Source organism: Orcinus orca, chromosome 16 (genome assembly GCF_937001465.1).
Source record: "Orcinus orca chromosome 16, mOrcOrc1.1, whole genome shotgun sequence".
NCBI lineage: Eukaryota > Metazoa > Chordata > Mammalia > Artiodactyla > Delphinidae > Orcinus > Orcinus orca.
In genome coordinates this window covers 31,449,422-31,593,600 of record NC_064574.1, presented here as the reverse complement: position 1 = coordinate 31,593,600, position 144,179 = coordinate 31,449,422, and the positions used below count along the sequence as shown (strand labels likewise).

General features: G+C 45.1%; 2 protein-coding genes across 11 annotated transcripts; one reads left to right on the top strand and one right to left on the bottom strand.

The window, feature by feature from the left end:
* The first annotated feature begins 54,010 nt into the window (after nt 1-54,010).
* Nucleotides 54,011-74,983, top strand: ADRA1D (adrenoceptor alpha 1D). Of its 2 annotated transcripts, XM_033415809.2 has the most exons (3): nt 54,494-55,675; nt 56,066-56,186; nt 56,375-57,134. In XM_033415809.2, exons 1-3 carry the CDS (start codon nt 54,556-54,558, stop codon nt 56,586-56,588), a joined length of 1,455 nt encoding a protein of 484 aa, XP_033271700.1. In that variant the 5' UTR covers nt 54,494-54,555; the 3' UTR covers nt 56,589-57,134. The 2 variants fall into 2 exon arrangements, with proteins under 2 accessions (XP_004285330.1, XP_033271700.1); XM_004285282.3 differs by lacking the exons at nt 56,066-56,186; nt 56,375-57,134 and adding an exon at nt 73,054-74,983 and having other exon boundaries at nt 54,011-55,675.
* On the bottom strand, nt 60,144-126,915 carry SMOX (spermine oxidase). 9 transcript variants are annotated; one of them, XR_007472212.1, is made up of 8 exons: nt 126,704-126,862; nt 104,424-104,657; nt 100,639-100,865; nt 92,670-92,843; nt 91,748-92,507; nt 90,886-91,046; nt 86,941-87,015; nt 60,409-62,874 (listed from the first exon to the last, which is right to left on the bottom strand). XR_007472212.1 is itself a non-coding variant. In XM_004285283.2 (8 exons), the coding sequence occupies exons 2-8, from the start codon at nt 104,629-104,631 to the stop codon at nt 88,371-88,373; spliced, it is 1,758 nt and encodes a 585-aa protein (XP_004285331.1). In that variant the 5' UTR covers nt 104,632-104,657; nt 126,704-126,863; the 3' UTR covers nt 88,033-88,370. The 9 variants fall into 9 exon arrangements, 6 of the variants coding, with proteins under 6 accessions (XP_049555442.1, XP_004285331.1, XP_049555443.1 ...); XR_007472213.1 differs by lacking the exon at nt 60,409-62,874 and adding an exon at nt 65,967-67,026; XM_004285283.2 differs by lacking the exons at nt 60,409-62,874; nt 86,941-87,015 and adding exons at nt 88,033-88,508; nt 88,944-89,033 and having other exon boundaries at nt 126,704-126,863.
* Between the last annotated feature and the right edge of the window lie 17,264 nt (nt 126,916-144,179).

Genomic DNA, 144,179 nt, shown 5'->3' with positions numbered 1-144,179 from the left:
TTGTTTCATTCACTCAACATAATGTCTATGAGGTTCATTCACGTGGTGACGTATTGTATTAGTTCGTTAGAGCTGCCAAAGTATCACAGACTGGGTAGTTTAAAGAATAGAAATTTAGGGCTTCCCTGGTGGAACAGTGGTTAAGAATCCACCTGCCAATGCAGGGGACACAGGTTCAAGCCGTGTCCAGGAAGATCCCACATGTTGTGGAACAACAAAGCCCATGTGCCACAACTACTGAAGCCCACGCACCTAGAGCCCATGCTCCGCAACAAGAGAAGCCATGGCAATGAGAAGCCCGCGCACCGCAATGAAGAGTAGCCCCCACTCGCCACAACTAGAGAAATCCCGCACACAGCAACAAAGACACAATGCAGCCAAAAATAAATAAAATAAAATAAAATAAAAAAGAATCGAAATTTATTTTCTCACAGTTCTGAAGGCTGGAAGTCTTAGATTGAAATGTCAGCAGGTTTGGTTTCTTCTAAGGCCTCTCTCCTTGACTTGTGGATGACTGTCTTCTCCCTTTCTTCACATGGTCTTCCCTCTGTGGTTGTCAGTGTCCTGACTTCCTCTTCTTATAAGAACACCAGTTATATTGGATTAGGGATCACCCAAATGACCTCATTTCAACTTAATTGCCTCTTTAAAGACTTTATCTCCAAATACATTCACATGAAGTACCGGGGGTTAGGATATCAACATATTAATTTGGGGAAGGGTACACAATTCAGACCATAATACTGGTTTGTTCTTTTTTTTATTGTCAAATTTTATTCCACTGTGTGATTCCACCACAGTTTATGTATTCATTCTTTTATCAATTGACATCTGAATTATTTCCATTTGGGACTATTACAAATATCACTGCTATCAATATCTCTAGCACATGTCTTTCAGTGAACATATGTACTCATTTCCAGTACCTAGGAGTGGAATTGCTGTGTCCTAAGGTATGTGTACGTATAGCTTTAGTGGACACCACCAGTTTTCCAATGTACAATTTCCCAGTGCATGAGGTAGTTGTGCACTCCCAAGAGCTATGTATAAGAGGCCTAGTCACTCTGAACCTTTGTCAGTACTAGTATTATCACTCCCTTGTATTTTAGCCTCTCAAAGAATCTTAAGCGTGGTTCCCAAGCAAGTCCATCTGCAAAACCTATGCTCCTGGGAATTGTAGAGAGTATTTGCCATAAAAATCTGTGGATGACTCCAATTTTCTTTGTGCCAAGAACTCTGATCTTCTGCCCCCACATGCCCTCCTGCTCAGAAAATCCCTTTCTTGGGACTTTTAGTGGGAAGGCTCTCAAGTTGGACTGGCAGAGCATGAGGAACAGGCGGAAGCCTAAGACCAGTTAGTAACTGACTGAGGGAGGGGACGTATGAAAGGAAAGGAAGCAAAGACCAAGATACAGTTAAAAGAGTCGGTTCTGGCCACGTGGGGAATGAAAACTATGTTTGTATCTATCAGAGAGCTTAGAAGAGCCCCTGAAAGACTGCCTGATATTTCCTCACTAACAGTTCTGGCCAGCCATTTTTTGAGAAGGAAATCTTCAGAGTTTCTAATATTTGAATCCCTCTAGGAGGCTTCTCAGGCGTACCCCTCAAAGCAGGGTTATCACCCCGAAGGTTATGGATTCAGGATGGACGCACCACTCCCCAACTTCTTCCTCCACCCTGCCTGCCCTAGTGCTGGAAATTCCCCAGGAAGTCACTCCCTTGGGTTGCAACCTTGTCTTTCCCAATGTCTTTAAATTTCTAAAAACTGTCTTGATCTGAAGGGAATGGGAAGATAACCATGACTTATCCAGGTACCCAAATATGTCTGGCTCCTCAGAACCAGCAGCACAGGGGCCTAATTGGAAAAAAAAATCAAATGTTTATCTTATTCTTTAGACCAATAGCAAATTTTAAGTGTAAAAAAGAAACTATAAAATCATTAGAAGGAAAAAATGGTAAATGTATTTATAATCCTGGAGTGCAAAGTCCTTTCTAAACAAGATAAAAACCCAGATGCCATAAGGAAATGATTGATACATACAACTACATAAAAATTAAAATTTCTTGAGAGATGAAAAATACCACAAAAGTCAAAAAATCCACAGCAAACTGGGGGTAAAATTTGCAACACACTTGTCAAAGAGCTGATTTTTCTGAATTAACCAAAAAAAAAAAAAAAGTTGTACCAATCAGAAATGTGCTAACAACCTCATAGAAAACAATGGAGGAAAGGGTGAAAACAGGAGGCTACAAAAGAAGAAATGCAGATGTCCAATATACATAAGAAAAAGTACTCTGCCTTAATCATAAATAAGTAAATGCAAATTAAAACATTAAGATACCTTTCTAAAACTAATTGTTTTGTCAGGAATACAAACATTTAACAGGGGCCATTTGATGAGATTTTGGGGAAACAGGCATATATGTGCACTATTAGTGGGTGTGTAAACTGACAATTTGGCAACACCACCAAATGTTACAACTAGTATAGCATTTGATCCAGCAATTCCACTCTCAGCAAATTAACTTCTGGATATACTGACAAAAGTGGCTAATACATATGTTCAAGATGTTTGGGCTTCCCTGGTGGTGCAGTGGTTGAGAGTCCGCCTGCCGATGCAGGGGACATGGGTTTGTGCCCCGGTCCGGGAAGATCCCACATGCCGCAGAGCGGCTGGGCCCGTGAGCCATGGCCACTGGGCCTGCGCATCCGGAGCCTATGCTCCACAATGGGAGAGGCCACAACAGTGAGAGGCCCGCATACCGCAAAAAAAAAAAAAAAGATGTTCATCACAGCTCTGCTTTATAGAAGCAAAAAACAAACTGAAAGCAATCTAAATTTCAACCAATAGGGATAAAGGGCAGTAAATTGTAGTATATCGATTGTAATGCAATATTATACCTGTAAAAGAAGAGAACTAGGCAGAACTGGGTGTAATGATATAAATAAATCTCCAAGATATATTAAATGGTGAATGTAATTCACTGAATGATGAGTGAGCCTTAGTATCAATTTAAAGAACCTGAGAGCATTACAGGAATGTTTTTAGCTACCAATTCTCAGAAATCTGAGTAACGGTGGCTTAAACAATAAAAACATTTCATTATTTCACATAACAAAGTCTAGGCTTGGTAATAAAGTCATCAAGGGCCTATATATATAGCAGAAGCTGCTCCATCCCCAGGTTGTTTGATGTCTTATTGTCACTGTTATAAGATGGCTGCCTCAGCTCTAAGCACCTTATGCACATTAAAGACAAGAAGAAGGTAAAACATTCAATGCCAGTGTATGCTCATTGGCCAGAACTATGTCACATGGCCCCCCTCCACCATCCAGTTGCAAGGATTTCTGGGAAAGTATATTTTAAAAAGGGACATATTAACATGATTGGCTTAACCAACCACGATTTGCCTTCAGAAGCTGGGCACATTGCCACCCTAAACAAACTCCTCAACAGGGATTATCTGGGTGATAATCCATATTTTATTAGAACAACAATCAGTTATTTTAAGCTGAATTGTAAACATGTTTAAAATAAATGGTTAAATAAACCTTCAAACAGGCTAGAGGTATGGCCATCTGATTGTCTTCACTGAGAGCCTAGGATAGATAATAACCCATATGTTAGTGACCCCAGGTGGGGGAAATTTAGAGGAACTGTCATGAGAAGATGGAACAGCAGTTCTCAGAAGGGCACAGGGTCTGCTTTAAGCTCCCAGACTATTCTCAAAGGGCTAGCAACAGGACCCAGAAACTGCCAATAGCCCGATCTTTTTGAGGACATAAGTTGCACCCATGTCTCTTTCTTCATGGGGCTGGGGACTCCCCTCAGGACCCAGGTAAGTTGCTTTGTCCAAGATGCTGACTGACAGGTGAGTTCTACCTAGCCCAAGATACTGATTAGCACCCCTGCTGGAAAAAGGAGTGATCTCACAAAATGCCATGAATCAGAGCAGGATCTGAGTTCTTGCAAAGCTGTTACACTTTCTAGCAAGTCTCTTCACCGTAACAGTATTCAGTTCCCTCAGTTGTTAAATGAGGCAGATGGATCCATAATCTCAAAGGCCCCTTCCTGGTCTGCAAGGCAACAAACATTCTCCATCCACCACAGCCTCTGTGAAATTCACTCTAGGGGTCCAACACACCTGGATTCAAATCCCAGCTCCCCCCTTACAAGGTCTGTGACCTTGGGAAAGTTATTTACCCCCTTCGAATTCATTTCCTTATTTAAATAACAGAAAAAGTAATTCTTCACAGGAGAGGAGGCTCACCAGGTTTCCACTCCAGCCAAACCTACTCTTTCTGGGGTCCCAAACCAAGTGGGCATTCCTCTGTCCTTATCTTGCCTCTTTGCAACATCTGACAGTATCTCTTACATCCTCCTCAACATCCTTAAAGTTCTTCCCTCTTCTTCGACCCCAGCCTCTCCTGGTTTTCTGCTCCTTCCCCAGCCACTGCTTCTCATTCTTTCTTATGTGATTTTCTTCATCAAATGTCAGTGTTTTTAAGCACATAAAAAGATGCTCAACTTCACTCACAATAAAGGAAATGAAAATTAAAATGAGATAATTTTTCACCCATCAGGTTAGCAAAACATGAAGAGTTTGGCAAAAGTCTGTGGGCAATGATGTAGGGAAACAGGCACTTTTGTGCATTGTAGAAGTGTAATTGGTAAGCCCCTTTGGAGGGCAATTTGGCACAATCAGAATTTTTAATGTATAAGAGGATTTAACCCAGCAATTCCATTTATAAGAATTGGTACTAGAGAAAAAATCTACTAGACACGTTCCCAAAGCCCATTCTCTCCTTCTTTACAACAGAACCTAACTTTGTTGATAGAGCAACAATCCAAACTAAAGGACATTTCCCAGGTCCCTTAAGATAGGGATGGTTGCTTGACACAGATCTGGCCCATGAGATATAACCAAAAATTTTTGGAAGGCTTCCAGGAAATCTCCTTAAAAGAATAACAGACTCAGCTGACGATGTACCTTTCTCCCCTCTGTTGTCTTCCTTCCTGCCTGCCTCCTGTCTGGAATGTGTATGTGATGGCTGGATTTGGAGCATCCATCTTGTAACATGGAGAAGGACATGGAGACTTTGCTGTGATATTATTGAGACACTAAACCAATGCCAGCATTTGCCTACCCAGATTTTTCATGATATGAGAAAAAAAAAAAATATATATATATATATATATTTTTTTGCAGTATGCGGGCCTCTCACTGCCGTGGCCTCTCCCGCCGTGGAGCACAGGCCCAGTGGCCACAGCTCACGGGCCCAGCGGCTCCACAGCACACGGGATCCTCCCAGACTGGGGCATGAACCCGTGTCCCCTGCATCGACAGGCGGACTTTCAACCACTGTGCCACCAGAGAAGTCCGAGAAAAATAAATTTTTGTATTGTTTAAATCTCTATAGTTTGAGTTTTCTCTTACATTCAGCCAAATTTAATACCCAAATTATGTTTGTATAAACAAGGATATTTTTTCAGTATTGTTTATATAGCAAAAGCCTGGAAACGTACTGAATTCCCACTTGTAAGGAACCGGTTAATTAAATTATGGTATATGCATATGATAGAATATTATAAAATTGTATAAAAGAATGAGGTAGATTTTTAGCACTAATAAGAAATTATTTCCAAGATATTTAGATAACTTTTAAAAGAATGATATAGAAAGGTAAGCACAGTGTGCTAACGTTTATATAAAATTGCTTTACAGGCTTAGAAGTTTTGCAGAATACAGAAGAAACTGGTATGCCTCTGGAAATGGGGCCTAGGTTGCTAGAGATCAGGAGTGAGGGGGACTTGCCATTCACTGCATACCCTTTTGTATTGCTTGGATATTTACCACCTGCATATTTTATCTTTCAAAAAAGTTTGTTAATTAGAATTAAATTGTACTGCTTTATCAAAAAGAGAGAGAAAGAGCAAGAAAGAGAGCAATAAGAAGGAAAGTCAATGATTTCTATTACTCATTCTTTTCCCTTCATTCTTTTCATTAGATGACCCTGTCCCATGGCCTCAACTACTACATAATGGACTCAAATCTGAATATTCAGTCGTGAGCCCTCTGATGAATCCACACTTACCCATCTGACCACTCTCTGGACATCACCATGTGGAAGTCCTATGGACACTCAAAATTCAATGTGTCCAAACATGCAGTCCTGCTCCTCCACCTGTGTTCTCTGTAAAATATGCCAGCCTTCAGCCAGCAATGTCTATTCAGTGGCTCTGCCATCTGTGAAAGGAAAAATCGCTCTCAGTCTTGCTTTCTACCCTCTGTCTCAAACCTCACCCCTCTCCCATCTGGTTTCCTTGGTCTTCCTAGAGATCCTTCACTAGTCAGAACCTTCCAAGAGTGTAGCCAGATGCCCAAAACCCCATTAGTGGCCACTTCCTTGCCCCTTGGTAGCATACACCACTCTCATCATTTCTTTTTTTTTTTTTACATCTTTATTGGAGTATAATTGCTTTACAATGGTGTGTTAGTTTCTGCTTTATAACTAAGTGAGTCAGTTATACATATACATATGTTCCCGTCTCTCATCATTTATTTTTCACTCTCTTCCCTCCTCGACTGAAATTCCCATGGGAAGAGGAACCACTTCTGTGTCTTTCTCTGATAAATTCCTCATACTGATAGCAAAGTCCGATAGCAGCAGTCACAAACCAATTGCACAAGCTAAAAGCTGTGGCCATGAACTCACCCTCCACGTTCAATCATATGCCATTAATACAACTCCCCCACTAACCCCAGAACCATTCACTTCTCTCCGTCTCCAAACCCACTGTCCTAATCCAGGCCTTGTCACTTCTCCCTCAAATCCATAGCCACAGTCCTCAACAGGTCTCCATAAGTCCAACTTGGGCCCTCTAATGCTAATGTCAGAATGGAATATGTAAAATGGTAATCTTGTCATGTCACTCACCAAATAAGTAATAATAATTAATAAACAAGGATTGTAAAGGCTCACTGTTGTGTTCAGACCTTATTACAGCCGCTGGGCCTCCAAAAGGCCCTCCCACCCCTGCCTCTGAACCCATCTCAAAACTTTGACCTCAGTTACATGGAACCATTTATGCTTTCCTCAAAAGTGTCACTGCTTCAAACCTCTGTGCCTGCACACAAGTTCCTTCCTCTGCATGGAACACAGTGACCATTTCCCACCACCACCCTTTAATTTTCCTTTTAATTAAATTGTTCAAACTTAGCTCAAAGATTACCTCCTTCAAGAAGCCATCCATGACTACCCAGTCTGACAGAGGGGCCTCTCCCATTAGTGTCTTCACCTCGGAACTCTCAGAGTGAGCTCTCAAAGGGATGGGCCATGTTTCATTTGACTTATATTCCTGCTGCCTAGAAAAGTACTTAATATATGGAAGGCTCTCAGTAAATATTTGTTGAATGACCAAATAAATGCATGAATGAACAGATGAGTGAGTTCTTGCTGAAATAAAATGAGGTGTGTGTGAAGTACCTTCTACCATGCCAGGTATATAACTGTCCAACAAATTTACTTTCATTCTGTCCTGCCACTCTCCTGTGACTCCATTTCCCCAGTTTTCTTCTAGCCTGTGGGTACAAGTAGGGTCCCTTTGACAAGAAGGGTGCATATGCTGCTCTTGTTTGGCCTTCCCTGCTCCCCCTAGCAGGCCCCTTCCTCCCGAACCTACTGTGGGGCTCCCTTATAGCCCTTGGCCCTCCCCAACCCCTTGGTTCCAGGCAGCCCCTTTCCCTCTTTCCTTTCCCAGACTTGGGGACCCACCCAGACTTCTCTGAGTACATTTCTGCCTCCTGGGCCTGGCCTTGGCTCTGGAGTCCTGATTGCACAGCTGGGAGCTGGATCCCTACAGCCACGAGGAGACCAGAATGGACAAGGTTTGTTCTCATTGCCGCTTCCCTCTAAATCTGAACCATGGCCAAGAAGGTAGGGGGGCGAAATGCAGAAGAGAGAGAGACGAGAAACCATAGGAACAGGACACCCTTTTCAGTTGCATTTCCCATTCTGTCAGGGGCTTAGTCCAAAAGAGGCTTTAATTGGTCAAACTATGTGTTTTTCACTGAAAGAAAATGTCATAAATGACATAAAATCACATTTGGCATAGCGAGGCAGGGGGGAGGAGGACCTCGCCTTTGTCAGGCCCTTCAAAAGGGAATTGGGGTGGGATAAGCAGGGCTCAGAATCCCCATGACCCCCAGGGGGACAAGGACACATCCCAGGGGCGCCATGGAGTCTGCGTCTTGTGTCAGGCCACAGTGGTCAATACTGTCTTCCCTCGCTTCCCAGATGGGTGCCCAGTGCTGACCTCACATGGCAGCTGTACCCTAAGCGTGTGGGGCCTGAAGCCCAGGAGCACTGGAGCCTTGAGCAGGGGAGGCCAGGAGGAACTTCCAACCCCTAAGAAGAAGAGGCACCCAGAGGCCTGTGCGAGTTGCAGACAGGAGCAGCAACCTCTCTATTACCCACATCTGCTTCCTTCCCCCATCTCACTCCACACTCAACAGCATCCCATTTACATAGTCCTGTGAAGCCCTTCCAAACAGGGAAGAGGCTCCCTGTCTACTAGGAGATAAGAGCTAGAGACAAGATGTCGAAGTGACAAAAAAGTAGTCAATTCAGTGTGTGTCACAAACTCGGGACCAACCACCCTCTGGTAAATTTCAGAATCTCCCAGATAAACTCACCCCCTCACCCAACCCTGCCCCTACTGAGGCTTGGAATTCCACCATGAGAGCTCCATCCCACCAACTTGAGATCTGAAAAACCTGTGGGAAGGGCATATCAGTTTCCTAGAAGGTTTTGGTTAGGGGAGTAGGGAGTGATCATAAGGACACTGTACATCCCCTGCGTGTGTATGATGACAGGGATAGCAGGAGGGGGAGAAGGAATGCAGGAAGATGGGTGGATAAAAGGTGGAGGAAGGAAAGCCCTAATGTAGAAAGAAGTTGGGGTCCACATCCCCCATCAACCCAGCTTCACAGAAGGTCACAGAAGCCCAGGATCTGGATGGACCAGAGCAATCAAGAAAGCCTTCCTGGAAGAGGCAGGATTTGAGAGCTCCTGCAATGAAAGGGACAGCATAGGCCAAGGTGAGTGGGAGTACTGTTCCAAGAAAGCTCTTTTAAAAACAAATGCATTTCTCCTGAGAAGACAGAGACGTGGAGAGGTGTCCTCTGGCAAGCAGTTTGTTACTTCCATGAGCAAAGAGAGCTGGATCCCAGGAAGGAGGAAGTGGGGCAGGGGTGGACCAGGGAAGGGAGAGACCAGCAAGATGAAGCCAGGGCGAGTGACCTGGGACCAAAGGAGCAGAAATGTGCCCAGAGGCCAATGTGAGCTGTTAAAAAGGTTGGCATGACAGAGCAAGGAGCCCAGAAGGGATCCTGAAGACCATGTGTGCCCACGTGGCACCAGCCCTGGGATATAAAGAGGCAAATTGTCCTGAAGGTTTGTTAATGTGCCCTGGTGTCTTCAGTCCCTGGCAAGTCCTAGAACTCACTTAGATCTCATCAGGGTTTCAATCTCAGACTGGCATTCAATGCCCCTATGCTTACTTCCCTCTTCAGAACCTGATTCCCTGAACCCTATCTGGGCCTACCCAAGCATATGTTCAAAAGAGTCTCTGTCACAGCCTCTTGCCATGTAGGTCCCACCAAGCACCTTCTGCCTCTCTCTCTCTCTCTCTCTCCCTATCTCTCTCGCAATGTGAAAAGAACCTTGTCATGTCAAAAGGAGGGTCTCTGGAGTGTGGACTTCTGGAGTTTGGAGGTCTCTTGTTACCAAGAAAGTGAAGTCCTGGGTACTGGTAATTCCAATTAGAAGGTGGGGCAGCCATGTGGCTGACAGGGTCTTGGTGCTCCAGCCGGGTGTCAAGCTTGTGTCTCTGAGGTGGGAGAGCCGAGTTCAGGACATTGGTCGACCAGAGACCTCCAGGCTCCATGTAACATCAAGCAGTGAAAGCTATCCCACAGATCTCCATCTCAACGCTAAGACCCAGCTCCACTCAACCACCAGCAAGCTACAGTGCTGGACACCCTATGCCAAATAACCAGCAAGACAGGAACACAACCCCACCCATTAGCAGAGAGGCTGCCTAAAATCATAATAAGGTCACAGACATCCCAAAACACACCACCGGATGCGGTCCTGCCCACCAGAAAGACAAGATCCAGCCTCATCCACCAGAACACAGGCACTAGTCCCTTCCACCAGGAAGCCTACACAACCCACTGAACCAACCTTAGCCACTGGGGGCAGAGAGCAAAAACAACGAGAACTACGAACCTGCAGTCTGCAAAAAGGAGACCCCAAACACAGTAAGTTAAGCAAAATGAGAAGACAAAGAAACACACAGCAGATGAAGGAGCAACATAAAAACCCACCAGACCAAACAAATGAAGAGGAAATAGGCAGTCTACCTGAAAAAGAATTCAGAGTAATGAATAGTAAAGATGATCTAAAATCTTGAAATACAATGGAGGAAAAACAAGAAACGTTTAACAAGGACACAGAAGAATTAAAGGGCAAACAAACAATGATGAACAACACAATAAATGAAATTTAAAATTCTCTAGAAGGAATCAGTAGCAGAATAACTGAGGCAGAAAATGGATAAGTGACCTGGAAGATAAAATAGTGGAAATAACTACTGCAGAGCAGAATAAAGAAAAAAGAATGAAAAGAACTGAGGACAGTCTCAGAGACCTCTGGGACAACATTAAATGTACCAACATTCAAATTATAGGGGTCCCAGAAGAAGACAAGAAAAAGAAAAGGACTGCAAAAATATTCGAAGAGATTATAGTTGAAAACTTCCCTATTATGGAAAAGGAAGGAGTAAATCAAGTCCGGGAAGCACAGAGAATCTCATAAAAGATAAATCCAAGGAGAAACACGCCAAGACACATATTAATAAAACTATCAAATACAAAGAAAAAATATTAAAAGCAACAAGGGATAAAAAACCAAATAATATACAAGGGAATCCCCCTAAGGTTAACAGCTGATCTTGCAGCAGAAATTCTGCAAGCCAGAGGGACTGGCAGGACATATTTAAATTGATGAAAGTGAAAAACCTACAACCAAGATTATTCTACGTAGCAAGGATCTCATTCAGATTTCATGGAGAAATTAAAACCTTTACAGACAAGCAAAAGCTAAGACAATTCACCACCACCAAACTAGCTTTACAATGAATGCTAAAGGAACTTCTCTAGGCAGGAAACATAGGAGAAGGAAAGACCTACAATAACAAACCCAAAACAATTAAGAAAATGGTAAGAGGAACATACGTATTGATAATTACCTTAAATGTTAATGGATTAAATACTCCAAACAAAAGACATAGACTGGCTGATGGATATAAAAACAACACCCATATATAGTGTGTCTGCAAGAAATCCACTTCAGACCTAGGGACACATACAGACTGAAAGTGAGGGGATGGAAAAACATATTCCATGCAAATGGAAATCAAAAGAAAGCTGGAGTAGCAATTCTTATATCAGAAAAAATAAACTTTAAAATAAAGACTATTACAAGAGACAAAGAAGGACACTACATAATGATGAAGGGATCAATCTAAGAAGAAGATATAACAATTGTAAATATTTATGCACTCAACATAGGAACACCTCAATACATAAGGCAAATGCTAACAGCCATAAAAGGGGAAATTGACAGTAACACAATCATAGTAGGAGATTTTAACACCCCACTTTCACCAATGCACAGATCATCCAAAATGAAAATAAATAAGGAAACACAAGCTTTAAATGATACATTAAACAAGATGGACTTAATTGATACTTATAGGACATTCAATCCAAAAACAAGAGAATACACTTTCTTCTCAAGTGCTCATGGAACATTCTCCAGAATAGATCATATCTTGGGTCACAAATCAAGCCTTGGTAAATTTAAGAATGTTGAAATCATATGAAGTACCTTTTCCAACCACAACGTTATGAGACTAGATATCAATTATAGGAAAACAATCTGTAAAAAATACAAACACATAGAGGCTAAACAATACACTACCTGAGAACCAAAAGATCACTGAAGAAATCAAAGAGGAAATAAAAAAATACCTAGAAACAAATGACAATGAAAACACGATGATCCAAAACCTATGGGATGCAGCAAAAGCAGTTCTAAGAGGGAAGTATATAGCAATACAATCCTACCACAAGAAACAAGAAACATCTTAAATAAACAACCTATCCTTACACCTGAAGCAACTAAAGAAAGAAAAACCAAAAAAACCCCGAAGTTAGCAGAAGGAAAGAAATCATAAAGATCAGATCGAAATAAATGAAAAAGAAATGAAGGAAACAATAACAAAGATCAACAAAACTAAAAGCTGGTTCTTTAAGAAGGTTAAAAAAATGATAAACCATTAGCCAGACTCATCAAGAAAAAAAGGGAGAAGACTCAAATCAATAGATTTAGAAATGAAAAAGGAGAAGTAACAAATGACATGGCAGAAATACAAAGGAGCATGTGAGATTACTACAAGGAACTTTATGCCAATAAAATGGACAACCTGGAAGAAATGGACAAATTCTTAGAAAAGCACAACCTGCAGAGACTGAACCAGGAAGAAATAGAAAATATAAACAGACCAATCCCAAGCACTGAAATTGAGACTGTGATTAAAAATCTTCAAAAAAACAAAAGCCCAGGACCAGATGGCTTCACAGATGAATTCTATCAAACATTTAGAGAAGAGCTAACACCTATCCTTCTCAAACTCTTCAAAATATAGCAGAGGGAGGAACACTCCCAAACTCATTCTACAAGGCCACCATCATCCTGATACCAAAACCAGACAAAGATGTCACAAAGAAAGAAAACTACAGGCCAATATCACTGATGAACATAGATGCAAAAATCCTCAACAAAATACTAGCAAACAGAATCCAACAGCACATTAAAAGGATCATACACCATGTTCAAGTGGGGTTTATCCCAGGAATGCAAGGATTCTTCAATATATACAAATCAATCAATGTGATACACCATATTAACAAATTGAAGATAAAAATCATATGATCATCTCAATAGATGCAGAAAAATCTTTTGACACAATTCAACACCTATTTATGATAAAAAACCCTCGAGAAAGTAGGCATAGAGGGAACTTACCTCAACATTACAAAGGCCATATATGACAAACCCACAGCCAACATCATTCTCAGTGGTGTAAAACTGAAACCATTTCCACTAAGATCAAGAACAAGACAAGGTTGCCCACTCTCACCACTATTATTCAACATAGTTTTGGAAGTTTTAGCCACAGCAATCAGAGAAGAAAGAGAAATAAAAGGAAACCAAATCAGAAAAGAAGAAGTAAAGCTGTCACTGTTTGCAGATGACATGATATTATACATAGAGAATCTGGAAAAATACTAGAACTAATCAATGAATTTAGTAAAGTAGCGGGATACAAAATTAATGCACAGAAATTTCCTGAATTCCTATACACTAATGATGAAAAATCTGAAAGAGAAATGAAGGAAACACTCCCATTTACCACTGCAACAAAAAGAATAAAATACCTAGGAATAAACCTACCAAAGGAGATAAAAGACCTGTATGCAGAAAACTATAAGACACTGACGAAAGAAACTAAAGATGTTACAAACAGATGGAGAGTTGTACCATGTTCTTGGATTTGAAGAATCAACATTGTGAAAATGACTCTACTACCCAAAGCAATCTACAGATTCAATGCAACCCCTATCAAACTACCAATGTCATTTTTCATGGAACTAGAACAAAAAAAATTCAGAATTTGTATGGAAACACAAAAGATCCTGAATAGCCAAAGCAATCTTGAGAAAGAAAAATGGAGCAGGAGGAATCAGACTCCCTGACTGCAGACTGTACTACAAAACTACAGTAATCAAGACATTATGGTACTGGCACAGAAACAGAAATATAGATCAATAGAACAGGAGAGAAAGCCCAGAAATAAACCTACGCACATATGGTCACCTTATCTTTGATAAAGGAGGCAAGAATATACATTGGAGAAAAGACAGCCTCTTCAATAAATGGTGCTGGGAAAACTGGACAGCTACATGTAAAAGAATGAAATTAGGACACTCCCTAACACCACACACAAAAATAAAATCAAAATGGATTAAAGACCTAAATGTAAGGCCAGATACTATCAAGCTCTTAGAGGAAAACATAGGCAGAACACTCTATAACATAAATCCCAGAAAAATCCTTTTTGACCCACCTCCCAGAGAAATGGAAAAAAAAATAAACAAATGGGACCTAATTAAACTTAAAAGCTTTTGCACAGCAAAGGAAACCATAAACAAGACGAAAAGAGAACCCTCAGAATGGGAGAAAATATTTGCAAATGAAGCACCTGACAAAGGATTAATCTCTAATATATGCGAGCAGCTCATGAAGCTCAATATCCAAAAAACAAACAACCCAATCCAAAAATGGGCAGAAGGGCTTCCCTAGTGGTGCAGTGGTTGAGAGTCCGCCTGCCAATGCAGGGGACACGGGTTCGTGCCCCAGTCCGGGAAGATCCCACATGCCGCGGAGCGGCTGGGCCCGTGAGCCATGGCCGCTGAGCCTGCACGTCCGGAGCCTGTGCTCCGCAACGGGAGAGGCCACAACAGTGAGAGGCCCGTGTACCACAAAAAAAAAAAAAAAAAACAAAAATGGGCAGAAGACCTAAACAGACATTTCATCAAGGAAGATATACAGATTGCCAACAAACAGATGAAAGAATGCTGAACATCACTAAGCATTAGAGTAATGCAAATCAAAACTCAATGGGGTTATCACCTCACAGCAGTCAGAATGGCCACCATCAAAACATCTGCAAACAATAAATGTTGGAGAGGGTGTGGAGAAAAGGCAACCCTCTTGCACTGTTTGTGGGAATGCTAATTGATACAGCCACTATGGAGAACAGTATGGAGGTTTCTTAAAAACCTAAAAATGGAACTACCATACAACCCAGCAATCCCACTACTGGGCATATGCCCCGAGAAAGCCATAATTCAAAAAGAGTTATGTACCACAATATTCGTTGCAGCTCTATTTACAATAGACAGGACATGGAAGCAACCTAAGTTTCCATCGACAGATGAATGGATAAAGAAGATGTGGCACATATATACAATGGAATATTACTCAGCCATAAAAGGAAACAAAACTGAGTTATTTGTAGTGGGGTGGATGGACATAGAGTCTGTTACACAGAGTGAAGTAAGTCAGAAAGAGAAAAACAAATACCGTATGCTAACACATATATATAGAATCCAAAAAAAAGAGAAAAAAAGGTTATGAAAAACCTAGGGGCAGGATAGGAATAAAGACGCAGACATTGAGAATGGACATGAAGACATGGGGAGGGGGAAGGGTCAGCTGGGATGAAGTAAGAGAGTGGCATGGACTTATATATAATACCAAATGTAAAATAGATAGCTAGTGGGAAGCAGCCGCATAGCACAGGGAGATCAGCTCGGTGCTTTGTGACCACCTAGAGGGGTTGGATAGGGAGGGTGGGAGGGAGACGCAAGAGGAAGGAGATATGTAGACATATGTATATGTATAGCTGATTCAATTTGTTATAAAGCAGAAACTAACACACCATTGTAAAGTAATTCTACTCCAATAAAGATGTTAAAAAAAAAAGAGAGAGAGAAAGAGAGCCTTGGATGAGGAGTCCAGGTCTGGTCAGGGCCAGAGACAAGCCAGCACCCATTTCTGGGGTTCTGTGTCCTCCATGAGGAAAATGGGAGCCATACCACCATCCCTGCCTATGTCACAGGGCACTTTAGGATAGAACAAGGTAAATACATGGGAAAGCTCTTTGGAAACTTTCAAATGTTGTGAAGGTTTATTATGATTATTATTCATGTCTGATTTTGCCGCCTCTGTGGAGCCCCAGCTCAAGTTCCTGCCTATGCAATGCCAAAACAACCAGTCAAATCCATCAAAAAGTCACTCAGTTTAGTGGAAAAAAATGCAGGCAGCTCTGTTGCATGCTATCAAAAAAATAAAGCCACCAGACGATCACTGGTGTTTTTAAGAATGTGCAGTGGGTTGTTTTAGGCACTATTTTTGAGTTTTTCTAGGGCTTTCACCTCCTGTGAACCAAAAAAAAAAAAAAAAAAAAAAAGGACAATGGATAAAATCAAGGCCCTCAATTGTTTCCCAGAGATGAGTACAGCTTCAAGATTTCAGGCTTTCAGGCTTAGGGAAAGGAAGGGAGACAGAAATTCATGCAGGGAAGGGTCTGTGTGTCACTCTTGACCTCCTGACTCATGACAGTTCTTAGGCCAGTGGATTGTATTCTGTTGGCAAGATCACCTTCTCCAGCTGAGAAGGGATTTTGGAAGATCCCATAAAGGTTAGGGAGAAAGAAGGAGATATCTAGACAGTTAGCCAAACCAGCAAAGGCTGAAGGAACCCTGGCCCTGACCCAAGGGGTTGGCACCCAGGAGATGGAAACTGGGTTAGAAAGGGTTGACATCTAGGGGAAGAGAAGATTCTGAGATAAGATGTTTTTAAAGCATAATTGTCCCAAGAGGGTTGCCTCAGAGTGGCAAGTAATTCAAGCCAGTTGGTTTTGCTCCACACGAGCAGTTCTAAGTGTTTTGCTGGGGGAAAAGATGGAATCTACTTTTTAAGAAGAGGCTTGGCTGTCATCCATAAGTTTTATTTATGCAGGCCTCCCCAGCACAGCATTCTCCTCAGGAGGCATCTGCCTCTAAAAGGACGTTTCTGGATGAAAATGGGGATATATATGGGTGAAAAAAAAATAAGTCATATCTTGAATTTAATTCTATCAGTTAACAAGTCCTGCCTCCCTCACCTCACTGATGGGGTAACTGTTCTTCACAGTCATCCAGAGTTGCCCATGGGAAATAAGCCTCAAATGCCACAGTGGTAACTGGTTTGATAACTCACCTTTACTGGTTTCCTTCCCATCTGTCTCACTTCTCCACTCAACCAGTGTTCTCTGGGATCACCTCCCAAATAAACTACTTGTACTCAAATCCTTGTCTCAGGGTCTACTTCTTGGGGAACTAAATTCTACATGTATTTTTATCATCCTTTTAAGTTTAATTTCATATTTTTATCCTATTTAATCCTCCAGCAGCCTGAGGAAGTAGAATTATTCTCATTTTTCAGATGATGGAATCAAGACCCTGAAAGTTGGTAACGAGCTGAAGCTCACATAACAAGTAACTGACAATTTACTGGGTTGTGTTTAACGTTCAATTTGCTGACTCTTGGTCTGATACACTCTCCACCACACCCCACTGCCTCTGGTCATTCCCGTCTCTAAATATATTCTGCACAATAATGTAGCTCTAGAGTTCACTGATGGCAGTGTCCTTGCAGAAGGGGGCTATGGAATAATGCATTTTCTAGGACTTTGCATATTTAAGCTATAAAAAATACATTCCTGTTACCTTTACATATGAACAACAACTTAGTGGAGCCAAGAATTATTGGGTCACAATCCTGGGACTCTGTTCCTAAGTAATTCCCAAAGTAGTGGGAATTATCTATGGATATTAACAGAGGCATAATATTTGTTAAAGGGAAATATTGAATAAACAAAGATAAACCATTTATTTTTTACTAAATTATGGGACTTTGTAAACTTAAAAAGGAACTATGTAGTTTCTAGCATTTCCCAAGCATGTATCTTTCTTCCAGGACAGTGATAGACTTAACGTCCTCTTAAGAAATGATACTGCAGCATTTACCCCACTTTCTTTATCAGGGAGAAATCTGAGTCCAGACTGAATTTCTTTTCTCAATATATCTGAAATATGAAATCTTCACCAGAATGCATTAAAATATCAGGCTCTTTGTTACTCTTTTTTATTGAAACACAGTTCAGTTCTTTTGATTTTTATCGTTTCTCATCTCAGGGAGTACTATTTATGCCTTTAATTATTGCTTCCATTTCATTTTTGTAATGGGCTCCATGCTGTCTCTTCAGAGTTGTCATCCTCTCTCTCATCAGTTTCATCTCTTTGACCTGTTGCATGGCATTCTAGGAGATTTTCCTAAATTGCCCTCTCCATCCCTAATTTTATTTTCTACAATGTCATTTAGGTTCTTGACTATTTTCAATGCATACTTAATGGTGTTATTGAACTTTTGTCTTGCTTGAATAGATAATGCACAAACAGGATGCAAAACTGAGAAAGGAAAAATGCAAACAGTGAAAAGTAGGTCTTCCTTCCAACCCTGTCCCTGAGGCATTTCTCTCCGCAGAGGTAAACATTGTTCCCAGTTTCTTAATCCTTCTAGAGATTATCTATATACAAGTGTATATACAAACACACACACATACCTATCTATATATTTCTTTATGTTTTTAGTGGTAAATCCCTATACTGTTTGGGATGGTAATATGTATGACAAATAAGTATATTTTCTAACTTTCTCCAGCCTCATGGTGTCAGTTATTACAGCAAAAAACAGATAGCCCAACTCAAAGTAGAATATAAGGACATGAACTGTTTCCCACAACAGAATGGCAGCTTCAGGGCTTCTTGACTCACCAGCCCACACAAGTCATCAAGAACCCAGATTCCTTCCATCTTTTTGTTCCACCAGGTCCACCAAATTATCTTGTTAATGCGAGTCTTTGTGGACCCAAGATGACTGCAGGACTTCCAAGCATTGTACCAGAAATAATAATTTCTATCGAAAAAGTGGCTATCTTTTCCTGTATCTTTTATAAAGAATTATAAAATAATTCCCAGAAGACATCCTTTTGCTTTCCATTAGACAGAATTTCATTTCAGGCCTATACCTCAGCTAAACATTAGGTACAAAAACAGGATTTTTTGATGGCTTTAACCAATTAGGACCCACTCCCTAGGGCTAGGGAAGGGACAAATACAAAGCTTGAAGATAGAGAGCTAAACAACCACAAGGCTCTTTTAGAAAGGAGGAATCGGGTGGGGGAAAGTACAGTGAGGAATGGATGTTGGGTAGGCAGTAAACCATGTCTCAATGCCACACATCCTTAATCATATCAGTTACCATTAGTCCTCCCAAAACTCCCAAATCCTCAGCTAATAACTCCCTGTGACTACCTTTCGTGATGTAAACAACCACCTTTCCCTGCCCTCCTAAACACTTCTACTGTGTCCTCCCACTCTGTGAGAAGCACTCCCGCACTACAAGAGAGGAATTCTCAGGACATTCCACTCACCTCTTGCTTTAGTCTAGCTGCCCCTATGACACTCCTTCCCTGAGACCCTCTCTAGTGGTTATCTGTTTCATCTTTCACATCCCCAAAATCTCAGGCTTGGATAATTGCTATGGACTAAATGTTTGTGTCTCTCACCTCCAAATTCCTATGTCAAAGTTTTAACCCCCAATGTGATAGTATGAGGAGGTGGGGCCTTTGGAGGTAATTAGGTCATGAGGAAAGAGCTCTCATGAATTGGATTAGTGCCCTTATAAGAAGACATAAAACAGCTCGCTTTCTCTCTCTGCTCCCCACCATGTGAGGATATGAGAAGATGGCCAACTGTAAACCAGGAAGTGGACCCTCACCAAACACCAGATCTGTTGACACCTTGATCTTAGACTTATCCAGAACTATAAGAAATAAATGTTTGTTGTAACCAGTCTTTAGTAATTTGTTATAGTAGCGCAAAACAACTGACAGTAGTCCTATTGCTTCCTAACCCAGGTCTCCCCACTGGCTTAATGAAACTCCAGACACTTTGAGGTTCATGTCATATGGTTTTGTCACCTTTTCCTGTTTCTCACTGCTGCCATCCCTCAACCTCCTAGTCACTCTTCCCATTTGCTAACAATCATAGCACCTAATGACAGTCTTCTTCTCATTTCCAGTTCTTGTGATTTCAACATCTACAACTATGACCCCACTCAAAACCCTGGTCTTAACTGTGACACTTCCTTCTCCACTCGTCTTCCATCAACTATTCCTAACTCACACTCTAGACTTTTGTATCACACAAATAATCTCTAATAACTACTAGTTTTTTAAAAGCTCTCTCATTTGACAATACCTAGGAAAATTCACATATGTATGTACTCTTCGATGCAGCAATCTCACTTCTAGGAATCTATCCCAATGCTGAACTATCAAAAATATAAAAATGTGTGTGAATAAAGCTGTTCATGGCAGCAGCATTCTTTGTACAGTGAAAGACTAGAAACGATCTAAATATCAAAACATACGGAAGTGGTTAAATTAGTTACGGTTCATGTATGCAATGGACTACAATGCCACTATAAAAAGCAACAAGGAACTCTCTACATACAGTTAAAAAGTGATCTCCCAAATATTTTAAGTTCAAAAAGAATCAAGGAGTAAGACAATGTGTATAGTTTGCTATCTATTTATAAGAAAAGAAAGAGAGAGGGAGGGAGGGAGAGAGAGAGAGAGAATGTGTCTAAAAGTTAGGTGTCTTAGTCAGTTTGGGTTGCTGTAACAAAAATACCATAGAGGGACTTCCCTGGTGGTCCAGTGGTTAAGACTTCACCTTCCAATGGAGGGTGTGCAGGTTCTTTTCCTGGTCGAGGAGCTAAGATCCCACATGCCTCGGGGCCAAAAAAGCAAAACATAAAACAGAAGCAATATTGTAACAAATTCAATAAAGACTTTAAAAGTGGTCCACATAAAAAAAAATCTTAAAAAAATCATAGAATGGGTGGCTTAAGCAACAAACATGTATTTCTCATAATTTTGGGTGCTGGAAAGTCTAAGATCAAGGCACTGGCAGAGCCAGTGTCTGGTAAGAGTGCACTTCCTGATTTGTAGACAGCTGCATTCTTGCTATATTCTCACATGACTGAATGAGTAAGAGGAAGCAAGCTCCTTCATGTCTCTTCTTATAACAGCACTAATCCAAATTGCCTCCTAAAGGCTCTACCACCAAATACCACCACATTGGGTATTAGGGTTTTTCAACATATGAATTTTGGGGTAACCAAACAAGAAGGTAAGCCAAAAACTAATTGTTTAATAGTTAATAATAAGGAAAAAGGGAGAACTTAGCAGGTGAAATGGAATTTTGGAATCATGTAAATATTTCATTTTTCTAATAAATAAGTTAATTCAAAAAGAAAAAAAGCATCTCTACAAGTAAAAAAGTAAACTGAAGCAAATGAACTGACTGTATACAAAGTTGGTGGAATAACCATACAGAGGCAAATTATCTCAACTGACTTAGAAAAGTATTTTGATGATGCATCCCTAGTGAGTCATATTCTAAAGACAAAATGAACCACAAAGAAATCTTAAACTATATGCAGTAGTCTTTTTGGTAGAAATAAAGTTGGTGTCTTGGTTTTCTATTGCTGCTGTAACAAATAACCACAGATTTAGTTATTTAAAACAACACAAATATATAATCTTATACTTCTGGAGGTCAGAAGTCTGAAATGAGTCTCACTGGATTAAAATCAAGGTGTCAGCAGGTTTGTGTTCACTTCTGAAGGCTCTAGGAGAGAATCTGTTTTCTTGTCTTCTCCAGCTTCCAGAGGCTGCCCATATTCCTTGGCTTTGTGGGTCCTTCCATCTTCAAAGCCAGCAATGTCCAGTCTAATTTTTCTGCCATCTCTCTGGTTCCAACTCTTCTGCCTTCTTCATCCCCATTTAAAGACACTTGTGACTATTTTGGCTCACTTGGATAATCCAGGATACTCTTCCTGTTTTAAGTTCAGTTGATTAACAACGTTAATTCTCCTCTGCAGACTTTTCTCTTGCCATATGATAAAACATATTTACGGGTTCTAGGGATTTGAAGTGGACATCTTTGCAGGGCCATCTTCCCACTGGCCCCCAAATATTCACAACTATCCCACATGAAAAATGCATTCGCTCCATCCCAAGGTCCCCAAAGTCTCAATTCATTATAGCATGAAGTCCAAAATCTCATCTAAATATCATTAGTTCAAAAATCTCAAATCTCATCATCTAAGTCAGGTGTAGGTAAGGCTCTGGCTATCATCCACCTTAGACAAAATTCCTCTCCATCTGTGAGCCTATGAAACTCCAGAAATAAGTTATCTCCCCCCCACCAAGGACAATGGTGGTAAAACCAATTATAGATATTTGGTTCGAAGAAGAATAAAGTGGAAGGAAAAAAGGAGTAACAGATCCCAAGCAATTTCAATATCCAGCTAAGCAAATTCCCTTTGGTTCCATGGTCTGGGAATAACCCTCTCTAGCTCAAGCCTCCACCCTTGGAGTCATGCTCTCTCTCTTTTATGAAAGGTCTTGGGTCTGCAGCTGAATAGTTTTATTAGCTTGTTTCTTTCCTATAGAATTTTAGGGGTCCAGAAGCTTTCTTTCATTTTCTCCTTTCTCTGTACCATTTGAGCCAAGTTGGCAGTGTTTCTGCTGGCATAAGTTCTCAAAAGCCTTGTGGATTTCCTGCACATATCTCAGGGATTCACTCCACTAGACGAGAGGTTCCCCTACAGAAATTTCCTGAATGATCCCATCTCTATTCCTGGCTTTGGCTGAGACAGGTGAGGGATCCATGAGTCACGCACCTACAAAGAGCTCTCTGTATGATCAGAAATTCTGAACTTTGATATTTTCAAGGTACTAACAAAAGTTGTCCATCCATAGCCTTAGATTTCTCTCTAGAGTGTGCTTTCCTGACATTGAATCTCCTAATTTAGCTTCTTTTGCAATCTGGATAAGCTGAAAACTTCCCAGATCATCAATTTCTGGTTCCTTCTCTTTTAACAGTTCTTTCTTCAACCTATGTCTTTCCTTCACATTTTGCTATAAGAAGCAAGAAGAAATAAGACCACACATTTAACACCTTGTTTAGAAAGCTCAGCTAAATATCTAAATTCATCATTTGCAAGTTTTGCTTTCCATGTAACTGCAGAACACAATTCAGTAAGCTTTCAGCTAATCACCTTTCCACCAGTTTCCAATAACATGTTTCTCATTTCCATCTGAGCCCTCACCAACAGTACTTTTAATATCTGTGTTTCTATCCACATGGATATTATTCTATCTGTTCATGGAGACATTGCTCTGGGAAAGATCCTCAGTGTTCTCCTTACTTGCTGCAAGTAATAAATCCTTCCTTCTCAAACAAAAACAAACAAAAAACATTCTGTTCATAATGATTTATATACCCTCTAAGACAACTGAGGCTTTCTCTACCATGCCTCTCACTTCCTTCTGAGTTATCACTAACAAAGCTATTAACATCCATATTTCTATTAACAATCTATTCAATGATCTAGGTTTTTTCCTAGATTCATTCTCCTAAAAATTCTTCCAGCCTCCAGCCACTGCCCACTTTCAAAACCTCTTGCACATTTTTAGGTATTTGTTTCAGCAGCACCTTGTTTCAGGCACAAAATAATTGTATTTTCTTCCTATTGCTGCTATAACAAATTACCACAAATTCAGTAGCTTAAAACAATGCAAATTTATTATCTTACAATTTTGGAGGTCAGGTGTCCAGAATGGACCTCACTGGATTAAAATCAATGTGTTGGTAGGGCTGCACCCCTTTCTGGAGATTCTAGGGAGAATCTGTTTTCTTGCATTTTCCAGCTTCTAGATGCTGCCCCACATTGCTTGACTCGTGGCCCTCTTCCATCTTCAAAGCCAGCAATGGCCAGTCTAATCTTTCTCATGATGCTATCTCTCTGGTTGTGACCCTTCTCTCTTCCTCCTCATCATTTAAGGGCCCTCATGATTGCATTAGACCCACCTGGAAAACCCAGGATGTTCTTCTTGTTTTAAGGTCAGCTGATTAGTAAATTTAATTCTGAAGCCTTAATTTCTTTCTGAAAACCTTATTTCCACTTGCCTTAAAATATTTAAAAATTTATGGGTTCTAGGGACTAGGTCATAGACATATTTTGGGGGGGGCATTATTCCACCTACTATAGTTGGTACTGTTATTTTGAAATATAGTCACAGATACATGTAAACACACATATATGTATGTATTAGGATAAAGCAAATTAGTAATTATGTTAAGGTTATAAGGAATCAAACTGATTTTCAGCATATGATAAAAGAGGTACAAATATAAAATCAAATAAAGTTAAGTAAAACCCCTGTGATTTTAAATTGAATTGGAAATGCTATATTAAACTTATGATTAATTACTCTTTCTAAAATATAGATATGTATTTTCAAACTCTGTCTACTGGAAAGGCAGTATGATGGTCTTAAGGCTTGTACACAAATGTCTGCAAATTCCTTGACATTCCTTTCATCAAGATGTAGAGTTTATGTCCTCTCCCTTTGAACCTGGGTAGGGGATGTGACTGCCTCTATAAATAGAATACAATGGAAGTAATGCTTCACTACTTCCAAGGCTAAGTTAGAAAATACCATATTGTTTCTGCTCATTTCTCTTGCAACACTTGCTCTGGGAGTCTTCATTACCATATAAGAAGTCCAGATATGCTGAGGCTGCCAGATGTAACGAGCACAGAAAGGGTGGTGAAGAGAGATGCCCAAGGAATTTCAGACATTTCTACCCCTAGAAGTTATTCTAGTCCAGACGTTGGACATCTAAGTGAATAAGTAGTTAGGACCCCAGACACAGGAACTAGCTGAAAGCACATGAGAGATCCCTACCCCTCCAGGTGGAAACTACCAGAGTCCAGGTCAATTGCCAGAACCCTTATTGAAAAAAATGAATTCTTGTTACTATTTTAAACTTCATCCTTGGGGTAATATGTTACACAGCAATAGATAATCAGAACAAGTGGTTAGCACTTATATTGTGATCCCTAAAATTAAAGCAAACCAGGATTCCTTGGAGAAACAGCTGAGCCCAGGTCTAGAGCAGGAAATGTACATGATGATCTTGGAATATATTGTTGTGACTGAAAGATCCATAGTAATAAGCTGGCATAGGAGCTAACTTAAAGGATCTTCACAGCTTTAGGAGAGAATCTTCATATTGCCCAAGAGATAAAAATGACTGCAGTGAATTGAAACACACCAAAAACATAAAAATCCATGAGTACTTAAGAATTTTTTGAAGGACGAATAGAATTGATAGGACACCAACTCATTATTCTGAAAGTTGATAAAGAAAAAAAAATCAAGCTTCACATAAAGACAAATAAATAGATCAATGGAATAGAATATAGATCCAAGAAATAAACCCTCACATATGATCAAATGATCTTCAAGAAGAGTTCCAAGACCACTCAGTGGGAGAAGGACGGTCTCTTTAACAAATGGTGTTGGGGAAAAACTGAATAGCCATACACAAAAGAATGAAGTTGCACCCTTATTTAACACTATATACAAAAATTAACTCAAAATAGATTAAAGACCTAAACATAAGACCCAAAACTATAAAATTCCTGGAAGAAAACATAGGGGGAAATCTTCCTGACATTGGATTTTGACAGTGATTTCTTGCATATGACACAAAAAGCACAGGCAACAAAAGCAAAAATAGACAAACAGGAATACATGAATCTTTAAAACTTTTGTGCATCAAAAGACACAACCAACAAAGTAAAAAGGCAGCCCATTGAACGGGAGAAAATATTTGCAAATCATATACCTGATTGGGGGTTAGTATCCAGAATATCTATGTAAAGAACTTCTGCAACTCAATAACAAAAAAGTAAATTATCTGATTAAAATATGATCAAAGGACCTAAACAGGCATTCTTCCAAAGAATATATACAAATGGCCAACAAGCATATGAAAAGATAATCAACATCACTAATCATCAGAGAAATGCAAATCAAAACCACAATGAGATATCACCTTATACCCATTAGGATGACTACTATTTAAAAAACCTAGAAAATAACAAAGGTTGGTGAGGATGTGGTGAAATTAGAACCCTTGAGCACTGTTGGTGGGACTGTAAAATGCTGCAACCACTATGGAAAACAGTACAGAAGTTTTTCAAAAAATTAAAAATAAAACTACCATATAATCCAGCAATCCCACTTCTGGGCATATACTCAAAAGCAGGATCTTGAAGAGATATTTGCATACCCAAGTTCATAGCAGCACTATTTACAATAGCTAAGAATCAGAAGCAACACAAATATCCATCAACAGATGAGTGGATAAACAAAATGTAGTATATGCATACAATGGAATATTATTCACCTTCAAAAAAGAAGAAAATCCTGTCACATGCCACATTGATGAAACTTGAGGACATTATGTTAAGTGAAATAAGACAGTCATTGAAAGACAAATACTGTATGGTTCTACCTATATGAGGTAAAAATAGTCAAATTCATAGAAACTGAAAGTAGAACGGTGGTTACCGGGGGTTGAGGGGAAGGGGGGAGGGGTGGTGATTGTTTAATGGATATAAAGTTTCAGATTTGCAAGTTTAAAAAGTTCTAGATCTCTGTTTCATAATAATGTGAATATAATTAATACCACTGAAATATACACTTAAAATGGTTAAAGTGGTAAATTTTGTTATGTGTCTTTTTGTCATAATAACAAATTTTTAAAAAATCAAATTTCTATCCTTCTTTTCTTGCATAATTATATTCCAGAATAACCAAAAAATGATGACAGAAAGTTCTTCATAGATGAATCACAGCTAATAAATGCAGAAGGAATGACAAATGTAGAAAAATCACAGTTTCACAACCTCTAAAGAAATAATGAATCTAGGCAAAAAATGGCTACACAAACCATTGTGTGAAGTTTGTGAGGAAGCTTTATAACGAAGAGACTGGGCTGACAACACCTAAACTCACAGTTTAGTCTTAACATCCTAAATATATGACAGGATATTACAGAATTCCTAATGTGATGCAGTAGGAAATATACAACACAACCTATGAAATGTACTTGCTAAAGAAATAAAGACAAGAAAAGAAAACAGAAACACAGAAAAACAAAACAAAATCTAAAAACACCCAGATGAATATGTTAAACAACATCATGAGGAGATGGCATGAGCAAAAATGGCAGAGTAAGGATCTCTGAAAATTGTCTCCTCCATAAAAGCAAAATTCATCAGAATTAGCTTTTTCACAACTCTGGTAATTAACCAGGGTTTATTGTTAACAGAGTTATTTATTCAAAGAAAAACAAGTGAATCTTATTAAGAACAGTGAGCTTTGTTGCATTTTAACTTGTCTTCATCTCATTCCCCACTCTCCAGCTCCACAGTAGTCTTAAGAAAATAACAACCCACAGTCTCAGTGAAAAGTAGCTGCCTGGCAGCCACCAAGAGCACCACAGAGTTGGAGCGCTTTCAAAACTACAATCCTTAAGAATTTCCATAATTTGACCAGTTTGATGATTCCTTGGAAGATCTGCAGACTTGCAAGGCTGTCTGTATTTGACCTGACTCAGTGCTTTCCAAATATGAAAAATGATTAAAGGCAAATGCTTAACTCCATGCTATCTATAGTGGTGGACAGCAGTTGGATCAAACATTAGACTAACCAAAAATTTTAAAGGAAAACATTAAGAGTGAGATATCCATAGGGACTTTGAAAATCTCTGACATACTCCTGGGAATCTAGAAGACCACTTGCATGCACAGGGCTGCGCACATGCTCAGAAAAGGCCTGAGAAGGCCCTCAATTCTCATCCCTGGCTGACTTTGAGGAGATACACAAGCAAGAGAAGGCAAAAGGAGGAAGGGGTATCAATTGCCTGGCTGAGTGTTAAGTTTGTGCCTCAATATGAACACAGATCCCCTTGGCCAAGAATGGGAGACTTATCTAAGGAAATCTCTGTTTATTCATTATCTGACAACTGAGCTACCAAGCAGACATTTCAGTGGCCACACATGACAAACAACACAGACTTTACAGAAGTAGTTCAGAAAAGTCATTAAACAAACAAAAAACAAAAACGCCTACAAAAAACAGCAACAATGGGCTTCCCTGGTGGCAGAGTGGTTAAGAATCTGCCTGCCAATGCAGGGGACACATGTTCAAGCTCTGGTCCAGGAAGATCCCACATGACGTGGAGCAACTAAACCTGTGCACCACAACTACTGAGCCTGCCCATGAGCCACAACTACTGAAGCCCTGTTACCCTAGAGCCCATGCTGCACAAGACAAGCCACTGCAATAAGCCCGCACACAACAACGAAGAGTAGCCCCCATTCACTGTAACTAGAGAAAGCCCGTGCACAGCAATGAAGACCCAACGCACCCCAAAATAAATAAATAAATAAATTTATTAAAAAAACAAACAAACAGCAACAACAACAAACCCTGATGGGGAGGAGGGGGAAGAATCTGATTTCCAGACTTGCCATACTGTATTTTTTTACAGACTGTATTTTTAAATGTACAGATTTCAGCAAAAATTTAGGAGACATGCAAAAAATCTAGAAAGTATGACCCATATACAAAAAAAGGGCGATCAATAGAACTTATTCCTGAGAAACCCAGATGAGGAATTAACTAGACAGAGACTTTAAATCAGCTACTTTAAATAGAATGGAGCAATATTCATCCATAAAGAGGAATGAAGTACTGAAACATACTACAACATAGATGAATCTTGAAAATATTAAGCAAGGTGAAAGAAGCCAGTCCCAAAAGACATATACTATTCTGTTTGTATGAAATGTCCAGAATAGGCAAACCTATGGAGATAAAAAGTAGATTAGTGATTGCCTAGGACTGGAGAGGGTAAGTGTGAAGGCATGGGGAGTGACTGCTCATGGGTAGGGATTTTATTTTGGTGGAGGAGGGAGAGTAAGTAATGAAAATGTTCTAAAAATGACTTTGGTGGTAGTTGTTCACATCTATGAATCTAATAAAAACCACTGAATTGTACTCTTTAAATGGGTGAATTGTATGGTATATGACTACATCAATAAAGCTGTAATTTTAAAAAATAATAAAACTAGACCTAAGCAAGAAGTGCAGCCAAGGTGTGACCATACAAGGGAAAATCATTTCTTTGCCAAATGCTGCTTACCCAGCTTCTTCACACTCAAAGGAACTCTTGAAAAAAATTGTACTTACATACCATGTCTACTTTAACTTGCCACAATAACCACTTGTGCCCATTCAATTCAGCCTTGATGATTTAGATGCTGATGCACTGAGAGAGAGTCACTTGCTGACTTAAACTGCTGCATGGAATTAAAGTGGAAACCAGCTACTATTCATTTATTCATTACTTCAGTAAGTATTTGCTGGGGTTTTTATTTTCTCCTCTTTTTTGCTATTGTGGTTCTGTTTTACATTCTGGTTATTGTTTTATCTATATTTTTATTTTTTTAATTTTTTCTAATATATCTGTTAGTTTTCTAATATATTTTAATTTTGCTCTTTGTTATTTTTCTTCTCATTTTTTCTGCCACACCATGTGGCTTGTGGGATATAGGTACATGAACAAGGGGTGGGCCCTGAGCTCCTACAGTGGGATCTCTAAGTCCTAATCACTGGACTAACAGAGAACCTCAGACCACAGGGAATGTTCATTGGAATGAGTTCTCCTAGAAGTCCTCATCTTGGCACCAAGAACTAGCTCTACCCAACAGCCTACAAACTCCAGTGCTGGAAGCCTCAGGCCAAACAACCAGTAAGAAAGGAATAAAATTCCACACATCAAAAAAAAAAAAAAGTGAGACAACAAAAAAATATGTTACAGATTAAGGAGCAAGGTACAAACCTACATGACCAAATAAATGAACAGGAAACTGGCAACCTACCTGAAAAAGAATTCAAAGTAATGATAGAAAAGATGATCCAGAATCTCAGAAATACAATGGAGGCATGGACTGAGAAAATACAAGAAATGTTTAACAAAGACCTAGAAGAACTAAAGAACAAACAAACAGAGATGAACAACACAATAACTGAAATGAAAAGTACTGTAGAAGGAAGCAATAACAGAATAACTGAGGCAGAAAAACAAAGAAGTGAGCTGGAAGACAGAATGGTAGAAATAACTGCTAAGGACCAGAATAAAGAAAAAAAGAATGAAAAGAATTAAAGACAATCTCAGAGACTTCTGGGACAACACTAAACACACTAACATTCAAATTATATGGGTCCCAGAAGAAGAAGAGAAAAAGAAAGGGTCTGAGAAAATATTTGAAGAGAGCATAGTGGAAAACTTCCCTAACATGGGAAAGGAAATAACCACCCAAGTCAAGGAAGCACAGAGAGTCCCATACAGGTTAAACCCTAGAAGAAGCACACCAAGACACATATTAATCAAACTAACAAAAATTAAATTCAAAGAAAAAATATTAAAAGCAGCAAGGGAAAAGCAAAAAATAACATACAAAGGAATCCCCATAAGGTTATCAGCTGATTTTTCAGCAGAAACTCTGCAGGCCAGAAGGAAGTGGTAGGATATACTTGAAGTGATGAAAGATTACTCTACCCAGCAAGGATCTCATTCAGATTTGACAGAGAAATCAAAAGCTTTACAGAGAAGCCAAAGCTAAGAGAATTCAGTACCACCACACCAGCCTTACCACAAATGCTAAAGGAACTTCTCTAGGCAGGAGAAACAATAGAAGAAAGAGAGCCACAAAAACAAACCCAAAACAATTAAGAAAATAGTAATAGGATCATACATAACAATAATAACCTTGAATGTAAATGGATTAAATGCCCCAACCAAATGACACAGACTGGCTGAATAGATACAAAAACAAGACCCTTATATATGCTGTCTACAAGAGACCCACTTCAGACCCAGGGACACATACAGACTGAAAGTGAAGGGATGGAAAATGATATTCCATGCAAATGGAAATCAAAAGAAAACTGGAGTAACAATACTCATATCAGATAAAATAGACTTTAAAATAAAGACTGTTACAAGACATAAGGAAGGACACTACATAATGATCAAGGAATCAATCCAAGAAGAAGATATAACAATTATAAATATTTACACACCCAACACAGGAACACCTCAATACATAAGGCAAATGCTAACAACCATGAAAGGGGAAATCAACAGTAACACAATAATAGTAGGGAACTTTAACACCCCACTTACACCAATGGACAGATCATCCAAAAAGAAAATAAATGAGGAAACACAAGTATTAAATGACACAATAGACAAGATAGATTTAATTGATATTTATAGGACATTCCTCCTGAAAGTGGAAGAATACACTTTCTTCTCAAGTGCATATGGAATTATAGGGGTCCCAGAAGAAGAAGAGAAAAAGAAAGGGTTTGAGAAAATATTTGAAGAGGTTATTCTCCAGGATACATCACATCTTGAGTCACAAGTCAAACCTCAGAAAATTTGAGAGAATTGGAATGGTATCAGGCATCTTTTCTAACCACAGTGCTATGATATTAGAAATCAAGTACATGTTAAAAAAAACTGTAAAAATCAAAAATACATGGAGGCTAAACAGTGTACTACTAAATAACCAAGAGATCATTGAAGAAATCAAAGGAGAACTTAAAAAATACATAGAAATAAATGACTTTGTAAACATGATGACCTGGCACTTCCCTGGTGGAACAGTGGTTAAGAATACACCTGCCAATACAGGGGGACACAGGTTCGAGCCCTGGTCCAGGAAGATCCCACATGTCCCAGAGCAACTAAGCCCATGGTCACCTGTGCTCTAGAGTCCACGAGCCACAACTACTGAGGCTGTGTGCCACAACTACTGAAGCTCACACATATAGAGCCTGTGTTCTGTAACAGGAGAAGCCACTGCAATGAGAAGCTCATGCACCACAACGAAGAGAGCCCTCACTTGCCACAACTAGAGAAAGCCCATGCACAAAAATGAAGATCCAACACAACCAAAACTAAATATATTAATTATTTTTTTTTAAAGTAAAAGAAAATATGACAACCTCAAACCTATGGGATGCAGCAAAAGCAGGTATAAGAGGCAAGTTTATAGTAATTCAATCTCACCTCAAGAAACAAGAAAAATCTCAAATAAAAATCTAACCTTACACCTAAAGCAACTAGATAAGGAATGAAGGAAACCTAGGGTCAGGAGAAGGAAAGAAATCATAAAGATCAGAGCAGAAATAAATGAAATAGAAATGAAGAAAATAGCAAAGATCAATAAACTAAAAGTTGGTTCTTTGAGAAGATAAAAAAATGGATAAACTGTTAGCCACACTCACCAAAAAAAAAAAGGGAGAGGACACAAACAAATAAAATTAGAAATGAAAAAGGAGAAATCAGAACTGACACCACAGAAATACAAAGGATTATAAGAGAATACTATAAACAGTTATATGCCAATAAAGTGGACAGCAACAAAGAAATGGACAAATTCTTGGAAAAGTACAATTTTCCAAGACTGAACCAAGAAGAATTAGAAAGTATAAACAAACTTATCACAACTAATAAAATTGAAACTGTAATTAAAAATCTTCCAACAAACAAAAGTCCAGGACCAGATGGCTTAACAGGCGAATTCTATCAAACATTTAGACAAGAGCTAACACCTACTGTTCCAAAAATTGCAGAGGAAGGAACACTCCCAAGCTCATCCTATGAGGCCACCATCACCCTAATACCAAAACCAGACAAAGATGCAACAAAAAAAGAAAATTACAGACCAATCTCACTGATGAATATAGATGCAAAAATCCTGAACAAAATCCTAGCAGACAGAATCCAACAGCACATTAAAAGGATCATACACCATGACCAAGTGACATTTATCCCAAGGATGCAAGGATTCTTCAATATATGCAAAACAGTCAATGTGATACACCATATTAACAAATTAAAGAATAAAAACTGGGCTTCCCTGGTGGCGCAGTGTTTGAGAGTCCACCTGCCGATGCAGGGGACGCGGGCTCATGCCCCAGTCTGGGAAGATCCCACATGCCACGGAGCAGCTGGGCCCGTGAGCCATGGCCACTGAGCCTGTGCATCCGGAGCCTGTGCTCTGCAACGGGAGAGGCCACAACAGTGAGAGGCCCACATACTGCAAAAAAAAAAAAAAAGAATAAAAACCGTATGATCATCTCAACAGATGCAGAAAAAGCTTTTGACAAAATTCAACACCCATTTACAATAAAAACTCTCTAGAAAGTGGGAATAGAGGGAACCTACCCCAACATAATAAAGGCCATATGTGACAAACCCACAGCAAACATCATTCTCAATGGTGAAAAACTAAAAGCAGTTCCACTAAGATCAGTAACAAGACAAGGATGTCTACTCTCGCCACTCATATTCAACATAGATTTGGAAGTCCTAGCCATGGCAATCAGAGAAGAAAAAGAAATAAAAGGAATACAGATTGGAAAAGAAGAAGTAAAACTGTCTACTGTTTGCAGATGACATGATACTATACATAGAGAATCCTAAAGATGCCACCAGAAAACTACTAGAGCTACTAGAGCTACTCAATGAATTTGGTAAAGTAGTAGCTACTAGAGCTACTACTAGAGCTAATCAATGAATTTGGTAAAGTTGCAGGATACAAAATGCACAGAAATCTCTTGCATTCCTATACACTAACAACAAAAGATCAGAAAGAGAAATTAAGGAAACAGTCCCATTGACCATTGCAACAAAAAGAATAAAATATCGAGGAATAAAACTACCTAAGGAGACAAAAGACTTGTATTCAGAAAACTATAAGACACTGATGAAAGAAATCAAAGATGACAGAAACAGATGGAGAGATACACCATGTTCTTGAATTGGAAGAATCACTATTGTGAAAATGACTATACTACCCAAAGCAATCTACAGATTCAATGCAATAACTATCAAATTACCAGTGGCATTTTTTACAGAACTAGAACAAAAATTCTTAAAATATGTATGGAGACACAAAAAGCCCCAAATAGCAAAAGCACTCTTGAGGGAAAAAAACAGAGCTGGAGGAATCAGACTTGCTGACTTCAGACTATACTATAAAGCTACAGTAATCAAGACAGTATGATACTGGCACAAAAGCAGAAATACAGGTCAAAGGAACAGGATAGAAAGCCCAGAGATAAACCTACACACCAATGGTCAACTAATCTCTGACAAAGGAGGCAAGGATATACAATGGAGAAAAGACAGTCTCTTCAATAAGTGGTGCTGGGAAAACTGAACAGTACATGTAAAAGAATGAAATTAGAACAGTCCCTGACACCATACAAAACAATAAACTCAAAATGGATTAGAGACCTAAATGTAAGACCAGACACTATAAAACTCTTAGAGGAAAAGATAGGAAGAACACTCTTTGACATAAATCACAGTGAGATCTTTTTTGATCCACCTCCTAGAGTAATGGAAATGAAAACAAAAATAAACAAATGGGACCTAATTAAACTTAAAAGCTTTTTCAAAGCAAAGGAAACTACAAACAAGATGAAAAGACAACCCTGAGAATGGGAGAAAATATTTGTACATGAATCAATGGACAAAGGATTAATCTCAAAAATTTCCAAGCAGCTCATGCAGCTCAATATTTAAAATTAAAAAAAAAAAAACCCAATCAAAAGATAGGCAGAAGTCCTAAATAGACATTTCTCCAAAGAAGACATAAAGATGGCCAAGACGCACATGAAAAGCTGCTCAACATCACTAATTATTAGAGAAATGTAAATCAAAACTACAATGAGGTACCACCTTACACCAGTTAGAATGGGCATCATCAGAAAATCTACACACAACAAATGCTGGAGAGGGTGTGGAGAAAAGGGAACCCTCTTGCATTGTTGGTGGGAATGTAAATTGATACAGCCACTATGGAGAACAGTACGGAGGTTCCTTAAAGAACTAAAAATAGAACTATCATATGACCCAGCAATTCCACTACTGGGCATATACCCAGAGAAAACCATAATTCAAAAAGACACATGCACCCCAATGTTCATTGTAGCACTATTTACAATAGCCAGGTCATGGAAGCAACCTAAATGCCCATCGACAGATGAATGGATAAAGAAGATGTGGTACATATATACAATGGAATATTACCCAGCCATAAAAAGGAATGAAACTGAGTCATTTGTAGAGGCATGGATGGACCTACAGACCATCATACAGAGTGAAGTAAGTCAGAAGTGCAAAGCAAATATCATATGTTAACGCATATATGTGGAATCTAGAACAGTGGTACAGATGAACTGGTTTGCAAGGCAGAAACAAAGACAAGACGTAGAGAACAAACGTATGGACATGAAGAGGGGAAAGCCAGGGATAGGGTGGTGGTGGGATGAATTGGGAGATTGGGATTGACATATATACATTAATATGTATAAAATAGATAACTAATAAGAAGCTGCTGTATAAATAAATAAAATTTTTTTAAAAAAAAAAACACTACTTAACACCATACACAAAAATAAACTCCAAATAGATTAAAGACCTAAATGTAAGACCAGACACTATAAAAACTTTTAGAGGAAAACATAGGAAAAACACTCTTTGACATAAACCACTGCAAGATTTTTTTTGACCCACCTCCTAGAATAATGAAAATAAAAACAAAAATGAACAAATGGGACCTAATGAAACTTAAAAGCTTTTGCACAACAAAGGAAATCATAAGCAAGATGAAAAGACAACCCTCAGAATGGGAGAAAATATTTGCAAATGAAGCAACAGACAAAGGATTAATCTCCAAAATATATAAACAGCACATGGAGCTCAATATCATAAAAACAAACAACACAATTAAAAAATAGGCAGAAGACCTAAATAGACATTTCACCAGAGAAGGCATATAGATGGCCAAGAGGCACATGAAAAGATGCTCAACATCACTAATTATTAGAGAAATGCAAATCAAAACTACAATGAGGTATCATCTCACACAAGTCAGAATGGCCATCATCAAAAAATCTAGAAACAATAAATGCTGGAGAGGGTGTGGAGAAAAGGGAACCCTCTTACACTGTTGGTGGGAATGTAAATTGATACAGCCACTGTGGAGAACAGTATGGAGGTTCCTTAAAAAGCTACAAATAGAACTACCATATGACCCAGCAATCCCACTACTGGGCATATACCCTGAGAAAACCAAAATTCAAAAAGAGTCATGTACCAAAATGTTCATTGCAGCTCTATTTACAATAGCCCAGAGATGGAAACAACCTAAGTGTCCATCATTGGATGAATGGATAAAGAAGATGTGGCACATATATACAATGGAATATTACTCAGCCATAAAAAGAGACGAAATTGAGCTATTGGTAATGAGGTGGATAGACCTAGAGTCTGTCGTACAGAGTGAAGTAAGTCAGAAAGAGAGAGACAAATACCGTATGCTAACACATATATATGGAATTAAAAAAAAAATGTCATGAAAAACCTAGGGGTGAAACAGGAATAAAGACACAGACTTAGTAGAGAATGGACTTGAGGCTATGGGGAGGGGGAAGGGTAAACGGTGACAAAGCGATAAAGAGGCATGGACATATATACACTACCAAACGTAAGGTAGATAGCTAGTGGGAAGCAGCCGCATAGCACAGGGAGATCAGCTCGGTGCTTTGTGACCGCCTGGAGGGGTGGGATAAGGAGGGTGGGAGGGAGGGAGACGCAAGCGGGAAGAGATATGGGAATATATGTATATATATAACTGATTCATTTTGTTGTGAAGCTGAAACTAACATACCATTGTAAAGCAATTATACTCCAATAAAGATGTTAAAAAAATAAATAAATTTAAAAAAAAAAGGTGTGGTACATATATACAATGGAATATTACTCAGCCATAAAAAGGAATGAAATTGGGTCATTTGTAGAGATGTGGTTGGACCTAGAGTCTGTTACAGAGTGAAGTAAGCCAGAAAGAGAAAAATGAATATCATATATTAACGCATATACGTGGAATCTAGAAAAATGGTACAGATGAACCTATTTCCAGGGCAGGAATAGGGAAGCAGATGTAGAGAAAGACATGTGAACACAGGGAGAAAGGGGAGGGTGGGACGAATTGGGAGATTAGGTTTGACATAAATACACTACCATGTGTAAAATAGATAGCTAGTGGGAACCTGATGACTAGCACAGGGAGTGCAGCTCAGTGCTCTGTGACAACCTAGATGAGTGGGATTGGGGGAGTGGGAGGGAGGTCCAATGGGGAGGGGATATATGTATACATATAGCTGATTCAGTTAATTGTATAGAAGAAACTAATACAACATTGGAAAGCAATTATACTCCAATAAAAAAATAAAAAGCATTTGCTGGACACTTGTAAATCTCTTGCAAGCAGGAAGCATGTGGAATGGTCAAGCTCATAATCAGAAGAGTTGCTTCTACCTTAGATGGTCAGTGGGTCAGTCATGATGAGTGACCCAAGCCCAGAGTGGAAACCCAAGGGTGAACAGAACCCCCATGATCCTGCCCTCAGGGAGCCTCGAGTCTAGTGGGAGAGGCAGCCATGAACCATATCATCAGTTCAGGTGAGGACTGAAGGAAAGATGGCTGTCCTGCAGGAGCCCCTAACTAAGGGGCCTCACCAGGACTGGCAGCTGAGAAGGGCTAGTTGCTCACCAAGAGTCTCCAGTGGGATGAGAGTGGGTTAACATTGGGTTTCTTGATCTGGGCAATGGTTACACAGGTAGGTTTACTTTGTGAAAATTCAGCAAGCTATTTACCTATGATTTGTTCATTTTTCTCTATATATGTTATACTTTAAAAGTTTACTCAAAAACATTCCATTGTGTAGAAATTTGAAGTTAAATACAGATGCACAGATTTCTACATCCCTGTGTGCCCCCAGCTTCCTCTCTAGCAGCAACTCATGCCCTCAATCCTCATACTCTATGCTCTAAGCTCACCAGCCTTCATTTGGTGCCAAGAATGCCAAGATTTTCCTGGTCTGAGACTTTTCTACTCACTTTTCTTATGTCTGAGGTGCATTTGTCTGCTCTTCACAAACCTGGTATTTCTGAAAATCCAATCTCAGTTGAAATGCCACACTCTCACCTAAGTTGCCCAGTGCCCTCCATGATCCGGCACAGTGCCTTGTGTGTGTTCCTTGCACTAGATTCATTGCACTTTTGTTTTTATCATCTGTCTCCCATGATAGACTATAAGACCTGTGAAAGTCAGAGCTGTGTCTTGCTCAACATTTTATCACCAGTGACCAGTAAAGTGCCAAATATATAGTGCCTGATACACTTGTAATTCATATTTGAATGAATGAATCAAGAAATGGAAGGCAATGCTCAACCCAAAAGAGTGGAGCAATATGTGGCCTTTCTGGCACTGTGGTAAGGAGTGAGTGAGGTTTCAAAGATGACATAAATGTATGGAGAAATATACCATGTTCTTGGATTGGAAGAATCAATATTGTGAAAATGACAATACTACCCAAAGCAATCTACAGATTCAATGCAATCCCTATCAAAGTACCAATGGCATTCTTCACAAAATTAGAACAAAAAATGTTACTATTCATATGGAAACACAAAAGACTCCAAATAGTCAAAGCAATCTTGAGAAAGAAAAATGGAGTTGGAGGAATCAGGCTCCCTGACTTCAAACTATACTACAAAGTAACAGTAATCAAGACAATATGGTACTGGCACAAAAACAGAAATATAGATCAATGGTACAGGATAGAATGCCCAGAGCTAAACCCATGCACATATGGTCACCTAAATTATGACAAAGGAGGCAAGAATATACAATGGAGGAAAAACAGCCTCTTCAATAAGTGGTGCTGGGAAAACTGGACAGCTACATGTAAAAGAACGAAATTAGAACACTACCTAACACCATACACAAAAATAAACTCCAAATGGATTAAAGACCTAAATGTAAGACCAGACACTATAAAACTCTTAAAGGAAAACATAGGAAAAACAATTTTTGACATAAAACACAGCAAGATATTTTTTGACCCACCTCCTACAGTAATGAAAATAAAAAGAAAAATGAACGAATAGGACCTAATTAAACTTAAAAGATTTTGCACAGCAAAGGAAACCATAAACAAGACAAAAAGACAACACTTACAATGGGAGAAAATATTTGCAAATGAAACAACTGACAAAGGATTAATCGCCAAAATATACAAACAGCTCATGGAACTCAATATCAAAAACACAAACAATCCAATTAAAAAATGGGCGGGAAACCTAAATAGACATTTCACCAAGGAAGATATACAGATGGCCAAGAGGCACATGAAAAGATGCTCAACACCAAATGCATTATCTATAGATAATAATACATGAACCCCTTGCGCCTTGCTGCTCATGGCTTGTCAGATCCATGCCAACCTGGTAAATCAGCACTGGGCTTGAACTCCACACCCTTTGTATTGAATTCTCAGCTGTTTATTACCAGTTTAGCACCCAGGTTTTGTTATTGGTTCCCATTTGTTTGCATCATTGGTGGAATTAGGACATTCCTTTTCATCTTTTTGGTTCTCTTTTATGCTTCTATTTTGAGTGATGCTGTTAAAGTTGTTTTTTGTCACAAGAAGGAGAAGCACAAGGAAAAACACAGACATAGGCCCCCTTTAGGCTTGTTGATCAAGCCAGCCTCATACCCCTCATAGGTGACTTTGTGGTTCTCATTTATACTGGCTGTAGGTCACCAGTAAAACTGGGTAACATTCTTCTTTCATCCCAACACTTTCCCCAGAGAGAGTATTCTCCCTGGCTTTCTGTAGGGAGTAAATTGTCAGCTCTGCATTTGGAGACAGCCAACTGTCAAGCTGAGGGTCCGAGACACAAGATGCCCAAACATCACATTTCTATCCACCATTGCCAGCTCTCATGGGGTCATCAAAGTCCTCTCCTCCTCCAGGAAAAACTACTGTTTTTTGTATGTATTCTCATTAGAATCCTAATTCTCTCTCTAAATGGATAAACTTCACCAGGGATCATTTGGACCTGCAATTGCCACTCTAGGAAATATGTGACTTGAACAAAATTGTTCATTTTAGAGGTGCTTTAGAAAACAAAAGGAATAAGATACTTTGATCAGTATTCAGAGGCTTCCAAAGGAAATTCTGATTTTAAAACTGCTTCACTAAAAGATTCTTTGGCCTATAATGAGCAATAGGACAAACTTAGGCAACAACAAACTAGACTCATTTTTATAATAAATCTCCCCCCTCCTTTTCCTCCAGTTAATTCTTTAGATCTAATCCTACCTCTTCCACCTTCTCCTCCCAAATGTTCAGCCTTCACACCTCCACTGATGCTTCCCTGCTCATCCCCTGTCCAGCCCTTACACTTTCCTAACAAATCCAAAGATCTTTAAATATCAGTTACCTCTAAAGATATAGATAGCCCTTCCATAAGGTAGCTATGCAGACAGCTGTAGAATTTAAACCTTGGACCAGAGCTGAATTAATGACTATAATTAAGGATTGTCCTAAACCCAGACAAGACCAGCAACTAGTCACAGAAGAATTTAGAATTCTTTTGGGCACATATGACCCAGGGTTTCCTGACCTATATCAATTTTTTACATGTTGGTCAGAACCTCAGGTACTGAATCATGGATGACAAAAGCTGATTAGACTGACTTGGATTCCTCTTTCTACTATAAACTTGAAGGTCAAAAACAGGTCCAAAAAGCAGGGTAAAGTCTCCTAAAAGCCATAGCTAAAACACTTCTATAAAAATCTATTGGCCCATAATTCAATTATGCAAAAGTATAAAAGCTGGGCTATGGTTCCCTGTTGTTTGCTCAAACACTAACCTAGGTGTTGCAGTGAAGGTATGTTGTAAATGAGATTAACATCTACAATCAGTTTACTTAAAATAAAGGATACTACCCTCAATAATGTGGGTGGGATTCATCCAATCAATTGATGGTATTAGGAGCATAAACTGAGGTTTCCCAGAGAAAAGAAATTCTGCCTAAATAATGTAAAATAGGGGAGAGCAGCCAAGATGGCAGAGTAGAAAGACCCTGAGCTCAGCTCTTTTCATGAGCACACCAAAATCACAATTATCTACAAACCAATCACAGATTAAAAGGACTGGAACCTACCAGAAAAGCTCTTCTATGACTAAAGATATAGAGAAGGAAGCACAATGAGACAGGTAGGAGGGGCAAATTCATGATATAATTAAGTTCCATACCCTCGGTGGGTGATGCACAAACTGGAGAATAATTATATTGCAGAGGTTCTCACACAAGAGTGAGAGTTCTGAGCCCCACATCAGGCTCCCCAGTCTGGGGGTCCTGCACTGAGAAAACAAGGCCAGCAGGGCTTAGTTTTGGGAGCCCCACAGGACTGGGGAAAATAGAAACTTCACTCTTAAAGGGCACACACAAAATCTCATGCACACTGGGACTCAGGGCTAAAGAAGTAATTTGATAGGAGTCAGGGTCAGACACACTTGCTGGTCTTGGAGAGTCTCCTTAAATGTAAATGGAGTGAATGCCCCAACCAAAAGACACAGAGTGGCTGAATACATACAAAAACAAGACCTGTATATATACTGCCTATAAGAGACTCACTTCAGCTCTAGAGACACATACACACTGAAAGTAAAGAGATGGAAAAAGATATTCCATGTAAATGGAAACCAAAAGAAAGCTGGAGCAGCTATACTTACATAAGCTAAATAGACTTTAAAATAAAAACTGTTACAAGAGACAAAGAACCCTAAAGATGCTACCAGAAAACTACTAGAGCTAATCAATGAATTTGGTAAAGTAGCAGGATACAAAATTAATGCACAGAAATCTCTTGCATTCCTATACACTAATGATAAAAAATCTGAAAATGAAATTAAGAAAACACTCCCATTTACCACTGCAACAAAAAGAATAAAATATTTAGGAAGAAACCTACCGAAGGAGACAAAAGCCCTGTATGCAGAAAATTATAAGACACTGATGAAAGAAATTAAAGTTGATATAAATAGATGGAGAGATATATCGTGTTCTTGGGTTGGAAGAATCAACATTATGAAAATGACTCTACTACCCAAAGTATTCTACAGATTCAATGCAATCCCTATCAAACTACCACTGGCATTTTTCACAGAACTAGAACAAAAAATTTCACAATTTGTATGGAAACACAAAAGACCCTGAATAGACAAATCAATATTGAGAAAGAAAAACGGAGCTGGAGAAATCGGGCTCCCTGACTTCAGTCTATACTACAAAGCTATAGTAATCAAGACAATATGGTACTGGCAAAGAAACAGAAATATAGATCAATGGAACAGGATAGAAAGCCCAGAGATAAAGCCACACACATATGGTCACCTTATCTTTGATAAAGGAGGCAAGAATATATAATGGAGAAAAGACAGCCTCTTCAATAAGTGGTGCTGGGAAAACTGGAGAGCTACATGTAAAACAGTGAAATTAGAACACTCCCTAACACCATACACAAAAATAAAATCAAAATGGATTAAAGACCTAAATTTAAGGCCAGACACCATCAAACTCTTAGAGGAAAACATAGGCAGAACACTCTTTGACATAAATCACAGCAAGATCCTTTTTGACCCACCTCCTAGAGAAATGGAAATAAAAACAAAAATAAACAAATGGGACCTAATGAAACTTAACAGCTTTTGCACAGCAAAGGAAACCATAAACAAGATGAAAAGAGAAAACTCAGAATGGGAGAAAATATTTGCAAATGAAGCAACTGACAAAGGATTAATCTCCAAAATTTACAAGCAGCCCATGCAGCTCAGTAACAAAAAAACAAACAACCCAATCCAAAAATGGGCAGAAGACCTACATAGACTTTTCTCCAAAGAAGACATACAGATTGCCAACAAACACATGAAAGAATGCTCAACATAATTAATCATTAGAGAACTGCAAATCAAAACTACAATGGGATATCATCTCACACCAGTCAGAATGGCCATCATCAAAATATCTAGAAACAATAAATGCTGGAGAGGGTGTGGAGAAAAGGGAACACTCTTGCACTGTTGGTGGGAATGTAAATGATACAGCCACTATGGAGAACAGTATGGAGGTTCCTTAAAAAACTAAAAATAGACCTACCATACAACCCAGCAATCCCACTACTGGGCATATACCCTGAGAAAACCATAATTCAAAAAGAGTCATGTACCAAAATGTTCATTGCAGCTCTATTTACAATAGCCAGGACATGGAAGCAACCTAAGTGTCCAACAACAGATGAATGGATAAAGAAGGTGTGGCACATATATAAAATGGAATATTACTCAGCCATAAAAAGAAACGAAATTGAGATATTCAATTTCGTAGTGAGGTGGATGGACCTAGAGTCTGTCACACAGAGTGAAGTAAGTCAGAAAGAGAAAAACAAATACTGTATGCTAACACATATGTATGGAATCTAAGAAGAAAAATAATGTCATGAAGAACCTAGGGGTAGGACGGGAATAAAGACACAGACCTACTAGAGCAAGGACTTGAGGATATGGGGAGGGGATAGGGTAAGCTGTGACAAAGTGAGAGAGTGGCATGGACATATATACACAACCAAACGCAAAATAGATAGCTAGTGGGAAGCAGCCGCATAGCACAGGGAGATCAGCTCAGTGCTTTGTGACCACCTAGAGGGGTGGGATAGGGAGGGTGGGAGGGAGGAAGATGCAAGAGGGAAGAGATATGGGAACATATGTATATGTATAACTGATTTACTTTGTTATAAAGCAGAAACTAACACACCATTGTAAAGTAATTATACTCCAATAAAGATGTTAAAAAAAAAAAAACTAAAAATAGAAATACCATGCGACCAAGCAATCCCACTACTGAGCATATACCCTGAGAATACCATAATTCAAAAAGAGTCATGTACCAAAATATTCATTGCAGCTCTATTTACAATAGCCAGGACATGGAAGCAACCTAAGTGTCCATCAACAGATGAATGGATAAAGAAGGTGTGGCACATACATACAATGGAATATTACTGAGCCATAAAAAGGAACGAAACTGAGTTATTTGTAGTGAGGTGGCTGGACTAGAGTCTGTCATACAGAGTGATGTAAGTCAGAAGAAGAAAAACAAATACCATATGCTAACACATATGTATGGAATCTAAAAAAAAAATGGTCATGAAGAACCTAGAGGCAAGATGGGAATAAAGATGCAGACCTACTAGAGAATGGACTTGAGGATATGGCGAGGGGGAAGGGTAAGCTGGGAAAAAATGAGAGAGTGGCATGGACATATATACACTACCAAACGTAAAATAGATAGCTAGTGGGAAGCAGCCACATAGCACAGGGAGATCAGCTCAGTGCTTTATGACCAGATAGAGGGGTGGGATAGGGAGGGTGGGAGGGAGGGAGATGCAAGAGGGAAGAGATATGGGGACATACATATATGTATAACTGATTCACTTTGTTATAAAGCAGAAACTAACACACCATTGTAAAGCAATTATACTCCAATAGAGATGTTTTTAAAAAAAGACGAAGAAGGACACTACATACTGATCAAGGGATCAGATGAAGAAGTTATAACATTGTAAATATATATACATCTGACATAAGACCCATAAATATATAAGACAAGTATTAACAGACATAAAAGGAGAGATTGACAGTAACACAATAACAGTAGGGGACTTTAACACCACACTTACACCGATGGACAGATCATCCAGACAGAAAATCAATAAGAAAACACAGGCCTTAATACATTAGACCAACTGGACTTAATTGATATCTATATAGAGCATTCCATATGAATGCAGCAGAATACACATTCTTTTCAAGTGCACATGGAACAGTCTCCAGGATAGATCACATGCAAGGTCACAAAACAATCTTCAGTATATTTAGGAAATTAAAATCATATCAAGCATCTTTTCCAACCACAACACTATGAGATTAGAAATCAACTACAAGAAAAAAACTGTGAAAAACACAAACACATGGAGGCCAAACCATATGGATGGCCAAAACAACCAATGGATCACTGAAGAAACTAAAGAGGAAATCAAAAAGTACCAAGAGAAAAATGAAACCAAAAACACCTATGGGATGCAGCAAAAGCAGTTCCAAGAGGGAAGTTTATATCAATACAATCTTACCTCAAGAAACCAAAAAAAATATCTCAAATAAACACCCTTACCTTACACCTAAAGAAACTTGAGAAAAACAAAACCCAAAGTTAGTAGAAGGAAAGGAATAATAAAGATCAGAGCAGAAATAAATGACATAGAGACTTTAAAAAAACAATAGAAAAGATCAATGAAACTAAAAGCTGGTTTTTAAAAAGATAAACAAAATTGATAAACCTTTAGCCAGACTCATCAAGAAAAAAAGGGAGAGGGATCAAATCAATAAAACTAGAAATGAAAAAGGATAAGTTACAAATGACACTACAGAAATACAAAGGATCATGAGAGACTACTACAAACAACTATATACCAATAAAATAGACAACCTAGAAGAAATGGACAAATTCTTACAAAGGTAAAATCTCTCAAGACTGAACCAGAGAAAAAATAGAAAATATGATCAGACTGATTACCAGGAATGAAATTGAATCAGTAATTTTAAAACTCCTAACAAATGGCTTCACAGGTGAAGTCTACCAAATATTTAGAGAAGAGTTAACACCTATCTTTCTGAAACCATTCCAAAAAAATTGCAGAGGAAGGAATACTTCTGAGCTCACTCTATAAGACCAACATCACCCTGATACCAAAAGCAGACAAAAAAAGAAAATTAGAGGCTAATATCACTGATGAACATAGATGCAAAAACCCTCAGCAAAATAGTAACAAACCAAATCCAACAATACAGTAAAGGGATTATACACCATGATCAAGTGGGATTTAATCCAGGGATGCAAGAATTTTCAATATCTACAAACCAATCAATGTGATACACCACATTAACAAACTGAAGAGTAAAAACCATATAGATGATCACCTCATTAGATGCAGGAAAAGCTTTTGATAAAATTCAACATCCAATTATGATAAAAACTCTCCAGAAAGCAGGTAAAGAGGAAACATACCTCAACATAATAAAGGCCGTATATATGACAAACCCACAGGTAACATCATATGCAATGATGAAAAGTTGAAAGGATTTCCTCTAAAATCAGGAACAAGGCAAGGATGTCCACTCTTGCCACATTTATTCAACATAGTTTTGGAAGTCCTAGCCACAGCAATCAGAAAAGTAAAAGAAATAAAAGCAATCCAAATTGGAAAGGAAGAAGTAAAACTATCACTGTTTGCAGATGACATGGTACTATACATAGAAAATCCTAAAGACCCCACCAGAAAACTACTGGAACTCATCAGTAAATTCGGTAAAGTTACAGGATATAAAATTAATACACAGGGGCTTCCCTGGTGGTGCAGTGGTTGAGAGTCCACCTGCTGATGCAAAGGACATGGGTTCATGTCCCGGTCCGGGAAGATCCCACATGCCGCAGAGCGGCAGGGCCCATGAGCCATGGCCACTGAGCCTGCGTGTCCGGAGCCTGTGCTCCACAATGGGAGAGGCCACAACAGTGAGAGGCCCACATACCACACACACACAAAAAAATTAATACACAGAAATCTGTTGTATTTCTATACACTAACAACATAGTATCATAAAGAGAAATTAAGGAAACAAGCCCATTTACCATCACATCAAAAAGAATAAAATACCTAGGAATAAATCTGCCTAAGGAGGCAAAAGACCTGTACTCCAAAAACTATAAGATGCTGACAAAAGAAATTGAAGACGACAAAACAGATGGAAAGATATACCATTTTCTTGGATTGGAAGAATCAATATTGTTAAAATGACCATAGTACCTAAGGTAACCTACAGTTTCATTGCAATCCCTATCAAAATGTCAATGGCATTTTTCACAGAACTAGAACAAATAATTTTAAAATTTGTACAACAACATAAAAGACCCCTCCCAATAGCTAAGCAATTATTCAGAAAGAAGAATGGAACTGGAGGAATCATGAGCCCTGACTTTAGACTATACTACAAAGCTACAGTAGTCAAAACAGTATGGTACTGGCACAAAAACAGACACATAGATCAATGGAAAAGAATAGAGAGCTCAGAAGTAAACCCACACACCTAGGGCCAATTAATCTATGACAAAGGAGGCAAGAATACACAACAGAGAAGCGATAATCTCTTCAATAAGTGGTGCTGGGAAAACTGGACAGCTACATGTAAAAGAATGAAATTAGAACATTCTCCAACACCATATACAAAAATAAACTCAAAATGTATTAAAGTCCTAAATGTAAGACAGGATAGTATAAAACTTCTAGAGGATAACATAGGCAGAACACTCTTTGACATAAATCGCAGCAATATTTTTATGGATCCATCTCCCAAAGTTAAGGAAATAAAAGCCAAAGTACACAAATGGGACCTAATTAAACTTAAAAGCTTTTGCACCACAAAGGAAACCATCAACAAAACGAAAAGACAACATACTGAATGGGAGAAAGTATTTGCAAATGATATGACTGATAAGGAATTAATATTCAACATATATAAACAGCTCATACAACTCAACATTGAAAAATAAACTCCATTAATAAATGGGCAGAAGAACTGAATACACATTTCCCCAAAGAGGAAATGCAGATGACCAACAGGCACATGAAAAGATGCTCAACATCACTAATCATCAGTGAAAATCAAAACTACAATGAGATATCATCTCACACCTGTCAGAATGGCTTTCATCAAAAAGAACACAAATAACAAATGGTGGTGAGGATGCTGGAGAAAAGGGAATCCTCATATACTGTTGGTGGGAACGTAAATTGGTGCAGTCACTGTGGAAAACAGGATGGAGGTTTCTTAAAAAGCTAAAAATAGAAATACCATATGCCCCAGCAATTCCACTCCTGGGTACATATCCAAAAAGAAACCAAAAATGCTAGTTCAAAAAGATACATGGATCCCAATGTTCACAGTAGCATTATTTACAATTGCCAAGATATGGAAACAATCTAAGTCCATCAACAGATGAATGCCTAAAAAAGATGTGAGATTTTATATATATATATATATATATATATAATCTCACATACACACACACACACACACACACACACACACACATATATACACAATGGAATACCATTCAGCCATAAAAAAGAATGAAATTTTGCCATTTGCAGCAGCATGGATGGACTTGGAGGGCATTAGGCTAACGGAAAAAAGTCAGACAGAGAAAGACAAATACTGTATGATATCAGTGGTGTCTGGAATCTAAAAAATACAGTGAACTAGTGAATATAACCAAAAAAAAAGAAGCAGACTCACAGATATGGAGAACAAACTAGAGGTTACAAGTGGGGAGGGGCAGGGAGGGGCATTATAATAAGGGGTGGGGAGTGGGAGGCACAAATTATTAGTTGTAAGATAGGTTTAAGGATGTATGATATGTATAATTTTTTAAATTAAAAATAAATAAATAAACAAACAAATAAATAAAACACCTTCCCCTCAGAACAAATAAAAAAATAAAAAGCACCTTCCCCTCAAAAAAAAAGTCTACCTGAGTATCCAGCCTGCTGGCCTGCCGTACAGATTTCAGACTCAAGACTGCAACTTAAACCTTTAATTTCCAGCCTGCCCTAAATACAGATTTTGGACTTGCCAACACACCACAATTGAGTGAGCCAATTCCTTGAAATAAAAATAAAGCTTAAATAAAGACTTCTAAATTTATTTATTTACAGATATGTATACCTCTCTCCTATTGGTTCTGTTTCTCTGGAAAACCTGACTGTTACAGCCCTGCAGATCAAAGAGCTAGATGGCCCACTTCACAACTGACCACCTTTGTTAATAAGGACATGTGTCAATATTGTAAACAGAATGCACACTGGTAAAACATCATCCCATTTTACAAACAAACAAACAAAAAAACCCCAAGACAAATAAAAGTCCGTCAATTTAGGTCAATGAAGGTGCTACAAGAAAGGAAAATGCACCCAATATATTGTCTTACCCCTAAACATCCAAGGTATATTAACTATAAATATAGATGGTCACCCTCATCCCTGTTGATGCCTCTCAGAAGCATTCCTCCTAGGAGAAAGGTACTCATGCCTGCCCTAACAGACCAGGCTCCCTAGAATGTGTGAAAACCCTCCCCAGTCATCTATTGCAAAAGGCTGGAACTCTGGGACCGAGACATATACTCTAACCATCAGTGACACTCGAAGGTGCACAGTCCTTCATGCTTTTGTGCATTTATTCATTTCTTCATTTGTTGATTCATACTTTCACTATCTCCAGCTACCACAGGTAAACAATGAAATTACAAAACACTAATAAACAGAGAAATAAATCAAAGATACTGGGGACCCAGAGGAGGAGGTAAATGGGATTTTTGCCAACAATCCTCATGTGGGTCAGAGTTATTATCACTATTTTACACTTATGGGGAAACGAAGGATCAGAGAGATTAAGTGACTAACCCATAGAGGACAGAGGAAGGGAGAACTGGTAGAAGCCCAAGAGATAAGGCATGGAGAACACTAAAGTGGGGAGAGCCAGCCTCACTTCCTAATTTTTTTCCTGGGACACTTGGGATTTTTTGCTTCTTCCATTCTTCCTTTCCTCCAAGGAATCATTGTCAAGGGAAATTCTCCTTTCTTCACAGTCTTCTCCAGAGACTGAATCTTGCCCCAGGAAAAAGGAAATAGAAAATGGCTCTGTGCCATCTTATTTGTGAGCTGGAAGCTTGATATCCTAGCAGGAGTTGCCTCAGCCTCCCTAATTGGGATTGGAGTCATGCAACCCTCTCAAGTTGATTACATGTCACTTCCTCAGAGCTGACTGGCCTATTTTGATTCTGTTTTAGGAAATCTCCCTCATTAGCATTTGCTGCTCCATTTGGGGGTCAGGTTAGCCAAGTTTACACCTAGAATTTTCTCATATTTCTTTTCATTACCACAGAATATCCCTATGGAACTTGTTCCGCACTCCTCACAGTTCCACATCGCACAATGGGTAATCAGATCTCAGGGGCTGGAGGAGATGGTAACCTTATATGTCACCTCTACTAGGAGGTACAAAGAATTTGTAAAGTAATGAGAAACACTGGTTCTTGGAGTTAGAAGACCTAGATTGTAAGGGTGGGATTTGGGGCTGTAATAAAGGAAGGGAAGAGATTCCCCTTGCCACTGGGTGGACTTTACTAGAGAGGGGTTGCTTATTCTCCAGGGAGGTTAAAGCAATGCTAGCTGAGTTCCCACTGCCCACCTTAATTCTCCCTTTGCATTCCCAGAGCTGAGTGAATTGGAATTATCATTGTCACCAGCACATTCCCAAATGGCATTCTCAACTCTAATGTTTTTTTAGTAAGCCATACTGGAAATGTGTACATTGGGCTTGGTCTAGAAGGAATAGCCACATGAAGAGTGTCAGCGGCCTGGGTAGAATATTAGCCAGGGGTTCAGATCAGCCAACCTACCTGCTCTTTTCACAATCCACCCATCGGGAATTGCCTCATTAATGCTCCAATGGAGTCTTCCTGGGACTCTTGCTTTCTTACAGCATATGTCCTGCAGGCTGAATGGTCATCAAGTCTATTCCCTATTCTTGAGCACTTGGCTGACCCACATTTCTCCCTTGCACCTAAGTGGGGGCATGAGCTTAGACACGAGCGCTGTGCTTGACTCCTAAAATGTCTACATAATCCTCCACAAAAGGAATCCCTTTTTTCTTTGGGCAGGTGGATGTAGACAATCTAGAAGAGGTCTCCAGGGCCCTGGAGAATTCCAGGGCTCTAGAAAATAGTGGCGTCACACATTGTGGCTTTGTCCAATATCCTGCTTCCCAGCTTATTTACTCTCCTGAAGAAAATAAAAAGAAACAAAAGAATATCTCTTCGGGGCAGAAGAAAACACAGCTGCAAAGCAAACAGCCACACCAAGGGTCCCCAGAGCAGTAGGCTGCTTGCCAGGCTTCAACAAGGAATATCATTCCACTGGTGCCCATCCCCATCCTCTACCATTTCTACTATCATGGGAAATATAGTCACTAACTTCCAACTCCATTAATTTAGGCAAGTATTAGCATAAATAATCAAATAACGGGCTTCTCGTTCCCTGTAGCTTCTGTTGACATAGGAATGAGGCTGCAAAGATGAACTACCAAGTACATATCTCCTTTCTGCTTATCTTTTCAATAATATCTTTTCCCCACATACTCAACAATATCTTTTCCCCACATACTCCGTAACCCACAACCACTGAGAGGTAGCCAGCAACAAACTGTACTGTCCTTATGGTGGAAGAGAGTAGCACTGAGCCCTCACCCCTTTACGCAGTACCCCTGTTGACCATAGTAGGCATCTAGGATGAATGGCACTATTAGGGGAATTGGAAGGCTTAAGTTTGGGGTCAGTCAGGTTGTGGGTCAGCTTGTAGCCAGAGCCATTGTAAGCTTAAAGGTCAGGCCAGAGGTAGAGATCCACTTGCAGCTGAAGAATAGAAAGGATGTCTATGTTCTTCATAGGAATTGATCCCAGGAAGTGGCAGCATTAGCCAAGTTTTCTAGTTGACATACATGAATTTACACCCTTTCAGCCTCCACTGCTATTCTGAGGCAGGGAAGAATTGGAAAACAGTTCCTTTGTATTTGGATTTTCTTTGAGAATTTAATTGAAAAGAGTCTCCAGGACCCAGATACCAAACCCAAAGAAAACTTTTTGTCCATAGGAAAGATCTCCTCTTACCTCTTCTGGGTAGCACTTTCTACAATTTGAATGTAAGCCCCAGGATGGCAGGGATTTTACTTTATACAACATCATATCCCCAGTGCCAGGAAAAGTTCTTAGCATATAGCTAGTGCTTAGTTAATTTGTGTTGAATGAATGAATAAAAGTTGTCCAGGCTTGGTGGGGTAGGAAGGAACTGTAGGTTGACTGGCTGGCCCCCACAAACAGGGTATCTGTCAGGAATGCCTGCCTTCTCTCCCATTCAACACCCTGACTGAAAGAAACAACCACCCTGCACCATTTCCATGAGAGTCCAAATCTCCTCATACCTCTCATGATCTCTTGTAGGGTTCCTTTAAACCTCCTCTTTAAGGGCTAAAGTCCCAGTTTACCAGCCTAGGAGTTAACTTCTCAGTTGTGGGATAAACCTTTCCTTTTTCTTTACTCTCACTCTAAAGGGATCTCATAAAGGAGATGCTTAGTTTTCCTTCTTAAACTAGAAGCCATGCTGTTGGATCACAAAGAACCCAAGGGCCAGCCAGGTCTCCAGGGCTCACAGGTCCAGCAATTTGATCCCTTCCCAGATTTGAGCATAATAAACTGGTAGAGAAAGCTCACAATTTCACACCTCCTGCCTTTCCCTGTTTCTTCCCCTAGAGCTCTAGAACCTCCAAAGCCCTCTTGTAGACCAAGATCTGAGACGTGGTAGAGCTGCCCCATCTCCTTCCAGGCACACTATCCCACAATTTCTCCTCACCCTGCTGGCAAGTATACCTCCAGCCAGCCTTATGCTGGTTCTCTAGACCAGGATCAGGCACAGATCTCTATGTGACACCTGTCAGGTAGCCCCCTACCACCCCAGGCTCAGCTTAGATTTAACTTTGTCTCCTATTCCCAGTCATCCTTGAAAACTGACCCAGCCCAGAATCAGATGTACTCCACGAGGGTTATCCCTGTCTTACACTGTGAGATGGCAGCCAGTCACAGACACAGAGGCTGCCATCTGACACTCCCATGTGAGAAGCTCCTGGCCTCTCCTTCCGGAGCCCTCTGCCCCTCTCCTTCAGAGAGGAAGCCCAAACCCACAGTTCTGCTTTTGATCAGCTGCCAAATAATCCTCATAAGGCACCTTGCTTTCAACTCTCCACAGTAAGCCCCCAAAGACCCAAGTAAAAGATGGAAGATGGAATGGGAAGCTGAGGGCCTTGGAAGAGCTGTTTCTAAGCTATGACTCTAACAGCTTTGGCTTCCTAGGCTGGGGAGGGGATGGGGAGGGGGGGTTACCCATCTCTCCCATTTCTCCCATTTTTCTTCTTTTCTCCAAAGCACTTTCTCATCTAGGACTCTCATACATCCTGAGATGTCATTCACAGCTAGTGGGCACTGAGGCCATGAGTTCTTTGCCCCCTCCCAGATACCTCTGTAAACAGGTCCTCATCTCCCTGGCATGGCTCAAGACTTCCTCATCCTGCACTTACTTGGTGGCATTATTCTCCCTGCAATTCCCCCCTCCCCTGGCCACCCAGAGTGTCCAACATAGCTTGACACATGACAGCAGCCTGGTTAGTATTTTTATGTTGGCCAAAGGAATGGTCTCTTTTTGTTTCTCCCTACCCAGTCTTGTTAGTCAACAAGAGGCTCCTTAAACCCACCCCTCCACCTGTGGCCCGAGTTCATACCAGCTCCACATTCCCTCTGTCCTCTGTCCTACCTGTTCAAATCCTGCCCTGCGTAGTCCCACTCAGCTAACAAATATAGGCACTGCTCTGGGGCCCTAACAGATATTAATTCATTCAGTCTTCACGCTGGTAGGTAGACACTACTCTTATCTTCATTTTACAGATGAGAAACTAAGACACAAAGAGGTCAAACAGCTAACATAGGGCGGAGCCTAGATTTGGAGCCAGACTGTCTGCCCCATCTCCTTTAACCATCCCGCCAAGTGGCCTTTCCCACCCTCCAGTACTTAAACCCTCCCTCCCTAGAACGAGGCCACTTATTTAGTGTAGCAATGGGAAGTTTTATTTCGACATCCGATATGGAGTAAAGTAACAGTGCAGAAGTTGGTGTATGCAGACCAGTGTGTCCTGGGCAGGGTCTGAAGGCTGTAACCATATAAGTAGTCTCTTGTTCCTTCGCCCATCATAGGCCCGCAAAGCTTCCGACACCCTCTGGAGCTCTCCACGCCACGGCACTGGACAGAGGTGTTTGAGACCCTCCTTTGTCCAGTCCCCTGAGAGAAGGAAGGAGGTGCAGCAGCTCCATCCGCGGCATGGCGTGGTCCCGTCAGCAGGCTGCAGATCCCAGGCGCTTGCTGCTCTCTGGCGGCCGGAGCCGGGAGTCCGGGGACCCGGGAATCGCACCTTCTACACTCGGCGCGCCCAAGGGCACCAGCAGTGACCGAGACGCTGGGGAAAGGGCGGGAGGGAGACTTAACTGAGTGGTAAGAAAGAGGAGGCGGGGTAGGGGCGCGGGAGGTGGAAGGGAGCGGACCGCGAGGGGAGAGGGCGGGCGTGAGCACCAGCGGCGCGGCGGGGGTGGCTTCCGCGGGATCGGAGCGCAAGCCAGCGCCACCGCCCTTTGGGACCCCGGAACGCCAGCTCGCCCAGAGCGCAGATTCCCTTCTTCCGGCAACTGTGGCGCTGGGTCCCTCGGTGCCAGCGTCCCCTCTTCATCCCCGGCGCTGCCCTTCCTCCACTCCGTCCCGGCCCCGCGCCCAGTAGCTAGCTCCTCAGTGGTCGCCGCCCGCACCGCCCGGCCCCGAGCCGCCGCTTTGCCCGCTCGCCTGGGCACGCTGCGAGAGAGGCGCGCGTCGCCAGCTCGGGCTCTTCGGTCCCACTCCGCAGCCGCCCGCTCCGCTCGCGGGCAGCAGTGCTCCACGTCACAGGAACTGAGGCAGGACCCCGACAGGACCAGCGCGCGGGTCTGGAGCCGGAGCCCCCAGCCCTACCAGTCGCTCGTCCTGCGCCCAGCCCCGGCCCCCGACGGCTGCGCGTTGAGATGACTTTTCGCTATCTCCTGAACGTCAGTTTCGAGGGACCCTGCTCAGACAGCAGCGCCGGGAGCTCCAGCGCGGGCGGTGGCGGGGGTGGCGCGGGCGGCGCGGCCGCCTCCGAGGGCCGGGCGGTGGACGGCGTGCGGGTGACCGCAGGCGGTAGCAGCGGCGGCGGCGTGGTGGGCGCGGGCAACGGCGAGGACAACCGGAGCTCCGCTGGGGAGCCGGGGAGCACTGGCGCCGGCGGCGAGGTGAACGGCACGGCCGCCGTCGGGGGGCTGGTGGTGAGTGCGCAGGGCGTGGGCGTGGGCGTCTTCCTGGCTGCCTTCATCCTCACGGCCGTGGCGGGCAACCTGATGGTCATCCTCTCCGTGGCCTGCAACCGCCACCTGCAGACGGTCACAAACTATTTCATTGTGAACCTGGCCGTGGCCGACCTGCTGCTGAGCACCACAGTGCTCCCCTTCTCGGCCACCATGGAGGTTCTGGGCTTCTGGGCCTTCGGCCGGGCCTTCTGCGACGTGTGGGCCGCCGTGGATGTGCTGTGCTGCACGGCCTCCATCCTCAGCCTCTGCACAATCTCGGTGGACCGGTACGTGGGCGTGCGCCACTCGCTCAAGTACCCGGCAATCATGACCGAGCGCAAGGCGGCCGCCATCCTGGCGCTGCTCTGGGCCGTAGCCCTCGTGGTGTCTGTGGGGCCGCTGCTGGGCTGGAAGGAGCCGGTGCCCCCTGACGAGCGCTTCTGCGGCATCACGGAGGAGGCAGGATACGCTGTTTTCTCCTCCCTGTGCTCTTTCTACCTGCCTATGGCCGTCATTGTGGTCATGTACTGCCGCGTGTATGTGGTAGCGCGAAGCACCACGCGCAGCCTGGAGGCGGGAGTCAAGCGCGAGCGGGGCAAGGCCTCAGAGGTGGTGCTGCGCATCCACTGTCGCGGCGCAAGCACTGGCTCAGACGGAGCCCACGGTGGGATGCGCAGCGCCAAGGGCCACACCTTCCGCAGCTCACTGTCAGTGCGTCTGCTCAAGTTCTCCCGTGAGAAGAAGGCGGCCAAGACGCTGGCCATCGTCGTGGGCGTCTTCGTGCTCTGCTGGTTCCCCTTTTTCTTCGTTCTGCCACTGGGTGAGTGATCCCTCTCCCACCAGCCCCTTCTCTTCCTCCCTGAGCCTGTGACCGTCCCTTCCTGGCACCCAGACTTGTATGGCCCTTCCCAGTGGAGGGTGACTCTCCACCTGAACATGGAAGGTTTACTGCCTGGTCTCTTAGACACGTGCGCATGCTGCTTTGTGGGACACAAATAGGTTCTTCATGCTTGCAGGATTTGTTTTATGAGCTTCTAACTTTTCTGGCCTTCCCCCTTCTTCACTGCCATTACAAGCCCTGGGCTTGTTTTACACTCCCCCCTCCTCTAAATACAAAAGGTCAGTGGAAATCTGTGCGGGCATCTGCTCCCATAGTATGTGGCAAGCAGTGTATGTGCTTGTCTACATATCTCCCTCCCTCCACCACCAGGGCCTACATTCATTCATGGGCAGCAATCCCTGGCCAGTCTACGTGAACATCAGCAGACACCGGAAGCCACCTGCTTTCTCTGTTTGGAAGCTGGGCCCCCCTGGGAGGCCCTCCCCAGCTGGTATCTGTGAATGCTGTGGGCTCTCATTTCTGAAATCTCCTCTTGGTTGGGGGGGGGGGGGTCTGTGTGGGGGTGAGAAAGAAAGGGAAAGGGCATCTTATCAAATGGAAAGTTAATATTGTTCATCGTAGTTTCTTAAATTTACGGAGTCCTAGCACTTCTGGAGAACTTTGTTATTTCTTTCACAGGCTTTCCTGTAGTCCTGGGAGGTGGGCAGCTGTTCTCAGGACCTTCCTCCCATGCCTTGAGGCCCCTCCTGGAAGCCTTGGGGCTCGGTCAGCACAGGGAGAAGAAAGGGAACGGCATCTATGGGGTTGCTTTTGCCCTGAGTCACTTCACCCACAGGTGCAACCAGCCAGCCCAAGCCAGGACCTCCCATGTACCTGTAATCACCCACATTGAACAGATGATAACATTTCGCCATATTTGCCTCAGATCACTTCCTCTCTCTCTTTTCAGATAAACAGAACAGCCACAACTAAGTTCCCTCCTCCTGTCCCTTCCTCATTTTCTCCCTCTCTCTGCAGAGGTAAATCTGGTGTTTATCACTCCCACACACATGTTTATACCCTTACTACAAACACCTGAATCTATAATAATAAATAGCATTGTTTTGTGTGTCCTTTGGACTTATATAAATTGCACCAGCTGTGCACATCCATCTTCCGTTTGCCCTTTTCACCCAATGTTTTGTTGTTGAGATTTATCCATTCTGGTTATTTTAGCAACAGTATAGTATTCTGTTTGAAAGTATGCCGTGGTGTGTTGATGCAGTCTCCTGCTGAGTGTTCGGTTTTTCTAATTTTTCGCTGTTATAATCTACACTGCAAAAGGCTACTGTTTTTTGAGGTCGAGATCATGTCTCCCTCTTCCAAAAAGCATCCCTAAATCTCCATGGCCTCTGCCCTTGCTGGCAGACACTGCTCTTCCTCAACCCCTCATCTCTGCTGCTCCTCACACCTCGCGTGGGAACCCTGGGGCTATCTTGCCTCTCCCTTCCTGCCGGTCTGCACTGTGCCCAGCCTCCCATGGCATCTCACCAAGTCTAGAACAAAGCCCAGGGCCACAATGGAGCTGAATTTAGTGGAATCTGGTAATAATGAGCAAGCAGGACAGAGGCCAAGCAGGGAAACAGAATATTCTGATCTGCCATGACGTGGCTTGGAGGGCAGGACAGCAGAGAGAACAGGAGGACAGAGCCTGTGGTACAAGCAGGAGTGGCCTGAGGGTTGTGCAGGAAGAAGGGGGGCCAGGAGCAAACCCCCCCCCCAGGAGCTCTGGGGCCAGGCCTGGGAGGAGGGAGGCATCTTTGGAGGAACAGGGAACATTCTGAGCAGCAACTTTTGGGGTTGAATGTGGAATCCAAGGGGCTGGCATATTTTGGTAGGAGGTGCCAGTATGTGCTTGGGGGAAGAGGATGTTGGGAACTTAGATAAGGGGACCAAGGATGGATATGGTTGCAGAAGCAGGAGTGTGGGGTACAGTCTCCCAGAAAGAGGATGGATGGGCAAAGAGAAGAGATGGGCTGGGGAAGGAGCCTTGGGGAGTACCCACTTTGAAAGAACCCAGAAGGAGGCAGAGAAGGGGGCAGCCAGGAGAAGGTGGTACCGCCCTCCTTGCAGGCCCTGGTTCCCACACCAGGTGTGAGGAACAGCAAACGTGGGAGGATTGAGAAAAAGCACTGTGTGCCAGCCAGGGCCACAGGCCATGGAAATGAAGGTGCCCAGTAGGGCCACAACCTGGGGTTGTTGAGCAGACCCAGGGTGCCCTTCACCCACATCTCCACACACAAAGCCAAGTGGAAGCAGGAGCCCCAGCCACAGCAGTGATATGGCCAGTGAGCAGCCCAAATAGCCCGGAGGATATCAAAAGCTTTAGGAAGTGGGCCCAGGGTCCCAGTGGTACACGCACAGGGGGCCATGAACAGCCATCTATCACCTGAAATGTTTTAGTCAAGCCAGAGCTGCAGCAGAGGGAGATATAGACAAGGTATGCTGACCTGTGGGGCCATTGGGGCTCAAGTTGCTGGGCAGGAAAGAATGGCACACAAGCACAGGGCACCTAAAATCCTGAGGGTCTCAGAGAGGGACTAGGGGTCATCCCCCACACCTCCGTTTCCCTGTCTGTGACTCGATCTAGGCAGTGACTACATTGGTGAATATATATGTAAAGTCATCAGTCTATACTCTTAAAATGTACACACTTTATAAACTTGACTGTCAGTATCTTATGCCTTAATGAGAGAGAGAGAGGGAGAGAAGGCGGGAGGAGGCAGGAGGAGGTTGTGAGCCATCTGAGGAAATGGTGTCTAGGCTGGAAAGCACACTTTGGCAGCCAGGTGTGGAGGGCAGATTCAGCGTTTGCGTCTCAGAGTGCTGGCCAAGTACCGAAGGACCCATCTCCACAGGCTCCCTGAGGTGGTGCAGGGTCCACAGACTCAAGGAGAGAGGCAGGGGGTGCGCTGCAGCAAGTTCTCAGGAATGGCATTACTGTTCCCTGGCCCAAAAGCCTGAAGAAGAGGCTGGCATTACATCTCCTATCTGTGCCTTTGTGGCACCTGGCACATAGTAGATGCTTGGTCAGTGTGTGTATAGGAGGAAGAAGTGGCAGAACCCATGGCCTTTTCACATCCTTCCGTGCCAAGGATCTGGTTGACAAAGCACAGCCCTCTATCTTTACTATTATTATTATTATTATTCCTGTGGTAAGAACATAACATGAGATCTACCCTTTTAACAAATTTTTAAGCATGCAGTATTGTTAACTCTAGGCACAAGGTTGTACAGCAGATCTGTAGAATTTATTCATCTTGCTTAACTAAAACTTTATGCCTATTGATTAGCAACTCCCCATTTCCCCCTCCCCTCAGCCCCTGGCACCCACCATTCCACTCTTTCTTTGAATTTGACTATTTTAGCTACATTCATGGAAGTGGAGTCATGCAGTCCTTCTGTGACTGGCTTATTTCACTTAGTATAACAGCCTCTGTGTAAGCAGAGACCTCCCTTACTCGCAATGCATTGGGGGTGATCCCCATTTATGTGACCTAAAAAAGGTTTTAAACATAACAGCTAACATTTATTGAGTGATTATTATGAACAAGCAGTGAGCTAGGGGTTTTATTTTCCATTTTTAAAAATCATGGATAGTTTCAAACACATAAGTAGACAGAACGGTGTGATGGCCCCAGCTTCAACAATATCAACCCAAGGCTGATCTTCGTTCATTTCAAACCCCGCCCACTTTCCACCACTGCTTATTATTTTGAAGAAAATCCCAGACACCATATCAGTTCATCTGTAAATTCTTCAATGTATATTTCTAGAAGAACTTTTAAAAAATAACCACAATCCATTATAACACAAAAAATAGTTGTTTAATAGTACCAAATATCTTAGTGTTCAAATGTTGCTGATTGCCTCATAAAATTTTAGTTTATTTGTTTGAATCAGGGTCCAAAAAAAAGTACATACATTGCATGCACTTGATTTGTCTCCTCAGTTTCTTTGATTAATAAGATTCCCCTACCCCCACCTTTTCCCTTTCAGCTTGTTTCGTGAAGAAACCAGATTGTTTGTCCCAAAGGAGTTGCCCACAGTTTGGAGTTTGCATCCCTATTAGTGCCATTTAATGTGTCCCCTTGTTCCCTGTACTTCCTGTAAACTGGCTTGATCAGATTCAAGTTCAGTGTTTGGGACAAGATTTCTTTTCTTTTGTGATGTTAAGATTGATCAGGGGTTCAGATGCAGTCAGCCTGATTCCTTCATTATAAAATGTCCCATCAGCTTTTCACCTGCTAGTTTTAGCAGCCATTGACCATGGCCTGGACCCGTTATATCACTGGGACTGAAAGTGGTGATATCCAAATTCTGTCATTCCTTCTGCATTTGTAGACTAAAATTCTAAAAAGAATTCACCACTAGCTGTTTGGTCACTTGAAATAGAGTACATACAGCAAAATCAGGAGAGCTGCTCGATGCTCTCCTTTATCAAAAGAAGAGTCGGGCTTCCCTGGTGGCGCAGTGGTTGAGAGTCCGCCTGCCGATGCAGGGGACATGGGTTCGTGCCCCGGTCCGGGAGGATCCCACATGCCGCGGAGCGGCTATGCCCGTGAGCCATGGCCGCTGAGCCTGCGCGTCCGGAGCCTGTTGCTCTGCAACGGGAGAGGCCACAACAGTGAGAGGCCCGCGTACCGCAAAAAAAAAAAAAAAAAGAAGAGTCAATTTCCTAGCAATCTTTCCAAAGGGGACCAATAGGTTTTTTAGTACCATGTTAAAAGTGATTTTTAAATCTGTCACACATTATAGACATCACTATTTTGGGGTTGGCCAATGGGTGCCCTTGGCCCTAGGGTCCTTGTTACTTCCTGCCTAGGTCAGAGATCAGAGGTCAAACTGAAGCCAGGGTTAAGGGTCAGTTGACAGACATGCTTTAAGCTTTAAATCTCACCAAATGCCTCAGCACCTGCTTACCTCCCCCCAGGCTCAGTTCCAGGCTCGCTTCTGCCCCAGATCCTGGCCATGAGGGCCCTGAGCATTGCCATAGGACATGACCACTTCCTGTGTGGCTTGGTCCTCCCAGACCGCCAGAGCCTTTGAGCCCACTCCTCATGGGAAAGTCTCTGAGTTCCTGAGCCCACCTCTGACCCCACCTGAACCCTGCCCCATCCTGCTTCATGAGCTATATGCCCACCAAAAAGGTCTCCTTGAATGCTAGAAGATTTGCCTGCCCTCCTTTGCAGATGGTGACCCAGCAGAACATTGGCCTGGGCCCCTGAGAGCCAGCATCGGGACCTAGTGGGCAATGCCCCAGCAACTCAGTGCTGGGACTCCTGGACAGAGTGACCACTGTCTGGGAACTTCTCTCCTCTGGCGAAAGCACTGATCCGCTCCAACTTATGAGCCATTTGTCAGTGTGACCTGAGAACTGAAAGGTTCATGTTCAGATCAGGGTCATGTTCAGCCGAGCACAAGGGCCATTTGGCAGGGACTTCAGCCTTGGGCACGCAGAGCTTGGGGTGTGACCACTCCAAGGCCGCAGATCAGGGAATGAGTTAAGAAGTGACAACAAGAGTGGAAAAGAGAGGGAGAGAGGGAAGGTGGAGAGAGAGAAAGGGGAGAAGGGGAGGGAGAAGAGCTGAAGGGGAATGGGTGGGGTCCAGTGTAGGACACTGAACAGGTCTGTGACTCATCTCCCTGCCTTGGGCCCCACCAGGCAGCCTCTGTGGCTCTAGGAACTACCCCTCCCTGCCAATCTGCACAGCTGCAGAAGGATGTCCAGGGCCAGACCAGTAGCTCTAGGCCAGCCCCACAGAGCTCAAGGATCCTGAGGTAAACACAGGGCACAGAAGGACTTCTGATCTATTCTTTGTCTATCTCAAGCCAGAGGACCCACCAGTTACCTCTCACCATGGAAGATTGGCAATGCAAGGAATTCAAGAGATTTAGCTTGGCACAGCTAGCCCCACAATATCCTCAACTCTGTGTCTTTATAATCCATCTGAGACCTGGACCCTATTCAGGTCACCTCTTCCTGACAGCCTTTTATGATTGTCTCTGCTTCAAAATGGCCTTATCTCTTACCATCTCTCCCTCCCCTTCTCTGTTCCAGCAGTCCTAACTTCTTGGTTGTCCTTGAACTTGTGCGGTACCCTGCTGCCTCAGGGCCTTTGCACATGCCCTCTCCTCTGTCTGGAATTCTCTTTCTTCAGGTAGATGCATGACTCACTCCCCCAGAGGGTCTTCAGGTCTCAGCTCAAGTGTGCCTTATGAGAGAGGCCGACCCTTTAAAATATTGCAAAGAGGTCCACTGCTTCCCAGCCTCTCTTGGGGAAGGTGCAATTGAGTTCTAGAGTCAGAAGCACTGAGTGAGCAGCTGAAAGAACTAGGAGAGAGAAAGGGAGTCTAGGACTGGGAATTCCATCTCTGCTAGCCCTGTTGGCAGAGAAAGACCTGAATATGGTACATGGTATTTTTAACCCCTCTATTTCTTTCTGGCTAGAGAAAATGGCTGCTTGTGGATAGAAAAGTCACTGGTGAGGGAGGAGGTGGGAAAGGGGAAAGGCTGGGGTGCAGCCTAATAGTTCATGGTTGGCTGCAAGCTATGAACAAGACTGGCTGTGAATTATGACATTCTGCCAAGAACAAGTTCCCTTCTGGTGATACCAAAAGAGTGCTGTTAATCACACAGTCCCCCCTTGGCTTCAGCGCTGTCACTCCTCAGCGAGGCTTGGCCAGATTGGCCAGTTTCAGCCTTAACCACCATCTCAGCAGCATCTCCTGGGCCTGGACATTGCTCTTACTTAGGAGAGGGGACTGGCCTGTGATAAGGCTGCAGACCTCCGCCGCCAATCTCAGCCTGCCTTAGTTTCCCCAACAGTGTGCAGGCCAGGCTAGCCCAGCCAACATGCCAAAGAGTGGGGTAACCTGCTGACACAGGAGAGGCCCTGCCTCTTCTGACTAGTGGATGTTCAGCATCCCTGGACATTACGTTAGACTCCTGACAAAGGCACCCCAAAACAGGGAATAGGGGAAGGCAGGTGGGAGCAAGCTTGACGGATACATGCAAGAAAAGGCCAAGGAGCAGAGAGAAGCAGGCAAGAGTTGTGTTTGCAGTCATCTCCTACCTACATCCTGACCACCTCTCCTCATAGGTAGGTCAATGTGTTCACTCCTGTGCTCCAGCCTGCCTGTTGAGTGGAGAGAAATGGGCATGAACATGCAAATTCATGCCCTGCCTTTCTCAGCAGTGGGCGGAAGAGTTGAAACAGTGACCAAGAGCTAATCCCTGGATTATAGGTTTAGGACCAATCAAGAGAGCTTGAAGACACATCCATGCAGAGTGTCCTGGGTCATGTCCCTGTACGTAGAGACTGAGACAGGAGTTCTTATGCGAGTGATGGATTGAGGGAAGCTCTCAGGAGGTACCTGGGAGGGAGGGAAGCAGGATAAGTCAGAAAAGAGCTAAACCTAGGATGTGGTCTCAAAGTCTGGCCTCAGCCTGATCCCTGGAACAAGAACGACAGCAGAGAATTGTGCCACCTCGAGACAAGGAGTCTGGCCTTTTCCATCCCCGCTGTCTATCACTGGCTGTGGGCTGCCACCTTGGTGGGAAGGTGTCATCTCCCAGTTGAAGCAGCTCCCATTGGTCAAGGGCAATTCTCCATTAGCAGCCAACTATAAGCCATTAGCAGCCAACACTCACAGTAGGTGGGGACCAGGGGCACCTGGGTGGGGCACTAATAGCATCAACTTCAAACCTTAAAGGTGACTTTTGAGCAAAGACTTGAAGAAGGGGAAGGAGATGGCCAAGTGGCTTTCTGGGGCTCCTTCCAGGAGGCTGGGGTCTGTTTCCTGAGATGCAGCGAGCAGGCAACAGCCCAGCCTTTCTGAGTGTTCTGGATGGGCATGCGTGCACAGGAGCCGAATTCAATGTGGCAGTCCTCACAGGCCACCCTAAAGGCCATAGAGAAGGCCAATGAATGCCACTTGGTGGAGGCAGAATCAAGAAGTGCTCAAAGGCACACACACTCCAGAAACCAGTCTCACCTCCGCAGACCCCGGGAGTGGAATTAATCACAGAACTGCTCCTGGAGAGGTGGTTCTATGCCCAAGTCTGAAGAACTGGAGAGACCTGCTATGGAGAAAGGAAGAGGGCCATCTTCCAGACCAGGCCAAATGTACGAAAGTCCAGAGGTAGGGATGGGCATGCTGCTTGTGGATCAGCTGCTGGAAGGTATTGAGTCTTTGTGGATCCTGACCCCAGGACCCCTGGAAGACCAGGGGAAGTTTTTTTTCTATCTTTACATGATGTCAAGGAAAGACCAAGCACTTTAGGGCTAGACTGACGCAGGTTCAAATCCTGATGCTGCCACTTGCCCTCCGGAGATAACTAGAATCTCTGCAAAGTGGGATGCTAATGCCATGAGAATTAAATGAGAAGTGCTACATACAGGGCCCAGCATGCAGCCTGGTAGGTACTGAACACTCAGAAAGCAAGCGTGAGCTCCCATTTCCTTCCTCGTCACTTTAGAGGCTACCTACATCTACGCAAACAGCACTTATTCACTCACTCAACAGATACTTTATGACCCCTGCTCTGGATCAGGCAAGTGTGTTAGAGGCTGGGATGAAAAGAATAATTAATCCCTGTCCTCAAGCAACCTAGAGTCTAGGAGAGTAGATAGAGCAGTAACAAATTTTATTTGTTAAGATGCAGGCGTGCATAAAAGGGCACCTAACCCAGGCTTGGTGGGGGAGGACACCTGACCTGGGCTGGAGGGATGGGTGGACGGAAGTAGAAAGCACCGTGGGAGCAGTTAGAGCCACGCAGGAAGGCAGAAGGAGCCCAGCCTCTGTGGGAAGACATGCTTGTGGCTTCGTATGGCCAATTTGGGAGGGATGTAAGCTGAAGACAGCTTAGGATTCTAAAAAGACTTGAATGCAACACAAGAAAATTTGGGTTTATTCCTCAGAGCCATTAGAAGCCACCAACATTTTCAGAGGGGAAAGGAGAGAAACCATTTTTTTTTACAATAAGTCTCCAGCAGCTGTGTGCAGAGTAGAGGAGACAAGGGACCACTGGGGGCTGTCACAGCCATGTAAACAAAATGAGATGCCAGAGTCAGCAAAGGCTTCAGGAATGAGGTGAAGGGAGGGACTCCACTAGAGAGAAAACTGAATGTACCAGACATGGTGACATATAGCGTAGAAAAGAGGGACTCATTCAGCAAACTCAGCAAGTGTTGAGCGCCTACTGTGTTCAGTGTGTTCATGAGGTCTTCTGGGCAATGGGAGTGCAGCATCAAGCAAAACAGACACTAGTCCTGCCCCATGGACTCTTACTGCAGGCAGAAAGGTGATAGACAAAATGAAGAATAACTCAAATAGTACAAGAGAAGGTGATAAGGGCCACAGATAGAGCCAGCTGAGGGAGATGGGGAGTATGGGGTGGGGGACACTGCAATTTTTTTTATTGTAGTTGATTTATAATATCGTGTTGTTTTCAGTTGTACAGCAAAGTGATTCAGTTTTTTTTCAGATTATTTTCCTTTATAGATTATTATGAGATACTGAATACAGTCCCATGTGCTATACAGTAAATTATTGTTGCTTATCTATTTTATGTATAGTAGTTTGTGTCTGTTAATCTCACACTCCTAATTTGTCCCTCCCTCCCTCCCTCTCCCCTTTGGTAACTATAAGTTTGTTTTCTATGTCTGTGAGTCTGTTTCTGTTTTGTATATGGATTCATTTGTATTATTTTTTAGATTCCACATGTAAGTCATATAATATTGGTCTTTCTCTGACTTACTTCACTTAGTATGACAATCTCTAGGTCCATCCATGTTGCTGCAAGTGGCAATATTTCATTCTTTTTATGGCTGAGTAACATTCCATTGTTTATATATACCACATCATCTTAAACCAGTCATCTGTTGGTGGGCCCTTGGGTTGTTTCCAGGCACACTGCAATTTTAGATGAGAGGTCAGGGAGCCATGTGGATTTCTGGGGGAAGAAGATTCTGGGGAAAAGCAAATGCAAAGGCCCAAGGAGGGAGTGTGTCTGGCATGTCCAAGAAGCAAAAGGAGGGTAGTGTGGCTGGAACAGAGTTGGGGGGGGAGTAGGAGAGGATGTCAGGGGGTCAGGGGACCATATGTCGAGCTGTGAGGGGGAATGGCAGCCCTTAGAGGGTTTTGAGCTTGAGGAGTGACATGATCTATTTCTATTGGGTTGGCCAAAAAGTTCCTTCGGTTTTAAAGTAAAAATAAAAGACACATCTTTAGTTTCACCCAGAACTTTATTGAACAACATAGTCACTGTTTTGTTCCACTACCTTCTGAAATTTTTCAGACAACTTCATAATTCCATCTTTCCAAAACTTTTTATCTTTTTGAGCAAAGAACTGTTCCTTTTACAGTCTTCCAGGGAATTGAAATTTTTTTCCATTAAGAGAATTTTGTAAAGACTGAAAAATATGGAAATCCGAAGGTGCAATGTCTGGTGAATATGGTCAATAGATCAGAACTTCCCACCCAAGCTGTAACAGTTTTTGCCTGGTCATCAAAGAAACATGTGGCCTTGCGTTATCCTGATGGAAGATTATGCATTTTCTGTTGACTAATTCCAGATGGTTTTTGTTGAGTGCTGCTTTCAGTTGGTCTAACTGGGAGCAGTACTTGTTGGAATTAATCATTTGGTTTTCCAGAAGGAGCTCATAATAGAGGACTCCCTTCCAATCCCACCATATACACAACATCATCTTCTTTGGATGAAGACTGGCCTTTGGTGTGGTTGGTGGTGGTTCATTTCGCTTGCCCCACCATCTCTTCCATTCCACATTATTGTACAGTATCCACTTTTCATCGCCCGTCACAATTTCTTTTAAAAACAGAAACTTTTCATTACGTTTAAGTAGATAATCACATGTGGAAATACAGTCAAGAAGGTTTTTTCGCTTAACTTCTGTGGAACCCAAGCATCCAAGCGATTCACATAACCAAGCTGGTGCAAATGATTTTCAACACTTGATTTGGATATTTTGAGTATGTCAGCTATCTCCCACGTGGTATAATGTTGATGGTTCTTAATTAATGTCTCGATTTGATCCCTGTCAGCTTCAACTGGTCTACCCGACCATGGAGCATCGTCCAGCAAGAAATCTCCAGCATGAAACTTCACAAACCACTTTTGACACGTTCGATCAGTCACAGCACCTTTTCCATACACTGCACAAATCTTTTTTTTTACGTTTCAGTTGCATTTTTACCTTTCTTGAAATAATAAAGCATAATATGCTGTAAATGATGCTTTTCTTCTTCCATCTTCAATATTAAAATAGCTACATAAAAATTCACCAATTTTGATAAGTTTTTTTTTAAATGCACGCTGATATGACAGCTGTCACAATACAATCTAACAAAATTGTTTTGAATGAAGTTAAAGATAACTAAGCGCTACTCGAGCCATCTTATGGAAGAAACTGAACAAAACTTTTGCCCAACCCAATATTTTTAAAGGATCATTCTAGCTGCCAAGTTGAGGGTAGATTTCAGGCTGCAACAGTACATGCAAGAGACAGTCGGGAGGCTGCTGAATTACTCAAGGGGAGAGGGGATTGTGTCTCAGACAGGGTAGGAGGGCGCAGGGAGGAGGGTAGTGGTTGAGTTTCAACCTCATCCCCTTCTGCTGTGCACTCAATCACTCCATTCTATCCACACTAGCCTTGTCATTGTTCTGCAAACATACCAGGGCCACCTCAGGCCCTTTGCACTTGCTGTTTCCTCTACCTGGAATGCTTTTCCCCAAAATGTCCACATGCCTCATTCAGCTCTTTACTCAGACGTCATATTCTCAGCAGTTTACCCAAAATTTATAGCACCACCCCCAGCCACACGCACACACATACATAAACACAACTAGGTATCTTCCTTCCCTGCTTTGTTTTTTATTAGCATGTTTTATTATCTGATACGTTTGCATTTTCCTTGTTTATCATATGTTTTGCTGGTCTTGCCCTATGAAATGTAAGCTTTATGAGGGCAGGATAAGTGTGAGATGCCAGTAGACATCCAAGTGGAAATGTCTGGGAGGCAGTGAGTCTTGGATCTATGAGTCTAGAATTTGGGAGAGCAAACTGAGCTGGAGATAGAACTGTGGGCATTACCAGCCAACAGTCTGTGAGCCTGGCTGAAATTGCCAAGAGAATGCAAAGAGAAGAGATTACAAGACTCTTCTTATAAGGGCACTCCTACACGTAGCAGTGGGGACATGAGGAAGGAGCAAAGGCAATTGACAAGGAGTAGAAAATCCAAGAGAATGGTGCCCCAAAAGCCCCAGGTGAGATGAGAAGTGTCCAGGATGGATGAGAGCTGTATCTGCATGTGGGAGGGCTGGGGTGGAGTGGGGCAGTGGGGCAAAGCAGTGGAGTGAAAAGCAGGTGGGGAAGAGGAGATGGCATGTGTGGATAGAAAGCGTGGAGGGAATGAAGTCATAGCCAGAGAACCAGCAAAGAGGGTGCAGCTGTGACAGAGGCAAGCTCACGAGTGACTGATGGGTCGAGAGCTCTACAACACAAGTAGGGACGTGAACCTTGGGTGGGAGGAGAGACTCCTTTCTTACAAAGGAGGAAGACAGGTGAAGAAGGTTTAAGTGAGTGCCCAACTTCTTTGTCTTGTTTTCTCTGTGAAACAGGAAGTGAGATCAACTGCTTTGGAGAAGGGAAAGGGGCAGACTGCAGAGCCTGTGGAGAGGGGTAAAGGCTCAAAGGAGCTGGTGCAGGAATAGGTGGGGGTGGGGGAGTGGGCTGAGAATGGGTGGCAAGATTGCTTGAAGCCAGGACACAGAGCTGAGGTTGGAGACCCTAAGCGTGTTCAGAGTGTGGGTGAATCTCTCCAGAGTTAGGCTCTGGCTGGATAAATACAACCCAAATCCAGAAGGACATGCACATGGAAGGACTGAGGAAAGAATGGCTGGGGTGCAAGTGAGGAGAAGTCTCAGCTAAGCAGAGATGATAGGAGAAATCCAAGGGGCTGGCAGGTCAAAGTTCAGATGAGAAAAAGAGAGAGGACAGAAAGCTGCAGTCAGCAGTGGAATATAGATTTAAGTGAAGAAATGAACTGCTCAGCCTTATGTTTTAAAAGGACACACACACCCCCAGCTGCTATGTGGAGAACAGGGTACTATGGGGGGCACAGGGGCAGGAACAGAGAGCCCACTTGGAAGGGCACTGTAGGTAGATGATGATAGTAGCTGGGACCAGGGTGGTAATGAGGGATGGTGCAAAGTGGGGGATTCAGGACTAATGGGAGTTGGTGATGGATGGGATGCAGAGTGTGACAGAAGGAGAGGGGTCAGAATGTGTGGAGCACCTACGATGTGCCAAGGATGGTGTGGGGAGCTCTCCATTCAAGGATCAGATAGATGGGAAACTGGTAGTTACCCGCAGTGTTCTTGGCATTGAGAAGTGAATAGATGTGCTAGGGGAGGGGGGAATACAACTAACTCTGCTGGGTCAGGAGGGGATGGTGTGACGAAAGCTCCCAGGAGGAGGTGTCACTGGAGCCAGCACTACCAGGTGGAGGAAGGAGGAAGGGCAGTCCAGGATGATCCTGTGCAAAAGCACAGAGACAAGACTGGGGAGCCCGCTGTGGCCAGAGGGCAGTGAACAGTCAGTGTGGCAACTTAGCTGATGCACATGAAGACAGAAGAGAAGCGGGAATTGCAAGAGAAAGGAGAACAAGGAGGTGGTGCTGGGCGCCTGGATGGCGGGAGGCCGAGAGAGGAGGGTCCCATGAGCACCTGTTTCCAGTGACAACTGCCAAGATGAGTTAGCACAGCTGTGCTTTATGCCTGCAAGAATGGCTGTGGACAATGTGGGGAGTAGGAGAGGGAGCCAGCTCAGGACAGAGAAGGGGAGTGCCAGGTACTGGGAGACAGAGGCCTTGCCTCAGAGCCCCCATGTACCCATTGAAGCTTTCCTGTAGCTGGGCTTCCGGGGCTGGCAGAGGCTTGTGCTGGGCAGCTGGAGAGGACTGTGAAGGCAAGAGAGGTGAAACCAAGTGGTCGACCTAAGAGGCCATAAGTCAGAGTAGCTGGAGGAGGAGAAAGTTGGGAGTGGCTGAGAAGGGGCTTGTCCACTGATGCCCTGAGAGCAGGGCAGTGCTGCAGGGATAATGCCAGTGAGCACCCTCGGGAGTCTCAGGACAGTTACCCACCTCGTCCATGGCAAAGGGGAGGGAAGTGCCCACAAGCCCCTTTCCCCCGACCCAGAGATCCTTAAAAGAGGCTGTGGGCAGAAGAGAGAACGTTGGGGCAGGCAGGCAGCAGAGTGAGGCAGGGTGCAAGGAGGCATGGGGGTAGACTGCAGCACTCTGGGCAGAAGTAGGTGTGAGGCTCAGGACTGCCATATGTGAAAGGAACAGAGTAAAAATCTCTTAGGAGCTCCTGCCTGTGAAAGCTGGAGCCCAAGGCACAGACGTCTGTATTTTCCAGGCAAGATGTCTGTGCACAGAGGGCAGACAGCAATGAAACAAAATTGTGGCGACTGCTGTCAGTGCCCCACCCATCCCCCCTGAACATGGGTCACTTTCCGCCCCAGCAGCTGCCTCCATATCTTCGCCTGCAGCATTCTCTGACCAGCAATATCCTCACTGTCCACCCACACAGCAAGCAGGAAGTATGGAAAATTAACACCCTGAGGGAGCAACCCAAACACTGGCTTATGGTAATGGGAGTATAGATACCCCACCTCCCTCACCTTACTGATCCTGTTCTCCAGTCCCCCAGAGCTCCCAGTGAGAGTGACTAACTTGTTAACTCTCCTTTTATTGGCTTCCTTCTCTTCCCTCTTTTTATCACACTTCACTATTGGTGTTTCATTTACCTTCCAAATTAACAACTTGCATTTGAATCCTTGTCTCAGGTCTGCTTCTGGGAGACCCCAAAGTAAGACAGAACCCTCAGCAGGACACAGTAGGAAAAACCTGGGGCTGAAAGGCTGAGTTTGTATCCCAGCTCCTTTGTGTGTAAGGAATTCCCAGCTGGCAGCAGGCTTCTGCATAGGTTGGTTGAGCATGAATTAGAATTTTAATGCTTAAAACAAGGCCCAGGCCACACTACTATATGCCATGTTGCCCACCAATCCGAATCAAAACCACACCAATAACAAAGCCCTTTGGCTGGCTTTTGGCTTACTGCTTAAAGCATAGTCCCCTGATTTGTCATCCTGGGCTAAATATAAAAGAATTCTAGCCTGAGTCAGAAAGTTATTTTCAGCACTCTGTCTTATTTTGCAGCCATTAAGGGATGCTGTTCAGAAGGCTGCCTTCCTGGAGGCTAAGGTCAACACTGGTGGCCCCCACATTCCAGGGACAACTGCCCAATTCTTCTCCCAAGGGAAATTATCTCCTTACATTCTGATTGATGCCCCAGCCTCCCCCAAACCCACCAGGTCTTGGCTACTGTTTCTGGCCACTCTCCAGAGCTGGGAACGGGGTCCCTTCCCAGGGCTGAGGTCTCCTCTCTCAAAAGCCACAGAAGTAGGGAAAGGGGCAGTGAACAGGCTCCAGTATTTACTACAAAACTGCGAAGTCTTGTGCCCTGAAATTTATGAATTGTCACAAAATCCCTTCAGAGAAATTGTTGTATGTATCTCACAGAAAAGAAGAGTGAGACTTAGATGGCCAAATAACTTGCTCAAGGCTGCGTGACCAGGGTTTGAAAATGCTGTGCCACGCGATACTGCCTGACACTCCTCTTCCTCCACAGTGTCTCTTAGCATCAGGAATCCCACTGGGTGGGAGGTGGGTGATACGCAAGGGTCCCCAGGTCAAAGAGAGGGGCATGATGCCTCTGCTCCCTCAGTAGGGGACACTGCTCTTATTTCTTTGAGGGCAAGGAGAAAAGAAAGCAGGTCTTGCTTTGTCAAGGACCACTACCCCTGGTCTGCTCAGCCTGGCAGACACCTGAAACTTTTGCCTGGGATGGGACGCTCCTGCCGCCTACCCCCAACCCCTGCTGATGTTGAGGATAGTGAGGGTGACAAAGTGGCCTCTGCTTCCTGGGTGATGTCTTTGCATTTTGTTAGGTGCCTTTGGAGACATGACTCCTTGAGGTCTATGGTGGGGAAGACAGGGGAAAGGTATGCAGGGAGGAGGGTCTTCCTGGCACAGCTCAGACCCCAGTGTCCCCACCTCCTCCTGCCTGGCACTCTGCTCCCTTTCCAAGCCATCCCAGAAGCCTTCCTGACCACTTCCCACTTCCACTGGGGCAGCCCCACTATCCTGCATTCTGACAGCTCATGGGCATTGTGTTCATTGAGGCTTAATTCTAGGTTCTATCTCTTGCCTGCTCAAAAATATCCATGGCTCCTAACTACCCACAAAATAAAAGCCACTTCCCAGCATTTAAGGCCCTTCACCATTTGTCTCAAATGAAGTTTTCTGAGCATATCGTACAGGACATTCCCATGCCCCAAACTTGTTATCCTCTTGCCCACCTGTCCCTTCCACTCCTGATACCCTCTGCCCTTCCTCATCCTGCCTGGCTCCTGTCCATCCTGAGACCCTGGAAGCCCCCCGCCCCAATATACTGAGCACCACCATCATCCCACCTGCATGCCCATGATATGTGACCCACATTGCTACCGGGAGAGCAAGGCCTCAGGTGTTTGATGACAGCCCAGCACAGTGCCTGGCTCAGGGCAAGCCTTGGTCAACATTTAATTCAGGAGTTCTTACCCTTTTTATGCTAGGGACTACTTGGGCATCTGGCAAAGTGTATGGAGCCTTTCTCAGAGTTACTCTTTCAAATGCAAAAAATAAAATACAGAGGATTGCAGATGAAATCGACTTCATTTAATTGAAATCTGTGATTTAGTCTCCAATGTGTTTCCATGTGAAGGCTTTAAATAACAAGATCTAGTGGCGTGTTCTAGTGACTGACACTTCCAAATAGTGAGAAGCATAGACAATATTCCAAAATATCTGTAGCAACTGCTAATATTAGGGGGTAAACTGCCAATACTGCACCAGTTTTGAGCTACAAAACAGTGATTTCATATCGTTTTGTCTAATTCTACTCAGGTTTGTTGCTTACACTCGCTGGAAATGCTCAATTTCAGGTAAACGTGAGTAAAGCTGAAGATGACTATTTTTTTCTCATTCAAGTTCATGGACACCCTCGAATTATATCAGGGACTCATTGAGGAGAGATATCTTGAGAGCCACTGGTTGATGAATGGCCAGGGCCCCTGAAAGGGGTGGGGGGAGGGGGAGTAGTGCAGAGAGGGTGGCCCCTTTGCACCAGGCGCTGCCTGGAACTCCCTCTCCCTGAGCATCTAACCAGCCTGGGTCTCTGCTTCCCACAGGCTCCCTGTTCCCACAGCTGAAGCCCTCAGAGGGCGTCTTCAAGGTTATCTTCTGGCTGGGCTACTTCAACAGTTGCGTGAACCCGCTCATCTACCCTTGCTCCAGCCGGGAGTTCAAGCGGGCCTTCCTCCGCCTCCTGCGCTGCCAATGCCATCGTAGTCGCCAGCACCACCGCCCCCTCTGGAGCATCTACAGTCACCACTGGCAAGCCTCGAATGGCGGCCCGCGCCCTGACTACGCTCCTGGCCCAGGCGCCGCACCCTCCGGGGCCCTGCTGGCCCTCACCACGCCCTCAGCCCCCGGCTCCCCAGGCACACGCAAGGCGCAGGCTCCGGTCGTCGGCCGTCGAAAGCCGCCCTGCGCCTTTCGCAAGTGGAGGCTTCTCGGGCCGTTCCGGAAACCCACCACCCCGCTGCATGCCAAGGTCTCCAGCCTGTCGCAAAAGAAACACGCCAGAGAGGCTGCGTGCGCCCTGCACTTGGAGGTGGAAGCTGTGTGCTTAGGCGTCCGCAGTGAGGCAGCTGAGGGCACTACCTGCCAGGCCTACGAATTGGCAAACTCTAGCCTTCTCCGGGAGACTGATATTTAAGGACCCCTGAGTTAGGCCGAGGAGTGTGCTGGGGGTGGGAGAAGGGTGTGGAGATGGAGGCTGGCTTTGTTCAAGAGGCCGGTGAGAATCAAGGACCCAGAAATCGATCAGGGCGACTGCTCTCCAGAATCCCCGAGGAACTGAGGTGTGGGTGAAGCCCCTGAAGGGCAGAAAGTTATGGGCTCCCCCTCCTGGACACAGATGCCCCCAGCTCCTCCTTTCAAGGGAGAGGCTGAGGGCTCCTTGGGGCCATTTGTTTCCAATCCCTGTTTGAGAAACACTGCCCCATCCATGCCTTGAACCCTGGGTAGATGGCCCCAAGTATGGCCAGGCAGCCCTGTCCCTCCTCTTGGGGAGGAAAGGGCACAGAGGCCCTGCCTGGCTGCCGCCAATGCCTCCCCTCCAGAAAAAGTCAGTGGGACCAAAGCTTCTCAATGGACACAATTTATCCTTACTGCAGACTGGAGGAATCCAGTGGCCTGCCATTGCCACCCACAAGCTTTGGTGGCAGATTGGACGACTGTCCTACAAGCCTGTTGTATTAACCTGTGGGCCCACTTTGCCCTACTGAGGCTCCGCCCTGCCCCTCACTTTGTCTCCCCAAAGGCCTTACTGTTTACACTGTATATAGCTCCTTGTGCCTGTGCCCATCACTTCTTGCTGGGCTCTGGAACCATCAAATGGGGAGAACTTTGTCATTTTTAGACATATTTATTGGTCAGAGTACTTCTATTTTGTCCAAACTGTGCAAACTGTTCATCTTCAGCTTACAACCCATAAAGAACTACTTTTTGTTTTTCTAAAATCCTTCAAGTACTAAAGGCCCACAAGAGGATAAATTGGGTCTGTGTTCACCTTTCTAGTTTCAACCTGTCTCTTTAACTGATGGCTGCTGTCCTTTGGGACTTTCAGCATAACCAAAAGATTCGGGCATTTTGTTGGCTTTTAAAACTCACATGATTAGTCTTGGGAACAAACAGTAATTATAAGCACAAAGTTTCGCTTTTTCAGTCTCACCAGATATATCTGTGATGCTCTGAGGGCCTCAGTCTGGAAGGTGGCCATCAGTTAAATGGGTGAAACATTACTTTACATGAAAAAATGTACAAGCCCAAGTAGACAGGTATACATGGTGAGAGAACACCTACTTAGGAACCATGCTTATTGGCTTTGAGTAAAATGTCCAACACTTGTCATGTTCCCAAGAGACTACAGGTAGTTCAGTCTTCAGCTAGATAATATCAACCACATACATCCAACCAGCATGGGAATGATGACTGTAGCCCAATGGACCCTTGGAAGGAGAGCTGGTTAGATAATACTCTGGGCTGTCTGGAGTGGTGGTGTTCTGAAACTGGAAGAACCAACTGCTGGGGCCAACATGAACCAGTATTTTGAGCCAAAAGCTTCCATCCTGTAGTAGGGAGGTAGTCTGTTTAAAAGGTCACCACAATTTCAGACCCCTCATCCCAATATTACAAGGTAAAAAGACAGCCAGTATCTGGGCTTGGGAGCAGAAATTTCACACTGTGGGTCTACAGCAGGTACTGGACTTTCAGGCCTGGTAACCCCCACAAGGCACAGGAGGGGCAGTTAAAAGCAGGTACTGGGAGCATGTTGCACACCCCAAAGAGGGCCCCATCTTGCAGCACACTGGCTGCCCTAAAGCTGGGGACACTGGGCACAGCCCCCACAGTCTTCTCACAGAGGTGGGGGCCATCCGTCAAAGCAAAGTTCAGCAAGGAGGCAGACCCTAGTGTCAGAGGATTGAACTCTGGGCTCCCCAGCAGGGGTTCAACAGCAGGGGAGGGTCTCTAAGAGGGTTCCCACATGCCAGGGCAGCTGAGCCCACAGGAGGTCGACAGTGAGGACAAGGGAGAAATGTAAGGAGGGAGCCTTCATCAGAAGGATTTTAGGGGGCCTCCCTGTCCTGGATAAAAGTGGGTGTAGAGGCAGGTGGGGTCAGCAGCTTGCCCAGTACTTTCTCTAGGCTTGATGATCAATCAGCAAAACATATCTGACCTTTAAGCCTCAGCTCATGTCTCCTGCACACGGGACTCTCTGCACACAGCTGCCTCCTCCTGTGCCCTCCACACCAGGGAAGGAGCTTTCCAGGAGAGCGGGATGGGGCTACAGAGCCCCAGAGAGGCTGTGCCACAGCAGAGGCATCCAGCATCCCAGTTCTAATCATCAGTAAAGCACTGAGCTGCTGACCTTGTTCTCAGGACATGGCAAAGAGTCCTGGAGTGGCCAAGAGGAATGGAGGGAATAGCAACAGCCCTTCTAGAGGAGGTAGCCTCTTGCAAGTGATTCTGGGACATCTGGGAGAAGGTCCTCAGGTACCCCAGCCCAGCCCATACAACTGATTAAAGAGACTGTGCCTGAGGTGCATATAAAAAATGGGGCCCTAAACTGCAGGAGGCCCCTGTGAAATGTCAAGGTGACTGGGGGAGCGGGAAGACTCTCAGTACCCATCAAAATGGGACTAGGAGTTCCTTTACACAATCCTCAAGGGATTGAGTGAAGCCTGAAGGATTCTGTGAGTGGGAAGGAGGATGGTCTTGTGAAATGTGACAGAAACAGAAGCAAGCCTCCAAGGGCACTGGTATTTGCCCAATTTCCCCCCACCACACACACACACACACACACACACACACACACACACACACACACACACACACACACACACACACACACACACACACACGCAATTCCTTAGAAAGCTGCATTCCCATTTCCCTCCCAAGGCCCCAGCTCCAGTCTACCCTCCCTCTCCAGCTGGGCTCTTGCTACCCATCTTGCTTGCTTCCCACACTCTTTCCAGGACCTCTGTCCCAGCATCCCCCAGGGCTGCTTTTGCAAGTCACCTGGGACCTTTCACTTCCCCAATCTCCTCCCCACCCCCGTCTCTGCCATAGTCCACACTGGTGGCTGCTCCCTGCTTCCTGAAATATTCCTCTCCCAGCCTGAACCACACCCCTGGGATCTTCTGGTCCCCTGACCACATACTCTCTCTCTCTCAATCTCTCTCTCTCTCAGTCTCTCTCTCTCTCTCTCTCTCTCTCTCTCCCCCCCCTTTCTCTCTCCCCCCTTTCTCTCTCTCCCCCTCTCCCTCCCTCCCTCCATCCCTCTCCCCACCCCTCTCTCTCTCCCTCCCTCCGTCTCTCTCCCCCTCTCTCTCTCTCCATCCCTCCCTCCCTCTCTCCCTCCATCTCCCCCCCCTTCTCTCTCTCCCCCCCCTTCCTGTGCAGGTGCCTCTCTATGCCCTTAAGTGTCCCTCAGGGTTTTTTTTTTTCTTATCTCAACTTGCTACCCAATCTCATCCACTCCAAATCATCTAAATGACCACTTGTACATAAATGGATCTCAAGGGTCTACTCTAGCTCTAAATGCGTGCTCACCCTCCCCTGGATGACCCCAGACACCCCAAATACAAGCCCACCGGCCTCATGCAAAGCCATGTCCTCTACTCCATGCAGGCATGACAAGGCCACTGATGCTGAGGCTTCAGGCTCCCAGAGGCCCTGAGCCTGCCCGCCCTCTCCACTTGCCATTATCTTCCCAAGACCTTCTTCCCAGACCCCCTGTTCAGAATTAAGCCCTGAGTAGCCCTCAGCCTCTCCAGTAGCTCACACCAAGCTCATCCTGGCTTAGAGTCCACTGATAGAATCCATGTCTTCATCCACTATGAGGAAGTGGACTGTCTGACCCTGGGCTGCTCAAGACTAGGTATAAGTGTTCATTAAATACTAGATTGAAGGAGTTGCCCCATTACCCTTGCCTGGGACACTGCCCCAGTGCCAACCTGATAGCTGGCTGACATCACCATCTTTGCAAGACCCTCCCCTCAGCTGGTTCCACCAGTCCTCAAGGGGCTAGAGCCTGTATTCTTCCCCAGCCAGAGAGCCAGCTACACCCTGGACTTCTGCAGAAAGAAGTCCTCCTGCTCCAGGTGCCCTGCAGCCCACCCACCCCTCCCACCTGGAGCCCCACTCTCCCCTGCAGGCCCCTCACCACAATTACCACCACTACAAGCTAGTCCCTTAGTCCCTCCTGCTCCAGGCACTGACAGGTCCTGGGGAAAGGTCTGGGACCTTGGTGACCTGTCAGATCCCTGACTCCTCAGTGCCCTCCTGACCCTGTTTCTATTCCCATCCTGTCATACCCCCAGGAGGTTACATGTTCACTGTCCACTTGGAAAAGAATTTCCTTTTTTTTCTTCTTCTTGTGGTTCAGCGAAGCACAAAACCAGATGCTTGTAAAGGCTAAATCCGTCCCATAGCCTCTCAGCTCAGAATAACTCTCTGGGGAGCCCAGTGGACCCAGGTGGTGCTGGGGGTGGTACCTTTGGGAAGTGGGGCTGCACTCAGCTCTCCTGCAGGTCTGGGCTGGCGTTTCTTCCCTTCCCCCATCCACCCCTTGGTGGAAGCAGGGAAACAAAGGGAGTGCTGAACAAGCCCCTGGCCTACATTCTCAAATTGCTCTTGTCTGGAGAAGAATGAAGCAGGAATTCCAGGGTGAATTTGGAACCAAGAAGAAATCCAGGAACTGGGGCCACAACAGGCTGAGCTTTTAGAGCCAGGGGCAGGAGGGAAGGATGCGTTGGAGGAGTACCTCACCCATGACATTTGTGGACATTCCTTCCAGGAGTTCGCCATTCATGTGACTCCATCATGCTGTTTGCATCCACCTTTTTCTGTCCTGCCAGAAACCATAGGAGTCTCAGCTCTCATTCCTGAGACCAGCCACAAAGATCATGGTTCACTAGCCAGCCTATGGATTGACTAATTTGAGGTCAGGTCTGAACAGCTGAGCAGGCAGATGGGAATGAGATGGAGCATGTGATACAAAACACAGCTGTTTGTGTACCGGTGTCTGTGGGCAAAGTAATTCTCCTAGATGGGGGAGGGGTGGAACACATAATGAAGGACATCTCTAGCACACTGGATCAGTTAAAAATGCAGCTGCAAGTAATAAGGAAGCTGCTTAAACATTGGTCATTATTTTTCTCACCTGACAATTTATGAAGTAGGTAGTTTCTGGCAGTGTAAGTCACACACACAAGCTCTTACTGTCTTTGCTTCATAGTCTTCGGTGTGTTGGTTTTTATCCTCCTTGTTGCTTCACCATGACCAATGGCACAATAACTCACATTCATATTCAAGGGGGAGAAAAACGGAGAAGGGTCTGGGCTATGGAATCTGCCTCCTTTTATCAAGATAATAAAGTTTGCCCCAAACCACCCTTCCCCAGCACACCTCCACTTGGGTCTTAAGGGCCAGAAGTGGGTGCCATGCCCACCCTGCGAGGGAGGCTGGTAAAATAAAAAACAAGATGGAGTGATTGGTTTAGAGCAGAGGTCTGCAGAGTGGGCCAAATTTAGCCCACCACCTGACTTTGTACAGCCTATGAACTAAGAACGGGTTTATACATTTTTAAATGGTTGGAGAAAAAAAAGTCAGGAGAATATTTCATGACAGGTGTATTGTATGAAAGTTATCTCTTGGCCCACAAAGCCTAAATTAAAAAAAAAAAAATTTGTTGAAAAGTTTGTCGACCCTGCTTTAGGGCAACGTGGATCATTGCCTCCTGTTGGAAACACTGCTGTTCTGAAAAAAATCACGATTCTGGCAGCAGAAGGAAGCAATGGATATCAGGCAGGCAGCTTTCAGTGTCTGTCACATAGGCGAGTCACCACACTGCAAGCCTGTGACAGTTATCTAATCTGAAACAGCATAAGCTAACAGTTCCCCCTCTCACCACAAACATAACACAAGGGGTTTTTTTTGGAAGCCCTCTACCTCAAGGACATTTTCCCTAACTGACCAAATGTGTGGGATTTTGAAAGAGACTAGTAAAAAGTAAAAGGGGACACAACGAAATATCTGGCTGGCTGTGCCCCAAAAGGCTCAATGAGGTATTATTTGCTCAATGAACTTGCCTCCAGCCAAGGGGCAGGTCCTCAGTATTACAGGTCCAGAAAATGGGTCTGGTCGGTGTTCCACAGTGTTCCACAGTCTCATAAAAGCTGACACAGATGGCCTAACTCACTAGGACATGAAGATCATAAGCCCAAAGCCAATGTGCTCATTTTTAATGGGAACTATAATTTAACTATCACACAAGCCAATGTCCTCATGATGATAAATGAACCTGATAGGAAGTCAAACTGTGGTCTGAAAGTCACTAGTGAGTTCAGAGACCAAGCCAGGAAGTTAAAAGCAAGAGTCACTTATTTAGTGCACCAGGCATGGAGATCGGTCCCCAGGCCAGGGTTCCATCTCCCAGTGCATTGTGCCTCTGTTTCCATCATATATCCCTCTCGATCCTCCCATCTCATGCTTCAATCCCAGCCTTTTGTCTTACTCTGTACCTTGAAGTTTGCTTTACTTGTCTCTAATCTCATTTATCATGGGTCCAATTTCAGAGTGGAACCCTCAGAAGCCGGTCTTGAGAGCTTTTATGTTCAAGCTCTCAGGGAATAGTCACCCTAGTAGACAAGCCTACAAGTACCAAATGCCTGGGCCTCTTACAGATTAGGCATTTGGTATTCCTCCAACCCCAGGTGGGAAATGCACCTGCTCAGATGGGCCCAGGTGCCCTCTGATGCCTCTCAACCAGTAACAAATGGCCAGGTGACGATCAATAAACAATGCATGCATTTTATAATATTCACTGACCACCTACTATGTGCCCAGTCAATGGGGATACATCCATTTAAAAAAAAATGTCAGTCTCCACGGAGTTCTCATTTCAGGAGAGACAGGAGTGATAGGTAATAACAACAAAACATATAGTAAATGGTGATAAGCAAAAGAAATATAACAGGGAAAGGGAACAGGAAGTGTTGAGGCTACAGGATGTTGCACTTTCAGTTTGAGTACCAGGGAAGGTCTCAGGTAGAAGGTGATGTGTGAGAAAAGGCCTGAAGATGGTAATGATGTAAACCATGCAGATTGCTGGGAGAAAGCATTCCAGGCAGAGGGAAGAGCAGGTGCAAAGTCCTAACTTAGGAGGAGACCTGGTATGATCAGATTAGCGAGGACTGTCCTACTGCCAAGAATTGTTTTCTGAGCAGCTGAGAACAAAGTAATGATCACCCATCCTCCTGATTCCCTGCAGGAACTTTCTACCTTCAGCAAAGACTTTAATACTGTCCAAACTTGTGGGTCTGGGTCAGAAGGGACCTTGAGAGCAGAGGGAAACATTGTAGCTTCTCAGGTTCTCCATTTGGTGGAAGAGAAGTAGCAGCAACTCTGAATTTTTAGAACAAACTTCTTCCTCATGAGCTGAGAACTGGGCAGTGGCAGTTAGAAGATCTTTCTGCAGTCTGGTAGAACGGAACTAAAAAAATGCCACTGGCTTCTATCTCTTCCAGCTCCTTAAGCCACAGTCAAGCCATGAAATGAATCCTCCAGGAATCTGAATCCCTTGGCCCATTCCTGCCAGGCCCCTTTGCTGGAACTGTACCACCCTGTAGCGTGGATGGCTTCCCAGTCTATGGGCCATTGCTCACTCTATCACTAGTGCCTAGAAATATCCTTCTTGGGCTAGATGACTCCCCCATAGAGAGGTGTAACAGTCAACTATTGCCATGATAATGCTGCAAAACAAGCCACCCCTAAATTCACAGGTTATAAGAACAAGCATTTGTTTTTCTTGTTTATGTGTCTGTCTGCAGGCGGTAGGTTTGGTTCCAGGCTTCTGTAGGCTCACATCTATTCCCCTTTCTCCATGTTCTCCTTGAAACATCAGCTATCAGGGACCTGTTCTTCTTATGACAAATGGCAAGTAAACGAGAGGCCAAACCCAACTGTGCAAGCATGCTGGGAGCTTCTGCTCATACCACATCATGTCTGTTCATTTTCTGTTGGCCAAAACAAGTCAGATGGCCAAGCCCAAAGTCAATGGGGCAGGAAAATATATTCTGCTCCCAGAGGAAGAGGAAAGAGATTGAATATTTGCTGAATAATCTTTAATCCATTATAGGGAGCTGGGTTAGGACTTCAACACATGAATTTGAGGGGACATAATTCAGCCAATAACAACCTCTTTAGTGGGAGGAGATGCAAGATCACACAGCAAAGCAGGGAGAAATGAAGAACTGAGGTCACTTTTGCCATTAACAACCACAACTGGCAACACCAATCTAGCTTTTGCCCCGAGCCAGAACAAGCTCTATTAAAAGGAATCAGGGTTCCCTGGAGAAATGGCTGTTTCAATGACAGAAGCAGGAAATATACAAGATAAGCCTGGAGCATCTTAATAGTGCAGAAAGTAAGGAAGTGCCCAAAAAAGAAAAAAAACCCACGCATTGATGGGGGCATGTCAAAGGGACATAGGAGCCAAATGAAAGAGCTCCCAGTGACCAAAGTGGGAACAATTTAACAACAGTATAAAGTAGTATTAGATTATAATCCAAAGTATAAAATAAATATCCATGAGTCCATTCTGATATAAATAAATGATTGAATAAGTTAATAAATAGAGAGAGGTAAGGGAAGAGAAGGGACAATTTTCATACGTAGAAGAATTCCAAATAAATTATGTAGATACTCTACTCTAAAGGAGGGGAGTATAACTCCTTAAGTGTGGGCTGCAAAGTGACTTCCTTCCAAAGAGGACAGTATGATGGCGCAGGGTGGGAGGTGGGTGGTGGTGGGGGTAGGGGTGGAGATAACTTTACAGTACAGAAACCTGACAAAGTCTATCTCAGCAAAGTGATCAAGGTCATGTGATGAGATGAAAATGGCACTTTTAACTCTGTGGTTTTCCTCCAGAAACCTATAACCCCAGTCTAGTCATGAGAAAAACATCAGACAAATTCTAATAGAGGTCCATCCTACAATATGCCTGACTATACTCAAAACTGTTAAGATCATCAAAGACAAGGAGAGTCTGAGAAAACATCACAACCAAGAGGAACTTAATGAAACATGATGGCTAAATGTAATGTGGCATCCTGGATAGAATTCTGGAACAGAAGAAGACATTAGTTTATTCATTTAACCTGTGGACTTTATTTAATAATAATATACCAATACTGGTTCATTGATTATAACAAATGCATCATATTAATGTAAGATTTTTTTCTGTAGTTGGATTTTTTTAAATATTTTGTCTATCTATCTATCTATTTATTTATTTATTTGGCTGCGCCAGGTCCTAGTTGCAGCACATGGGATCTTCATTGCAGCATGCAGGATCTTTTAGTTGCAGCATGCAAGATCTTTTTCAGTTGCAGCATGGGGATCTTTTAGTTGCAGCATGCGAGATCTTTTTTAGTTGAGGCATGTGGGGTCTTTTAGTTGCGGCATGCGGGATCTTTTAGGTGCAGTACGTGGGATCTTTAGTTGAGGCATGCAGGATCTTTTAGTTGCAGCACGTGAGATCTTTTTTAGTTGCGGCATGCGGGATCTTTTAGTTGCGGCATGCAGAATCTTTAGTTGCGGTATGTGGGGTCCTCACTTGTGGCATGCAGGGTCTTTAGTGTGGCATGCGGGGTCTTTAGTTGCAGCATGCAAACTCTTAGTTGCAGTATGTGGGATCTAGTTCCCTGACCAGGGATCGAACCCGGGACCCCTGCATTGGGAGCGTGGAGTTTTAGCCACTGGACAACCAGGGAAGTCCTGTAAAATGTTAATAATAGGGAAAATGGAGGTAGGGTCTATATACTCACTTTTTCTGTACATCTAAAACTGTTCTTAAAAAAGTCTATTAATACAAAAAAACTGATAGGGTTGAAAGGATAAAGAAATACACAATTATAATTGGACACTTCAACTATTCTCTCAACAATCAGTAGAAATAGACAGAAAATCAGCAAGGATATAGAGGAAATCAACAACACTGTCAGCCAGCATGATCTGATCAACATCTGTAGAACACTCCACCCAACAACAGCACACTACACATCCTTTGCAAGCACCATAGATCATACACCAAGATAGACCATATCCTGGGCTATAAAACAAACCTCAACAAACTTAAAAGAATTGAAATCATACAGTCCAGATTCACTTGGGGAATAAAATAAGTTCATACTTCTTATTTATTTACTTAATAAACTTATTTACTGAAGCATAATTAAACATTTCTAGCACAGAAGCTGGCACACAAAAGTCTGCTGGATGAACAAAATAGTGAATGAACGAATGAATAAAAAAGAAAATATCTTGGGGGCCAATATTGGGGGGGAATCTTACTTTATTAACTTATTCAGCATTAATTAAAGGTACTTTCTATGATTCATTGAATTTTTTTTTTTTTATTCAGAAAAGCTCACAGAATCCAGGACACAAATGTTCCCTGTGCAGCAAGAGGGTTGCATTCCAAAATGGCCAGCAGATGGCGCCAAAGGATGTGGTTCAGCCCATGAGGTTGTGCTTCCGCAGACCTAGAGGTCCTCCTCACCTCTCCCAGCCATGAAAAGGAGAGCCAGCCCAGTCCTTCCTGTGTCTCCCTCTGCGGCCTGAGGACCCCCACCAACCACTGCTAGGGTGAGGATAGTAAGGATGCAGAGAGAGCAAGTGTAGGAAATGCTAACGTAATGCTTGGCCGAAAGAGAGGCAAGGAAAAGTGGGAGTAAGATGAGGGTTGGTGATGGGAAAGATGTGAGGACACTGAAGTGTGGGTGGCAAGCATGGAGTGGAGAGAATGCGGATAGGAAAGGACAAGCAAAGTCCCTGAGTTTGGGGCATGGGATGCACAAGTGATGGGTCACACACTTCCATCGTGCCTGGGAAAGGTCTAAAAGAGCAGTCCCCAACATTTTTGGCACCATGGACCGGTTTCGTGGAAGACAATTTTTCCACAGACCAGGGGAGCGGGGGGGATGGTTCAGGCGGTAATGCAAACAATGGGGAGCGATGGGGAGCAGCAGACGAAGCTTCGCTCACCTCCTGCTATGCAGCCCAGTTCCTAACAGGCCGCAGACCAGTACCGGTCCTTGGCCCAGGGGTTGGGGACCCCTGGTCTAAAAGGACAGGTGTGAAGGCTAGCAGTTTGTAGATTTGTCGAGGAAGTTGCCTCCAGGTGGCTTCTATTTTGTCCGTGAAGCAGGAGACCATGGTGCCTATTGACGGTGGGGGAGGGGAGGTGTCAGAGTTGAAGGGGAGCTGACAAGGGAAGCCCACGAGGACTGCTGGCCAGCACCAATGGTGGGTCTGGGGGATGACACCATTCAGCTCAGCTTCTTCATTCACTTGTTCATTCATTCTGCAAATATTCATTGATAACCCACTATACCAGGCACTATTTTGGACAATGTAACCTACATCCTGGGGAAGGGGTGGGGGGGGACAGATGGACAAATAAATAAACAAAAAAAATATGACATCATGGAAAGAGAAGGGCTATGAAGAAACAGGCAAGGGGAGGGACAAAGAGTGCTGGGAGTGCTGTGAAACGGGGTGCTTAGGGAAGTTTTCCTAGAGAAGTGACAGCTGATTAGAGAACTGAATGCAATGAGGGAAAGAGACTTGCACTACCTGGGGGCAAGCATTCCAGATAAAGGGGACAGCTAGGGCCAAAAGAAGGGGGCCACGGAAGGAAGTGGGGGCCACAGAACAGATCACACAGGACATTGGAAATCACCTTTTATGCTCAGTATGGTGGGAATCGCTGGAAACCAGGGAAGCACATAACTGGATTCATATAGTTTAAAGGATCACACTGGCTGCTGTGTGGAGAACAGGCTAAAAGGGCCAAGCATGGAAGAAGGGACACCAGCTGGTCATTATGAGAAAACACGGCTTTCATGTGAATATACCATTATGTTTGGCAGACCATTAATTAGACAGGCAGTTCTCTAGAACTGAACCAGCAGCCCACCTCACTCTGCACCTTGGGATCACCTGTGGGCTCATCCTGACAGCCCCGAGCAAATGCAGAGTGACTCAAACCAAAGGCACTTCACTCCTACCTTTGTTTGTAGGTAGGGCAGACATTCCAAGTGGCTCCCATGAAGGCGGAGCTAATATTCCTCACCTGTTCCAGAGCAGCAACAGTGGAAAGAGACAGTATTTGCCAAGTAACCCAGGCCCCCTGAAGGAACATTTCTGAGGCTTCCACAAAGCCATAACTGAACACCTTGCCCATGGATTCACTAATGCCCACAGCACAAGAAACCATGCAACAAATTCTACATAGAATCCAGTGCCAGGAAAGAACTTTCCTCGCAAGTGACCTCCCACAGGTGACAGAAATTGTATAGCAGGCATAGGCACAGGTGTTGGCCTGAGCATGCCATATTAGACACCACTAAGAGTCATTTGGGTTTCAATCAATGCCACGGCTGTTTCAGGAACCTAATCACAGCAAGGAACTCATCCTGTGTCCCTGGTACATCTAGTCTCTGGTACATATTTCTGGTGGGCATATGCACTCATTTCTTTTCGGTATATACCCAGGAGTGGAAATGCTGGCAGGCACATGGCCTGCTTTAGTAGAACCTGCCACCACAGTCTCCCAGTGTGGCTGTACCCAGTTCCACTCTGTCTGGTAATGGCCTAAGATTTTTTTTGATGGCACCAGCCTCTTCTTTTTATCACATAGTAACTAGAATAAGCCTGCACTGTGGCACCAAACAGACCTTGGATCAAGTCTCAGCATCACCACCTACCTGAATGATCTTAGGCGCATTACTTGCATTACTTAACTCTCTGGAGGTTTTGCTTCCCTGATGGGATGAATCACCCTCCCCAGCCTGAGCTGGCATCCATGTCAAATTAAGAGACTCTACCTCCAGCACTTACGACTACCCTCCTGACTTGGGCACACCTGAAGCTCCCCAACATGCAATCACCAAATAAACATTTCCAGCCCTTCACCCTCATAGAGTTCTTCAAAATTCCTACACCTGTGATCCAGAGACTCTAAGTATTACTTTCATCCCCCATACTTATGTGATGGGCCACTTCTTTCACCACTTTCCCTAGCACAGTTGGTGGGGAAAATCCAGGACATGGGGAGGGTCCAAGACTGTATCACTTGTCCATTTAAGTATTGTTATGGAAATAGCTCCAAGATACATTATGTTAACTAAAACAAGCAAAATGCAGAACAGGATGAATACTTTGTCACTTTAGCATAAAAAGGAGAGAGAACAGTATACATTTACAGTGACATATCTAAAAACGGATACACAAGATACTAATAACACGGGGCCATTGGAAGTGGCAATGGTATTGGGGACAGGCGTGGGAGGAGGTTGTTCAGTGTATCCTTTTATGACTTTAGAGCTTTAACTACATTGATAGATCCTCTATTCAAAAAAATTTTTTAAATATATACTTACAGTTTTTCAAGTTATGCATCAGGCGAACATGAATCCCTGACATAAACTCCATGAGGGATGTCTGGTGGGTCAACCCTGGCAAAGCAAGGATGCCTATTAGATATGTCCATGTAGGTGTGTGTGTAGGGGTGTATATGCATGTAGGAGGGTGTGCATGTAGGGATGTGCAGGCAGGTGCAGGGAGGCGTGCAGAGGAATATCTATGTGTTAGACATGTCCATCACAGCCTGAGGTGAAGGGGGAAAGGACGTAGAGTCATATCAAGGGCACTGCCCTATACTTCTGAAGAGTGGACCCAACCTAAGTTCATAGAGTTAGACCAGGGGGTGCACCTGACTTTTCATCACTTCCTCCACCACCCAACCCCTCAACCCTATAGAATTCAAACTCTGTCACTAGAAATCTGGAGTAAGAAAATGACTAAATGTTCTTTAAGGTTTTATGCATGTGTGTAAGTGTAGTTGCGTATAGGTGTAAGGGTGTGGGGTAGTGTATCTGTGTGGGAGTGATGTATGTGTGTGTGGGTATATAAGGGGTGTATATGTGAGTGTCTGTGTTTTCACTCAGCAAAAAAATGGCTGGACTATCCACCTTCCCCGAAGTCAACAGAAGCTAAGCCAAGGGCCAGACCCAGGGCCCTGTGGCCAGGTGACACTGATTAATAATTAACACATCTGAGCTTGGCATGGAGCCACAACAGGTGTCCCCTCCCATAAAACTCACCTTCACTCCATGTGGCCATGTTACCCGATCAGGCTCTGAGAAGTCTGGCAAATGGCCAACAGGCAGACCCAGGCCTGTCCTGAAGGAGCTGAGGCTGGGCAGTGAGGGGCCCTTACTCCAGAGGGGTCTCACGGGCAGGAAAGGAAACAACCACAAACAGATTGGGGTGAGGGGATGCCCCTTCCACTAAAGGCAGGCACCTTCCTTTCTGGGGGTATAGCCAGACCACAGCACCCCCACCATCCTTTCACTCAAAGAGGATATGACAGATAAACACAGACACACATACACACACGTACACACACACACACACACACACACACACACACACATATACACACAAGGCTAAGAAAAACGGAAGAGAGAAGCTGAGGAGCACAGGAAGGGCAAGACTCTTTTATTATCCCAAAATGCAGAGTATTGAAGGCACTTACAATAACAAGTTCAGAGATGAGGGGAGGCATGGGGAGGTCAGAGGTCAGAGCACAGAGGTAAATCAACAGACCCCACCCTGGTCACCACCCAGCAAGGAGAAAAGGAAAAGCTACAGGGCCAGGTCTGAAGCCATTTAGATGTCTAGCTCTACAAAAGATACAAATCCATTCTCCAGAGGATTAGGAAATGAGGAGTACACAACAGCAAGGGGCAGGGCTGAAAGTCACAAGTTAGTGGTTCTTTAAGGAACACGCTCGGCAGCGAGGAGGCCCTCAGGTCCCCTGCTGGAAGAGGTCTCGGTACATCTCAATGAGACGGGCAGCCTCGCGCTGGCCAGAGAGCAGAGCACCATGGGTGGTGGAATAGTACTTGCGGTGGGTGGCCTCACCTGAGAACAGCACCTGCATGGGCTGGGCAGGGGGACAGGGAAGTGAAGGTGGAGGAGCAAGAAAGGCTACCTGTCTGCCCCAGAACCACCCATCCATACTACAAGTCAGAGAGGAATAAGCAGGCATCTGAGATGCAGGTACTATTTCCACAGGATGAGGAGTTGCCCATCCCCATCTTCCCCTGCTTCTTCCCCAAACATCCAGGCCTCAGTCCTTTCTGCTCTGAGGCTTTCATGAGTCCTGTCTCTACAATTTCAGAGACTCACTGTGCCTCTTACTAGTGAACTCAGGGAATGAGTTAACCTCCCTAAGCTTTGATTTTCTCATCTCCAGAATGGGTTTATACCCTCTACTTCTGAGAGTGGGTGTAAGAATTAAGTGAAATAATGTATCTAAAGGACTCAGAACCTGAAAGAATATAAGCACTCAATAAAGTTAGGCAGTAATTTAACAAACCTTTATGGAGCCTCTATTAGGTTCCAGGGACTGTTCTGGGCACTTGGAAGATAAAAGGTGACCAGGCAGCTGCTTTGAGGAGCTTCCTTGCTGGTGGGGAAGCCAGACACGAAACCCAATTACTAAATGGCGTCATACGTGACGTGATGGGTGTTTGGGCGAGGTGCTGAGAGCCCAGGAAAGAGGCCCACTGTCAGGGAGATCACACAAAGCTTCCCAGAGGACAGGACCTTTGGGCTTCTTCTCGGAAGATGCTGGATAAATAAACAGGCAAAGGACGTTTCAGGAAGAAGGAAAAATGGGGGCAAAAATGCACCAAAACAGGCCTGGTCTAGGAGACAGTGAGAATTTTGGTATAGCCAGGGCTCAACCTTAAGAAAGGAGGCTGTTTAGGTGGGGTCCAAGCACAGAACTAATGCTTGCATTCCAAGCTTGAGTTTGGATTTTACTCCAGTACATCTCAAACTGAATGTGCAAAGGTACCAGCTGGGGACCCTGGTAGGATGCAGTTTTTAATTCACCAGGTCTGGGGTGGGCTGAGAGTCTGCACATCTAACATGCTCCCACATGATGCCAGTGCTGCTTGTCCATGGACCACCCACCTTGAGTAGTGAGGTTTTAACCCACCAACAAAGAGCCCACAGAGGTGGTTAAGCTGAAAAGGGGGCACATATTGTGGCAGAGGGCAAGCTCCCTACTCCCACATCCATTCTCTTTCTCCTCAGTAACAAAAATCCTGTCTTTTAACTGGGTCCATTGCCATCCGGGAAAAAAAAAAAAAAGATGTATCCCAACCTAGTATCCCACTAGCAGCTGGTGGAGTCATGTGACTAAGTTCTAGCCAATCAACTTCAAGTTCACTGTTGCTCAGAAACACTGACTCAGCCCAGGGGTTCCCTTCTTTTACCCATCAGCCTGTCACAGATATGAGAGCAAGAGCAGCAGCCTCCACAGACCTCTTGGACCACAAGGTGGCCTGGAAGATGGAGCCAGGTGCTACTGATGCTGGGCCCTGACACCTACCTCCGGATTTCCTTTTATGTGACCTAAGTAAAGTTCCATCTTGTTTAAACCACAGTTTGTTTTGTTTTGCTTTTTGTTATATGCACTAGTCCTAACTGATGCAGGTGACAAGAAAAGGTGTGCTTTTCAGGAGGATGGCTGTAGCAGCAGTGAAGGCCTTTTCCTCTCTCCCCCTGAGCACAGCCAGGGCAGGCACAACACATATTGGTTGACTACAATCTTCTTCACCAATTACACCAAAGAATTATTTTAAATATAATTCTGTTGGGGTTTTAACATTTATTGTATGTGTGTGCTTGGTGGGGAAAACTCAAAATTTACTTCATGGGAACAGAAATATATAGAGATAATTTCTTTTCAATTTATTATTTTTCTGTGTATATTATTACATAGTTGATGTAATTTGGGGGAGGGTCAGTATTCTCAATTTTATTTTCTAAAACATATTGGGGAAAATAAACAAAACATACTCGGTCAGTGCTGTCCAAAAGAACTTTCCACGATGACAGAAATGCTCTATAGTGACACACTCTAACATTGTAACCATGAGTGACACGTGGCTCTCAAACTTGAATGGTGGCTAGTGCAACTGACGAACAAAATGTTGGATTTATTACTTTAAAGCTAATGGCTACCATATTGGACAGCACAGCATTAAATGGCTCAGTTTTTATAACCTCAAGAAAGAGTTTAACACATCTCAATTTGACTCTGTTCTTGCAGATGTTGAGTGCACATTGTCTGTTTTCTCCTTCATTATGGGAGCTACTCCATCTATCTTACCTTGGCACTCCTCAGTGAACACTACCCTCCCACTCCTCCCCTGGACCAAACACACATACAAAATGCCCACCGCACCCCTCACAGATCCCCTCACTCTGCACCCCCTCCCTCACATACCCAGCACACCCACACTCACCGCTGTCTTGGAGCTCTCCGTGTATGGCAGGGGCTTGGCCAGCTTCTCCACATCTGCCCCACTCGAGCCCACCTGTGTATATGAATAGGATCCCCGGAAGTAGGGGTTGCTGCCCCAGGCTGAGCGCAGAATTCGCCGAGGCTTTGGAATGTTGGGGTTCCCTGTTGGGGAGTGAGAAGAGCCAAGTGGGGGGAGAATATGAAATGGCTTCACACAGAAGACAGCCCTGAGAAGACAACTCCCACTCTACCTCTAGGGCTCCAGGAAGGCCAGGCTGCTACGGATAAACATGGAGTATGGAGGAGGGAGGGATGGAGGCTGGGGTTCAAGCTGTGTACCCCTCAACGCCTCGTTGTGACCCCCAGCAAAATACCTCCTCTCTGTGGACCTTAATTTTCCTATCTGAAAAACATTCCAGATAATAATGTTCCCCCTTCCAATTTTAGGGGTTCTTGTGAGGCTCTTCTGGGATAGTGGAGGAAAGATGTTCAACTAAAAATCAGACAGAAAAAAACCACAAATCCATCTCTTAGCAAGACAACATGAGTAGGAAATCGGCAATCTGAGGTTTTGCGGTGAAATCTGAGTTTTTCACCAACAGCCCTTAGAAACAGAGAAGAAATACAGAGCCTGTGGTTTTGAGTGTCTCAAGTTCCAAACAGGGGGAGAGCCTGCAATTTAGGAGGCCAAGGCCAAGACGCAGTGCCCTACCGCATCTCTCCCAGTGGGCACACCACCTCAGTGTCACGACCTAGGGACGAGGATGCTAGCACACAGTTCAGGAGACCCAGAGGGTCTAGCGGAGGAGGGCAGACGCAGCGAGGCCCATGGAGCAGGCAGCGGGACAGGGACAGGGACGCACCTGTGAACTGCCGCAGCATCTCTGTGCAGATCTCAGCCACTGCCTCGTCATCACACTTCTCCATGACAAGGGCCTCCTCCCCACAGATCCAGCCACTCAGCACGTGGCCGTAGCGCTCAGGCGGGTAGAGGACATCAAAGCCACAGATCTTGCGGTACCAGAGCTCGGGTGGGTAAGTGAGCGTGTGGCTCTCCGCCTCGTCCTCCCACACAAACTGTAGGCTGTTGCACTCGGGGCCCCAGAAGGGCTCCTCAAATTCTAGAAAGATCTTGTCGGTGGTGCCGATGCCCAGTCGGTGGATGGCAGCCACCTTCTCAGCGGGCAGGCCTGGCCGGAAGAAGCTGGCATGCTGCATCTTGAGCACGCCCAGCGACACGGTCACAATCACGTGGTCCGCTGGGATCACCTCACAGTCCTCGCACTCCACCACCACCGGCCACTGCTCATCCTCATCCTGCCTCTCCCCCTGGGGCTCCTCTCCACCCTGGCTGCCCTCCCCAGTGTCATGATTATGGTTACCCTCACCCCGGGGCTCAATCTCAGGGCCCCAAGGGTGGGACGAGGCCTGGTCCCAGTGAACACAACGGACGGGTTTCCCCAGCTGGATGATGTGGGCCGGGATGCCCTCAGCCAGCAGCTCCACAACCCGCATGAAGCCCGAGGGGATGATGTGGTGGGCACCGGGAATCTCAGTCCACTCCCCAAAGGCGCTCAGGGACACCTCGTCCATGCTGTGCGAGCTACTCTCACAGCTCTCCACCTGTGGGAAGAGCCAGAGGGGAGCCAGGTGACCGCCAAGGCTGGGCAGGGGTAGGAGCAGGACTTTAGGGCAGTGCCGCCCTCCTCGGACCCAGATTCCCCAGGGTCAGTCTTCCTCACTCTGGCATTTGTACTCAACAGAGCTCCGAGATGGCAAAGATACCTTCAGGTACTGCTGGATCATGGCGAGCTTCAGGCGCTTGGTGGCCTCTGGATCATCAGGGTCATCCCTAATGCGGTTGCGCACCTCCTCTCGGGTGAACACCCCCACGCTGTTCTGACTCTCAGCATTGACTGGTTTACCGTGCCGGAAGAACTCTTGGGTCAAGTTATAGACCTACAAAGAGACCCCAGGAGACTGAAAACACATTCACTCATCCTACCTCCATCTCAGACCTAAGAGCTCCAATTCAGTAGTCACCACCTCCAAGGTGTTCCCGGATGTGCTAAGCCCACGGGGCCTCTCCTTTGGTAAATCAACGTCGTGCTCAGTGCTGCACTGAGGCTGAACCAACAAAATCGAGGTTTGGGGCTGAATCTGGGCAGTCAGCTTCCTTGCTTCCACACACAGGAGGTGGGGTGGGTCCCAGAGGCTCTCTTACTCAGCCCCTGCTTAGAACAAAGTGAAATGTCTGGTGCCTATACAGCCTGTGGGGAAGGTACTGCCCCTACATGCGCTCTACATGGCTGAGCATACTGCCCACTGAAGAACCCAGGTCTACACACATTTCCCTTTTCCAAGAACCAAATGCACAAATTCTTCCCCTGACATTCCCGCTCAGGTGTATCTGCTTCACCCTATCCCAGGAGGGCAGTCTGGAGCTGTGGTCTGGCCAGTGTTTTGTGGGAGAGGGAGCAGTAGGGGCCTTGAAATCTGATCTTTCTGGAGACCCTCCCAATCATACTCAGGTCCACACAAAGTGTACCCTTTACTGCAGGACCCAGACGCATTTAAGGAAGATGGCCATGTTGGGGCAGGGCATGTGGAGAGGAAGGAGGCCCCAGTGCACCAAGGAATGGAAGTACACTTCACGGGCATATTTTGGCAAGAACTCCAGACCACACTTCATCAACAAAAAGCAATGAACAGTTCCTTGGAGTGGGGGCCTATTGCCTTCCCTGCCTGCCTGATACATAACTCCCACCAAACACTGGGCAGGTCTCCCTGAGGAAAGTAAGCCAGTCCTGGGTCAGGCTGGGATCCCCAAAGGGCAAGGTCTGAGCCCCAACACTCACTCAACAAACACTTACTGGGCTATGTGCCCAACACAAGTTGTAATGTTGAGGAAGACGGACATGGAACCAAGCTCTGGTCCTCACTCAAGCTGGAGAGATATCATAACTGGGCTGTTTCTATATGATGTGCTGTGACAAGAAAGAACCCAGGGGTTGTGAGATCAGCTCAGAAAACCTTGGACAGTCAGGAGATAACCAAGTAGGCAGTGGAAAGGAGAGGGAAAGTATTTCAGGCAGAAGGAACAGCATATTCAAAGACAGGGGAGAGGGAGAGTGTAAGATGCAAAGTGGCTCTGTCTTGCTGAAGTGGGCAGTGAGGAGAAAGACAGTTGCAAGAGAGGACTTTGGAAAGGCAGGCAAGGGCCAGGGCACGAAGAACTAACAGTCATGTCAAGGACCCTGGACTTTATCTAAGACCCTGGCAGACTTCCCTGGTGGCGCAGTGGTTAAGAATCCACCTGCCAATGCAGGGGACATGGGTTCAAGCCCTGGCCCAGGAATATCCCACATGCAGCGAAGCAATTAAGCCCATGAGCCACAACTACTGAACCTGCACACTGCAACTACTGAAGCCCGCGTGCCGCAGCTACTGAAGCCTGCACGCCTGGAGCCCATGCTCTGCAAACAAGAGAAGCCACCACAATGAGAAACCCGCGCACTGCAAGGAAGAATAGCCCCCGCTCACTGCAACTAGAGAAAAGCCCGTGAGCAGCAACAAAGACCCAATGCAGCCAAAAATAAATAAATGTATTAAAAAAAAAAAAAAGACCCTGGCATCACTGAAGGGTTGTGAGCATGATCACATGCCCACTCTCCCTCCCAGGACACTGGTAAGTTTGGGCTCCTTGGCCAAACATCTGTGGCTGATGCTGATTAATGGCGTGTTTCCCCTCCTAAAGTGAGTCTGAATTTGGTCAACACACATTCATAGGAATATGTCTGCCCTGCAGCCCGGCCCTGGGGCTGCTGAGTAGAGGAAGGAAAGTGGCATGGCCCACCCCCCACCACTCCACTCAAGGGAAAAGCCTCCACATAAGATAGAAACAGGAATTAAACATGTCTCTGAATATAAAGAAGAAAATGACTTAAATTATCTCTTTTTCTTCTCCCTACAGTCTCAAGATGCTGGGCGTTTGGTCTTAACTGGATTCCTCAGCAAATTCCTCACCCAGTTCCACTGCCAAGGAGTCAGGCTTTCAACTTGCCTCCTCCCTACCCCGGGCTTTTCCCTTCAGTGATAAGCAACACAGTAGCTAGTCAGCTTATGTTAACTAAAGGCCAAAATGCCCAACTGAGGACAAACAAATTTAGTCCATCTATGTGATTCTTTGTGTCAACCACTGACTAGGACAGCCTTAACTGAACATGCATTTGTCATGTTCAGTCTCCTGTCCTGGGTTAAATGACATCTTCCCAATGTGATGCAAGGGAAATGGGACAGGTCTGTAACAGCTAATAATACTCACCCCAATCCTCATTAAGCACTTTTCATTGGGATCTCATTTAACCGTCATAACACTATGAAGTAGGTATAACTGTGTCCATTTTACAGGTGAGGAAAGTAAGGCTCAGAGAGGCTCAATAACTTGCTCACGATTATGCAGCTAATAAATGGTAGAACTGGTATTGGGTTGGCCAAAAAGTACCTTCGGGTTTTTTTTGTTTTTTATAAATTTATTTATTTATCTTTAGCTGCGTTGGGTCTTCATTGTGGTGCGTGGGCTTCTCATTGCGGTGGCCTCTCTTGTTGCAGAGCACAGGCTCTAGGCGCACGGGATTCAGTAGTTGTGGCTCGCAGGCTCCAGAGCGCAGGCTCAGTAGTTGTGGAGCACGGGCCCAGTTGCTCCAAGGCATGTGGGATCTTCCCGGACCAGGGCTCGAACCCGTGTCCCCTGCACTGGCAGGCGGACTCCCAACCACTGCACCACCAGGGAAGTCCCAGTACCTTTGGTTTTTGAGTAAAAATAAAAGACACATTTTTCAATTTCACTAAGAACATTATTGAGCAACATATTCACCATCTTGTCCCACTACCTTCTGCCATTTTTCAGGCACCTTCATAATTCCATCTTCCCAAAACTTTTTACCTTTTTGAGCAAAGAACTGTTCCAGGTGCCTTTTACAGTCTTCCAGGGAATTGAAATTTCTTCCATTAAGAGAATTTTGTAAAGACCGAAATAAACGGAAATCCAAAGTTGCAATGTCTGGTGAATACGGCGGATGAATCAGAACTTCCCAGCCAAGCTGTAACAGTTTTTGCCTGGTCATTGAAGAAACATGAGGTCCTGCGTTATCCTGATGGAAGATTATGCATTTTCTGTTGACTAATTCCAGACACTTTTCCTCGACTGTTGCTTTCTAATTGGGAGCAGTACTTGTTGGAATTAATCATTTGGTTTTCCAGAAGGAGCTCATAATAAAGGGCTCCCTTCCAATCCCACCATATACACAACATCATCTTCTTTGGATGAAGACGGCCTTTGGTGTAGTTGGTGGTGGTTCATTTAGCTTGCCCCACCATCTCTTCCGTTCCACATTATTGTACAGTATCCACTTTTCATTGCCCATCACAATTTGTTTTAAAAACGGACCATTTTCATTATGTTTAAGTACAGAATCACATGCAGAAATACAGTCAAGAAGGTTTTTTCGCTTAACTTTTGTGGAACCCAAACATCAAAGTGATTCACATAACCAAGCTGGTGCAAACGATTTTCACCGCTTGATTTGGATATTTTGAGTATGTCGGCTATCTCCCGCGTGGTATAACGTTGATCATACTCAATTAATGTCTCGATTTGATCGCTATCAGCTTCAACTGGTCTACCCGACCATGGAGCATTGTCCAGCAAGAAATCTCCAGCATGAAACTTCACAAACCACTTTTGACACGTTTGATCAGTCACAGCACCTTTTCCATACACTGCACATCTTTTTTTGCGTTTCAGTTGCATTTTCACCTTTCTTGAAATAATAAAGCATAATATGCTGAAAATGTTGCTATTTTTCTTCCATCTTCAATATTAAAATGGCTACATAAAAATTCACCAATTTTGATAAGTTTTTTTTTAAATGCACGCTGATATGACAGCTGTCACAATACAATCTAACAAAATTGTTCTGAATGAATTTAAAGACAACAAAGTACTACTAGAGCCATCTTACGGAAAAAAACGAATGAACTGTTTAGCCAACCCAATATTTGAATCAAGGTAATCTTGCTACAGAGATTAAGCTCTGTATGTTAACTACTGAACAAACTCATTTATTTGTTAACAAATATAATACATTCAAATGAGTAGCCCTTCAAAGTCATCACCTTGGGAGGGAGACTACATATTTATTATGAAACCACCCTCAGGCAAGGCTTCACATTCTTAGAGCACACCTCTTCAGAATGGCCTCCAGCACTGTCTAACAGCTATATAAGGAAATCTCTCTTTTGACTTCATTAACACCTCTTCCTTCTGACCCAAAGCAGCACCACCCAGAGTGATAACCCACCTTTATCCATCCTACTTTCCATGACTCACACTCTTGGCTTTCAAAAATCAAACCCACAAGCAGAAGTTGATGATGATCTACTTTGAGGGACATTTAAAAGAACAAGTAAGTCATGGACCCTGAAAGTCATTCTCAAGAGGCATCCAGGCTTGAAGCACTCACAATAACATGGGAATCAGGACGTGACTGATTCCCAGTAGACCAAGAAGGTCTACTTTGAAGAATACTAATTCTTACCTGCTTAATAATAATATTAGAAGTGAGAACACACAACACTATAGGATTGTACATAACATACTATGTGGGTGCACACACATAAGACAGTGAGTGTGCCTGCCCTCCACTGAGCAGGGATAACCCCAAAGCAAGAGTCATTTCTCCTTTCCCATGCCCAAAAGACATAGAAAATGTACAATAGGTGGCTGTTGACCAATTTACTGACCTGAAGTGAAGGGTCATTACACTATAAATGACAAGCTATCAGAAGGCAAGATCTACATGTTACCTTGCTTGTTCTTTGCAGTTCACAGCACCACTGAAAGTTACTAAAAATATTAACATTCTTTTTAAAAACCTGAATAAGACAAGGATGTGTGTCATTGATATTTCTATCCAACACTGTACTGGAGATTGACAGTGCAGTAAGGCAAGAAAAAAAAATTAATAGTTTTAAGTTATGCTGTCTAATACAATAGCCACTAGATCTCTATAGCAATTTAAAATTAAATTAAGCATTTAGTTTCTCAGTATTACTAGCTACATTTCAAGAGCTCAAAGGCCACATGTGGCTAGTGACTGCCAAACTGGATAGATGTCTAAAACATCTTCATTATCGTGGAAAATTCTATTGGACAACGCTGGTCTGAGGATTAGAAAGGAAAAAGCAAAATTCTCATTCTTTTGGTATATAGGATTATACACATAAAATTCCAAAATACCATTAGAACATAAATTAATGTGGTATATTAATAGATATAGTATTAGAGTTAAAATAATAATTTAGCAAGGTAGCTAAAATCAATAAATAAAAATCAGTTATAAATACCCATGACATTTTGCACATAACTAGAAAAAATAATCTTAAAATTTATATGGAGGGCTTCCCTGGTGGCACAGTGGTTGAGAGTCCACCTGCCAATGCAGGGGACACGGGTTCGTGCCCCAGTCCAGGAAGATCCCACATGCCGCGGAGCGGCTAGGCCCATGAGCCATGGCCGCTAAGCCTGCGTGTCCGGAGCCTGTGCTCCGCAACGGGAGAGGCCACAACAGTGAGAGGCCCATGTACCGCAAAAAAAAAAAAAAGAAAAAAGAAATTTATATGGAACCACTAAAGATCCCAAATTGTCAATGAAATTTGAGAAAAAAGAACAAAGCTGGAGGTATCACACTCCCTGACTTCAGACTATACTACAAAGCTACAGCAATCAAAACAGCATGGTACTGGCATAAAAAGAGACACATAGATCAATGGAACAGAACAGAGAGCCCAGAAATAAACCCACACACAATTAATCTTTGATAAAGGAGGCAGAATATACATGGAAAAAAGACAGTCTCTTCAATAAGTGGTGTTGGGAAAACTGAACAGCCACATGTGAAACAGTGAAATTAGAACACTTTCTCACACCATATACAAAACTAAACTCAAAATGGATTAAAGACCTAAACGTAACAATGGAAACTCCTAGAAGAGCATAAGCAGAACACTCTTTGACATAAATTGTAGCAATTTTTTTTTCAATCAGTCTCCTAAGGCAAAAGAAACAAAAGCAAAAACAAATTTAATTTAATTTAACCTAAAAGTTTTTGCACAGCAAAGGAAACCATTAACAAAAAAAAAGCCAGCCTACCGAATGGAAGAAAGTATTTGCTAATGATATGACCAATAAGGGGTAAATATCCAAAATATATAAACAGCTCATACAACTCAATATCAAAAAAGCTATCAACTCGATTAAAAAATGGGCAGAAGATCTGAATAGACATTTTTCCAAAGATGTTATACAGATGGCCAACAGGAACATGAAAAGATGCTCAACGCAGCTAATCATCAGAGAAATGCAAATTAAAATGACAATGAGATATCAGCTCACACCTGTCAGAACAGCTATCATCAAAAAGAACACAAATAATAAATGTTGGTGAGGATGTGGAGAAAAGGGAACCCTTGTGCACTGTTGCTGGGAATGTAAATTCGTGCAGCCACTGTGGAAAACACTATGGATGTTCCTCAAAAAATTAAAAATATAACTACCATATTACCCAGCAATTCCATTCCTGGGTATATATCCACAGAAAAAGAAAACACTAATTTGAAGAGATATTTATACCCCAAAGTTCACTGCAACATTGTTTACAATAGCCAAGCTATGGGAGCAGCCTAAGTGCCCATCAACAGATGAATGGATAAAGAAGATGTTAGACAGATAGGTAGACAGATATAAAATATATAGTTATATAGTTATATATATTATATATATAATATAATATATACATACACAATGGAATTTTACTCAGCCATAAAAAAGAATGAAAATCTGCCATTTGCAACAACATGAATGGACCTAGAGGTTTAGTGAAATAAGTGAGACAGAGAAAGACAAATACTCTATGTTATCACTGATATGTGGAATCTACAAAATAAAAGGAATGAACAGAACAAAACAGAAATAGACTCAGATATAGAGAACAAACTAGTGGTTACCAGTGGAGAGAAGGAAGTGGGGAGGGGCAAGACAGGGGTATGGGATTAAGAGATACAAATTGCTATGTATAAAATAAATAAGCAACACGGATATATTGCACACAGCAGGGAAATATAACCATTATTTTGTAATAACTTTAAATGGAGTATAACGTATAAAAATGTTGAATCACTATGCTGCACACCTGAAACTAATATAATACTGTAAATCAACTACACTTCAATTAAAAAAAAGATGCAAAAAAAAAAAAAAAAGATGCAGTTATAATTCTATACACGGGGAACAATTTGAAAATAAAGTATTTTAAAATTACCATTTAAAAGAGTATCCAAGAGCAATAACAACAGTAATCATACCCACTTATCTAGTAATAAATCTAATAAAAGATGTTTAAGGACTTTATGGGGAAATATTTAATCATGAGTATCACTAATCTCTTACCTAGTACTGCTCCACTCATTGTCTTCATTCTACCCTCAGATTGTCCTGATTTTCCAAATGCAGGGCCCAGAGAATGTGCAGACATGACCAGGATCGTAGAAGACCCCAGCAGGTCGCCCAGGCCCCTCAAGTCTGATACATACACACACACACACACACACACACACACACACACACACACACACACTGCCAGGGCGTTCCCTGCCCCACAAACCCTTGTGCCCAACTATCCCCCTAATACCTCACCTCGTTGTATAAATCACTGAATTCCTCAACCACATCCTTGGGGATCCTGCAGCCATGGTTGGTGAGGTAGCAGGCCACGCCATTCTTGGAGTAGAGGCTGATGCGGCCCACACTGCGCTCCCCATCAGTTGTCTCTTCCAGAAGGCCATTGGCTTCTGCTAGATGATAGATGGGATTCCCGTGGGAGCCATGGATCCACGTGGCTCCCAGCTCAAAGGTGGCGTGTCCTGATGGTGACAATAGGCTCTTATAGGGGCAAGGAAGAGAGCCAGAACACTGCCTCACCCTCCTTCCTCCAAGAGGATCCTTCCATCCCCAACAACAGGGGGAAGGAAGGGGATTAGGTACCGCTCTAGCAACGAACCAAAATCTTCAGTGAAAATATCTCAGTAGAAACCACATGTGGCACAAAATGGATTCTACTTTATAGCTAACTTCTACCCTGAATAACTCTATGATCTGACACCAAGTCATCTCACTGGAATAATTAGAAGACTCTCCTAAGATAACACCAGACAACAGACCTCTCCTCCTCCTCAGGAGAACTTCTATGGGTACCAGTGGGTACAATGGGCCCAGTGAGGGGAGCAAGGATCCTTGAAATACCCAGTGAGGAGGCCCAGCCTTCCAGACCCAAGGTCCCCATTTGGCCTTATTCCAATTCCTCAAAATCCAGTGGCCCAAGAGTCTAAGCCACTCTGCCAGATGGAAAATGGTCACCTCCCAACACAGTCTGGGGCAGAAGAAAGAAGGCAAACATTCCAGTTTGGAAGACTCCTCCCCAAGGCAGTCTAAAACAGACTTCTGGAGAAAACTAAGCTTTCTCATCCTATGGCACAGGTGGCAGAACCCTAAGAGTCTGACTGGGGCAGAGGGAAACTCCTGGGCCCAGTTGGGACAGGGCTGGTGGCTCATTTTACCACCCCATCCATAGCCAAGGTATCAGATGCTCTGAGGCAAGTTGTCACTGTGCCTGTGCCTATTTCCTCTTCTGGGCCTCAGTTTCCTTTTCTCATGCTGCATGCTGTGATACATTTGTCTCCTCCCTTGCCTAGCTCCCAGGGAAGCTGAAACAATGAAAGGAAAACAGGAACATTTTTTGGTGTTTCGTTTTGTTTTTGGAGGCCTGATTCAAGACATCATGTGTGGTAACTTTTTTGCCAAGATGGTCACAATAATCCCTCCTATCCTTCCACACATGGCCCTTTGCAATGTGACTTTGCCAGTCCTGCCATCAAGAGATGGAGTCTTTCCGCACCCCTTGACTCTGGGCTTGGCTTGTGACTTGCTTTGATTAACAGAATGCAATGAAAGCAATGTCTGTGGTTTCAGAGCCTAGGCCTCAAGACACCGTGTGGCTTCCACTCTCTAGACTGTGACTACCATGAAGAGAAACCCAAATTTCTGGAGCCACAGAATATCAGCAAATAAAATGATGTTGTTTTAAGCCACTACATTTTAGGGTGGTCTGTTAATGCAGCAATAGTTATCTAATACACTATAACAGACAACACTCACCCCTCACCCCAGGAACTGGGCATTTCTCTTTTTTGTGTCTTCTCTTTCCTGGGCTGCTTCTAATTAAACCATCAGTTACTTAAAAAAAAAAAAAAGAAAGAAAAGCTCTGTGTGCATCTATGTGCCAAACACAGAGCAAGAGAAAACACAATCAAGATCAAGCCACAGCCAGCAAGACAGAATTTCCTGGTGACTCTGGAATCAGAGGCAGCAATGTGTGGGTCCCTTTGTCCAGGGAAAGTGGGCAGACCAGAAGGCACGAAAAGCTAGAAACCCAGTGCCCTTCTTCCTCCACGGGGTTCCTGGGGGGTGGGGGTGGGGGGCACTGGGGACATTTATTACTAATTCTCCTTTAGAGCCTCAGGCTCCCCAAGGTCTTTTGCCTGGTTTGAGCTCCCAATAGGAGCAAAAGGGGCCTGTACCCTCCCCAGGGTACACCAGGGAGCACCAAGTCATAGTCACCGGGCAGTGATGTCCAGGCATGGGGTATCCAGGCATAAGCAGGAACGAGGTGAGCAGCTCAAGGTCAGCAGCAAGGTCAGTGCTCCACTCCATCCCCCAAGCTTTACAAGGAGGTGGGGTAGCCCAGAGTACACCTCAGTCTGAGGATGTTTCCTGCCCTCTCCCACAGGCCTCTCACCTTTGTCATCCTTGTTACATCCTGCATCCAAAGGGTACCAGGCACCATCTCCACATCTACCTCACGGTGTCCTTGGGGCTTCTGGTCATCGCCGCTGCCCTTACCACCGGGATTCACAGCTAGCATCTCACACTGCTGCAGGTCCAACTGCAGCCTGGGCTTTCAGCCCTGGGTGTCTGCACACACAACACACACACATACGCCCTTGCCTGGATTTGCTCTCCCGTATCCTGGCAGGGTCTGCCTTGATCTGATTCTTCACATATATCATGTGTGCAATTCCATGTGTGCAATTACCCCCTTCCTTCTTTTCACTACCTATCCAACTCCCCTCATCACCTGAGGCCCACCCAAGCTCCCTCCCCTCTGAGGAAGGCTTCCTGCCATGTGCATCCCCTCAGCCTCCTGAAGCCCCATCCTTTCCACCTCCCTCCCTTCTACAATCACTTCCCTGCACAGCACGTCTCGGCTGCCAACTACCACTGAAACTGGGCTGTTTGTCCTCCCGTCTTCTGCTTTTATGTCAGACCCTGAATGTCTTATCAAGATTCAAGAACCACAAATGGAGCCATCCCATCCCTAAGGCTCCTAGTCAGCCAATCAGGTGTTGAGCAAAGAGTCTCAGGGCTTCCCAGCTGCCTGTCCCCAGGTTTGCACATGCCTTGGACTGCACTTTCATCCTCACTGCCAACACATACTCCTGTGTGTGCCAGGGGAAGACAGACATAATTTCACATACACCTTCCAGGAAATACTCTAAGGGAAGACTTTTAATGTGATCAAAGTTTTTGAAAGAAGAGAGAAGGTTGCTCCTCAACCTCTGCTTATTCTAAGTCTGTCCACCTACTTCTCTGAGCCAATTGCCCCATTCATCAAAAGTAAGCACACAGAATCTGCTTGGCCTTGCTGCCCATGTAGCAACAGACACAAAATCCTCTGGAGGGTCAGTGTAGCCCACACACTCCAGGCCACCATGAGTGGTCCCACTGGGCCATTTTCATGGTCAGACCCCCTGGATGGGAAACCCCCCTGACTTCCACCTGCATTTCAGGCAATTTCCCACCCTCTAGGACCCCTGGCAAAACCTGCCCAGCCCTAGGGTATGTCTCTTATCTGGCTGCTTTCTGCAGAGGCCTTATTTCTCTGCAACCTGGAGAGACCCTCCTCCTCGACAATCCTAAGACCTGCCCATCACTCACAAGGAGGCCCAAAGTCTTCTTCCACCTCCACTGCCCTTAGCTCCTATTGTCCCAGGGCTAGCTCTCAGTCATGATAACACTAATTCATACTCAAAAGTTAACAACTAATAGAAACTTGCAGAATTCCCCTTCTTGTGAAATAGAAACCAGTCTACCCACTGCAAAGTTTGGTCCTGGGTGTCCTTTCCCTCCTAAACACTGTGAACTCTAGATCGTGTTCCAAAGATAGAGGCCAGAGCCCCATCCTGCCCACCTCAGAAGGGTGCTGAGAGGGGCAAAGGAAGGGAAAATGCCCAGGCAGCATGCATGATAGAACACTAACCCCCGGGAAGAAGATAAAATAACGAGATTTCAGGCTAGGTCAGGGCACTGGGAGATAAGAAGTGACCTTAGGAGATGACTGGACTGAGGTGAACTGAGGCACTTACCAAGCTTCACGCTCTGTACGCGGCCTCCAATGCGGCTGGAAGCCTCAAGCACAGTGACATCCGTAAAGCCCTGCTCCAGAAGTGCTTTGGCAGCAGCCAGGCCAGCCAAGCCGGCGCCGATCACCACCACACGAGGCTGTCCCCTTCTCCGCAGGCCACGACTGAGAGGGTCATCCGCACTGTCACCACTGGATTCACAACTTTGCATACCGTCCACACTCGCCTCCTAGGAACCTGCAGGGGGCAGGGGGTCACAGCTCACCTGCTCTGCCTTCACTTCCCACCTGCCCCAAGAGATGCTCACAGGCTCTGCCTTCAAGGGGGGACCCTGAGCCCTCTCAATCCCTTCCGAGGACCTGGGCAAGAAGAGCCAACTCCAAAGGATGTGGGGAAGGAGGGAGGGAGCCACAGGGAAGGAAACAGGCAGGGAGGATGCACCGTGGGCCCCCATCAGCAAAAAGGAGAGCTGACAGCCCACCCCAAACCCCTGAAATCCATCAATCCCATCTCAAACCTAGTAGGCACCGCCTCTTCCCCGAGGATGAGACAAGAGTCAGTAAGACAAGAGTCTTGGTCTTGTATGACCAAGAAGGTCAAAATCAGGAGAAACTGATCCTGGTGCTGCTAACCCTGGACCAACACCGCCTAGCACAGCCCAGCACAGCCCAGTACCACTGCTGTGGTCCAGCTCACACTGACCTCAGGATGCTCTCATGAACCCCAGGATGCTTGTACAGACCTCAGGGTGCTGAAGCCAACCCCAGGATACTTGCACACACTGCACTAGACCCTCTGCTCTCCCTCCCTCCCCTGGCCCTTCCCTGGCACTCACTCTCCCTTGCCCTGTCTTCTCTTCTCCTCTTGCTTTCAGCTAGTTTTTCACAGCCTCAATGAGGTGGCAGTTTGGTAGGCAGGACACAGTCCCACCCTCCCCCCAGAAAGTGCCACGAGGCTGGTATCGAATGAACCTCTGCTATTCCGGGTAGGTCTCCAGTTTTTTTTCCCAGGCCACCCAGCCCCTCAGTCACCACAAAGCAGCGAAGAGCCCAGGAAACAGTGGACCGTGAGGACCCGTGGCACCAGAGGCCAGACATCAAATTGACAGTTACGCTAAGCCAGCTTGCTCAGAGACGCCAGCCTAGGGAGCTGACGGGAGGCCAAGGGGGTCCGTGAATCTGGCCCCAGGGCTGGGAGAGGCTACCCTTCTATTCCTGGAGTGACTACAAGGGTTTGAAGGTATCTGTGGGCCATCCCAAGGGGCCACTCAGATCTGATCCTGTCCGCATTCCTTTCCTGACCCAAGCTGCCTAAGGTTTCAGTGGCAGAAGTTGCATACTGTCCAGTTAGTTACCCATACCATCCATAGTATCCAGGACCTAACAGGGGAGTGAGTGTGAGTGGAAAGTAGCTGCTGGGCAGTGGACAGGGGGCATATAAAAAGCTGTCACCCACACCTAATCAAGCTAAGTAAAACACTTCCTATGACACAGCAGTCCCACTCCCAAGAATACACCCAAGAGAAACAGGGTATACTCCACCAAATAGACATAGAATGTTCCTAGCAGCTTTATTCATGATAACCAAAAACAAATATCCCCAAGGTCCGTCAACAGAAGAATAGATAAATACACTGTCCTATTTGTAGCATATTCATACAAGGGAATATTCTTCAGCAATAAACAGAACTAAACTACTCTCAACACTATTACATTGAACAAAAGAAGCCAGAGACAAAAGAGCTCCATACGGTATGACTCCATTTACGTGAAATCCATAAAGAGGTAAAATGAATCTGTGATGACAGAAGAGAGACTGGGAGGAGGGGAATGAGTGAAAAGGGTCAGAAGGGAACTTTCTGGGATGGAAGGAATATGTATCTTTATATGAATGGTGGTTACACAATGTACATAGTTGTATACTTAGGATTTGTGCCACTCACTGCATATATGTATGCATATACATCTCAATAACTATTCAGATATTCATTCCTGGTTCACTATAAAAAATAAAATAAAAGCTGTGCGCTAACTTCCTCCTTCACACGCCTCAAGGTCTGACCACTTAGATTTCCACTCCACCTCTAACATCTTTTTATCACAGATTTTAGAAGGGGTCTTTTTCTAAATATTCTCAGTCTGAGAAGCTGCTCCTTGCACCTCCCCCGCCCACTTCACCTGCCGATGCCACACCTGGGCACGGACAGGAATGTCACCCCACTCCTGCTCTCAAACTCCCTCCAAACTACACCCCACCCCCACCCCCGGGCGGCCAACTCGGTGCGGGACTGGTTCCCTAGAGGGCCGGAAGGTGGCGCCCGAGGCCCAGAAACCCTCAGAGGCAGGGGCTCCCCACACAGCCTGGATCCCTGCCTTCTTCTAGGAGAGCCTGTGTCCCGGCTTTCCCATTCCTCCCTCCTATGTCTGTCTGTCCTTCTGCGGTCCACCTCACCCCCCACCCCCGTCCCAGTGATGTTCTGTTCGGCCTCCTGGGAGCATGGAGGTCAGAGCTGGCGCAAGCCCTTACCTCCCCTCCCCCTTACCCTTCCTTCTCTCCCCCTCTGCCACCTTCCCGTCCCTCCCCCAGGTTCTGGCGGAAGACTAGAGGACTAAAATTAGAGGTGAGGGTGTGGCTGACTGCACCAGAGGCCAGCAGGGAGGAAGAGTCCGCCCCGCGGCGCTGGCAAGGAGCGTGCTCTGCGTCAGGTTTGTAAACACACAGGGAGCTAAGAGCTGCTGCTATCGGCCTCCACAGCTGGGCACCCTGCTATGCTAAGCCAGAGTCGAGACTGCCCACCTCGACCCCACGCCCCAGTTCCCCAGGACTGGGGGGCTCCGCCTGTGCGCTGCTCTCTAGGCCTCCAGTCCCACCCCCAGCCTGAGGCGGCCCTCCCCAAAACAACCACTTTTACACAGTAAAGGGGTGGGATCGCTACAGTGGTTTTCAGACCTTACTGGTGGAACCCCTTCTCGAAAAGCTCCTGTGGAGACCAGGGTGTAACTGGGTTGAAACTGGAGTTCCCGCTACCTCCGGAGGTCCCTAAGGTCTCATGGCAGAACCTCCCAGGCTCCCTGGAGCACCACCTATGAAAACCCAGGGATTAGGGTAAACTGCAGCCTTGGGTAGAGGTAAGGAATGCTTGGGGCAGTGGTGCATTCCCAGGGGGCTACCTGAACTTCCTGGCTTCCCAGCCTCCCTTTCCTTCTCTCTGAAGTGGCCCAGCTTGTCCTAACTGCATTATGTGACAGTTAAATAAGGCCCTATATGGATGTCAAGAGACTGTCAGCATTTTTAAGAGCCTTGTGCGGGAAAATCATTTGTAAAGTTCTGTAGCTAAATTATGAATACACTGCCTATAGTACAGGCTTCAGGAATGGATTGTGGGAAATGCAGGCAGGCAGTCTGCCTTTAAGATGAACACAGAAAGGACCCCAAGTTCCCAACATATTAGAGACCTTCAACTCAAAGAGACATCACACATATGGTGCCATGGTGGGAGCAAGTAAACAGGGACCATATAGGTCACCTATTCCCCTGGCCCCCACTGCTAACCCCATAGTTCTGTCTCTCCGCAGGCCTTGTCCCAGATGAGCCTGTCAACCCCTGGGGCTCCCCCAAGAAGCCAGAGAAACCACATGCACAGTCCACAGATGGCAAAAATGAGGCATCTGCCTCATGGTCTCCCATAATGGCCCATGGGGCCAATGTACCCTGGGGTCCAAACTGAATGGAAGAGAGAAAACTGTATGTAGCAACACCCACTGTGTGCTGGGCCCTCAGCTAAATGCTGAACTGGAGTTTTGGGCCCTCTTATCTCAGGATGCGGGGCGGGGGGGGGGCACATTTGTTTTCTGTTGGTTTGTGTCATCTCTTCCTTTGGAATTTTTTTAATCTTATGAGAAAATGCCTAAGAAGAATCACTTAATGTTCCTTGGTGCCTCCCTGTCCTTCTCTTGCCTTCAGTAAATTAAATAAATAAATAACATCCCCCTCCTTGATCTGTATGCACAGGAGAAACAGAACACCCTGAACTTTTTTGAGCAGATAAAGGAGAGAAGAAAAAAGTGTTGGCTCAGCCAGGCAGGGAGGGGGAGGAGGGAGGCACAGGGCAACAGACACTTGCCTACTTGCTCCTGTTTCCAAGGCAAAATAGGGGTGGGAGGCTGGGGCCGCTGTGTCCCCAGGCAGGCCATGCCTAGCAGCTTCAAGAAATCAGGTCCACCCCCATTCAACATGCCCAAATGCCCCACTGCCTCCCACCCTTACCCCACCCCGCTCCACCCCCACCCCCACCCCCACCCCCACTTCTCTGGCCTGCAGGCCACCACCTCCCCCTGCAGGCCAGAGCCAACACTACCCTGACTGAACCTGCCCAAGAAGCCAAATTGGAAAGAAGGCAGCAGGGAAAGAAGAGGGAAGAAAGGTCCTGTCCCATGGCAGGGTCACCAAAGAAGGATGGATGAAGATTAGGAGGCCCTGGGAGTGAATCACAAGAAGGGTCAGTGGCCCAGGTTGGTGCAGGACACCCCTTCCTCCTCAGCGTTGGAGTCCACTTCAGCTCATCAGGCAATCAGCAGGTCACTTCCCTCCTTAACACTGACCACTACAACAAAAACAATGCCACAAGGGGCCCAGCCTCCCAGGTGCCCCATACCCTTCCAGAGTTGCCCCTCAGAAGAAACAAAAGAAGTCTGCCCATCCTTGGCTCCCTTCTGAACACCGCCTACTCCCAAATATGTCTGTCTCCCTGTCCTTTCCCCAAGGTCACTCCAGGATGAATGACCATTTCCCAGAGAAGAGTATGGCCAAGGTATTTAGCCCACCTGGACCTTAGGGTCCAGACTCCAACAGCTGAAGCACTCTAAAATGGGCCCATCCCAGGACTTCCCTAGCAGTCCGGTGGTTAAGACTCTGTGCTTCCAACGCAAGGGGCACGAGTTGGATCCCTGGTCAGCGAACTAATAAAATCCCACATGCCGCATGGTGTGACCAAAAAAAATTAATTAATTTAAAAAAAAAATGGGCCCACCCTTTCCAATAAGCAGGCTTCTCTCCTCCAAGCCACACATTTGCTCATGTGAGCTCTGTCCAGGGCTTTGGGGGCCACCTGCACCTTCCCCATCAGGGACTTACAAGTGTCACCTCCCAACAGATACTCCTAGTGCCCTAGGGCAGCAACCCAACCTCAGTTTCCCTGAAGGAATCCCTCTCTGCCTCAGGCTTCTAACAGGAGGAAGGGAGGGGGAGGGAAGCTGGGGTACTGGTCCTGAGGAATCTCTCTGGACTGCCTGGCAGTTTGGGGGCGGGGGGGGGCTGCAGATTTGGATTCTCGAGGACCCCCCAGACAATGCAATTATTCTTCAAATGTAAAAAACGCCCAGAAATCCCAGACCAGCTGCTTTGCACAGTGGCCCAGACAAAGGGACTCTGTGTTTGCCCATGAGGCTCCTCCCACCCGTAAAACCCAAGGAGAGACTGAGCCTGAACTCCTCCCAGCCAGACCCTCCCAGTCTTCCTCACCCAGGCCAGTCAGCCAGGAAGTGAAAGAAGTCGGATTTCTGGGCCAGGCCTGGCCAGCCACGGAAGGTAGATTGGGGTGGATAAACATGGGGACAGGGCAGGAGCAGCCTGTCAGCCCAGAAGGCACAGGGGGAAGGGAGAGAACATTGGCCTGGGAGCCCAGAGACCTGGATTCGGGCCCCAGCTCAGTCTCTCTTGGCAGGTGACCCCAGACCAGTGTCTTCCCTTCTCTGGGCCTCACCTGGCCAATACCTCTGAACTCACCCCAAGGACACAGCATCTGTACCCCGCCTCCTGGACGTAGTTATCTAAGCCCCGTCTGATGCTTAACTGCCTGCCTCCTTCAGTCTTTAAACTTTCCCATCTGTAAAATGGGGATACAGCTACCTGGTGGGACTGCTGGGAGAATTAAATGATAGCACAGGTAAAAGGTGTGGCCACCTGCCAGGGCCCCCTCAGAGTGGGAGGGAGAGGGAGGATAATCCCCAAAGAGACTAGTACGGAGGAGGGAGCCACCTGTCCCAGGACCCAGAGCTCCATTTCATGTGTAAAAGAACCCAAGTCTTCACCTGAGCTTAGACTCCAGCCTCAACCTTGGCCCCAACCCTAATATCAGAGTGGACCTTGATACTGACATCAGTCAGACTATCCCACAGCCTGTGTTTGACTGACCCCCAACCCTGACTCAGCCTGACCATCCCACCAGTCTTGGCCAGAGAAGGGGTGGGGAGTAGGCATCAGATACAGTGGCCGTTAGCCAACCCTAAGCTCAATCAATAAAAGAGACAAGGCACGGGGGCCTCGTTCTGCAGAGCCCTCCAGCCAGCAATGTTCTCTGGCCCTCACAGGCCGACATGAGGAAGGGGCTCTAGGGGCCCCATCTTCCTTCCTGGCACTTAGACTTTTCTCCAAGCACAATGTCTTTATTACCCACACCTGTTCCCTGCAACCAGATGCGTAAAGTCCCTAAAAACACAATTTTAAAAGGCTTTGTAAGCCTTTTTCAGAAGAGAAGTGGGGAGCCTGTATTGCATGGAAAAAGACAGCCCTAAACTCAGAGTTTGAGGGAGGGGAGGCCAGAGCCAAAGGCATGGCCCACAAAGGCACTGGTGGGCAGGAGGGGAAGGTATTCCTGGAGAGGTGAGTGCTCTGGCTGGCTTCTGTTCCCCTTGATGCTCTGCAAGGTGGGATAGACCTGAGTGAATTGTTTCAGGACCCCCAGCTTATAGCTGCCTGCAGAGACAGAAACTGGAGACTACCTGAGTGGGGTTGGAGGAGGGGAAGAAAGCATGGACAGAAGTCAGAGAAAGGGTTGGGTCTTTCTGATGGGCATAAAGCTCAGCTGGCAGTGGAGAGAGAAACAGAGGTGCAGATGGACCAGGGCAGAGTCCAGGACTGCATTCCTGCCCCCATACTCACACCCAAAGAGCTTTATCCCAAACTCCATCCTAGAGATCCCATCCACCTTCAGCAAAAATGAATGGATCACGCTCTGACAATAGATCAGATCAGGTACTAGTCATCTAAGCATCTCCTATGAACCTTTCAAAATCTGGGCCAGCCCCACCAGCTCAGCTTCCATCTCTGATCCATGCATGCCCTGGTTTCCCATCTTTGTGTGTGTCTGCACACAGAGGTCCTAACTGGCCAGGTCACCTCTCTGCAAGCAAGGCCCACATTCTTCCCCTTAGATCCCAGATCTTCCAGAGGCAGGCACAGCCCACGCTCCCTCAGCCCAGAGAGAGGTCAGGGGTCTGACATGATGGCTGCCACTCCTGGAGAAGATGAAATTGCCCAGACAGCAGCTTTTGTCCCTAACCAGCATTCCCTTGGGTGAGTCCATTAGCACCTGAGCTTCAGTCACCCCATCTGTAGAATGGGAACAGTCACCCCTACCTTGAATGAGGCCAGCCCTGACCCCAGACCCTATTAGCCAGTTTCCTTTTCCTCAGCAAAGTCCTAAAGGAACAGGTTTCACTGTGGCTCCCTTTAGCAATCCTTAGGATGAGAACTCATGGCCTGTATTCCCTCCCTCTGAGCAGGATGTGACACCCAAACTCTAAACCCGCCCCCCTAGGAAGTCATCAACCACAGAAATGTAAGAGACCACAGAACTGGTTACTATGCCAGTGACTACATTGGTGTGAGACTGCCCTTAGTGACATCAAATCAGGCCATGAGCAGGGGAGGGCTGATGGGAGATGGTACTCACAGTCACTCACTACCCTGGGAAAGGCTGAATCTGGAGAGAGAAAACCAGCCTCAAGACCATACCAGCCCTGTTCTGAGGCACCCAAGTCACCATGGCCCCTGGGGAACCCCAGGAAGACACCTTTCTTCCTCTCTCTCTCTCCCTTTCCCTCTCTCCCCACCTCCCTTTAGTCTTTCTCTCTTTCTTTCTCTCTCTCTCTCTCTCTCTCTCTCTCTCACACACACACACACACACACACACACACACACACTTCCCTTATGTTTCCCTTGATGACTCAGCTTGCTAAATAGCCTCCTCCTTTGGGAATACCTTATTGCACCATGGTTTTCATACAGGCCCTTGTTTTTGAATACCAGGGGTTTGAGGCTCCACAACTTTTTAGATGAGTGACCTGAGCCTCAGTTTCTTCATCATTAGAATGGGGATAAAGAGTCCCTGCCTCACAGGGTTGAGTGTGACAATGCAGAGTGCTTAGCCCAGAGCCAGGCACGTAGCAGCAATGGTTTTTATATTAGCTTTCCTACAGGCCTAAGTCCGCACACTACCGGGGTCACCACAGGGATGGCTGGGCCAGGACATCAGACATGGGTGGGGATGGGAAATCCAGCCAGTAGAGAGGTCACAGACCCTCCTGCATGATGACTCCAAAGCAAGACCTCCAGGCCTCAGAACTACACCACCCCACAGTGGCACTGCTATGGTCTGATGATGGGGAGGAATAGACAAGTAAGAGAGAAGGGCCACACCACTTACTGGGGGCACTTGCTCCACCCAGGCAAGGTCTGTGAGGCTGAAACTGCAAAAACAGGACAATCTGTATGGTCACCAGCCTCCAAGATGGCCCTCAATGATCCTCCGCTCATGGTACTCATGCCCTACAGTCCCCTCCCAAGCTGATCTGTGTAGCCAATAGGATATTGTAGAAATATGGAGTGTGACTTTCAAAACTAGGGCATAATACACACTGTGGCTTCCACCTTGCTCTGTTAGACTGCTTACAAGAGGGGAAGCTAATCACCATGTTGTGAAGAAACCCACATAAGCCCACTGAGAGGCAAGGAACTGAGTCCTACCATCAGCCAAACCATCCTGCTAAGCATGTGACTGAACCACCCTGGAAGCAAATCCACCAGCCCCAGTGAAGCCTTCTGATGACTGCACTCCCAGCCATCACCTTGACTGCAACCTCCTAAGAGATCTCAAACCAGAAACAACTAAACTGCTTCCAAATTCCTAACCCACAGAAACTATGAGGATAATAACTGTTTATTGTCATTTTAAACTACTAAGTTTGGGGGTAGTTTGTTACACAGCACCAGGTAACTAACAGTCAGCAGTTCTCTCTCCTTGGAAACCCCTCAGAGTAGAGACCCCAAGGTAAACTCCCCATCCTACTCAGGGTCCCAGCTCCCTCTTTTCTAAAACTCAGGGCTGGGGTTAAGTGAGCAGAGAGCCTGGCCCAGGCCCTACAGCATACAAGGCCCAGGAGACAGGAATGCCTTCCCAGCCTGTGCATTACACTCACCTGGAGATTTTTACAAAAGACCGATACCAAGCCCAGAGATTGGGTCATCTAAGACTCTTCCGGGTGGGGTCCAAGCATGGAAATTTTTTAAGGACTCTACATGATGCTAACATATAGCCAAGGTTAAGAATCACTTCTCTACAGCAGATTCCAAATGCAGATTCCAGGCCAGCCCAGAACATCTGGGATCTGCCTGTACAGGAGTAGAGGAGGCAGAGAGAGCAGAAAGGCCAGGCAGTACCCAAGGTCCACTCCCCACCTTCCAGCTTAGGCTGAGGGTCTCCCTCTGTCCTCCCTCCCCAGCTGCTGCCCGACTCCCAAAGCACTCTGCATTGAACACCTGTAATGTACCTCTGCTCACAGGGACTGCTCCCTCAGAGAGAACCCAGGGTGCAGGGACGGGGTCTAACTCTGAGTGACCCAGGGAAGACTCTGTTTTCTCATCTGCAAAATGAGTATTGCCATCACACCTGCTCTGCTCTCTAATAGGTATTAGGCTACCACTCAGAAGTTTTCAGAGAGATTTAGTTTTTTGTCTCCCTCAAGGCAGTTTCCCACTCCTTCATAGCAGCATTATTCACAATAGCCGAAAGGTAGAATCCACTCAAGTCTCCATCGATGGATGAATAAACAAAATGTGGTACATGCACATAATGGAATATTATTCAGCCTTGAAAAGGAAATTCTGACACATGCTACAACATGGATGAACCTTGAAGACATGATGCTAAGTGAAATAAACTAGTCACAAAAGGACAAATACTGTATGATTCTACTTACATGAGGTACCTAGAGAGTAGTCAAATTCACAGAGACAGAAAGTCGAATGGTGGTTGTCAGGGGCAGGGGAGGGAGGAAATGGGGAGTTAGTGTTTAAAGGATACAGAATTTCAGTTTTGGAAGATGAAAAATAGTTCTGAAGATGGATGGTGGTGATGGTAGCACAACAATGTGAATATATTTAATACCACTGAGCTCTATACTTAAAAATGGTTAAAATGATAAATTTTATGTTATGTATATTTTACCACAATAAAAACAACAAGAACAACAAAAAGTTGAGTGAGTGCTACTCTGTACCAGGCACTTGAGATACTGAAACAGCCAGATGCCTCCCCTTGGAGGATCAGGGGTGACAGGTGCCACAAAGCAAAGCAGGAAAGGGGAGAGGCAGCTGCTCTGTGTAGGGAGGTCAGGGAAGCCTCTCTGACAAGAGGACACCAGAACAGAGGAAGTGACAGGCAGGAGAGGACCAGAGGGCAAAAAGTGCTATGGTGACCTCCTAGGGACTTGCTGAATGACGAAATATGGGGGTAAGAGCAAGGATGGGGTCAGGATGACTTGGGTGACCAGTCATGACACCAGGACCAACCCTTACAAGTTCTGTGTCAAGTGGTCATCTCCTTTCCCCTTCACAACAAGCCTGTGAGGTAGGAAAGACAAAAAGTTGGTGCAAGACCCACAGGTGGGAGGAGGGCCCCGGTGGTCTGACTCCAGAGCCCAGTTCTCTCCTTGGGGCTATCACAAGAGTTGGGAACGGTTCTCCAGGCCATCTCCCATCGAAGGGCTGAGCCTGCCTCCAAACACACAGCCCAGGGCCCCTCTCCCAGCCCCACTGCATAGGGCATCACATGCAGGCATGGCCCTGACCAGCCCCTGACCTGGGTTAGTGTCCCCACATGGAGATCCACCCATTCAGCAGATGGGGCACTTGAAGCCTGGGAGGTGTGAATTGGCAGATGAAGAGGTAGCCTCCCGGCAGGCTCCTCCCCTCTCCCTGACAGGAGCCACAGGCCTCACAGTTCTGGAGGGAAGGAGGACAGCACAGTCAGCACTTTCCCCTGACTCTTTCAAAACCACTGACAAGAACTGAGGCTTGTGAGACAGCTCAGCCGGTGCAGTTCCCCCTTGCTGGCCCCTCGTGACTCTGCACAAAGCCCGTCTGTGCTTCGGCTCCAGCCCCTGGGGGAGGCGGGGGAGGGAGGGGGGTCTCCTGCAGGCCAATCCTCTCTCCTGAGCCACGGGTGGGTCCCCACTCTGCCCAGCCCAGGACTCGTGCTCCTGGCCCACAGGGCAGACCGTAGCCCTGACAGCAAGGCTGGGCTGTCCAAGGCTTTTGCTGGGTTCAGGCAGTACTTGTGGGAAGAGGGTCCCCTCCACTGTAAACTCTCTTCCTGCAAAGCTCCCTCTTCTATGCTCATCCCCCACCCCCAACCCCCATTCAGCATGGTTTATCACAGAGCAAAGGTGGCGTACATGATCACAACATGGAAAAAGAAAACATCCCCCAAAAATCCAGCCAACAGATAACCCCCATAGCAAATCTCTATTTATTAAGCCCTTCATGTGCCAGGTCCCACGCTGGGCACTTTCCACTCATGGCATCATTTAATCCTCCCAAACACCTGGTGCCCATTTTATAGATGAGGAAATATCAGAAAGGTTCACAGGTGTGATGGAGGCCACCCAGACAGAGTGAGGGGTAAAGCAGGGCTTGAGAATGCTCAGCTCATCTCTCTCTACCCAGCACTTGCCCACCTCTCAGGCCCTCACTCAGCCTCCCGGGGCAGCAGGCCTAAGGACAGCCCTCAGCCTGGCACTTCTGTCTTACCCGTCCCCACGCACTGACACTGCACACATTGTACCAGGCACCCGGGGCTAGCAGGAGGTGTCCCCAAGCCTGGCAGCTTACCCCAGCTACACTGCCAAAACTGGGGCTGCCGCCGGGAGATCACCTGCCTCCTGGCCAGGGCGTTAGTCAGGTGGGCTGCAGGCCAGCCACCCTGGTCTCCCTGCCCCACAGGGACTGGCTTAAGGCTGGCCAGACCACAGCCCTTTGCCCTTGATTTTATCCTCCATAAAGAGTGACAAGGATGGTGGTCTAATGGCTTTTGGCAGCACAAAAGAAAATTCTAAGAGCAACTAAATGATAATTCCCTCTAAACAGTCACCTGCTGTTCATCTGGCCCAAGATTTTCCCCTCCTGGTAACTCCAAGGTGGTTTAACTGTGCTCTCCTAACAAGTCCTAGCACAGGATCTCCTGACACAGGATCACCCAATAAAGGGCTCTTCATAAAGTTCAACCCTGAAGCAGAACACCACCCTCCCCCACCCCTGCCAACCTCTGAAAGAGCTGGAACTCGGTCTGAAAAGCCAATGGTGTTCATTTCAAAATGCACCCATGGGCCCCATGATTCAATCCATAAAACACCTATGGAGTTAAGACGCTGAGCTTAGACAATAAATATATTCTTCAAGTTCTTTTATTGAGTTCAAAGAGAGCTTTTGGAATCAAGAAATGTCTGTTCTTATAATTCTATCATCATTGTTACCACTATTTTTCACTGAGTACGTCCAAGGTACAGAGGGCAATGCCAAGCATTTCACGTGGAATATTTCGGTTAATCTTCATGTCACTATCCCCCTTCTACAGAGGAAGAAACTGAGTTTCAGAGAGTTTCCACAACCTGTCATCTAACATAAGGCACTCCAAAATATACTCAGTAAGATACTAAAGCTCAGGCTTTACTCTTTTTTTAAAACCGAGGAATGAATCAAGTTTATCACCTTTTCTTGAGTTACTTTCTCAGATTAACTCAAAAGTTTTCCATTAATTGTATATGATTTTTTAATTTTCCAAAATAGAAAAGATAAAAGAGATATGTTTATTTAACATTTAAAGGCCTCATTTTAAAATCTTTCCTATGAATGTCTGCCCACTGGTGGTCCTGCGTGTCTCCTACTTAGCTGACTCAAGGTCTAATTATTTGCCAGTCCACTAGGAGCACCCATCAGTGTCTTCTCCCTAGAGTCAGGAGTTTGGGGGAGCTGGGCTGGGCTGGCTTGGGGAAGAGGTCTGGTTGTGGGTAGGAAGGCATGGTTGAAGGTTTGGAGACGGGCTCTGAGGGGTCTGTGACTTGAGGAAAGGGCATGAAACCAGATGTCCTAGAACCTGGGCTTGAGACCCAGTCATGCCATTTGCTGGCACTGCCAGTGTTCCCATTTGCGAAATAGCTCATGCCCCGTGGGCCACATGGGGAGGACAGGAATTATGGGTCTACCAGGGCCTGGCACAAGGCTGCAGAGGGTGGCTGGGTTCTTTGTTCTGTTTCCTAATAAATTACAACTCATTTCCAAGTGCTGCTTCTCTTGGTCTTAAATCACACCTTCCTTAACACCCTCCTGCAAGAAGCAGCTAGATGATAAACGAATCTGGACTGAGGGGCAGGGGTACTGGACTTACCCTCGCCGCACAACAGCCAAGCTACCCTGGTCTGATTGAACCCAAATGCTTTTCTTCATCCTCCCTCCTACTGACCCCTGATTTAGAGAGAGCAAGAAAAAGCCTTGGGCTCCTGCCTATTTGAGGAAGAAAGAGGCAGGGTCAAAGGAAGAAGAAAGTGCAGCTGAACTGGGTAAGAAAGCTCGCTGAGCACCCCCTACCAGGGCCTCCCTGAGGGCTGCTGTCACTACGTAGGCCTGTTACCCACATCGCACCATTACAGCAACTTCTGGATCGCTGTTTGAAATGCTGCACCCCATCACTTCCACCTGAGCTGCTGAACAAAGAGTCCTCACACCTCAGAGGATATGAGGTGTGGTGAGGGGCAAGGCAGGGTGGCCTCACTGACCTTCTCTCCCAGCGACAGGGGAGGCAGGACGAGCACGAGCCCAGGGACTCTCCCTGTCCTACACTTTAGACACCCCTTCCAGGAAGGTGACAAGAGTGAGATTCCTAAACTGTTGGGAAAATGACTCAGAGCTCTGATAATCTGAGGGTCATATTAGCAACTTGCCCCTCCCCATGCTTGAGACATGAAAGCACACAGCAATTCTCTGAGGAAGCCCAATGAGGGGGGAGGGGTCCTGTACCCCCAACCCACCATCACACCCTGCCACTTTTCTCACTAAACCACTGATCTGATCAAACCACTGCCCTGCTCAAAAACCTTCAATGGCTCCCAGTGGGCTAATGAATGAAGGCAGGTCCCTGACACCTCCTCCCTGCCCTCAGCCCCGCTGTCTCCTACATACACCAACTGGACCCCAGGACTCCCATACCCAGACTAGGCCCACAGGGCCCAGGGTGGCCTGTGAAGTCTCCTCACTCTGCCCAGATATCCCCACCCTGCTAGCCACTCCCTCAGGAAGTCAGTCCTCACTCTTTTCTTGCCTTTCTGGAAAATCACCCCTCTGTTCTAATCAAGACCCTATCCTGAGCCTGACATGCTCTCTGCTGACCTTTGTGCCTCTCAAATCCCTGACGAGTGTCCCCTTCCCTGGGTCCTTCCTGGAGACACTGCCTGCAGCCATGTCAATCACATTGAGAGCAGCCAACAAGAATCTGGGTGTCACAACAACCCTATCAGGGAGGTAACATTATCCCCACGGTACAAATGAGGATAGTGAGGCACAGAGAGGTTTTACCTTCTTGCCCAGGGATCACAACCTCACTCTCTGAGATGAGAGGCTGGGAAAGAACTTGCAGGGCAAGAAGATGGGAGGGAAGGATGGGGTAGGAGGCCCTCCCAGAATCCAGAAGACCCAGGCCTGGCTACTATTGGGTCCCTTGCCCACCCACCCAGTGAAGCAAAGCTGCTGCCACTAGAACCCAGGGCGGGTTCTGGGCCCCAGTCCCCTCCAGGCCATCCCTCCCTCTACAGTACCCTTTTCTTCCACTAACTCTCCAAATGTACCCATCCCACCAAGTCCACCTCCCCCAGGAAGCTATTGTTCCATCCTACCTTCCCTCCCTGGCACTTCTGGGCCCACCCATCACCCGTGTTTGTAGTCTCTGATGGAGCAGCATCCTCCCACATCAGCCCTTCCAACCAGGTGTTCTATTGGTCAGTTGGTCATTATTAGGATGTCTTCAAAAAAAAAAATTGTCTATGGTCAAATCAGTTTAGAAAACACCAGTTTCTTTTCTACAGCACTTGTCAAAGCCTTTAATTCTCTTAAATGCATTCTGAATCTCCCATAGGATAGTGGAGTGGATTTTCCAGTTTCTACCCTTGTTTGTTCCCTGAACCCTTGAGGTTTCTCAGAACAGTCTTTGAGAAATGCCACCTCCTCCCACCCCCTCAGGACAGCCTGGCACAGCAGGGAGCACATGGGTAGGAATCAAGAGGGGGAGTGGGGGGGGTTATCCTTTTAGGAGTTGTAAGTGACATTTTGAGAGCTTAGCCTGAAAGCCCCTCTTGGCACTGCCCAGGGCAACAGAACCTCTGCCTTTAGTGTCTGCCCTTCCCACCTTTCTTTGGGTGAGGTGACTGCCTACCCTCCTGCTAGGGTCTAGAGGGACCTCATCTGACCAGTGGTATCAGATACCACCCTTCAGGCTCTGCAAAGCCCAGAGAACAAGGGGTCTTGGGAGATCCCCAAATCAAGCTGGACAGCTCTTCTGGGCAAATTGCTCATTCGACTCCATCATCAGCATGCAAGTTTCAATAGTAAACCAAAATTAAAATGTATTAAGCTGCCATTCTGGGAAGATATAGTGCTCTACTCAACAAACCCTGCAACTCTCCACCCTGCTCCCCAGAGAGGGGACTGAATCCCTCAATTTACAGGAAACTGAGTCCTCAGAGCAGAGCACACACTTGCCTGTAGTGTCTCAGCCAGGGGCAGAGCAGAATGAAGCATCCAGGCCTCCCCACTTCCAGGTGCACTGGGGAGGTGGCCTGAGTGGGATAAGACCCCAACAGCAGCTCATGCAACCATCAGGGCAGTTACAAGGACTCACGCAGGCCAGGCAGGGGTCAGGGATGCTTGCTGGGGGTGAGAGCTCAACAGCTGGGGGAACTTTAGGGGCTTTCAGGGGAAGATGGCATGTCTAAGGCTGGCGTCAGCTGTTTCCCCAATCTCCTTGGCCCAACCCTGGCTGGAGGAAGAGTGCTCACCCCAGATTGGCTAACCACAGGGCCGGGCTTGGCTGTGGGGAAAGATAAGACGCCCTACATGCCATCTCCATGTCACCCTGCCCTGGGGCAGTCACCTAAAACACTTTCTCATGGTTTTGGGAGCTCCTCAAAGTCAGGCACCCTAGAAATCAGGCCTTTCTCCCAGCCTGAGATCCAAGTCCCCAGAAGCACCTCACCCAGCCCCACCCCGCCAACAGAGTAGCCCCTGCATCCCATGCCCTCCACATGCTCCCCTCTGCCCTGCCCCCATACAAGCAGTCTATATGCCTCCCCCAACACAGTTCACAGGAGCCAGGACAGTCCCCTTTATCTGTTTCGGGTCTCACCTGATCTGTGCCCATCCCTGTACCTGCCTGGCCCAAAGTCCCCAGTCTCAACCCTCACTACACAAAGATAACCCATGGGCCAGCAGCATCATACCACCCAGGAGCTTGTTAAAAAACACAGAGTCTCAGGCCCCACCCCAGACCTGCTGAATTGGAACCTGAATTTTAACAAGCTGTCCACATGTATGCTAGAGTTTGGGAAGTAATTTTATGGACCACTGCTCTAATCAACTCCTTGCACCTATGGCCTATAAGCTTCGATGGCTCCCCAGGGCCTAGTGAATCAAGTCTAGACTCAGTGGCTTGACAATCAATGCTCTGACTGACTTGTCCAGGGCTCCCCCTGCACCTCAGGAATGCCATCCCCTCCTGTGTCGGTCAAAGCTACCCAAGACTTCAGGGCGCTCTAAAAGCACCTCCTCCTCCAAGAAGCTGGTCTGAACTGCACCTCATTACATCATATCTGGCATAGCTCATTCTTATTTCCTGGTGAGTGGGGACCCTGTCCTGTGTTCCCAGTGGCCCCAAGCACCAGGGTGGGGCATAGAAGATGCCAGATGCCAACCACAGGTAACAAGGCCCAGTGTCCAGTTGTTGGAAAGTCCACCCTCAGCTCTAACCTGCTGGACTCAGGCTCTGCCACAGCCTTCACCTCAACTCAGCAGACAAGGACTCAAGCAGTGTGGACAAGCCTCCTGCATACTCCAGAGAAGGAGCACTCCTCAGAAACATGGGCCTAGTGAGCTTCCAGCAGCAATGTGCTTGCTCTGGGCCTTAGTTTCCCAAAATGCAGAAGAGAATGCCACTGAGTCTGCCTCCCTCTTTTCCTGGGGGGCTGGGAGGATCTGAGATAGATGAGCAGATCCCCTAAACCCTGGGGTCAGAACTTGCAGCAAACAGACTCCAGCCCTGTGTGGTCAGCAAACCCTTTCTCAGCCTATTAGCCAGGCCCCTGGGAGGCCAAGTCACCTGCCCAGAGGTGTCCTCATGACCAAACAGGAAAGCCTCAAAGGACAAGACTGTCTGTAGGAACTGGCTGGCCCAGTTCCTACAGACGGGCATCCCATGGGGAGTCCTCGCTCTTTATCCTGGGTCTGCAAGAAGGTACTCAAGCATGTAACCTCAAGGAGTTCCTGGCTTCTACAACCTCTGGGGAGCAAAAAAAAAAAAAAGTCTCTCTAATCTCATTTTACAGACAGACAAAAAGGGGTAAGGACAGGGACAATACTGAAGTGGATTAAGCTCTTTTCAGTTCCCATTTCTCTGTTCCCCCAGCTCTGCTCCCACCTTCAGTCCAGCCCTACTCAGACCCCCATCCAGGTTTCCCAAGGCCAAGTCTGAAGCTCCACCTCACAACATCCTAGATGGAATACAAAACAGGCCAGTTTATCTGCAGAGCTCCTACCTCACCTCTCTGGGCTCTCCAGAGGCAGATGAAGAGGGCACTGTGGCAATGCTGAACCCAGAGAAGTGACACTCCAATGGTGGCATCTCAAGCAGGGAGCTGTTTTTGTACGAGAAGTAGTTGTCCTCCCTAGCTCCCGGAAATCACAGTGTGCGTGCCACCCAACTACCTGGCCTGGGCCCAAAGCCCCTCCTGGAAGAAACAGAGAGACTCAGCTGCCCACTCTGAGTGAGGACCCCTTCTACCTTACAGGGTGTGACTTCTTTCCTACTTCCCCAGCCCCAAGGCCAGGCACCTCTGCGGGTCACGAAAAAACATTTGTTAAGAAGACTTCAGCTGGCGCATATCTGAGAGGCATGAAAGAAGTGACAGAGTAGAGTGTCTTAGAGCATTTATTCTGGAGCCAGGCTGCCTAGGTTCAAATCCTTGCTCTGTCACTACCGAGCTGTATGACTGTGCCTCAGTCTTCCAGTCTGTAAAATGGGAATAAGACCTACTTTACAGAGCTGTTAAGAGGATTCAAGGAGGACTTCCCTGGTGGTGCAGTGGTTAAGAATCCGCCTGCCAATTCAGGGGACACGGGTTCAAGCCCTGGTCCAGGAAGATCCCACATGCCGCGGAGCAACTAAGCCTGTGTGCCATAACTACTGAACCTGTGCTCTAGAGCCCACGAGCCACAACTACTGAGCCCATGTGCCACAACTAATGAAGCCCATGCACCTAGAGCCCGTGCTCCGCAACAAGAGAAGCCACTACAATGAAGAGTAGCCCCCGCTCGCTGCAACTAGAAAAAGCCCATGTGCAGCAACAAAGACCCAATGCAGCCAAAAATAAAAAGATAAATAAATTTATTAAAAAGAAAAGAGGATCAAAGGAGCTAATATTTGCAAAGTCTTTAGAACACTGCCTGGCACGCAGTGAGTATACCAGGGCCCTGGCCTAGCCTCTTGGCCTCTGCCTGATTTCTCCCACCCAGGATACCCTCATTTCTTCCATCTATCCTAGCTCAAAGCCTTTCCTAGGCATGCCAGCCCAGCCCTGATCTGAACCCCTATCCCCTAGTTCCAGCGCTCACCTCCCAATGTTACCTTGGTCCATCACCAGTCCCCCTGTCCAGGGCCAAGCTTCCCTCTCCCAGATCTGAGGTCCCTCAGTTCTTAGCCCTCCATTCTGAGAGCACTAGCCAAACAGCTCAATTCTCAGTTGGCTCCTCTGTGCAAAAAGGGGAGCTGTGGGTGGAAAGACAAGGGTCTACAGAGACCCCCAACTCCAGCTTCTTCCTCCCCTTCAACTCCCTGCCCTGAGGGCTAGGCACCCAGCAGCCACCCAAGAGACTGGGTAAAGTAAAGCCCTGGCTGCCCAGGCCATCCCCATCTCACGAGTTAGAAATCACACACAAGCACACAGGCACACACCCCTCTGTTGACCCAGGCTGGATTTCCACCAAAGAGAGCAAAGGAAATCATTTCTCCCCAACCCACAGCAACCCACATCAACTCCACACACCCCCAGATCCACCCAATCTCCCACTAGGCATACAGGCCTGCCTTTGAGCCTTCCCTTTTCCCCACTGACCCCCTCAGATTCTTGCAGTGATTTGCACAACTGCTTTCATGGAAAGAAAATAAAAATCCTTAGGATCACCTGAAGTTTACAAGGGGCTCCTGCACTGCCCTGACCTTTCCACCTGGCTCAATATTTCCTGAGTATCAGCTACATGCCAGGTACTGTGCTAAATGCTCTAGATTCAGCAGTGGGCCATTCAGTCAAGGTTCCAGCCCTTAGAAAGCCAGAAAAAGTAAACAGACAACTGCAACAAATGGTTATGAACTGTGATAAGCACAATGAAGAAAGTAAACCAGGTGCTACGATGAATTACAGGGAATGATGGGCTTCTACCAAGACTGGGAAGGCATATTTAAGCTGAGACCTGAAAAATAAGAAGGAGCATAGCCAGCCCAGTAGAAAACCTTGGAAGAACATTCCAGGCAGAGAAAACAACACAGGCAAAGGACACAGGGCAGGAAAAAGCTTAGGTGTTCAAGGGGCAGAAGTGATTCAGGTGTGACTGTCAGGAAGATGAAAAGGGGACAGTGTTAGGATAAGGCTGGGGGAGGTCAGCAGTGACCAGACCTTGGAAGATCTGAAAGGCCAGGGAAAAGATTTGAAATTTCATTCCAAGTACAACAGGGAGCTATTGAGGGTCTTAGAGCAATGAGACTAAATATTTTTCTAAATTGTTCTTGCTGCTCTGTTAAAATGGATTTGAGGAGGCAATTGCAGACTTAGGGAAAGCAGGCAAAAGCTACTACAATATTCAGGCAAGATATAAAAGGTGGCTTGGCCTGGGGCAGTAGCCTAGGGCAGCAGCAGTGGAGTCAGAGCATGAAGAATAGGCCTGAGATAGATTTGGCAAAAGGAACCAAAAGCACTTGCTGTAGCACTAGATGTGGAGAGGGAGGAAAAGGGAGGAGATGATGCTACCCGGTTTCCTTTCTTTAATGGTGGGTGGGTTACAGGCCCTTTACTGAGATGGGAAGGCCTGCGGAGAGTCATGCTTGGGGAGCACAGTCAGGGTTCTGTTTCACCCATATTAACTTTTTCATACCTATGACACCTTAAGTCATCAGATGGGTGGCTGGATAGAGAGGTTGGGACTGGAGATAAAATTTGCTACTTAAAATCATGAGAATGAAAATGATATACACTTAAGACCTGTGTTTGTAAATAAATGTTTGATTTTAAGAATTATAAGAAAAAATGAGAGCTTGAGGGGTATGTAAATAGAAGGGACTCAGGGGAGAGGAGGGGGCTGAGAACAGAGCCCAGGGATCCTCCAACATTCAGAGTGAGTGAAGGAGTTGTCCTTAAAGACAAGTAAGGAAGGGCTTTGGTGGGGGGAAAGGGGGGTTGGTAAGGAAGAAAACCAGGAGAAGCCAAGAAAGGATATGGGAGAGAATGATCAAGACCAAGGGAGGTCAAGGAAGACCTACTTGTGGGGGAGTGTAAATCAAGGGAGGCCTTTACTTGGTAGTTTCAGTGAATCGGTGGGACCAAAGCCAGGTCAAGTGAGCTGAAGAACCCAGGGACCACAGGTACAGACAGCTCTCTGGAGAAGTTTTGCTGTGAAGGGAAGTGGAGAAGTGTGTCTTTAGCTAGGGGAGAATGAGGGATGAAGGCAAAAAAGGGGGCCATAAAATGGAGGGGAGCAGTGGCAAAGCATGTTCTTACACTGTTGTGAATGATCCAGGGGGAAAGTAGCCACTTTTAATACTGGAGAGAGGGGAAGTAACTTGAAGAATGGGGGACAGGGAGCAGACCATCTTGGAACCCTAGTTAGGCATTAGCCTGTGGCAGGAGCCCAGCTAACAAGAGGAAAGGGGAGGGGGGCAAAGAAGCAAAACGCAGACGTGGGGCCTTCGCTACACACACTTTCAGATGCACACCTACCCATTCCAGTGACCCCCCTAGACACTTGCCGTTTTGCTGCCTGCTCCAAACACGGACAAGTTACCCACCCCCTCCGCGGATTGGCACGGGATGTGCCACCACAGGCAGACTGTTCAACCAACCTGTGGGCACATTTCACCACAGGTGCCAGCCACGGCGCTTCTCTTATCAGGCCATACACCCCTTCCTGGTGCAAGCTCCGAGGGGGACCCCAGGCCCCTCACCGGCTCTACCGGAGCCCCAGCCCCCACCCCTGGGCAGTGGCTTCTCTGAGTCCCTCTCCCAAATTAAGCATTCGACACTCCCTACCCCATTCCGAGCCTGGCTCTCGCCTAGCCCAGCGCAGCCCATTAGCCCCTAGTTGGTTCTTCGGAGAGAGCTGCTCCCCACATTGTCCAGGGGATACCCCGAGGAGACCACCTGGACGCCCTTTGGGAGGGCGGCCCAGCCCCTCCCCGTGTCCCAGCCGTTGCCCCGGCGCCTCCTCTTCCCTCCCCAGTGCCCATGCTCTGGGCGGCCCAAGCCGTCGCGGGGCGTCCGCGCCCGGCTTTGTCTGCGCCCACGGAGCGCGCCCGCCGGGCGCCGCCGGTGCTCCCCAGCTGCACGCAGCCCTAGGGTCCTGCCTGCCTTCCACCCTCCCACAGCCCCCCGCCTCGGGACCACCGCCACCCTGCCTGACCGCCGCCTCCCACGACGCGAGCGAAGGGGCGCGGCGCCCACAGCCCTCGCCGGCCTCCGGGAATACCGGGCACCTTGGCCCTCCCGCCAGAGCGCCGCTCCGGCTGCCGGAGCCCCGGGCCGGCCGAGCCCTCGGGGCCGCGGCGGGCCCCTCACCCTCCCGCGGCGGACGCAGCCCCAGCCTGCGCTCGAGCGGGGCCGGCGACCGGGGATCGGGGAGCCGGGAGCAGGCGCGCGTGGTACCTTTCCCTGCTGAGCCGGGGAAGTGAGTTTGCGACGAGCGGCTCTCCACCTCGGCCTCCTCCGCCTCCCCTTCTCTTCAGCCGCCTGGCTTCCTTCTCCAGCCGCCGCCGGGACCGTAGGGGCCCGAGCCAGCCGCTGCGGCCTGTGTGGGGCCCCGCTCCGCCTAGCGTCCCCGGCCCACCCCTCCCAATCTGTTCAGGCCCGGCCCCCTCTCCGCCTCGGGGCGGGGACGCGCCGAGCTCCTCCCCCGACCCGCCCGCCGTGGGTGGGGAGGCTGGAGGCTGCGTTGGCAGAGAACCTCAGGGACCCACCTTGCGGAGGGACCCGGGCCCAGCGCTCCCCACCTGGGTTCCACGGCCCCCTCCTCAAGCTGGGCGCCGAACGTCCCCACCTGTCCCCAAAAGAAAAGCAGGCAGCCCAGCCTTGCGCGCCCTGTGCTTGGGCGTAACGTGGAGCCGAAGCTGCCTGCCAGGTGACGAGCAGAGCAAGGATGCAGGCCTCAGTTTACCCGCAGAACTCGAAACCCTCCTGTTGAAAGGAATGGGCGCCTCTCTCTCCTCCCGGAGCTGCCTTCACTCCGGCAGACCCTCCACTGGATCTCAGTTGTGGTCAGAGGGCTCGTCCCCAAGGGGCCACCTCCAACCTCATTTTCTCTGCAACACTACCGCCGCACCCAGCCACCACCACCCCGTCCCATACCTCCTCGCATTAATCTCGAACCTTCAACTGCAAGGGGAAAGGGGGCATTCAAATCGCTGGAGCCTGTCCCTTCACAGCCACGACATTGAGCAGAGGTGGCCTCTGTTAGAAATATCTTTCACTGGTACCTACTGCCTCGTCCTGAATTTAATAAAACCCGAAGCAACTGTAAGTATGAGGGTCATTTTTTTCCTTAAAAAAAATCAAAGATTTGGAGGTTATTTGTTTATTCTTTTTCTATTTGAGATTCTGCTCCCCAGTAGTCTTTCATTGTTCTACTTTAAGAGGGGGTAGGGGGCAGTGGTCTCTGACAATTTCATTCTGTTTAACCTGTGAGGATCTCCAGGGCCTCCTGGGGCTGATAGAGATCCAGTCCAACGGGGGCAAGCCTTCTGTGGAAGCTGGGTCCCTGCCTGAACTGTCTTTCAGGCTGAGGAGGGTGCCCCACCTAACCTGGACCCCACAGGGAACCCACCGGGCCCCAGTGCAGAGCATAGGTCCACATGGGTCCAGAGGCCAGGAAGACAGAGGTGTTCCTGCAGAAATGGAGTATGATGCTCCCCTGAAAGAAGGACACTCTTGAGTACAGACTGCAGGCCAGGGACAAGGTGAATTTCAGGTGAGGTTTCTTCTTAGCGCAAAGTCCTTGTCATTGCCCAAGCTATTCCCTCCACCTAGAAGCCTTTCTCCCTGCTCCTAACAAACCCCTGTGTCCCCTTGGAGTTAAATGTCAGGTTAAATGTCACACCCTCCTTTGTGAATCCTTCCCTGTCACCAAGGAGAGCAGAATGTTTATAAGTGGCCTCTCAGGATTAGCTTTCTTGGGTTTGGATTCTGCCTCCATGTGGCCTTGAGGAAGTTAATCTGTGTTTCAGTTTTCTCATCTGTAAAATGGTCTCTACTCCAAAGACTTGTATTAAACAAGATTAAGATGGACTTGACAGGGCTTCCCTGGTGGTGCAGTGGTTAAGAATCCGCCTGCCCATGCAGGGGACACGGGTTCAAGCCCTGGTCCTGGAAGATCCCACATGCCACGGAGCAACTAAGCCCATGTGCCACAACTACTGAGCCTGCACTCTAGAGCCCATGAGCCGCAACTACTGAAGCTCGCACGCCTAGACCCCGTGCTCCACAACAAAAGAAGCCACGGTAATGAGAAGCCCACACACCGCAATGAAGAGTAGCCCCTGCTCACCACAGCTAGAGAAAAGCCCATGCGCAGTAACAAAAGACCCAACACAGCCAAAAATAAAATAAATAAAATAAATTCATTTTAAAAAAATCTTACACTCTTTAAAAAAAAGAAAAAGGTGGACGTGACAAATTACAAATGATGGGAAACTATTTAAATTGACTTGTTGTAAGCAAATAGGAAATGTACAGGCTCACATAACAGAAGACTTCAATGGTATGACTGATCCAGTACCAAGAAGCTCAAAAAATATCGACTTGGTCTTCCTCTTCTCATCTCTCATCTCTGTTCTTTGCAGCAGCAGGATGGCTGCCAGCAGCTCTAGGCTCCATCCTCACAGCCCAAGTCCTCATTTCTTTCAGCTGTCCCAGCAAAAAGCAAAGGTTACACCAAGTTGACTCTGACTGGGTCACATGTCATTGTTGGGGCCTGAATCACAAGCCCAACCCTGGGGTCGATCCCATCTAAACCACAGGGATGGAGAGTGAGGAAGGGTGAAGTCAGGGTTTACCATTAGAAGATGAATGGACCCCAAACTGTGTGCCAAGCACACAGTAGGTTCACAAAAATGTATTAGCCATTATTGAAGACCTTCATTATGTTTCAGTGGTGCCCACTACCTTCTGAACATTCTTCTATGTTTGGGAAGCTTTCCTGCACCACCTACTTTCAAAGCCAGAAACACTCTTTCCCAATCTCCTGGCATCATCCAACTCCTGCCAACCAGATGCACTATTGCAAATTTTCATATGGAAGTGAGCAATGTCTGGAGACAGGCATCACCCAGAATCCATTCAGGAGGAGAATAGTATTGGTGGCACCTGGCTTTAGGAACAACAGTGGCAGAGGTGCTGGAGTACCTGCCAAAAAAATGAAGGCGTACATTTCAGTTGTCTATTGCTGTGTAACAAACCACCCCCAAAACTTAGTGGCTTAAAAGAACAATGATTTCTTCCTTACAATTCTTTTGGTGTACTGGGCCCAGCTAGATTGTTCTTCTGCTGCATTCAGTGTTGACTAGGGACATCAACTGGAAGCTTGTCTGGAGCTGAAACAATCCAAATGGCTTCTCTTTCCATGTGAGCTCTCCAACAAAATATACTAACAACATGGCAGCCTGGCTTCCCAAACGGTGAAAATGGAAGCTGCCAGGCATCTTAAGACCTAGGCCTAGAACTGCCAATTCATTATTTCTGTCACATTCTGTTAGCTAAAGAAAGTCACAAAGCCAGCTCAGATTCAAGGGGAGGATAAATTGACTCTACCTCTTAATGGGAGGAAGTGGGGTGCTATATTAGTTTACTAGGGCTGCTGCAACAAAGTCCCACAAACTGGGTGTCTTAATCAATGTATTGTCTCATACTTGTGGAGGTTGGAAGTCTGAGACCAAGGTGTCGGGGGGGGTTGATTCCTTTTATGAGAGAAAGAGAATCTGTTCCATTCCTCTCTCCTAGCTTCTGATGGTTTGGTGTTCCTGGGCTTGTAGATGCAACACCCCAGTCTCTGCCTTCATTCCTTTATCTTCATGTGAGTTCTCCCAGTGTGCCTATGCCTATCTCTGTGCCCAAATTCCCCCTTATAAAGACACCAATGGACTAGCGCCCACCCTGATGACTTCATTTTAACTTGATACCTCTGTAAAGACACTATCTCCAAATAAGGTCACATCCTGAGGTCCTGTGGATTAGGACTCCAATATATCTCCAACATATCCAAGATGTCTATTGGGAGGGACATAATTCAACCCATAACAAATGTGCATACAGGAATAGAAGGAATCCTTAGGAACCATCTTTGCAGATAATCTACCACAAAGCAGAAGCCCCAAGAAATACCTCTCTCTTATCTTCAAGAACAGATTCCTTGGGTAGGCAGTTTTAACTAGGGCCTGGAACTTTAAATGCTCCTTACACATCAAGCCACCAGCATCAGCCTTGAGTATAACCTGTTTTCCTGTCCCCCCAAGGGAGACTTTGGAGCCTGATTTGTGCAAAGTGGCCTGGAGTTAAGACAGCTCCTCATTGTTTTCTCCAGAATGACAAGAGGAAGAAGGTCAGGCTCAGGCACCTGACCAGCTGTGAGGCCTTTAGCAAGTTTGCCAGATTCCCTTTTCTTATCCTTTAAATGGGGGTAGTGATAAAAGCCTGTCTCTCAGGGTTGTGGTGAAAATTTAAAAGAATAAAGGATGTGAAAACTGATGTCTAAACCATCAGGCCCCCTCTAGATATCAGTAATTATTAACATCAGTCTCTGCCACGTCAGTACAGCTGACTTACACTGCATTTTGAGTTGAAACATTAGTAAAGCGTTAATCATAGACTTCACGTGTGTGGAGAACTTCACAGTTTACAATGTACTTCCACACCCACCATCATAGGGAGTTGGGTCTCCCTGTGTTATGAGAACAGAGCCCTTGAAGAAGGGCTTTAAAAAGTGTATTAGTAACAATAATGCTGCCTGCTATAGCAAGGAGACCCAAAAATACAGTGGTTCAAACATAATAGAAATGTATATCTTACCCACATGATAAAGAAGTGTTCCCATTTCATAACGGCCTTCCTCCACATAGTGATTCAGGGATGTAGGCTCATTTCAATTTATGCCTACAGCAACCATTAGAGCCTTATAGTCACCTGCACAATGCCAGCAGCAGAGGAAAGCCTTAGCTTGAAAAATGACATTACTTCAACTCACATACCATTAGCCAAAACAAGTCACATAGTCACACCTAAATACAAGGAAGGCTGGGAAACGTGTTCTAGCTGGGAGCCCAGGAAGGGTAGGAAAGTGATTTTTGGTGAAGAGCCAGCAGCCTCTTCCATGGGGGAGTTTATAAAGTTCTAGAAGGGATGGGTCACATATTCCCAAGGCAGTATAGTTTCTGGTTGGAGGATGCAGTGAGTTGACGTATGGGCCATAATTCTTCATTTCCCTGTGTAGTATTGTGCTCCCATATTATTGCCATGGACTCAGGGAGGTGGACTATATTTTCCCACCCACTGATATTGGGCTTGACCGTATGACTTTCTCTGGTCAATGAAATGGGGTAGAAGTGGTAGTGTGTCAGTTGTGAGCCTCAGTCTTAAGAGTTCCTGCATGTTTCTACTTCCTTCTTATGCTTTCACCATCTCCATTAGAAATGCTCCCCTGGATAACTACTGCCCTTCAGTCTGGGGCCAAAGAATGAAGACACAAGAAGCAGACCAGAGCTCAACCCAGCACTTAGAGCCAAACTCCCTAAGGCCATTTATCTTGAAGCGCCTGTCTGATGCAAGCCTAGATAAGCCAGCACCCAGCCAACTTATAGATACATGAGATCAACAGTCATCTCAGTCAACCCACATACACATGAGAAATAAATACTAGTTGTTTTATGCCACCGAGGTTTCATGGTTGTTGCACAGCACTGTTGTGGCAATAGCTGCTGATATAGAAGGACAAATAAAGAGTATCATCGTTCCCCACTCCCAGCCTTTTACAAGTTATGTCTATTCCATCTGATTGAAGAAAGAGTTAGAAAACAAGAGAGTACTTGGCTCAAAACGGGGCATGCAGTATATTAATATTGCATCTGAAGTCAAGGCCAAACTGTATACTTTATCTTGTCCTCACCACACATCCTGACTGGTGTCCTTAGGTTTCTCCTCCAGGACAGGATTCCCTGATCTTCAGCCAACATCCTTGGTCACTGTACATTTATTCTGATGGAATAATGATGCACTAATGAAAATACACTAACAGACACAGCCAAAGGATACAAGCTCCATTGCTGTAAGTCTTCAGCTTTGTACACCCAGCAGCAGGAGATACTGAGCAGACTCTAATGGAGGGACCAGCACCTGTGGCCTTCAGATTCCCATTAAAGGAGGCCAGCTGCAGCTAAGACCACCCCATCAAGATGAGCCTTCTGAAAGCAATCTTGAGAAATAAAAACAGAGCTGGAGGAATCAGGCTTCCTGACTTCAGACTATACAAAGCTACAGGAATCAAGACAGACTTTTCAAAGCTACAGGAATCAAGACAGTATGGTACTGGCACAAAAACAGAAATATAGATCAATGGAACAGGATAGAAAGCCCAGAGATAAACTCACGCACATATGGTCACCTTATTTTTTATAAAGGAGGCAAGAATATACAATGGAGAAAAGACAGCCTCTTCAATAAGTGGTGCTGGGAAAACAGGACAGCTACATGTAAAAGAATGAAATTAGAACACTCCCTAACACCATACACAAAAATAAACTCAAAATGGGTTAAAGAGTTTCCCTGGTGGCGCAGTGGTTGAGAGTCCGCCTGCGGATGCAGGGGACACGGGTTCATGCCCTGGTCCAGGAAGATCCCACATACTGCAGAGCGGCTAGGCCCGTGAGCCATGGCCGCTGAGCCTGCGCGTCTGGAGCCTGTGCTCCGCAACGGGAGAGGCCACAACAGTGAGAGGCCCACGTACTGCAAAAAAAAAAAAAAAAGGATTAAAGACCTAAATGTAAGGCCAGACACTAGAAAACTCTTAGAGGAAAACATAGGCAGAACACTCTATGACGTAAATCATAGCAAGGTCCTTTTTGACCCACCTCCTAGAGAAATAAAAATAAAAACAAAAATAAACAAATGGGACCTAATGAAACTTAAAAGCTTTTGCACAGCAAAGGAAAACATAAACAAGACGAAAAGACAACTCTCAGAATGGGAGAAAATATTTGTAAATGAAGCAACTGACAAAGGATTAATCTCCAAAATTTCCAAGCAGCTCATGCAGCTCAATATCAAAAAAACAAACAACCCAATACAAAAATGGGCAGAAGACCTAAACAGATATTTCTACAAAGAAGATATACAGATTGCCAACAAACACATGAAAGGATACAACATCACTAATCATTAGAGAAATGCAAATCAAAACTGCAATGAGGTATCACCGCACACTGGTCAGAATGACCATCATCAAAAAATCTACTAACAATAAATGCTGGAGAGGGTGTGGAGAAAAGGGAACCCTCTTGCACTGTTGGTGGGAATGTAAATTGATACAGCCACTGTGGAGAACAGTATGGAGGTTCCTTAAAAAACTAAAAATAGAACTACCATACGACCCAGCAATCCCACTACTGGGCATATACCCTGAGAAAACCATAATTCAAAAAGAATCATGTACTACAATGTTCATTGCAGCTCTATTTACAATAGCCAGGACATGGAAGCAACCTAAGTGTCCATCGACAGATGAATGGATAAAGAAGATGTGGCACATATATACAATGAAATATTACTCAGCCATAAAAAGAAATGAAATTGAGTTATTTGTAGTGAGGTGGCTAGACCTAGAGTCTGTCATACAGAGTGAACTAAGTCAGAAAGAGAAAAATACCGTATGCTAACACATATATATGGAATCTAAAAAAAAAAAAAAATTGGTTCTGAAGATCCTAGAGGCAGGACAGGAATAAAGACGCAGACATAGAGAATGTACTTGAGGACATGGGGAGGGGGAAGGGTAAGCTGGGATGAAGTGAGAGAGTGGCACGGACACGTATACACTACCAAATGTAAAATAGATAGCTAGTGGGAAGCAGCCGCATAGCACAGGGAGATCAGCTCGGTGCTTTGTGACCACCTAGAGGGGTGGGATAGGAAAGGTGGGAGGGAGACGCAAGAGGGAGGAGATATGGGGATAAATGTATATGTATAGCTGATTCACTTTGTTATAAAGCACAGACTAATACAGCATTGTAAAGCAATTATACTCCAATAAAGATTTTAAAAATTTTTAAAGTAAAAAAAAAGATGAGCCTCCTGACAGATCCACTAAAGCATGTTCTTTCAGACTGCATACAAAGCACTGGGGGACTCTGTTAAATACATGTTCTGACTCAGCAGCTCTGGGGTGGGGTCTGAGATTCTGCATTTCTAACCAGCTCCCAGGTGAAGTTGATGCCTCTGATCCTCAGGCCAGACTTTAAGTAACAAAGCTCCAAAGCAAAGGTATCAACCTTAGCTGAATAATGGAATAACCTAGGAAGCTTTAAAAAGCACTGACACCTGGGTCCCACCCCTAAAGGTTCTGATGCAGGGGGTCTGGGGTACCACTTGGGCATCCTGATTATTCCAATGTGTAGCCACTGCTCTGAAAACACCCTCTGCTGTTTTCAGGGGATTTGTGCCCTCTTGCCTCCTCCCTGCTTTTCTGGAGGCTCTGGCTCTGCTTGCCTGCCTACGCTTTACTTTACCAAGTAAGGGAATTTAATTTTTTTAACTAAAATTATTCCCATTTTGTGAAAGAAGAGACAATTAAACACCAATCAAAAAGGTAAAATAAGAAGACAAAAATGAAGTCCTTTAAATTGAACAAACATGACCTTGTGAAAGTCCCACCCTCCTGCTCTTCCTTTCCTAGTTCACTGGTACCTGGTGCAGAGAATCCTAGGGCCCCGTGTGCAGCCCAGGGCCTCCTTCTGTCCACCTGGAAAGTTGGCCATTGAGATGGGAAGGCCTTAACAACTCCAAAACCAGGTGTAAATAAGTGAAATATGTTTGCTTTCTAACCCAATAGTTTAATACCTGTTTTATATCAAAACAAGGATAGAAACATGGAGATGAACTTAAATTTTATGTAGTTTTTTAGATGAAATGCCAGACTTCAAAGTAATTCAGGGTCTGCTACCGATGGCCTCGGGTTGGAGGTGGGGGCCGACTTTTGGAGGGTTTGGAAGGGTTGCCAGATTTAGTAAATAAAAATTTAGGACACCCAGTTCAATCTGAATTTCAGACAATGAGTCATTTCTTAGTGGAAGCATGGGCCCCAGTCACACAGTAATGAGTGATGGAGTTGTGCCCCTGAACCCGTGTCTGTCTGGTTCTTCACCGTCATAGTTGGATGAAATCAGGCCAGGACGTAGACCCTGGCGAGCTCCAGAAGACCTCAGGAATTCTGCAAAGCATCAAAGGGCATCTACCTAGACTCTAAGCTTATGTGGGTTTTATTTGTTCCTTGGATTTTTTGTTTGTTTGTTTGACCATCTTTGTCTACTTGGGCTCTTGTGCTCAGAGTTTAGCGGTCGGGGCGTAGGCAATCACCTTGAAAGCAGAGCACCATCTTCTTGGCCTCGATTCCTCCATGCCTCCACCACCATCTGTCCCCCACACGTCTAGCCTTACTCCCGCCCTTTCCCCACTCGTACCACCAACCCCTAGAAACCTTGTCAATCTCCAGCCTAACCCTGTATAGTAGCCACTGCACAGGATTTGGAGAAACCAAGAAAAACAAAGATGTGTGTCTCAATCACATGAACTAGTCAAGAGAGGCAGAGCAGAGAAGGGGCGTGGTTAAGGGTGAACCATTCTCCAAGCTCTTTGCCGTCTCTGGTCCTAATGCCCTCATATAGAAGTGGGAGCTCTGAGCAAGATGCCTTCTAACATTTAACATTATCCCCTCTGGGTGCTGCCCTTCTGGCTTCTGAGACCTCCCCCACCCTCCGAAGAGCTGTGCATTGTGCACTCAGCTTCAGTCAGGAGATATTTTCTGAGCCCTGAGTCTGTGCCAAGCTCAGTCCAGGGGACTGTCTCACAACATCCCAGACATCAGAGTGGGACAGCCCAGGACCTCATAGCTCTGGTTGGGCAGACTGACCTGGCCATGGCTGAGTGTGTGTGCCTGTGTGTGTCAGCATCCTGGCCCCCACCCCACCCTGGGAAGCTGTGGCAGACAGCGTTTTTGACCACAATGCACTGTGTCAGTGACAAGTAAACAGGATGGGTTGATTGCTGCTTCCATAAGCAGATGCCAGTCACCATCTAAAGAGGAAAGAAAACACTCAACCCATGGGGAGGGGAACCTTCACTACTCACTGTGTTGTAGGATAGAGGGGAGGAATGGATACAGAAAAACAAAGATGGACAGAGAAGCAGTGAAGGAGACAGGGAGAAGAAAACCAGAGCCAGCATCATAGGCAGTACCAAAACCAAAGTCTTGGGCTGCTGTGTTTCCACCAGCTGCTCTGTGCCTCCAGAGGTGCCCCTACTTGCCAAGCTCCCTTTCCTCAGGCCTGCCTCCCCATATCTGACCTCCTGCCCCTCCTCCCAAGCAGGCCTCCCCACCCTCCTGCAGGCCCTGATCAGGCTATAGCTTGTCCTAGAAATCCTCGAGGACAAACCATCTCCAGGGCTCCCTCCCTTTTGCACAGAAAAGTTCCAAAGTGTGTCTGTCTCCAGCCAGATATATTCCTGGAGGACACATCTCTCTCCTTTTGGGCCACTTCTGAGTCTATTAATATTGTAGGATACTCAATTTCTCCCATTTTCAAATAGGGACACTGAGCCCTTTGTTGGTCCACCCAGGGCCACCAGAAAATGAACAAATTTTGCCTCCTGCATTTTAGCCCTTCATCTCCTATCCTCTTTCCTGGTCCACTTATCCCTGATCTTTCTTGGCCTGCCTTTCCGGGTCTCTGTGTCTTAATAGGAGCACCCAGGGCTGGTGACTCAGGTAGGTGGAGGCTGGGGCTACCAACTTCCTGGGAGGAGCATTTACCCCTTAAACAGACCATCCTCTGAGTCACTGGGAGGACTGGGAGATCCTGGAGGTTGGCAGAGACTGACTCATCCTTGTCTTTATTTAGTGGAGAAGGAAAAGGCCTCACACATAGGAGAATGGCCAGTTCATCATTGTTTCCCCACAGACTTGAAAGCTGGAATTGAGCCATGTGGAACAGTGGAGCAGGTCCCTGTGACAACCCTGGAAGACATGACCTGGGGAGAGAAAGGAGAGTCCAGGGTCCTTTCAAAACACTGTGGCAGGAGCAAAGATCAAGATACACAAAACATTCAAATTCAGACTCAGAAAAATAAAAAGTGCATTTGAAGGATGTGTTTGCCTTGTGAAATAATCTTTCATCAGAAAGATCAGAGCTCCTTTAAACAGCATTCTGTTCTTGGCAATTCCCAGGATTTGTTTATAGATCTGTCACTAGTTAAGAGAGAAGACACGCCAGAGCTCACAGCACTAGGAACTTCTGCCGCAGAGAACGGTAGCCGTTCTCACCTACAAGATGCAGATCATCCCCAGTGCCCTCAAGTTCCTTCACTCTAGTTCAGAGCTTCTCAAACTTTCAGAGTTCTAATGTGCATTTTTATCATCTCTACATTTTCTTTTGTGAAGTGTCTGTTCAAATCCTTTGCCCATTTTTTATTGGGTTGTTTGTTTTATCATTGAATTGAGAGCTCCTTTTAGATTTCTTTTTTTTTTTTTTTTGCGATACGTGGGCTTCTCACTGCTGTGGCCTCTTCTGTTGCAGAGCACAGGCTCCGGACACGCAGGCTCAGCGGCCATGGCCCACGGGCCCAGCCGCTCCACAGCATGTGGGATCTTCCCAGACCGGGGCACGAACCCATGTCCCCTGCATCGGCAGGCGGACTCTCAACCACTGTGCCACCAGGGAAGCCCCTAGATTTCATTTTTTAAACAGTAAAAAAGCCTTGAAATGAGTCCATAATGTGTTTCCTTTAAGCCATATTTTTCTCTCTCTGGTTTCCATCACAAATTTCAAAATAAAGGTAGTCATAATTTTTCTGATGACAGCAAATACTCTGGCCTTGAAATGACTTTCTCTCGACCCCCTAAACGCATTTGGTAGCAGTGGTTTTATTTTCCATTTCAGAAGCTCCTAAGAATTGGGCAAGTGGGGAAGCCATAACAAGAGAGTGCGTATGATATTGGGAAGTGAATACAATGGAAAAACACATGAGCACATTTACTTTTTTTCTCTTCATCTATTTTTTGCATCTCAACGCTTTCATCTGAGTTCATTTTCCTTCTACCTAAAGTACTGACTGAACAATCTTTAGTAAAGTTCAGCTGGGGATAAAGTCATAATTTAGATGTTCTGTTTTATGGAAATGACTTTGTTTCATCTTTCTTGAAAGATGTTTTAGCTGGGTATAGATTTCTATGGGGTTTTTTTCCCCAACACATTGAAAATATCATTCCACTTTCTTCTCACTTCTATTGCCAGCTAACTAAAAGTAATCTTTCTCTTTTTTTTTCTCTCTGGCTGCTCTTAAGATTTTTCTCTGTGTCTTTGGTTCTCTGTAGCATCACTATGATGTATCTAAGTGAAGATTTCTTTTTATGTAGACTGTTTGGAACTAAGCTTCTTAAATCTGTGGATAGGTATCTTTCAGTAGTTTCAGAAATTTTTCAGCTATTGTCTGTTCAAATATTGCCTCTGTTCCCATCTTCTATCTTGGTCTTCAACTTCAGGAACTCTGATTAAATATATATTAGAACTTCTCACTGTGTTCTCTCAGTCTCAGGCCCTCTCATCTATATTTTCATTGTTTTCATCTCTTAAGCTTATTATATCACTGTTCAAATAAATACCCACAAAATGCATCAAGACTAAAGTACTAAGTAGATTGGTTGCCCACGGCTCCTCTATATCTATTCTAGATGGCTTTTAGCTCGTCCTTCATTGGCCCAGCCAGCATCCTTCCATTATTTTATGCATCTTTGGAGAAAATATCCTCAGAAATTGCTTTATAATTTAAAATTAGGGTGACCCAGTTTACTTGGGACAGTCCTTGCTATCCTTAAAGAGGAATCCATAACTCTTTTACTCTATGAAGTATTCTATTTTGGAAATTTGCATATCCAAACACCTTATTCATATTAAGTATATTGGCATCTTTTGGTTAGCAGCAGCTACATATAACGTCACAGTGATTTCCTTGTTTTGGTAACCTATGCTTATGATATTAATTTCTTTAGTGCTTTTAGAATTGACAGTACAGTTTTGAGGTATTTAAAGAATGTGTGATTTTGTCATCATTCTCTATTTGCCTAAAATCATAGTTTCATCTTTTTTCCCAACTGAATCACATAACAAGAAATTAAACAGCTTCTGTTCAAAGCAGAAAGCTTCTGGAAACTCATTTTCAAAGCTTTAGCAATAGTTTCCACATGACACGTCAGTCATACCAGCTTCTCACTGTTTTGAAACGTCTTTCATCCAATTTGAGGGGTTTGGGAATTTCTCCTGCCTTTCATTACATTGCTTGGTGAGTGACAGGCAAGCTTTTTAGTCATAACACAGCTTCATCTGCTTATGGATATCTTCATTTTATTTCATAAAATCTCTGGTTGTTGTTTTACCAAAAAAAAAAAGAATGATAATTGCTTCAACATCATTTAGCTGCTTTTGCCTGCTGCTCTCTTTCTGCACATAGAATGTACACAACTTTTTATTTCAAAGCTGAGTTAATATAATATTATTAGGCAAAGTAAAATGGACGTTAACTTCCACACATGATGTGCCAACATGCACGTCACTCATGTGAAATGATGGCAATAAGAATAATGATGCTCAAGTTCATCCATGCTCAGGCAATGACAACTTCATCATGACTTCCACCTGGCCAAAAGTGATCACAATTTACCTTCAATTGTGAAATGTATCCCAATAACAGAAATGTTAAAATGTGAAAAAAATATGTACATCTTAGAATTGATGCAATATGTTGAAACAAAATTTGATAGCGTTATAAGAAGAAATTGACAAATCAATCATCTTAAGGTAAATTTTTAACAAACTTCTTTCAATAATTGAGAAAAAAGTAGATTAAACATTTTTAAGGAATATAGATGGTTTGAACAATAGTATTAGTAAGCTTGATCTAAGGCATATGTAGAGCCTAGCACAAAACAAGAGGTAAAAAAAGCACCATTCTTCTCAAGCACATATACAATATTTACCAAAAAATTGACCACAGAATAAAGCATTTCAAAACTAATGGCAAAGAATGAGTATCATAAATGTTCTCTTAATATAAAGCAATTAATTTATAAATCTGACAAAGAGATAACTAAAAGCCACATTTATAAATTATTTTCAACTCATTTCTAAATCAGTTATAGATAAAATAAATTTAGTATAAAATCATATAGTAGTACAAATATGAAATAATAAAAATGTTACCTATATATTATTGGGTGTGGTAGCTGCTGTTGGTGCTCCTTTAACAGGTCAACGTGCCCATCTCCAGTGTCTATGAGTATCCTGCTAGCAGCTCAGGTCTGCCCCTTATCCAGTGAATTGCCCTTACTCAGTTCATGGGATCTATCTCACCTGGGAGATTATGCCCCCATCCACCACTCCCACCAGCAGTCTGTAGCCAATCACTGACTCAAATAGGAGTACAAATGTCCAGCCCACTTGCCTCAAGGTGGGAACGGTTCTATGGCCAGGCGTGCTCTACAGCTCCCCATATATCAGGCCCAAGTAGACCGGCTGAGCCCACATCCTTGCTTAGCTCATTCCTCTGCTTTATCCAGCTTCCCTCAGCTCCGTTATTCTTAGAGCCCTCTCTCAATAAATTGTGTACACAAGAATCTCTATCTCAGGCTCTACTTCTAGGAAACATGGCATAAGATTGATATATAACCATAAATGATAATACTAGAAAAGAGGAAAGGCTGAAAATTGGGCTTTTTTAGTTTAAGTATAGTTGAAGTACAATATTATATAAGTTACAGGTGTACAATACAGTGTTTCACAATTTTTAAAATTTATGCTTCATTTGTAGTTATTATAAAATATTGGCTATATTCCATGTTGTACAATATATCCTTATAGTTTATTTAATACACATAATAGTTTTGTACCTTTTAATCCCCTGCCCCTATATTGCCCCTTTTTCCTTTCCTCTCCCCACTGGTAACCACTAATTTTTTCTCTGTATCTGTGAGTCTGTTTCTTTTTTGTTATATTCACTAGTTTGTTGTATTTCTTAGATTCCACATATAGAAAGGTTGAAAATTGTTGAGTTAATCAGCCAACATTAGACAAGAGGAAAAGAATAATAGAATAAATCTGAAGAAAGCAGAAGGAATGATATAATAAAATTAAGGAATTAAATACATATACAATATATAAGAAAAAGGCACAACTTAATGTTAAAAATGAAAAAAGGTGCATAATGATAGAAATTTAAACTATAAACAACTATGAACAACTTTTTGTTACTAAACATAGATGAAAACTTAGATGAAATGGGTGACATTCTCATTTTATATCTATCCAAAACTGACTCAAGAAGAAATAGAAAAGCTAAATAATTTGATAACCATTTGAAAAATGTAGTCAAAAGTTTAAAAATCTACCCATTAGAAAATAGTCTCTGATGGTTTTATAGGCAGTTTCTTCGAAGCATTCAAGGGACAGATCATTCCAATCTCATGCAAACTGTTCCAGAAAATAAGAAGAGAACATGCCCCAATTTATTTTATGAGGTTAGAAAATCCTTGATGCCCAAGTCAAACAAGAATGAAATGAGAAAGAAATATCACAGATCAATATCTCTCATAAACATAGATGAAAAAATTCAAAATAAAATTCTACAAACTGTATCCAGCAATGTATTTAAAGCAACAATACATCATACCCTAGTTAGATTTACCTCCAGAATTCAGAAGTGGTTAAACATTAAAATGTATTAAATATTCACCACATTACTAAATTTTTTAAATGCATAAGATTATCTCAAATTTTTAAAAATTTAATTCACACCCATTAAAAATAAAAATTCTTAGTTATCTAAAAACAGAATGTTGATTCTTCCAACCCAAGAACATGGTTTATCTCTCCACCTGTTTGTAACATCTTTAATTTCTTTCATCAGTGTCTTATAGTTTTTTGCATACAGGTCTTTTGTCTCCTTAGGTAGGTTTATTCCTGGGTATTTTATTATTTTTGTTGCAATAGTAAATGAGAGTGTTTTCTTAATTTCTCTTTCAGATTTTTCGTCGTTAGTGTATAGGAATGCTGCTCAATATCAAAAAAACAAACAACCCAATACAAAAATGGGCAGAAGACCTAAATAGACAATTCTACAAAGAACATATACAGATTGCCAACAAACACATGAAAGGATACTCAACATCACTAATCATTAGAGAAATGCAAATCAAAACTATGATGAGGTGTCACCTCACACTGGTCAGAATGACCATCATCAAAAAATCTACTAACAATAAATGCTGGAGAGGGTGTGGAGAAAAGGGAACCCTCTTGCACTGTTGGTGGGAATGTAAATTGATACAGCCACTATGGAGAACAGTATGGAGGTTCCTTAAAAAACTAAAAATAGAACTACCATATGATCCAGCAATCCCACTACTGGGCATATACCCTGAGAAAACCTTAATTCAAAAAGAGTCATGTACCACAATGTTCATTGCAGCACTATTTATAATAGCCAGGACATGGAAGCAACCTAAGTGTCCATCAACAGATGAATGGATAAAGAAGATGTGGCACATATATACAATGAAATATTACTCAGCCATAAAAAGAAACGAAATTGAGTTATTTGTAGTGAGGTGGATGGACCTAGAGTCTGTCCTGCAGGGTGAAGTAAGTCAGAAAGAGAAAAACAAATACCGTATGCTAACACATACATATGGAATCTAAAAAAATTTTAAAAATTGTTCTGAAGAACCTAGGGGCAGGACAGGAATAAAGACGCAGACGTAGAGAATGGACTTGAGGACAAGGGGAGGGGAAAGGATAAGCTGGGACGAAGTGAGAGAGTGTCACGGACATATATACATTACCAAACGTAAAATAGATAGCTAGTGGGAAGCAGCCACATAGCACAGGGAGATCAGTTCGGTGCTTTGTGACCACCTAGAGGGGTGGGATAGGGAGGGTGGGAGGGAGACGCAAGAAGGAGGAGATATGGGGATATAAGTATACATGTAGTTGATTCACTTTGTTACTCAGTAGAAACTAACACAATATTGTAAAGCAATTATACCCCAATAAAGATGTTAAAAAATAAATAAATAAACAGAATGGAACTACCTAAACCTGGTAAAAGATATTTACCAAAATCCTTTTTAAAAAATCATACTTAATGGAGAAACATTCAATTTTTACCCTTAAAATTCTAGAATAAGACAAGAAAACCCACAGTCACTGCTTCTATTCAGCTGGTACAGGAAGTCCTGGCCAGCCTCCTTCAAAAAGTTCAGGTAAACTAACTCCACATAGAAATAAGCAATAGAAAATTATCAAGGCCAAATCCCATACAGTGTTATTACTTTAAAAAAAGAGGACAAGGGGCTTCCCTGGTGGCGCAGTCGTTGAGAGTCTGCCTGCCGATGCAGGGGACGCGGGTTCGTGCCCCGGTCTGGGAGGATCCCACATGCCGCAGAGCGGCTAGGCCCGTGAACCGTGGCCGCTGAGTCTGTGCGTCCAGAGCCTGTGCTCCGCAACGGGAGAGGCCACAACGGTGAGAGGCCCACGTACCGCAAAAAAAAAAAAAAAGAGGACAAGGAGCAAAGTAACATCCCTACAGATAATGAACATGAGCCAGAAGGATGTGGCCACAAAGAAGATTTCAAAATGTAATGTACTATACCAAAATGAGCTAAAAGAAAATGAGAAGAACATATAAGATAGGAAATAGCAACATAAATCAAAATGGAAAGACTTAGAAATAAGGTGAGAGTGCTCAAGAGAGAATTTGAAATAAAATATCATCTCAGAGTTGAAGATTAAACTAGAATGAACACAAGTAAACTTTGTTTAAC

Bases quoted from the DNA above. Each gene is read 5' to 3' on its own strand.
- ADRA1D (XM_004285282.3), top strand. From the start codon at position 54,556: ATGACTTTTCGCTATCTCCTGAACGTCAGTTTCGAGGGACCCTGCTCA. The intron at 55,676-73,053 runs GTGAGTGATCCC...TGCTTCCCACAG, and splicing joins TTTCTTCGTTCTGCCACTGG to GCTCCCTGTTCCCACAGCTG.
- SMOX (XM_004285283.2), bottom strand. From the start codon at position 104,631: ATGCAAAGTTGTGAATCCAGTGGTGACAGTGCGGATGACCCTCTCAGT. The intron at 91,047-91,747 runs GTGCGTCCCTGT...ACTCCCCAACAG, and splicing joins GATGCTGCGGCAGTTCACAG to GGAACCCCAACATTCCAAAG. The intron at 88,509-88,943 runs GTTTGTTAAATT...CCCCCTGCCCAG, and splicing joins CTAATAGAGGCTCCATAAAG to CCCATGCAGGTGCTGTTCTC.